Source organism: Moschus berezovskii, chromosome 17, assembly GCF_049115385.1.
Source record: "Moschus berezovskii isolate FMDL1 chromosome 17, NW_MosBer_1.0, whole genome shotgun sequence".
Lineage (NCBI taxonomy): Eukaryota > Metazoa > Chordata > Mammalia > Artiodactyla > Moschidae > Moschus > Moschus berezovskii.
Window position 1 is genome coordinate 47,919,095 of NC_142476.1, and position 142,018 is coordinate 48,061,112.

The window sequence follows — 142,018 nt, forward strand, 5'->3', positions numbered from 1 at the left end:
CCTGTCCCCTGGCACCAGCCCTTCAGGCCTAGGGGTGGAGTCAGGCCTCCACCCGATCCAAAAGTAGTACTGCCTCCCTCATAGACCCAGGTGTCTGTAAAGAGCCCCCTTTGCAGCTCTCCTCAAATTAGTCCTAATTTGTGTGAGCTTGGACTGGGCTGGAGCCTGGACTGATAACTTTCCCTGGAATTTTCTACCTGGAGCTGGTGGAAAAGTGTTTTTCCTGTTACTCAGAGCTGTTTGTGTGTTTGCCTGGGGAGAAGGCAGCCAGGCCTCCTGTCCCAGAGAAAGAAGCCACTTAAACAAGAGGCACAGAGTTCCAACCATCCCTGTCACCCCAGGCTTGCTCCACCCGTGTCTTCCCAGTGTTGTGAACCAATCCATCCCACCTCTTTTTCCAACTTAAGATAATATGGATTGGATTTTTGTCAGCCGCTGCATTGTATAGTGGACAGATTATTCTAACACTACATTGGAAGTCTGATGAGAGGCATGATGGAGGCCATGGCAAAGCCAGGTGGGCTTCCTGGAGGAGGAGGTGCTGAGTTGAGTCTTGAGGGTTAGTACAAGTTCAGGTGAAGCAACCTGAATTGGGTTCGGGAGGCCACACAGAGTCCTGTGCTGCCGAGGGTGACAGTCCAAGTGACCACTGTGGGCAGCAGAGGTGACAAAGGCCAGACCTTTGGACCTTGAAGGCCAGCCAAGGAATGTGGACACTACCCCAGGTCGATCTCAGCTTTTCAGATTTCTTGAAAACATCACTACACAGAGTTGGGAGAACTTGAACCACAGGACATACAAAGCACCACCTCCCAGGACAAAAGCTGTGCTCCAGGAGTTGAAGGAAAATATTTTTATGCTAAAACAAATCTACAGCGGAAAGTAAAATTCCATCCCTCCCCAATATAAAGCACGAGACTCCAAAGATATCTCGTGGTGGTCAGGATGATTTGGGGAGGAAATCTGGAGCATCAGTTCCTGGGATGGTGGGGTTATCAAGGGGGCTGCTAACTGGAGAGGGGTCCAGCTGGGTCTGGCTGTGGTGTGAAGGCTCAGCAAGACAGGTGTCACCCAGACCACCAGGCCCTACACTCATCCATCCATCATCCATCACCCATCCATTTATCCCACACACAACTCATCACTGTGGTGAATGCTGGGGATCCAGACGTGAACAAGGCAGGCAGGGTCCCCTCTTCCACACCAGCATGTGATCTGTCCTGTGATGCCCCCTCCCCAGTGGGCTTCCTGGTAGCTCAGTGGTACCTGCCATTGCAGGAGACATGGGTTCGATCCCTGGATTGGGAAGATCCCCTGGAGGAAGAAATGGCAACCCACTTCAGTATTCTTGCTTGGAGAATCCCATGGACAGAGGAGTCTGGCAGGCTACAGTCCATGGGGTCACAAAGAGTCAAACAAGACTGAGCACGCACACGCATACCCTCCTCACTAGCCCAGGAAGGGTCAATTACTCATCTCTATGGCCTTGTAAACAGTTGGCACCCTGTAAGTGCTTGTTGACTGAGTCAGTACTGCCTCAGGACGTTGCGTGAGGTTGTGTGGCCCTGTGTTTTGGATCAGCAGAGAGGCCTGGCTCCAAGAGGTCCCGGCTCCGACTCTGCCCACACGGCAGCTTCCCCTCGGGAGGTGCTCCTGCCAAGAGTGATTTCCTTCAGGGCCCGAGGCCTGTCCAAACAGCAAGGGTGTGCAATGTAGCCTCTGGTATGGTTTCCACCCCTCGGTAGTATGCTGGGAGCAAGTAGGCAGATCCTACCGTCCTGGGCCTCTCCAGAGTCCCTGGGAGGAGACAGCATGCTATGGGCTTAAGGGTTGGGCCCTGGAGTCAGAAACATCTGGGTTCAGATCCCAGCCCTGATGCTCAGGGGCAGAGTGATAGCCCACCACTATGAACTTCGGTCTCCTCTTCTGCTGACTGGGAGGGTCAACCCAGCTTTGCGGGGAGGAGGCCCAAGCCTGGGTTTCATGTGGTTTCCTGGGCCCTTCAGAAGAGACCCATGGCCAGAGGCATGGGCTCCAGTGAGAGCAGGTAGTGTGTCCCCCACCACACCCGTTCATCACACAGTAGGAGTCTCTCGGGTGCCGGGGCCTTCGTCTTACACAAAGCGGGCTCTCAAGTGCTGACCTGGGTGGGACCAGCAGGAGTTCGTGAGAGGCGGCAGTTCTGGGGTTCTGGGGAGCAGGCCAGGGGGCCAGGAAACACTCCATAAGAGGGGAGCCTCAAATTAGGTGTTCAGGAAACACTGCCAGCTGATGTTGGCACTCACCCACACACACTCACCCACCCGTGTTTGCTGAGCACCTACTGTGTGCCAGGCACTGTGCGACGGGCCTCAGATGAGGCGGAACCTTCCTTAGGGCTTCCCATCTGGTGGTGGAAGAAACGAGACTCAGGCGATGAGAGAGCCTGGCTGGGTGCGGAGGTCAGGAAAAGGCTGCTGTGGGCCTTGGCTCAGCCCCTCCCATGTGCGGGCCTTGGTTTCATGATCCACAAGCCAAGGGCACTGGAGCTGCCAGAACCCCAGAGGATGGTTCTTGTCATGGTCCATGCGCGGGCTGGAAAAGAATTTCCAGACATGAGGCAGAATGAGAGGCGAACAGAGTTTATTAGAGTGGGAGACGCTGTTAGAACAGCAGGCCCGCTCAATGGAGAGTCGAATCTTTTCACAGGATAGTAGCCAAATTTTCAGAGCTTCAAGATAGAGAAATTCCTCCTGGAATGGTGGCATTAGGTAATTGGTTAGGATACTATAGGGTGGGCATTTTACCTAATGTGGGATCAGGGAACTGGCTGGTTTAGATCCAGAGGCTCACGGCAAAAGTTGCTATGGAGCTTGGTCAGTCCCAGAGATTTTTATCCTGTGACCTTGGTACGGCTTCACACCTGTGACCTTGGTATAGGGCACCACAGTTCTCTCTTGGGTCCTGGCAGCCCTGACGGGATGTGACTCCCAGGTCTCCCTCCGCAGGAGCCTACTGATGACCCGGAAGCCCCTTGGAAGTGCAGAATCTTCGCGAGTGTGGCTGGGGAGGCCGATTTACCAGCAAAGCTCCATCCAGCAGTTAGTGCTTCCTTCCGCACTTGCCAACGTGCCCAGGCTTCAGTTCCACCTCTCGGGGATTACCCGGAGCCTAGAAGCCCCTAAGGGGAGACGGATCTTCTCTCTTGGGTCTTAGCTGTAGTCCCTGTGTCCTTGCCAGCTGCCCTGGGGGACAGAGGGGACCTCCACACATGCACAGGTCTTCCCAGATGATTCAGCGGTAAAGAATCCACCTGCCAAAGCAGGAGACGCCAGTTCAGTCCCTGGGTTGGGACGATCCCCTGGAGTGAAAGTGAAAGTACTATAGCCTGTCAGGCTCCTCTGTGCATGGAATTCTCCAGGCAAGAATACTGGAGTGGGTAACCATTCCCTTCTCCCCTGGAGTAGCAAATGCCAACCCACTACAGTATTCTTGCCTGGAACATTCCATGGACAGAGGAGCCTGGCAAGTTACAGTCCATGGGGTCAAAAAGAGTCGGACATGATGGAGCACACACTCACTCCACACAGGCACAAACTACAGAGTCATTGGGGAACATTCTTGCAACTGTCCCTGTCGGGCAGAGAGAAACCAATGCAGGTTGACAATCCCGCATGTGGCTTCAGGCATCCGCAGCAGAGTCTTTCAGATATGGCTTCCAGACAGAGCTCAGCCCGCTCTTGGTACACGCCAGCTGCCTGGGTGGTCTGGTATCAGAATGAAATCCAGAGGCCAGGAGGAGCCTGGGTTCAAGTTGCCACCAATTTCTGGCAAGTTCCTTCTGGAGCTTCAGGCAAACCTACTGGCTGAGTAGGAAAAAAACAAACCCTTCACTTGAAACCAGATGTTAGCATCTGTCCAGGAAGCCTAGACACGACTGAGCGACTGAATTGAACTGCACCAGCCCAGGAAGCAGGCTCCCCCCACTTTCCCCCCTTCCTCCCCACCCCCAATCCTAACTTGCAGGCTGGGTCAGCCACCTCCCTGCCACACGGCAGACGAAGACCCTGTTCAGAGGAAGCAGCTTCTTAGCGGGCACCTAAAAATATTGACTTGGGTTTTTGTCTTGAAATAGAAAGGAAATTCAGCTCACTCCACCCCAGTCCTCCTCCTGCTGGGTAGTGAGTGGGCACCCTGGAGACCTCACCCAGACTCAGCTTCCCCGACACTGAGCACCTACAGCGGTCTGGGAGATGGAGTGAGGACAGGGTGGAGGACAGGGAGGCACTCGCCCACTCCTGAGGGCAGATTCCCGGGGCAGGGAGGGAGGGCCTGACTGACATTTTTAAAAAAAATGTATTTGCCTGTGCCATGACTTAGTTTCTTTCGGCATGCGGTATCTTTCGTTGCAGCATTCGAACCCTGAGTTGCGTCATGTGGGATCTAGTTCCCTGACCAAGAATGGAACCCACACCGCCTGAAATGGGAGCATAAGGTCTTAGCCACTGGACTATCAGGAAAGTCACAGACCCAGTGTCCAAAGCACCATGAGTCCAGAGGCCCTGGGCATCTCTGTGACCTAGAAATCACAGGATGAAGGCATAAACAACCCCTGATGCCCCGGGACACCTGGTTTACTGACCTGGTCTCCTTCAGATCTTCCAGGCACCTGGCGGCCGGGCAGGAGCTCTCCCTGTGGCTCAGACCCCGGGGCTCTGTGCTCTGCCTGGGCCTGACAGCCCTGCTCCCATGTCTCAGTGGCCAGCTCAGGTGGGTTCTCAGCACGTGGGGAAGAGCTGTCCCAAGGCCCACTTCAGGCAGGATACCTGTCTTGATTCTGAGCCACCATGGAATACTCCAGAGAGATGCTTGGGCTCAGACTGAACCGTCTCCAAGAGAGGAGTGAAGGGAGAACCATGTGTGGAGGAGTATGGCCCCCAGGTCAGAGCACAGATAGGTCTGGATGAACACAGGAAGCTGGCCAGCGGGATGCCTTGGGGAGAAGAGACGGGGGATCCCTTTGTACCATTTGAAGCTCCTTTTTTGGACTCGATTTGTATTTTAATCAAAATAGTGCATGCAAATAGTTTTTAACATTTCAAGAGTAAAGGAAAACAAGTAAAGCAAAATTCCCCAGCAATTTCCTGTCCCACCCCTCCCTACGCCCAGTTGCTACTTACAATTCTTTTTTAGCTATTTCTTCTGATATTCACAGCTGTATTTCTCAACAGCTTGTTTTTCACTATGACATCATCCAAATGTAAGAAACCATATCGAATAATGGCTAAGATGCTAACTTTTGAGCCAGATTACTTGGGTTCAAATCTAGACTCTGCCACTTACTAGTAGAACAAGAATGAGTAAGTTATTTATCTCATCATGCCTCAGATTTCTTATTATAATGTGGGATAGTAATACCTGCCCCATGGGGCTCATGTAAGGAGTAAATAATTTACACATGTACTTTGGGCCTGGCATGAAATAATCTCTCATCAACATCATTTATTATTATCATCCTTTCATGAGAGATGAGAATCCACACTCTCTCCTTCCAACTTCATAATGTAGTTACATCACTATGTTTTTATTTTTTTAAGTTTTTGGCAGTGCTGGGTCTTCACGGCAGCACTCAGGCTGTATTTGTGGCGCTTGAGAGCTTCTCTGTAGTTGCAACGGTTGGGCTTCTCTACTTGCAGCCCAAGCACACAGGTTGGGAAGTTGTGGTGCACAGACTTCGTTGCCCTGCGTTACGTGGGATTTCAGTTCCCCGAATCAGAGGTGCAACCCAAGTCCTCTGCATTGCTAGGTAGATTCTTAACCACTAGATCACCAGGGGAGTCCCCACGATTTTTATTAAATAAACATTTATTGTATTTATTGTAAGGATTTATCTGGTGGCTCCAATGGTAAAGAATCTGCCTGCAATGCAGGAGACCAGAGTTCGACCCCTGGGTTGGGAAGATCCCCCGGAGAAGGAAATGGCAACCCACTCCAGGAGAATTCTTGCCTGGAGAATTCCATGGACAGAGGAGCCTGGGGAGCTACAGTCTGTGGAGTCACAAAGAATCTGACGTGACTGAGTGACTAAACACACATACACACACATACATCTAAATATCATTTATAGCTGAGCCACATAGTATACTATGATTAAATTTCTTTTCTAATGTGTGCTTTGCTATGTTTTTCCTATAATTATTGCCTTGTCTTTTAATTTTCTATCACTAATTCTTCCCTCAAACCCCCGAGAAAACTGTGATTCGCCTCTCAACACAGGCATCCACCAGTTACACTTCTGGAGCCTTGTGGCCTTCAGGTCCAGCCCTGCATGGTTACTCCCCGAGCAAGGGTCCAACATGGGCAAGGACTGTGAGAATTAACACCCAGATCCTGGCTTCTAAATCTTCCTCTCCAGCAAAAGGAATCAGGGCTCCTTGGGAAAATGGCTGTAGCAGGGCAAGCATAAAATGAGCCTGGAACATCTCGCTGTGTAGGAAAGGACAAGCACTAAAGGTGTCAGGTAATTGTGAAATGGGTCTTTCTGCTCTGAAGGCCTTTATTGGGATGACTGGAAGATCTCGTAGGGTCTGAGGGTTAGATATGTTCACATCCCAAAGTGAGGCTCCTAATTTGAAGGGGTGTATTGTGCTTAGGTAGGGGAGTAGCCTTGTTTTGGGGGGCGTTGAGGGATCATGTCAGAGCTCTCAAGTGATTCAAGAATTTTTAACTATGATTAATGTTATTATTTTTGTTTGGCTGGGTCTTCATTGCTGCTTTCTCTTTGAGGGCTTTCTCCAGTTGCAACAAGTGGGGGCTACTCTCCAGCTGTGGTGCGTGGGCTTCTTATTGCGGTGGCTTCTCTTGCTGGAGCATAGACTTCAGTGGTCGCAGCACGTGGGCTCAGTCATGGCGCACGGGATTACAGCACATGCTGCTGTTGCCCTGAAACATGTGGAATCTTCCTGGACCAGGGCTTAAACCTGTGTCCCCTTCATTGGCAGGCAGATTCTTATCCACGGTACCACCAGGGAAGTCCAGGAAAAAAAAATTCTTTACATTGTTCTTGCAACTTTCCTGTGAGTTTCAGGTCATTGAAAAACAACAGCAAAATTATTAGTAAACGTAGAGGGTTGTTAGGGAAGCGGTCGTACCTTCTCTTTGCTGTAGCAGCCCACAGATGATGGAGATGCTTCTGGTCTGGGTCCCTTAGTGAGGAGGAGGCAGGGCTTCCCTATAGTGAGATGAACTTGGAGTGTGGATGATAAGACTCTGAGCTCTGGGGAACTGGTACCATCATAATCTCACCTATCTTGACCAGCTTGGAGGCTCTGCTCAGATATCTGCCATCCTTGGCTCCCCTTCACTTTTGAAAGTGAGGCTTAGAAAGCTGATGGAGGGACTTAACCTGACAGTCCAGAGGTTGGGAATCCACCTGCCCATGCAGGGGACATGGGTTCGATCCCAGTCCAGGGAGATTCCACATGCCGTGGGGCAACTAAGCCCTTTCTCCACAACTACTGAGCCCGTGCTCTAGAGCCTGAATGCCACAACACAATAAGAGAAGCCACCACTGCAATGAGAGGCCCAAGTAGGAGGATGGGAGGGTGGGGGTGGTGCTTATCAATGACTGGAGGGCACTTGTTTGTTGAGGGTCCTCAACTATGAGAATCTATAGGTCTTTGCTTTTTGACAGTTTAGTTTTCCCCCCAAAGATCCCTCTGGTTTCTTGTCTGTGGGGGAAAAGCTTGGTCACCAGTACCCTGGGAGCTGGTGAAGGAAGTAGGGTTTCCACTGTTACCAAACCAAGCTTGAGTTTACTCACCCACTCACAGTAAAGCCAGTCTGCTGCCCCCAGGTTGTGGTGAAGGACAGTTCAGTGTTTATTGCAGGCACCAAGCAAGGAGTCTAGGCAGCTGGTGCATAGAAGGCCTGAACTCCCCAAAAGCTTTCAGGGAAAGATGTTTTTTAAAGAGACTTCCTTGGTGGCATGGTGGATGAGAATCTGCCTGCCAATGAAGGGGTCATGAGTTTGGTCCCTGGTCCGGAAACATTCCACATGCCTCTGAGCAACTAAACTGCCCACCCTAGAGCCTATGCTCCATCATGAGAGAAGCCATGGCAATGAGAAGCCTGTGTGCTATGGTGAAGAGTAGCTCTCACTTGCCACACCTAAAGAAAGCTAGAGCAAAGCAATGAAGACCCAGAAAAAGATAGGGGAGGGGAGGGGGTTGTGATCAGTTTGTGGACATTCTTCTGATTGGTTGTGATTGGTGAGTGGTGAGGTAAGTGGGAGTCAGCATCACTAACCTTCTGGTTCCGGCCAGCCTGGGGTCTGCATGCTTATGGGCAGTATATAGTTATCTTCCACCTGCTGTGGGTTTTGCATGTGCTTAGTTACTCAGTCGTGTCCAACTCTATGCCACCCTTAGGACTATAGCCCGCCAGGCTCCTCTGTCCATGGGATTTTTCATGCAAGAATACAGGAATAGGTTGCCATTTCCTCCGCCAGGGGATCTTCCTAGCCCAGGGACTGAAGCTGAGTCTTCTGGGTCTCCTGCATTGCAGGTGGATTCTTTACCTGCTGAGCCGTCGGGGAGGGCTTCCCTGGTGTCTCAGATGGTAAACAATTTGCCTGCAATGCGGGAGACCTGAGTTCGATCCCTGTGTTGGGAAGATCCCCTGGAGATGGGAATAGCTTCCCACTCCAGTATTCTTATCTGGAGAATTCCATGAACAGAGGAGCCTGGCGGGCTACAGTCCTTGGGGTCACAAAGAGTTGGACACGACTGAGCGACTTGCACTTTCATTTTCCATCGGGAAAGGTCATGGTGGGGGTTTTAGTATCTGCACAATAGCTCAAAGGTTCAGCTCAGTTCAGTTCAGTCACTCAGTCATGTCCGACTTTTTGTGACCCCAAGGACTGCAGCACATCAGGCCTCCCTGTCCATCACCAACTCCCAGAGTTTACTCAAACTCATGTCCATTGAGTCAGTGATGCCATTCAACCATCTCATCTTCTGTCGTCCCCTTCTCTTCCTGCCTTCAATCTTTCCCAGAATAAGGGTCTTTTCAAATGAGTCAGCTCTTCGCATCAGGTGGCCAAAGTATTGGAGTTTCAGCTTCAGCATCAGTCCTTCCAATGAATATTCCTTCCAAGGAATTCAGGACTGATTTCCTTTAAGTTGGACTGGTTGGATCTCCTTGCAGTCCAAGGGACTCTCAAGAGTCTTCTCCAACACCACAGTTCAAAAGCATCACTTCTTCCGCGCTCAGCTTTCTTTAGGGTCCAACTCTCCTCCATACATGACTACTGAAAAAAACCATAGCTTTGACTAGATGGACCTTTGTTGGCAAAGTAATGTCTCTACTTTTTAATATGCTGTCTAGGTTGGTCATAACTTTTCTTCCAAGGAGCAAGTGTCTTTTAATTTCATGGCTGCAATTACCATCTGCAGTGATTTTGGAACCCCCCAAAATAAAAGTCTGTCACTGTTTCCACTGTTTCCACTGTTTCTCCATCTATTTGAAGTGATGGGACCAGATGCCATGATCTTAGTTTTCTGAATGTTGAACTTCAAGCCAGCCTTTTCACTCCTCTTTCACTTTCATTCAGTTCAGTTCAGTTCAGTCGCTCAGTCACGTCTGACTCTTTGCGACCCCATGAATCACAGCACTCCAGGCCTCCCTGTCCATCACCAATTCCCGGAGTTCACTCAAACTCATGTCCATTGAGTCGGTGATGCCATCCAGCCATCTCCTTCTCTGTCGTCCCCGTCTCCTCCTATCCCCAATCCCTCCTAGCATCAGACTCTTTTCCAGTGAGTCAACTCTTCGCATGAGGTGGCCAAAGTATTGGAGTTTCAGCTTTAGCATCAGTCCTTCCAATGAATACCCAGGATTGATCTCCTTTAGAATGGACTGGTTGGATCTCCTTGCAGTCCAAGGGACTCTCAAGTCTTCTCCAGCACCACAGTTCATTAAGAGGCTCTTTAGTTCTTCACTTTCTGCCACAAGTGTCGTGTCATCTGCATATCTGAGGTTATTGATATTTCTCCCAGCAATCTTGATTCCAGCTTGTGCTTCATCCAGTCCAGCATTTCTCATGATGTACCTTGCATATAAGTTAAATAAGCAGGGTGACAATATGCAGCCTTGACGTACTCCTTTCCTGATTTGGAACCAGTCTGTTGTTCCATGTCCACTTCTAATGGTTGCTTCTTGGCCTCCATACAATTTCTCAGGAGGCAGGTCAGGTGGTCTGGTATTCCCATCTCTTTCAGAATTTTCCACAGTTTGTTGTGATCCACACAGTCAAAGGCTTTGGCATAGTCAATTAAGCAGAAGTAGATGTTTTTCTAGAACTCTTTTGCTTTTTCGATGTCAAAGGACATGGCTAAGCATATTATCTGTAGTCCTTGAGGAGCAACTAAAGGTCCCTGGCTTTGTTTAATGGCTAAACTATGATTATTTTGCCTTGCTTGATTGTCTTCCTCCAATCTGATTCCCACTCAGCAGTGGGAGTGATATATGCAAAATGTGTATTGGAATAATTAACGTGCTTACAAGGCTCTAGGCAGTCTGCCTTCTGCCCGTCCTTTCAGCCCACATGAATGCCCCCTTCCCCATCTCTCCTGGCTCCTCCAACTCGCTGCTGCAGCTCCTCCAAGTGTCAAGCTCCCACCTGCGTGAAGCGTCGTCCCAGGGCCTCTCTGCCCGGATTTTCCTTCCTTGCCTGCTAGTCATCCCCTGCCTCTCCTCCAGCTCCCAGCTCTCATCCTATATGACCCGATTCTGTCTTCCCATTGCATGCTCTCCCATGTAACCCTTCCCCTGTAGACTTGTCACAGGAGTTATTTACACTTTTACTTTACTCTGAACTCAGCACACTGTAGGCTCTTGTATCAGTCGGCTGTTGCTGTGTAACAAACCACCCTAAAACACAGTGGCTTCTAGCCACAAATCATTTCTTCTCACTCACATTTCTGCAGGATAGCTGGGGGCCAGTTCGTCCCACCAGGCTTGACTGGGTGACTTTGCTTTGGAATCTAGGGCTCCCTGATGTGTATCAGAGCTCTGTTCTATGCGTTCATCCCAAGGAAGAAGGGGTAGTGGAGACTCTTGAGAAGCTCTTCTCCTGATGGTTACAGAGGTGCCAAGAAGTAGAGCCCAGTAGAGCAAGTTCATTTCAGTCTCTGTCTGCATCACACACTGCTCACATCCCATTGGCCTAAACAAGTGTGAGTTCCAGGTCACAGGGGTGGGGAAGGACCATCTCCAGTGGCCGGAGTAGAGGACAATGAATACTTCTCTCCAGCAGTCTTCAATCAGCATTTGCTTGAGCAAGATCAAGCGTATGCGAATAAACAGATGCAGAATTCTAGGAGGGTCCTGCATGCTTTGCAAGTTTGACAGGCCCGGTGCTGGCCTTCAGCAAAGTGTCTGGGAGATTTAATGCAAAGGTCAACATTAAGATCCCATGGAAGAGCACAGAGATGCCCATCCAATTTCAACATGGCTACAGAGGGAAATCCTGGGGGTGGACTCTCTCCTCACTTTCCTAATTGCTCTAGTGATCTGTCCTTTCATTACACCGACCCTGTAGATGCCCCACAGCCCACAGCTGGCCAGTGGTCAGCCCTGGGTGCACTGCCCGAGAGAGCATGCTGCCCTGCCGGCCACACCCTGCAGTGCCCCACTTTCCCCCTTCTCCTCTCAATGACAGACGGCGTGTTCCCACGTCTGGAAGTTACGTCTCAGACCCTGATCCCAGGGTCAGGCAGGAGGCTGACCGAAGCTTCCCTGCTCAGCCTGGAACTTCAGCTGGGCAGCCTTCTCTACTTGCAGAATCCTCCTCCACAATCATACTATAGGTTTGGATACCTTAATTCTTTCTCTCTTTTACAGTTTATTTGTTTATTTTGGTTGTGCTGGGTCTCAGTTGCCACCCAGGCTTTTTCTCCAGTTGCGGCGATCGGGGTCTACTCTCTTGTTGTGGAGCACGGGCTCTCGGGCATGCAGGCTTCGGTAGTTTCAGCTCATGGGCTCTAGGGCACAGGTTCAGTGGTTGTGGTACATATGGTGCCCAGTTTCAGGCGCTCCACGGCACGCAGGCATCCTCCCAGACCAGGGATTGAACCTGTGCCTCCTGCACTGTGAGGGAGATTCTTCACCACTGAGCCACCAGGGAAGTCCCTGGATACCTTAATTCTTTCTTCTTCCAACCTGCTCTCTCCTGGAGAGACATATTCAGGACATTGCCAGTGAGGAAACAGACCCAGCATCACCAATTCCCAGCCAGAAAGTGCCAGGCTTTGTGCAGAAAAGTGAAAGGACTGATGCTGTAAGCTCTTAGAGGCATTTTGCCAGCAGGGAGGCAGAATGGGAGCCGATTCATCTCATTCTCCAAACTGGTCTCTTGTGGGATCAATGCTAAACCTCAGAAGCTCGCAGCACAGAATGGGAGCTCATTCCCACTAAAATGCTTGCTTAATGAGTGTGGTAGTAGAGCCTCCAGCTCGAAGAATAGGTATCCAGAGATGAGCCTGGAATAGAGAGGTCAAACCTGAGTCTGGACTCATTTTCAAGGGGTCGACCAAACATGGCAAACTGCTGTGGGGGAACAGGAAGGAAGTATGAGTCCCTGACTATTGAGGTCTCTGCTCTGTCATTTGGGACGACAGGTGACCTTTCTAGAACCTTTTCATAGAGATTTAAAAATGTATATATTTGTTTGTTTGGTTGTACCAAGTCTTAGTTGGAGCGCGTGAGCTCTTAACTGCGGCATGCGAACTCTTAGTTGCATCATCTGGGATCTAGTCCCTTGACCAGGGGTCAAACCTGAGCCCCCTGAATTGGGAGCACGGAGTCTTAGCCACAGGACCACCAGGGAAGTCCCATATTTAGAGTCTTAACGGTCTAACTGAGTCCACTTGAACACGTGTTTGTTCCTAAAGAAAAACAGTCCACAGAGCAAATTTATATAAAATGACTATTATCACTTGCTACTCTCTGAAATGACCTCATTCACTGTTCATTTCCTGGCTCTCCCCCTCCCACGGAAATTCTCGGAGGTAAGGAGCCTGGTCCATTTTGTTTACTTCTCTCTCTCCAGCCTGCAGAACAGTGCTGTTCACTACTTATTCATTCAGTTCTTCAACACTTAGTAAAAGAATAAATGCTTGGAGAGGCGCTTCACTTGTATTGGCATTTGACTATAATATTGAAGATGTTCCCATGGGGGAAAAATATACTGAAAGGTTATTGAAAATGTCCAGTGGAAAGTCAAGATAGGCATCAAGGTCTCAGCCAGCTCATTTCCAGGCACTAAAAGTGTTTTTGAAGAACTTTACAATAATTATTGTGACAAATACAAGGTCATCTATTCATTTCTTCTCAAGGTCATAAGACCTCTCCTCAAGCCTAGTTGCTACCCAATATCTCATTTAAAGTAGCTGAGGACTTCCCTGGTGATCCAGTGGTTAAGACTCCATGCTTCCAATGCAGGGGGCACAGGTTCAGTTTCTGGTCAGAGAACTAATACCCCACATACCACATGATGCAGCTAAAAAAATTAAAGAAAGAAAAATTAACCTGCGGAAACTTTGCTCAACATCACCCCTTCGTTCTGATGACCAGCAGTGTCTGATAGAGCTACACTGAAATATCACACTCTGCCAGCAGGTGTCACTGTCTGCTAATTATGTGACCCAGAGTGAACCCCAAAAGAGTTAAAGAAGAGAATGTCTACCAAGTCCCAGATGGCACAGTGGTAAAGAATTCATTTGCCAGTGCTGGAGACATGGGAGACTTGGGTTCGATTTCTGATCAGGAAGATCCCCTAGAGCAGGAAATGGCAACAAACTCTTGTATTCTTACCCAGGAATTCTATGAGCAGAGCAGGGCAGGCTGCATTTCATGGGGTCACAGAGAGTTGGACACGACTGACTGAGCACGCACGCACTAACTCATGAATGCTCTGAGATCAAAGTTCTGAAAGGTAAGGTCTACTCTACTTCAGTTTCACTTCATGACATCTCATATTAAGGATGCAGAATGGGTCTAAACTTGAAAAATATGTTTCAGTTCTTTTTGTTCTGGTGGATCTTGTCACACTTTTGTGTTATGGACCCCATGTTTTTGCTAGAAAACTTATTTTTTTTTATTGTCAGTAACAGTATCTCTGACTCACTTTGTTGTACAGCATCAAGTAACACAACATTGAAAAACAATTATACTCCAATAATAAAGTAATAATATCTAAAATGTGTCTATTATCTTGAGATTCCTCCAAACTTTCTGCATTTCAACACAATACCTTGCACATGTTGTACTCAATTAATATTTGTGGCATGACTGCTACCCTTCCCCCACCACCAAATTCTGGGAAACGTGTAGAGCGATTCAACAGAGGAGGAAACTGGGTCCTAGAAAGATTAGGTAACTTGCCCAAGGTTACAGAGCTGGTGAATGACAGTGCCTGCTGGAAGATTCTTGAGACTACAAGGAGATCAAGCCAGTCAATCCTAAAGGAAATCAACCCTGAGTATTCATTGGAAGGACTGATGCTGAAGTTGAAGCTCCAATACTTTGGTCACCTGATGGGAAGAGTCAACTCACTGGAAAAGACCCTGATGCTGGGAAAGATTGAGAGCAGGAGGAGAGGGTATCAGAGGATGAGATGGTTAGATAGCATCACCAACTCAATGGACATGAGTTTGAGCAAGTTCTGGGAGATAGTGAAGGACAGAGAAGCCTGGTGAGTTGCAGTCCATGGGGTTGCAGAGTCAGACATGACTTAGCTACTGAACAACAACAATTAAGACTACACAGCTGGTGAATGGCAGCTGTGGTTTGCATTACTTGTCTAATACCAAATCTCTTGTCCAAATCTCTTTTCAACCAGTAAAAGGGACTCAGAGACAATGGGAGCCCTGAGGAGGCGGGAGCTTGTGAAAGCAGCAGGAGTCTGCTCTAAAGGCTTGCAGTGTGTCTGAGATAGAACTTTTATCATCACAGACAGCAGCGGAGGGACTTCTTTGGCGGTCCAGTGGTTGAGACTCCAAGCTTCCACTGCAAGGAGCATGGGTTCGATCCCTGGTCAGGAAACTAAGATCCGGCATGCTGTGTGGTGTGGTCACAAGAGAAAAAAAATAAAGAAAAAGCAGCTGACAGCTAATTTGTTATCTAACAATTTCTCCCCATAATTTTCCTGAAACAGATTAGAGAAGGGAGCAAACTGTGCTTATGCAAGTGATGAAATGTAAGTGGAGGTGGAGGTGCAGTTGTGGGGGGAGATGACACCACCAGAAGCCCAGAATCATACCCCCTCCCTACTCATCCCCATGGCATGACAGATAAGTGGTTTAAGACTTGAGTCAGTCTTCAAATTTCTGGATGGTTATCTGCTGATGTCACAATATGTAACAACCCTGATACTGGGAAAGACTGAAGGCCAAGACAGAAGGGGGCGGGAGAAGATGAGATGGTTGGATGGTATCACCGACTCAACGGACATGAATTTGAGCAAATTCTGGGAGATAGTGGAGGACAGGGAAGCCTGGCGTGGTGCAGTCCAGGGGGCTCACAAAGAGTTGGACACGATTTAGGGACTGAACAACTACATGTATCTTTTTAACAAAACAATACTGTTCGTACTGACAGGATGAGTATACACCCCTTTCATACAATCTGGACTCCACTATTGCTCAACACTGTTCCAGGTCACTGCGGGATGACCAGCTTCCTAGCATCGGTCGGCCTACCTGCCCACGTCCTGGAGGAGAGGAAGGCTCACTCCCCAGGGATTCCTCTGGGAAATTTAGGTCAGTGCGATCTCATTACCCAACTGGATCAGAGTTGATATGTGGGAATGCAGAGGCTCTTAGCTGGAACAATCTGTTTCAGGGTCCTCACATCAAAGGTGGGGTCGCAGTTCCCAGATGGATGGACTGCCACTTGAATTATACTTTGGTCTGCCTCAGTCTAAATTTCCTAAAGGAAATCAACTGGATATTCATTGGAAGGGCTGATGCTGAAGCTGAAGCTCTAATACTTTGCCCACCTGATGCGAAGAGTCCACTCACTGGAAAAGACTCTGATGCTGGGAAAGACTGAAGGCAGGAGGAGAGGGGGGCAACAGCATGAGATGGTTGGATGGCATCACTGACTCAATGGACATGAGTCTGAGCAAATTCCGGGAGATGGTGAAGGACAGGGAAGCCTGGCGTGCTGCAGTCCATGGGGTCGCAGAGCCGCTGCAGTCCGTGGGGTCGCAGAGCCGCTGCAGTCCGTGGGGTCGCAGAGCCGCTGCAGTCCCTGGGGTCGCAGAGTGGACATGACTTAATGACTGAACAACAACAATAAACCTGGCCTCCAAGCTCTGCTACGACGAGGCCTTTCACCAGTTACTCCTGCTGATGCCAGAATCGTGGCCTCTGGGCAGTGGTGCCGAATTGAATCTCGAAACAGAGTTTTGGGTGACATAGAAAAGAATACCCTTATTGCTTTGCCAGGCAAAGGAGGCCTCTGTGGGCTCCTGTCTTTGAAAACTATGTGTCTCAACACTGGAGGATTTGATGAGGAGTTTTATAATAATAGGACAAAGGTGGGGTTGCTGGTAAGACTCGGCTGTGTGCAGGGCCTGCGGTCCTTTAATCTGGTCTCAGGTGATCTTTATTTTTAAACTTTTTGGCCACACAGTCAGGCATGTGGGATCTTAGTTTCCCGACCAAGGACTGAATCCAAGTTCCCTACAGTGAAACAGAGGAGTCTTAACCACTGGACTGCCAGGGAAGTCCATCAGGTAGTCTTTTTGATGAACTTTGGTTTCTCCAGTCTGGCCTCAGGTGGTCTCCAGAGGCATGGAGAATGCTGACATCTTCCCTTTGTTGGGTTTCAATTCTAGGTACTCAGTGTACTCAGTCGTTTCCGACTCTTTGCAACCCCATGGACTGCAGCCCACCAGGCTCCTCTGTCCATGGAATTTTCAAGGCAAAATATTGGAGTTGCCACTTCCTACTCCAGAGGATCGTCCCCACCCAGGGATGGAACCTGAGTCTGCTGTGTCTCCTGCGTTGGCAGGCAGATTCTTTACCACTCATGCCCCATCAAGGGCTTTAAGATACCGTTAAGTGTGTCCCTTGAGGCCGAATGAGGACCCTACCCCAAGGCTGTTTCTTGGTTGTTCCTCCCTTGACTCTGCATCGCCCCTCTTCCTGAATATGCAACTGCTTGAAACAGCCCTTTAGAACTCAGGGGAGGTGCTGGAGGCTGAAAGGAAAGGCTCCCTGTGCCCAGGAACCCCTATGGGGTTCACTGCCTGATCTCTACAGTCATTGTAACAGTTCCGCCCTTATAGTTACGGTAAAGATGAAATTACTACGGAACCACATTCTTCTTAACAGCTTTTCCGATGTGAATCTTCTGTGCCTTTCAGTGAACACTACACACTACTGTGGGTGGAGGAATGTAAAGAGATTTGGTCTTTAAAAAGTTCTTTCTTTAAAATCTTCCCAGTTCTAGAGTGCAAGTGACTGCTCTGTTGAGGGGAGTGGAGGAAAACTCCTTTGGTGGCTTGGAGCCAAATGACACTTTCACACGGACAAGTCTTGGTGGGGTGGGGGTGGTGGGTACCCACCTGGCACTCTTTCATTCATTTAACATTCATGGGGAACCGCCAGCTATATGCTCAAGGCCATCAAGAAGCTGGTGATGCCCTGGCACTGGCCCCCCAGGGTCTGGGAATCCCAAGACACCCTCCCTGGGCCCACCTAGATGGAAATGCCTCAGTGGGGGGTGGGCTCCAGCAGGACCGGCAGTCCTTGGATTATCTGCTGGCCAATGAACTGCTCTCCTGTGCCCTAGAATTACACAACTTTTAGTTTCTGATAATTTGAGATGAGGGTTTCCTAGGTGGCTCAGCAGAAAAGAATCCACATGCAATGCAATAGAAGTGGGTTCGATCCCTGGGTGGGAAGATCTCCAGGAGAAGGAAATGACGACCCACTCCAGTATTCTTGCCTGGAAAATCCCATGGACACAGGAGCCTGGTGGGCTACAGCCCAGGGGGTTGCAAAGAGCCGGACAGGACAGAGCGACTAAACAACAAGCAAAGCCTTGCTGCCAGGGTTATTGAAATAACCCTGACCCTCCCAAGAGACCAAAAAAATTATTATTAGTAAGCTCCCCCCACTCCCCGCCGCCCCCACGCTGGCCCAGCACCGCTGCAGCCCTCCGAGTGTTGCAACCAAGGCCTCTTACCCAGCGGAGGCTGCCCAGCGTTTCCCAAAGACGCCTCCGGAGGGACCACAGCCTCGGCGCCGCCCGGAGAGCACCGATGGCCTCCGGGGGGGGCGATGGCGCAGGCAGAGGAGGGGAGCGGCGGCAGAGGCGGTGGAACGACCGCCAGGCACGTGACACACCACCCGCTCCGCGCCCCAGCCGCGCACGGCGCCCCCAGCGCGGCGGCCTGAGCCCCAGCCGGGGGCGGAGCGAGGCAAGAAGAGAGGGGCGGGGCGGGGCGGGGCGGGGCGGGGGCGGACCGGCCCCGCCCCTAGCTCGTTCGTTTTTCACTTTAAAGCCTTCGGTTGCATTTTCTTCTTTGCACAGAAGTCGCGCTCGGGCATCCTGCGCGCTCGCAGCAGGCACCAGGCTCCAGCGCTGGCGCCGGGGCCGCGGGGAGGAGGCGACTTCGCTCCCTGCGGCGGGAAGCCTCCTCGGCCCCGGAGAGCGGGCGGCGGCGGCAGCCTCCCCGGAGTGGTAGGCAGGGCCGGGCGCGGGGACTGGGTGGGTGGGGGTCCCGGCCGGGCGCGCGCTGGAATCGCAGCACCTGGGGACCGAGTGGGCACCCGGGCGCGGGGCTGGGGTGGCGTCCCGCCTGGAGACCCGGTAAGGGTGCGTAGGGAGCCCTTCTCTTGGCGCGGGTCCCAGGAGAGGGGCCCGGGGCGCCGCCCAGCGCTGCTGCGGCTGCTGCCCGTGCAGGCGCGGGCAGGTCGCACGGCCCCGGGCCCCACCTGAGGGGACGAGGCGGGGCGGGAGTCCAGGCGGCCCAGGAGACCGTCGGACCCGGGATTGAGCCTTGGCGGCTGCAGACCTAGAAAGGAACCCGGGACGCACGGCGGCCCCCGGCGACTTCTAGGTGCCCGGACACCGGGGGGGCCTCGGGACCATCTCTGCGGCGAAGGCGGGGGCGCCGACCTGCCCCTTCCGCTCAGGGGCAGCGCGACCCCGCTCCACGGAGTTACTTTCGCTTTTCCCGCCGGCGGGGACCGGGATCCGCAGCATGGCCCAACTAGCACCCTCGGGGGTCCCCCAACTCCGCCGGCGGCGCCTCCCTCGGGGAGTCCGCAGGGTGACACCCCGGGCGGCGCCGCCCTCCCCGCCGCCCCGGAGCCGCCGCGGGTGCTTGGGCAACCAGGGGAGAGCCGAGAGTTCTGTCGGGAAATCGATTAAAACAGAAAATCCAGAGCAACCCGGGTCAGTCGGTGGTAGCTGTCCTGTTCAAGTTCAAGGGAGAGGGTCCCGGCAATGCTAACGGCCCCGCGGTTCGATGGCTTGGTATGCCGTGGAGGGACGGAAAATTGTGTGTGTGAGTATGGTGTGTGCTGAGTATATGTCTGTGTGAGAGTGTGTCTTTGTGAGCCCGTCTGCGTGTGTGCGTGAATAAATGTATGAATGTGTATGTGTGATGTGTTTGTGCGTGTGTGTGTCTTTGTGTGAGTTAGTGTTCACCTCTGAGTGTGTGTGTGGTGAGTGTGTCTCTGTGAATGTTTGTGCATGTGTCTGTGTGTCTGCACCTCTGAGTGCGTGTGTGTCTGTGTGGCATGAGTGTGTGTATGTGTGTGTGTGTGCCATCCATGGTAACCTGGCAGTGGGGATAGCTAGCTCCTGGATCCGCTTAACTTGCCTTTCCCTGCTTGGTTCTCCAAACAGGACTGCCCTGAACCAGGGTACAGGGGAGGAGGGCAGGGCGCCTGGTACCAGCTGAGGAGGGTGCAGACTCCTCCCTCCCTCTCTCTTTTTCTCTGAAAATGAACTGAACAGTTCGGGGGTGAGTTGGCAGGGGCCGCTTCCTGAGTGAGTAATATTTAATTAAATGCTCCAGCCAGTAGCATCAGAAACTGGTCATGAGTTGAGTTTTAACAGGTGTTGATGGTAAAAAAGCATCTCTGGTGACTAAAGCCTGGTGTCCTTGAAAGAATTCTCTCCTGGGTAGAACATTTAGGGGGGGCAGACCTGGAATCCTGGTTTGGGTGTGAGGACAGAAAGCAAGCGAGGGGGCGGGGCTGTCCCTCCCTTTTCTGATGAACCCATTCCTGACACCACCCCCTCCCCAGTGATTCCCCCACTGAGGAATCACAGAGCTGGGGAAGCTGTGTCTTAATACTTGTGGGGCATCCATCTGGGCCGACCCTTCCTTTCCTGGCAGAGGCCCAGAGAGGGTGGCTGGCTTACCCAGACTGCACAGCCAGTGCTTGTGGACCAAATCTCCGGAGCCCTGTTACTGGTTGGTTACTGTCATTGGTTACTGTCGCTAGTGCTGAGATCATGGGCCAGGCACTTCGTGTCTCCCCAGGTGTCAAGTGATGGGCTGGATCGGATCATTTCAGTTTTCTTGTTCTCTTACTGCTTTGTCTTCTGCAGAGTGTGCTTTACCCAGTAGATGGAGAGAGAGAGATGGGGTGGCATGGCCTAATGCAATAATAACTCTACAAACTTCCTTTCCTTTCCCAGTCTGGCTCCCACTAGGGAAGCAGAGAGAATAAACACAGAGGCATATTGACCGTAATGGCTCTGACAGTCACGAGCAGGGCAGGCCTGGCGTCAGAGAGGTTGGGGCTTTAGTGAGAATCAGTGGGTTCTGGGGCTTATTAGGGAGGATTGGTTCTGCCCGGGGTCGCCAATGATGTCACTTTGGAGCTGGGAGAGGCCCCTTTCATTGGGCTGCTCCAGCAAGTCTGAAACCACCCTTCAGTGGGATCCCTTGGGTTGCCTTGGGATGACATGCCCTGGGGAGTCATCTTCCTTTGAAGCAGGGAGGATGGTAGGTGTCCAGCTGGTGGAGGCCTACACTGTCTGCTGCTTTGCTGAGAATGATGGATGCATGTTCCCTCAGGGCCGTACCTTCTCCCACCTTCCCTCTCCTCCCGGGTGAGCAGAGACTTGCCTTCCTTGTATTTTCACATTTAGTAAAACCTCTGATTCATACAGTTTGCGAGCTGTGTTCACGAGCTTAGTCTGGGAATTTTGCAACAATTCCTCCCAAGAGTTAGGTTCTGGCTGTTGTTCATGATCGATTTATCTTTGTTCCTGAAAAGTCTGAGAATGAGCGTCGTAATCAGAACAGAAGAAGCACAGGGTGTGCCTCGGTCCACCTAGGGATGCATAATCTCATCCTTCCTCCATAAGGCCTGACCGATGAAATTCAGACTTAAAAGGACCTTTATTTTGGACTTTCAGCCGAGTGCTCTCCTATATCTCGGTTATCTGATAGCCCCCCACCCCCCAATCTAAGAGTAAAAATTCTGCTCCAGTAGGTGCCAGGCACTGTGCTGCTCAGTGCTTTATGGGTGAGATCTTGTCTGATGCTGATGATGGTAAGAATAAGAATAAGAAAGAGAAATAATGTTATAGCCCTGCTACTAGGCTCTGATCTGAGTCCTTGATACATTAACCCTTGTCTTTTCCCTAAGAACCCAGGGCAGCAAGTGGGTTCTTCCGCTGTCCACATGGCTTGGCCAAGGTTAGGGATTTTGGCACCTAAGCCCTTAATCAGTACAGCCTCCCACCTCCATCACCTTAGCCTTTTCTTAAGGAAGCATGTGTTAATTTTTAAGTAAAAAATTGTTATGGTTATGGAAAATTTCAAACATATACCAAAACTGAGAGAAATATAAGGTTCCCTCACCAGCTTCAAGTGTCAGCATGCACACACATGAATGTATATGCACGCATGCATGCCCGCCCCCACCCACACATAAACACACATGTACTGTTCCTGGCTTGTGTATGGCTCAGATGCTTAGTTGTGTCTGACTCTTTGGGACCCCATGGACTGTAACCCACCAGGCTCCTCTGTCCATGGGATTCTTCAGGCAAGAATACTGGAGTGGATTGCCATTTCCTCCTCCAGGGGATCTTCCTGACCAAGGGTTAGAACTGGTATCTCTTCCATCTTCTGCATTGGCAGCAAATTCTTTACCACTGTGCTACCTGGGAAGCCCTTTCCTGGCTTGTTGGGAAGCAGATCTTGGACGTAATGTCAGGTCACCTGTAAGTTCTTCCTAAGAAGCTGTTAGAGGAAGCATTAAGTGTCCAAGGGGCTTCCCAGGTGGCGCTAGTGGTAAAGAATCCACCTGCCGATGCAGAAGACATAAGAGACATGAGTTCAATCTCTAGGTCGGGAAGATCCCCTAGATGGCAATCCACTCCAGTATTCTTGCCTGGACAATCCCATGGACAGAGGAGCATGGCAGGCAATGGTCCACAGAGCCACAGAGTCAGACACGACTGAAGTGACTTCATGCAGTGTGGACTTTGGAGGGCGAGCTGGGGTAAAGGTACTTTTCCAGACTTGGAGCTGAGTGTCCTTCCTGGTTGGGCCAAGGGGAGGGTGGCTCCTAGAGGGGGATCTGTCCTGTTGCCACCCCCTGCAACCCCAAAAACATTTGGGAGGCTTCCTGCTGTTTCATGTTTTAAAAGTTCTGTTCCTTGCCCAACAAAATGAAGACATGTGTCTGTTGGTTGGGAGACACAGCACACAGGCTCCCTGGGCCACCCTTGGAGGAGCTGCCAAGGCACAATCCTGGCTGTGCCCCCCCACCGAGGGTGGGCCTGAGCAAGGCAGGCCTGGGCTTTCAGGCAGGGCTGGACAGCAGGAATGTGGAAGTGGTTGATCCACAAGTGCTGCGCCAGACCTAAGCCTGAGCTTAACCGTCTTGAATTACCCCTGTAGATGATGGTGAGCGTGGGAGCCTTGGCCACCCTCGGGTTACCTCTGGAGGAGTGAAGGAGGCGGTGGGTCATGTGGTCCCAAGGCTGTGGGCGTGTGGGATGTCAATGCCACACTGAGTAGGAATCTAGGATCGACCTGGTGACACAGTCTTGACAGGTGCCCCAGCTGTGAACAGCCCTCTCTGGACAAGCTGCTTGTGGTCACACACAGCTGCTGGCTCTGCCCTCGGGGCCACTGGTTATTCGGAATGTTGCCTTGGGTTCCGTCACATCTGTTTCCTGCTGGGCGGATGGCAGTGACCACATTTTCAGGGTGAAATTGGCAGGTTTGGTGACTTGTTGGCTGTAGGGCTTGAAGAAGTGGGAAGAGTTGCAGGTGTCTGTTGAGAGGTCAGAGTGGATGGTGACCCTTTAGGGAGAGCTGGGGGCTAAGGAGACATGGGTGTGCCTTGAACCTGTCCCAGGTGGAGATGGTCTCTGCAGTTATGTCCAGATGGCAGGTAGGCCTAGGGCTCAAGAGAGAGGTCTGGGCTGGAGACAGAAACTTTGGAACCTTCTTTTAAAGTGGGTTAGTGCCATCCCACAAGACAGCATTTGGCGTGAGGTGAGGTGTGCCTGGGGCATGGAACCCGCATTCCCAGCATATCAGCTAGAACTGGGGAAGAGACCCTGGCACTAGCGCCCTCAGCCTAGTGTTCCCGCCTGGCCTGTGTGTCCTGGGAGAGTCCACCCCAACAAAGAGGGTGTGTGCTGGGGTCTCCACGGTTGGCACCTGGGTGCCCAAAGGCCGTCTGGAAAGACTTCTCTTGGCTTAAGGGTTTGATTTTTCTCTCTCTTTTCTTAATCATGGTAAACTATACATAACATCAAAATTATGTCTTAACCATCTTTACAGAATTATTTCTTTTATTTTTGGCTGTACTGGGTCTTTGTTGCTGCCCGAGGGCCTTCTCGTTGCAGTGAGTGGGGGCTGCTCGCTGGTTGCGGTGCATGGGGCATCTCATTGCCCTGGCTTCTCTTGTTGTAGCGCGCAGGCTCCAGGTGCACAGCCTTCACCAGCTGTAGCACGGGGGCTCAGTAGTTGTGGCACACGGGCATAGTTGCTCTGTGGCATGTGGAGTCCTCCCGGACCAGAGATCAAACTTGTATCCCCTGCATTGGCCGGTGAACTCCCATCCACTGTATCACCAGGGAAGTCCACATCTTAACCATTTATAAGTGTACAGTTCACTGGTATTAAGTACTTCACTTTGTTCTACAGCCATCTCCAGAACTCTTTTCATCTTGTAAAACTAGAACTATCCGCATTAAGCACTAGCTCCCCACCTCCCCTGTCCAGCCCCTGGCAACCACCATTCTACCTCTGTCTCTGTGAATTAGACCACTCCAGGCCCATTAGTTAACTGGAATCAGATAGGATTGTCTTGCTGTGACCGGCTTACTTTTCCTAGCATGATGTCTTCAGGGTTCATCTGTGCTGTAGCGCGTGTCAGAATCTCCTTCCTTTTAGGGCTGAATAGCATTCCATTGTATGCATGGACCACGTCTTGCTTATCCATTCATCCGAGGCTGGACGCTTGGTCTCTGCTTTTTCATTGCTCTCCCTGAGAATTACAGGTTCCCGGGAAGGAGCCCTCATCGTGGGCCCTAGGGATCCCTGTGGGAATGTAGAGGAAGGGGGCTCTGATGGTGGGCTTTGGGGCTCCTGCCCCTCCCCGATGTGACTGGCCCAGCCTTACAGTTTGCTGTGCCCTCCAGCTGATCAGAGGTAGATGAGGCTGCTCATGGGGTCATGCAGGGACCTGGGAGCCAGGGTCACAGCCATGGGGGTAGGGGCCCCAGGACTCAGGCTTCACTTGACCGAGAGCTCCCAGACCTGCTGTTTGGGTGGAAGAAGCAGCCCCTCCAGCCCCATCCAGCCTCTTGTTCCCAGGGCAACACACACCTGGTTTCCACTCCCTCACTCCCCTGGCACTGGCAGGTCTTTCCAGCAGCTCCTGGAGGTCCCCGTGCTAACTGCCCAGGCTCTCCAGGACCTTCTAGCTCATGTCCACTCACCATCCTGCTGCTTTGGCGCCGTGGCCCTCTCTCCACCTACAGAGCTCTCTCCCCTGCCCGCTTCCACCCAGACCACTGCTGCCGCCTCTTGGCCCTTTCTACCTTGTCTCCCCCACAGACCTCTCCCACCCCCACCCACGACCCCTCCTCACATCTCTCTTGGGCCACCCACCTCCTCATGCCAGCCCCCCCGCCCCCTCCTAGCTTCAGTCACCAGCATCTGAATCCTGCTGACTGCCCCCACCCCTTGGACTCTTGTCATAGGACCTGACCGCCAAGTTTTCAGTTCACAGATCGGCATCTCCCCCCACGGCTCCGTGGACCATCAGGAACTCCAAAACAAGCCTCTTCTCGTGTGCCGTTATTGACCCACTTGTGTTCATTCTCTCATCCAAACTTTTATTGAGCCCCTGCCATGTGTGGCCAGTCTGCTGGGGCTGAGCATACAACGGATGGAGTTGAGGGGGGTTCCTGGCTCTACGGGTCCTGTCTGTTGAGTGCGAGATGCAGGCTTGTCTCCCTGATGACCTCACCCCGGGGCATAGAGGGATACTGACAGAGAGAAGGTCATCAGGAGGCAAGTGGGCCTTTCAGGTGGAAGGATGGCAGGTGTGGAAGGTGAGTGTGGGCCAGTGTGTGGCTGGAGTGGGGCTGAATGAGGACAGAGAGAGTGGAGAACACCAGGGGATGAGTCTGTGGGGGAGACCTGCCTGTGGGCCAGGGTATTAGGAAACACTCCCACAGGGAGGGGGGACACTGGGGGATACTCCCGTGGGGAGGGGGGATACTGGAGGGTATTCCCATGGGGAGGGGGGACTTTGGGGGCTGCTCACACTGGGAGGGGCGGAACCCAGTGGATGCACCTGGAGGGTGTGCTCTCGTGTGGACTCTTCAAGGCAGTGACTGAGTGTCAGGGAAATGACTGGCTCTGTTGGCTGTCTCCACCTTCTTGGCCATGAGTCCCCACAGCAGGGTGGCTGAGTCCTGGGCCTCCATCGTGGTGGGGTACATGCTGCTTCCTGCTCCAGCTTGCTCATTACATTTTCACTAGGCAGCTTTGACTGTGGAGAGCCCTCTGGGCACCACAGAACTGGTGTGTGAAGCAGGGGAGAACCCGTTTTCCTGGGGTATGCCTCTTACCCTCCAGCCCAGAGGCAGGAGGGACTGCGGGGGATGTGAGCAGAGGTGGGCAGGCAGGGTGGGCTTGGGGATGCTTGAACACCAAGCTGGACAGTTTGGATGTGATGCAGTCACCACTGTAGGAAGAAGAACCACACACAGGAGATCAGGAGGAGAAGGGCCAGCGTAAATGTAGGCACAGTGCTGGGCTCAGAGCACGGTCACCCACAGCCACCTAACGGAGGTTGGCTTCTCTGCATGCTCTCCCGGGGGCTGTGTGTGGCCAACCGGCTCAGTCTTCATAATGTCAGTGAGGCCTGTAGAATCGGTAGGTGTTGCCCCATTTTACAGATGAGGAAACGGAGACCAGTTCAGGGCTGCTGGGAGCTAGGAGCTAAACTGTGCAGCCTTGGTTCCCGGGTCTACACAGTTAAATACCATGCTCCGCCACAGAGAAAGGGAGCAGCAGCAACAAGTGAGCTGAGAGACAGGCTAGAGGGTCGCATGTCACCTGCGGCCTGGCACATTGACTGGTGGGGGCTGACAAGAATCAGAAGTGGGAGGTTTGAGGGGAAATGATGCCCACCACACACACACACACCCACATGCATGCACACACACGTGAAAATGGGGTTGGTAGTTCTAACTCCGGGATGTCTCCATATACTCTGTGATACTAGCGATTGTAGTTTTGTTTTTTAAATTGAGGTGAGGTCCATAAAACATAAAACTAACCATTAAAAATTTTTTTTTTTTTTTTGCCATACCATACGGCACATGGAATCTTAGTTCCTCGACCAGGGATCAAAACCGCACCCCCTGCAATGGAAATGTGGAGTCCTAACCATTGGACCGGCTGAAACTCCAATACTTTGGCCACCTCATGCGATGAGTTGATTCACTGGAAAAGACTCTGATGCTGGGAGGGATTGGGGGCAGGAGGAGAAGGGGACGACAGAGGATGAGATGGCTGGATGGCATCACCGACTAGATGGACATGAGTTTGAGTGAACTCCGGGAGTTGGTGATGGACAGGGAGGCCTGGCGTGCTGTGATTCATGGGGTCGCAAAGAGTCGGACACGACTGAGCGACTGAACTGAACTGAACTGAACCATTGGACCACCAGGGAAGTCCTCCAGATTACCCATTTTAAAATGAGCAACTCAGTAGCAATTAGTACATTCACAGTATTGTGCAACCAGCTTCGTCTAGTTCCAAAACGTTTTCCCTCCAAAGAGAAAGCTTGTACCCATTAAGCAGTCCCTTCCCGTGTCCCTCCCCCAGCCCCTGGCAAACACAGTCTGCGTCCTGTCTGTATGGATTTGCCCATTCCGGATATTTCCTATACATGGAACCATCCACTCTGGGGCCTTTTGTGTCCGGCTTCTGGCTAATTACATGGGGCACAGCAGATTGAAGTGTTTCCTAGAAGGAAGTTGGGTTTCCCCTCCTGACTCACTTGGGGGTCACTCGAAGGTGGAAACAAGAGCTTGTCTAAAACATCCACCTGGAAAAGGCAGGAAACAGCAGACTCCTGCCTTTGGCTCCTTTCCCATCGCCACCAAAGACCCAGACACTGTCCTCTTGCAGTCAGCGGACTTCATTGTTCTTTAATTGTTTTCCAGTGATCTTTTAAAAGTGAGCACCTGAAATCTCAGCTCCCTTCTTAAAGCCCTTCACCAGCCACCGTCACTCGTAGGGTGAATTTCCAGAGTCATGACACAGCCCTCAGGGCATGACCTGGTCTCGATCTCACTTTGTGAGCCCCTCCTGCCCCCCTCCTTCCATCTCAAGCAGCAGTGTCACCTGTATCTTTTGTCGACCAGCTCCGAGGCTGAGGGTGGTGGTTTCCCGGGGTGGGAGCTTTTTCTAGGATTGGTCTCTGATAGCGTTGCAGTTTGGTGCCACTTTCGAATCCTGTTGACCCGTCTGGGAGCAGAGCTTTAGCTTCAGCCAGGCACTTTCTCTTCCCCTTTCCTCCCAGTTTTCTGAGACCTGACTGTTTTTGTCTCATCTGCGGTGTGACCGAGAGCTTCCTGCCCTGCTCTGAGCTGGTGATGCCCTGACCAGTGTCCACGGGCAGTGGGGTCATCTGCTCTGTGTCCACCCTTGACTCCGCCAGCGGCCATGGTGCCATGACTGTGGGTAGGGAGACGATGTGTTGACAGGCACAGAAGCGGGGACGGTGGCCTGGGGGGGACCTTGAGATGTCACCTTAGGGCACACTGGCCTGATAGTCATAGGAGCCCTCTGACAACATTTCCTTGCCTTTTCCTCCCATTCTTGGGCGAACACCTCCTTGAGGGTGTCTTGTTGCCCATCTGCTCTGTGTACGACTGTGCCGGAAATGGTCTTAGCTCGCATCAAACACCCCCATGTGCCAGGCACCATGCCTGCCACCATAGATGGATTCCACAGCCTGTGAGTCAGGCATGACCTCCCTGTTCACAGAGGAGAAAAGTGAGCATCAGAGATGTCTTCTGAACCACGGAGGTGACATGGCTCTCTGGGTGATAGAGGGTTGGCCTGATCAACAGCTATGTTCTTTCTGCTGTGACTGCTGAGCACACCGCATTGTTTACTGGGCACTGTTTCCCAGACATCATGCTGGAGAGGTGGGAAGCAGCTCTGGGCCCTCGAGAGTCTGGGGTCGAGCAGGTGGAGATGAGAGACGTGTGCTGGAGACACTAGCTAGCTGCCAGGTGTGCTAGTGGGCCTGATGGGGGGCTCCTGTTACTGTCTGGGGGGCTTTCTTTAGCTTTCATGGTGGGCTGCAGTAGAGTGACCCTGAGGAGGGACAGGCTGTCACAAGGAGGATCACGGGCAGGCTGCCCTGTGGCAGGGAGCCCTCAACACCGGACTCAGGAGTTGTCAGTGGGTACAGGCTGACCCTGCACCCTCCCCCCATTTACCCCAAACATTGCTCCTGTGATGCCCGCATAAACTAGACATTTTGTCCCCGTTTGCTCTGTGGTCAGCACTCTAACCAGTACCTCTTGAAAGCATCGCTTCAGCGCCCCAGCCCTTTTGCCTGGATGTGCTAGACATTTGGCGAGCAGATCATTAACTGTCTGCTTGGCGATCTGGCTGCAGGGCTGATGGACACTGGGGTTTCTGGCTGGGGTGGTGCCTCTGCTCTGTAGCCCTGCACCTTCCCTTGGGTGTTGGGGCTCCTGGGGAGACCCCTGGAGCTCCTGCACCTGCCATGGGAGGGCCACAGAGGCAATGGGTCACATTGTTGGACCTGCCTGTTGGGTTGATCCCAGGAAGCCTCACACAACCCTGAGATTAAATGCAGGACTCAGAGGAAGGCAGTTTTTGTGGAGGGTGAGGCGCCCTGCCAAGTGCTGGGGTTGGGGGCACTTCAGTAGATTTCTGGGGGAGGGAGGGTTCTTGCTTGTCTGAGGGTCTCTCAGTTTGGTGCTTTTAAGAAGCTCTAATGAGACCATTGCCCTGCCTTTGTGAAGCTGGGCAGGATCATTTTAAGGGCAACACCAATGTGAATTGTTCTCATTATGTATAAATTATATATAAATGTCAGGGTCCCTTTAAAAAATCATCCTCATCTTTGGAGAACTTTGATGTTCAAAAGATAGGGCTTTCCCCCACTTCCTTCCAGTTCCAGCCTGTGGGGCCAATTTTGAGCTGTTTTGTATGTTTTGTCTTTTTGCCCCCCACCCCCTGCCTCGGGCCCTCCAGGTTGCCAGAGAGCATATCTTCCACGCCATTGTGTGACTCTCAGGGGTGTCTAGACAGCTTGGGATAAAGGGTTTTTGTTCAATCCTTCATCATCCAGCCGTGTTCCCTGAATGCCCGCTGTGTCTCAGCTTCCACGGTGCCCGCACTGAGAGCTGCCCACACAGCTCCAGCCCAAGAGGCGCATCCCAGCCGAGTCCTGAGCCACGACTGGGGTTTCTCTCCATTCCCCTCCACCCCCAGGGTGTCTCACCCTACTGAGGTTTTGCTTTGCAGTCAGTGTTAACATGTATTTTTAAATGGAAAAATGTGAACACAAGCCAGAGCAGAGGCTGGTGTTGGGGGAGCAGTCACCAGCCAACTGCTGGGCTCGACCGCACGCAGCGGACAGCTTCCTTTCTAGGCAGGTCGGACTAAGGGATGCCAGTGAAGTTCCAGGAGGGTCAGGTGGGGCTCTTGTGCTTTGGAGGGTTGACACTGTGTTCTTGTTTCCTAGGCAGCTCTGAGAAGGGGACACTGGGCATCTCATGGGCGTCCCATGACCACCTGCTAAGGAAGGCTGGGCGGGGCTGTGTGGACCCCATCTCCTGGGCCCCTGATTTCCTGCTGAGCCTCAGGGATGCCACGCAGAGCAGCAGGAAGACAGGCCATTTGAACAGAGCACTTCAACCTTTTTCTTGAGCAGGGTGGGGTTTGGTACGAGGCTTAACTGAGGGGGCAAGTTATTGGAGCTGCTGGAAATAATTTGGGGGGCTCCTCCCTTAAAGGCAGATTAGGGGTGGTCTTCTTACCCTCTCCTGCCCCTGCCATCCCCCCCAACATACTTCAGTAAATTCATAGGAATAGGTAAAGGTGAGGACCAGGGTGAGTTGCAGCACCCAAGATGGTTCTGCCTGAGATACTGAGTTCTCTGGTGTTTGGTGCAAGGTGTGGTTTTAGCCACAGGAAGAGGGATTAAAAAAATAGAAGGTACAATCTGTTTGTAGGACATATATTAAGTTAACCTTAAAAATGCATTTCAGATACAGTAGATGCAGACAAATACAGCTTGATTCCACTTACACAAGGTACCTAGAATAGTCAAATTCATAGAGTCAGAAAGTACGTTGGTCGATGCCAGAGGTGAGGGGGTGGGGGCTGGGGAGTTGGTGTTTGCTGGGGACAGAGTTTCAGTTTAGGAAGGTGAAAATTTTGGGAGATGATGATGGTGAGAATTGCGTAACAATGTGAGTATACTTAGTGCCACTGAAAGGTACAGTTAAATATGGTTTAAATAGTATTTTTATATCGTGTGAGTTTTGGTTGGTTGGTTGTTTAGTCCAACTCTTTGCAACCCCATGGACTATAGCCCGCCAGCCTCCTCTGTCCATGGGATTTCCCAGGCAAGATACTGGAGTGGGTTGCTGTTTCCTTCTCAAGGGGATCTTCCTGACCCAGAGATTGAACCCACGTCTCCTGTATTACAGGTGGATTCTCTACCACTGAGCCACCAGGGAAACTTTGATCACAGTAAAAAATGTTTTTTTCAAAACGCACCAGGAAGGTACATTTGGAACATCCATGGGGACTTTTCTCCTCGGGTTGAACCACACTTCAGTCCTAGTCAGATGAAGTCGCTGTGTTTAGACAAGGTAGAAAAGTGGAGCTGGCTTCCCCTTCTTCAGTCATGGGGACCCCTCGAGGACTAAGTTTTGTCTTGGGTTACCTGTTTCCCCTGAATTTTTGTAAGACAGAGCAGGTGGTACCCACCTTTCTGGATACTGTAGCAGTGGGAGGCTCAGAGTGTAAACAGTAGGGGCTAATGGATTCACTTCTCTGAGGGTGGAAACTGGGCAGGGGAACTGCAGTTTTGCCAAGTTCTGTAAGTTTGCCGAGTCTCCTAGGTGCTGGGAGAGATGCAGGTAGGTACAGTCATAGAGGTTTCTTAGGTGAGCAGCTCATGAGCTGAATTTTGAGGCCTGGGTGATCTCGGCCCTTGTCCTCTCATAGAAGCAGGGCAGTTTTGGGAAGCACCTACTGAAGGCTACCCAGGTGGAGTTTGGGGCTGGGGAGGATGCAAACGTGAGGGGATCAGCAACAGCAAGTGCCAGTTGTACAAACTGGGCTGGAGGCTGTGCGTATTCCTGGCAGACCTACATACGTGGATCACCTTTTCCTTTTGGGTTTAGACCACTTTGCTTAATGTTTATTGAGCACCTGCTATATGCCGGGCATCATGCTCAGCCCTTTCCTGTGCATTAACTTATCCTGCTCCCAGGAATCTTGTTGAGTGTGTGTGTGTGTGGGGGGGGTATTGTGCCCATTTCACAGATGGGAAAACTGAAGCACAGAAAAATCAAATCATTTGCCTGGGATCACACACAGCCACGTTGGATACAGACCCAGCCTGTGGTCTGAATCACTGTTGCATGCAGCCTCTGAGCCTGAGGAGGCACATGATCTGGCGGAGGTGGGGAGGGGTTCTGGAAGCAACAGTCACTGGAGGAGACTATAGCCAGGCAAAGGAGGGAGCCAAGCTGGGGAGGGGAGAAGGGGTTCGTGTGATGCTGCAGTGTGGGATCGAGGTGGGTCCAACCAGGCCTTGCTGTGTCACCGTATTTAGCCCTTAGCAGTGGAGGCTGAATGTGCCAGCTGTCATTGGTAAGGCACATGAGTCTTGATTTTTTCCCTTCAGGAGGGTCCCAGACAACTTGAAAACGTCCTCAGACGCCATTGGACAGTTTCAGCATCTCTGCTGAGCTGTTAGTAGGCCCAGCCATGTCTGCTGACTCCTACCTCTCCTGTCCCTTAAGTAAAATAGCTGGTCAGCTTGGATAGCTGGGGCTCCCCATCCTGTGAGCAGCCGTCCTGGCACCCCCCCAAAGGACCCTGCCTGGGTTTCCCTCAGCAAGAGTGGCACAAATGTCTTACATTGTTGTGTTTTCCTCCGAGAAAAATCAGCCTTAAGCCTCAGATTTTAATCACCTTCTCGAAGGACACTTCCTGTGGATATTTCGAGTGACAAGTGCCTAAGGTCATGCTTCTAAGTAAAATTAGACTTTTAAACTAGGTCACAAACTCAGATGCCAGGAAGGAGGCACAAATGAAGCAGCCCGTGGAAGGGTATAGGGCAGGGTGAGGACTGTGGCAAAGCAGCATGCGGGTGTCCCGTACAAGGGGTGGCTCTCTTACCTGGAGATGTGGAGTCCAGGGAACTACAGCGTCCACTTCGTTCTCTCCTAAGGGAGGCCAGGAATCTGGATTTTTTTTTAAGTAGACAAATAACTTAAAAAACTTACTGGGTTTTTTGTTCGTTCTTAAAGAAACAACACAGACTAGAATGTCTGTGCCCTTTCTGTACAGATGAGAAGGGCAGGGCCAGGGAGCCTGGTGGAGTCACACAACTTGGGGCTTAAGGCGCTGGTACGAGACCTGTTCCTGCTGGTACCTGGTCTGGCCCAGTTTCCACCTGGCATGCCACATCCTGGATAAAGCAGCAGGGCTGGGAACCAGCTCAGTAAATTCCCCTGCACCAAGAGGTACAGAGCCTTAAGACAATCGCATCCCTGCTGTCCTTTGCTCCCCTACAAAAGGTGCGTTTACGGCTGCCTTTCTGGCACCAGGCACAGAGAACTTCCTCTAGATTGACCCTGGGGATCTCTGGCACTGGCATCTGTTGTCCTCATTTTATAGATGAGGAAACTGAGACCTGCAAGTTCAGCTGACTTCACAGAGGGGGAATTTGAATGTGAGCCTGACCCTGAGCCTCGGCTTGTAACCGTCCCCCGTGTATAGCAGTGAGAAGGACATTTCACCCTTCACCTGGAGCCAGGGGACTCTCCCACAGATGGCGATGTGTTCTCAAGCTGACCCACTCCCCAGGGCATCCCCTGGACTTTGGGGAACCTGGTGTGGAGGTCGGTGCCACCCTGCTGCCCTCCTGGTTGGGAACCTCGAGAGCACAGTTGGCTCCACCCACGGAGGGACCGCTCCTCGGCTCACAAGGTTGCTGACTAATTCTCCTTGCAAACGGTTCGGTTTCACATGCTTGAGTTTCCAGTAACTACGTGGGTGGATTTGTTTCATTTAAGGGCAAAACAAAACAAAACACGAAGGGGATTTTCTTTCCCAAGAAGAGGACTCGCCAATTATGGGTTTACTGCGTGCGGCTCCGGGCATCATGGTGCCGGTCGGCAGCCAGCGGGGCCCTTTGCCAGGCAAACTCCGAGGTGGGAATCGTTAGTCATTACCCGCGGGGGCCAGGTGCGGGAGGTTGGGGAGGTGCAGCGGCCACTGGGTCCTGCAGAGGGAACAGGGGCCCTGTACTCCTCCCCGGTCAGCCCTGTCCTGCAGGCGGGGGCAGGGGACCCAGGGAAGGTGCCAGGTGAGTGAGACAGCCAGTTTTGCTTGTCATGGGGCTGGCTGCACCTCCCAAGGGACTGGGCCTGGGAAAGAAACACTGCCCAGCTGGCCAGGCCACCTGCTTCAGGTGAGTTGGAGATGGTGGTGTGCCCGGGGAACAGTAGACTTTGTTGGGGAAGGAGTGAGAGACAGCTCCCTTGGGCACGGGAGTATGTGTGTGTGTGTCTGTCTGACCCCACAGGCTCCACCAGGTGATGTCTGCATGCTGGTTTGGCGTGGGCACTGGCCAAGCTGAGCAGACGTTTAACATTGATGTTGGGCCCTGAGGCTCCTGCCATGTCAGGCATGACCACTTTAGTTGCTGGATGATGAGGAGGCGTGGCTTGTGGCCAAGGGGCTGATTGATGGAGAGGGCATCCAGGGGCTCAGGGAAGTCGTTATTTACCAACACGTCTGGGGGTTTGTGGAGATCTCAGAGCCCACATGTTGCCTTGGCGCAAGTGCAGGCGCTCTGCTGGGTGGCATCTCTGGTCCAGGGTTTCATCTCTGGAGGATACTGTGCGTCTAGCCTGGCTTTGGGGGCTGGAGCAGTTATGAACCTGGCTTCGGAGTCAGATGGAGGTGGCCAGAGTCCTGCTCTAGTACTTCTTGCCTCTGTGATGTGGGCCTCAGTTTCCATCCATGAAATGGGGGTGTCAGGAGACCCTGTGGATGGAATAAGTTGACATGGATGAGCTGCCAGGTACTGTCCTTGTTGTAATTGAACTCTAAGGCCTGGGGTGGGGCGGGGCCTTACTGCTCATGCACCTTCCATCTCTGAGGCGGGAACATGCCTTGGAATTTACAATCCTTAATCCTGGCCTTTGAAAGCTTGCTTGGAAGGGAAGTAGGGCAAATATACTGATAACTCTGGAATAATATCATGTTAGCCAGAGAGTAATAAAGGCAGTGAGAGGCAAGTAGAGTTCGGGAAGATTTTGATGAGGTGTAGCAGGTGAATCCAGGAAGGCTTCCTGGAAGAGGTGACACTGAAGCTAGACCTTAGTATGTGTAGGAACTGGAGAGCAAGGAGGAAGAGAAGAAGGAAAGCAATCTTTCACTGGTCAGAGAGAATGTGCATATGCTTAGGAGCTCAGATGGTCCCCAGTGTGTAGTACATGCTTAATAAATACCATCATCAAAATCGGCAGGGCTCCAGGGTTTTCACAGATGTTTTTATAGATGTGGAAATTGATGCTCAAAGAAGCCAAGACATTTGTCCGGGATCCAGGTTGGAAGACAGAATTCAAACTCATTGCCTTGGCTTCCTGGGCCAAGGGGTGAAGTGTGTGTGTGTGTGTGTGTACGTGTGCGCCTGCATGGGCTGGAGAGTGTCAGGCCACAGGTGGGAGAAGACAGTTTTGAAGCCGTGTGCAGCTGATTTGCTGTGGCAAGGGGGCCGATCTTTTTGAGCCCCCGCAGTTCCGCGGGCTTCTTGGGTGGATGCTTTTTATTCTCTGTTGACCTTCCGGCCTCGATCCGTGTGCTGGCTCTGGCCTGCCCTGGCCGTACAGACAGGAAACGGGGACCCAGGTGAAGACCTGAGGGGAGTCCCGACCTTGGTTGGGTTTTTGTGCCTGGATTCTTCTGGAACTTCCCTGAGCCCTGGGCCTTTCCTGGAGCTCCCGGACAGGCGCGAGGGTCTACCAAGCTTCCCCTGGGTGCCAGGGGATGCTGTGGGCAACCGTGCCTCTGACAGCCAGGTGGGGACCAGAGGAAGCCACCACCTTCCTCTCCCTTTCCGGGCAGATTGTTCTGGGCTGATACTGCGTGGGGAGGGCTGGTGCTTCCTGTGGCCTGATGGGGATGCGGGGTGAGGGGTCTGGGCCGGTGTGGTGAGGGGTGAAGATAGATGTGAGCACCAAGAGTCCCATGATGCCCCTGGGTCCTTGGCCTGGGAGATGGCCGCTCATGCCTCCCCCGGTCTGATCCCTCCAGAGCTGTGCCACCTAGGCTGTCCATCCTCCCTGGCCCCTGCCTCCTTTTTACACTTCTTCCCCTGCAGTGTGGGCCCTGTCTAAGGCGCAGCATCTCCAGGCATTGGTGGTACAGGAGGCAGAACACGATGTCCCTCTTTGTCCCCGAGGCCACCCCCACCTCTAGTCTCAGGCTTTCAGCAGCCTGGGAAAACTGGGAGGTTTTGTTTTTAATATTTATTGATTGATTATTTATTTATCTAGCTGCACTGGGTCTTAGTTGCAGCCCACGGGATCTTTATTTGCGGCATGTGGGATCTTAGTTCCCTGACCAGGTATCGAACCCTGGGCCCCCTGTACTGGGGGTGTGGAGTCTTAGGCACTGGACTCAAGTCTCAGAACTGTGAGTTTTGATTCTGACTTTCGAACTGGATCCTGGGTAGATGACTTAGCCTCTTTGAGTCTCAGTTTCCATGTCTGTAAAGTGGGTGTGAGGATCACCGCAAGGACTAAACAAAGGACTGAACTACGTGGTGGCTCGGAGAACTGCTCTTCTGTCATCTAGCAGTTCAGGCGGCTCGCCCAGGTCAGTGCCTCGGCGGGGCTCTGGACACAGTGGGGACCCCCGAGGATTCTCTGTGTGTGGTGGGCCAGTCATGTGAGCCGGAAACAGAACAGTGTGGCTAGTGTGGTACATAGCTCCGAGGAGGGCCCCCTAGCCCAGGAAGCCCACCTTGCTGGCTGTTGCTGTAGTGAGTCCCAGAGAGCAGGTGGGGGCTGGGAGGTGGGAGCCGAGGGGCTGGAGTGGAGAGGGCGATAAGCAGAAGCACACTGTGGGCTGCAGGCTGAGTGTGGACACGGCAGGCCGGTGAGAGAGGCAGACGGAGCCACCCCAGCCACATGCTGTTGACCGTGACTGTGGGACAAGCCCCACCCACCTCAGGGCTCCCCCTAGTGGCTGTTCCTCTTCTGGGGCCTTGAAATGCAGGAGCAGGAGGGGAGGCTGTCTGCAGGGACAGAGACAGTGCTGGAGCCCTGTTGCTCCACGCCCTGCTTGGGACCCCGGGTGGAGGCTGGTCCCCTCTGGAGTTTAGGAAGAGATGGGGGATGCCTGAGGTTAGGCACTAGGGGAAATCCTGGCCTGCGCGGCTGATGGTGAGTGGGGAGAAGACCTAACCATGGAGCAGTCCCAGGTGTCCCCTCGGATCAGAGAGAGGTGGGGTCACAGGCTAGGAGGGGACAGAGTGAAACTGAATTGCAATGGAAACAGGTGATGGATTTTCTGTGGCTTTGATGTTCATGCTCCTCCCACACAGGCGTGTCTGGTGTGGTTTTGGGTGGGGGATGCCACCTCTCCAAGGGCGGGGTTTCAAAGCACCATCCAGCCTGGTGTCTTGTCCTGGAGACAGGATAGGCCCCTTGACATGAGCTCCTGAGTCCACACCCACTGGTCCTGTGGTTTCCCCAGCTTCTCCGTCCGTTCCGTTCCGTTCCGTCGCTCAGTCATGTCCGACTCTATGCGACCCCGTGGACTGTAGCCTACCAGGCTTCTCCGTCCATGGGATTCTCCAGGCAAGAATACTGGAGTGGGTTACCGTTTCCTTCTCCAGGGGATCTTCCCAACCCAGGGATCGAACCCGGGTCTCCCGCATTGGAGGCAGACGCTTTAACCTCTGAGCCATCAGGGAAGCCCTCCCCAGCTTCTGCCTCCCTATTTTTCCTGTCTCCTGGATCTTGTGGGAGGACCCTGGCTGGACCTGGCCTTGAGTTGGCCACCTGCCTGCCCAGTCCTGGAGTCAGAGGTAGGACTCTCCTTCTCAGAAGGGCAGAAGGGGATTCACGCTTCAAATCCATTGGATCAAGTGACTTCTATTGTGCCAGTGGGACCACCTGTGTGGGCAGGGTCAGAGTTCTCTGCCAAGCCCTCCAGATGTCCAGGTTGGTGTCTGTGTCTCACTGTTTCTGGGTACCCTCCTCCCTCCTTTGGTTTGTCTTTGCCTCCCTCTTAAATTTACATAGCAGTTACCTCCTTCTATAAATATTTACTGAGCACCCACTATGTCATGGCCATTGTTCTAGGCAGGGAGGTTATAGCAAGAACAGGATAAATTGGAGGGTGATAATTAACCATTACTGTCTCTCAGGCCAGGACCACCCTCTGTGTTTTGGGTGCGTTTCTATCTTCAGGGTTCACTGGTAACACCTCCTCCGTCCTCCCCACCCCCAGCTAGGTGGATTCATTTCATGTCACCCTGGGAACTGGTGATACAGAACTGGGGCTGGTCTCTGGGCTCAGTGCCTGGCCTGAGGGGCTTGTAAGGAATCCAGGAGGTGCTGTGGAAGTCCTGGGGATGTGGTGGGAGTCGCTGAAACCTCCTCCAGGACAAGCTCTTGGTTCTCTCTGGTCAGTTCCTGGTGTCTGCCTAGCATGCCAGCTAGGACCAGGTCCAGGCTAGTGGGAAGAACTTGTTGGAGGAATGAGTGAATGAATGAGCTAGCCAAGCTCTTCACTGACCATGGGAAAGTTAGCATCTTTGATCCAATCCGCTCATAGTCCATGGTTGTTTGTGGACTCTGATCTCCAGGAAGGTGGGGGCTCCATCTAACTAGTTTGGCAGCCAAGGTACTTAAGACAGTGCCTGGAACACGGTGGGACTTGTTCAGCCAATTCTTTTTTAGCCATCACTTTATCTGGGCTGTAGGGGGTGCTGCAGGCACCCCCGAGTGGCTGCCCCCAACTCCCGCTGATCATTTCCTTCCTTTCAACGTAGCCTGGAGGGTGGGCTCCGTGTCTCTTGTTCCCGTGTGAGGACTTTTCATTACGTCACTGGTGTTTTTGCAGCCCCATCTCCCATGGTGGCTGGTTTTCAGGGAACGAAATTATAGGAAGCTATTGTGAAAAGAGACTGGTGTGACCGGGAGGAGTCACCCCTCAGGCTTTGGTGGAAAACCCTCCCCTCCTTTAAAAATAGGCCTCTTGCTTCTCCTCTGCTCCATCACGTCTCAATTCCTGAGTCTCTGCCCCCTCCCCAGGCCAAGGCAGTGGGATTGGCAGCAGTGTAGTTACAGGTACTGGATATAGTCCTATTTCCCTTTGAACCTTCTTCTACACACACACACACAAACACACACACACATGCACACAGCTGATAAAAAGCTCTTAAACCTTCTCAGTTTAGTCTGCTGAGGCCTTGCAGACGGTAGGCCTTAAACATTTGCATTCCTTGGGCTTAGCTGCCGATTCTCTGGAGTGTCGAGTTTCTGGGTTAGTGGTACGTGGAGGGTAAAGCCAGACATCTTGACAAGGAAAGCATGTGTGTGTGTGTGTGTGTGTGTGTTGGAATTTCAAAGATTCTGGATGGCACAGAGTGGCCTTCAAGTACCAAGTTCCTTTCTCAGGGGAGAGCAGGCCCTGGCCTGTCAGTCATCCCTCTGGTACCCTCAAGAGAGGTGTTTCAACAGTTTGGTTCTCAGACTTTCAGTGAACACTTACTGTCAAGCCAAAAATGGATAAGAGGGCTGTCGCAGAAGCTCATGAACCGGGACAGGAGACAGACACAGGCAGCTTGTCGATGCTGTGTTTCATCACAGGTATGGTGCATGCAGAGGAAAGTTCACCATTCTGTCATGAGCTGCCCGTTGTCACTGTAAGGAACTGTCAACTCCAGAACCAGCCCGATTTCAGTGATGTTAAGATGTGAATCACACTGAATCGTGATGGGGAAACCATGACAGGATGGGGGCACTGGCCTAGCCAAGGGCATCTCTGAGTTCGTGGAGAGGTTCATTCAGCTTCAGCAGGTACCTCTGGGTGGGGGCAGTCTCTGGGCAGAGTAGGGCCAAGAATACAGCAGCAGCAGTGAGAGCAATACCAGTGGGCACCGCTGACCAACGTGTGGCCCTATTCTGGGCCCTCACCGTTCATTTATCCACTGTAGCCTCTTACCTTCAGGGGGAGCAGCTGCAGTAAGTCTGTTGAACCAGTGGCAAAGGTGGACCCAGGTAACTCACACCTGGGAACAGCATCGGGCAGGGGATTTCAGTACCCACTCTCCCTGAGTTCCCATCCCATAAGGGTCTTTTTTCATTCTTAAAAAATATTTATTTATTTATGGGTCTTAGTTGCAGCCTACTAACTTTTAGTTGTGGTGTGTGAGGTCTAGTTCCCTGATCAAGGATCAAACTCGGGCTCCCCTGGACCAGGGAAGTCCCTCTCTCTTTCTTTTTTTTTTTTTAATAGTCTTTGGACTTTTTCCAGATTAAATATCACTGATCATTTTTAAAATTAATTTCTATTCAAGTATAGTTGATTTACAATGTTGTGTTAGTTTCTGCTGTGGAGAAAAGTGAATCAGTTATATATACACATATATCCACTCTTTTTCAGATTTCTTTTCATACATATCATAACAGAGTATTGAGTAGAGTTCCCCGTGCTATACAGTAGGTTCTCGTTAGTTATCTATTTTATATATAGTCGTGTGTATATGTCAATCTCAATCTCCCTGTTTATTCCTCTCCACCCCTTGAGGACAGCACACAGGCCCCCGTCCTTCACTATCTCCCCAAGTCTGCTCAGATTTATGTACATTGAGTCGGTAATAGCATCTAACCATCTCATCTTCTGCCACCCCCTTCTTTTGCCTTCAGTCTTTCCTAGCATCAGGGTCTTTTCCAATGAGTCAGCTCTTCACATCAGGTAGCCAAAATGTATTGGAGCTTCAGCATCATTCCTTCCAGTGAATATTAAGGGTTGGTTTCCTTTAGGATTGACTGGTTTGGTCTCCTTGCAGTCCAAGGGACTCTCGAGAGTCTTCTCCAGCATCACAATTCTCTGGCGGTCAGCCTTCTTTATGGTCTCCGGGAGGTAGTTAAGGACAGAGAAGCCTGCAGAGAAGCTCTTTGGGGTTGCAAAAGAGTCAGACACAACTGAGTGACTGAACAGCAGCAAACAACCCCCTGAGTGGCTCTTTATTAGAGACCCGAACCCCTGGGGCTTAGACCCTGGTGCCGAGGCTCCTGCTTCTTTGTCTTGGACCCATCCCTGTAGCTCGTCTTGCGCGAGCGCTCCGAACGTCCCAGGCACTGGGTTCCGTGTGCATCATCTACCCCTCAAGCCATCCTGGTGAGACAGAGGGTTATTGGCCTCATTTCACAGCCGGGGAAACTGAGCTCCAGAAGGTCTCAGGTCAGAGGTGGGGTGTGAAACCTGGGTTGGCAGCTCCCAAGTCCTTGCCTGTCTCTCACTTTCACAAGTTGTCAGCCTATGCTCATTTGTTATTTTCTCCCATTTTGTATCGTACCTCGACCTTTTGGCAAGTGGGATGTCAAAGTCCTGACTTGATGACCGAGCGAGAAGGGGCATCTGTGAGTAAGACCCAGGGTGGCAAGTGTTTCTCAGAACTTCGTGAGAAGTGGAATAATTCCTGGTGAGAGAGGTACTTATGGGCTCCTGGGCCGAATTCTAGAGAGGCCAGGACCGCCTCTGGTTCCCCTGAGGGTGAACACGGGCAGAGTCATTCAGAGGGTCAGCAGAGCCAGTGTGGCCAGGGTCCGGCCATCTGGCCCAGCCATGCTGGTGGTCAGCGGGAGGCCGAGGTGCGGAGGTGGGAGGCCCCCGAGGGGAGGGGAGGGGAGCACCGCAGTGGGCCTTCAGACACCTCTAGCCCTCCCCCAGCCGCCTGTCCTTTGTTGTCTGGCCACGTCAGACGTCTGGGTTTGCAGGGAGGTTCCTGAATGGGCCTTGGAAATAGGTCACTCCCTTCCCGTGCCGCCGGCGCTGACCCGCGTGTGACCTTCCCCGTGGTAGCAGTGTCTGGCCGTCACTCTTTGATGCTGTCTGTGGAGGGACAGTGAGCGAGTGGGGGCAGGGCGGCGCCCCTCCTCTCTCAGGCGGTCCAGGACTTTGCCGTCCAGCACCAGCGCCCGCCGGATGCGCCTGCCGGATGCGCCGGCCAGCAGCCCTCTTTCCCTTGGCCATATCGGAAAGGGGAAATCCAACACTCCCGACCCTCTGTCTGAGCATCTGACCTTTTCCGCTCCATGAAGAGCCCTGACTGGACCGGCGGCTTAGACTGGATGCCTGCTGAACCGGAGCCGAGTGGACTGGTGGCTCCACTGGGCCTCTCCTCGGCCCCCAGCTCCTCTGCCTGGCTCGCGCACACATGTGCGTTCTGCAGAGTTGCTGGGGTTTTTCCGTCTCTCCCCCTGGCTGGCCTGGGGAACTGTCCCTCAAAGATTGTGCTGGGTCTCAGATGAGCTTGCTGTGTGGCCCTGGGCACAAAGTTGACCCCGGAGGTCCATACTTCGACATTGACCAGTGTCCGGAGTCAGTACTGGACAGCATTTCCCCTCACCTGGGCCTGGAACCCTGTCTGCCACAGAGGCCTTAATTTGGGCTTAATTTTTCGGCTTCATGGAACCCAGATGTGCCCATTGCAGAGACAGGAGAACACCAGGTTCATCACCCTCCAAGGAGGTGGTGTCCTTCTCACACCTGGCTGCCCTGGATCGCTGGCACCAGATTCCTGGAAAGTGACCTCTGCCGATCCTTAAGGCCTCCTGGGCCTCAGCGAGACAGTGGACGCTGTCCACACCATTGACACCCCGATGCTGGGGCCCCCTGGTGACAAGAAGTACCTGTCTGCTGCGATGCTCGCACGCCTCAGGATTGACTGTCGGGTCTCGGAATCACAGGATCTCAAAACCAGGGGGCTAGTTTTGGGCCTTTTCCTTCTCTCCTCTCGGATCCTTCCTCCCTGAGGCCAGTGGGAAATTCAGGAAATTCTTTCCTGCAGGAAGGAAGAATCAGGATACAGACCCAAAGAGGGGATAATGTGCAGGCTTGATGTACCATCTCCCCTTGGCTGCCTGACTCCCTCCTCGGGGTAGCCTGGCTGCTCCATTCTATCACAGTCCCTAGGTTTTTTTTCCTAGGTTTTTTAGGCTGTGTGATTTTTGTGTGGCAAAACAGGGGACTGGATCCCTGCTGTGTAATCACATGTTCATGCTTTTCCGAGCTAGTTGGCGCATCTGATGCAGCTGGAACGGGCTCCAGATGGACCGTGCTGTGCCATGGACCCACTGCAAACACAGCACCAGCCCACTGTGGGGCTCTTTCCAGTTCCTGGCATTGGTGAACTGTGGCCTGATTAGCTTCATCACATTTGCCAGCCTCCTTTGTGGCAGGTTCCACTGCGATTCTGTGGCTCAGGAGGTCCTCCGGGAGGTTTTAGTGGGGAATGGTCCTTGCTGTCTTCTGTGGTGTGTCTAGGTGCCTGGTCTTGGAAGGGTCAGCTTGGAAGGGCTTGGATTCTGGACACTGTGTACCCAGCAAGGAAGCCAGCCCAGCTGGGGATGGGCAAAGTCAAGACAAAGGCCCAGTTGTGCCCTCGGAGAAAACCCAAACCTGGGTTTCCCTGCGGCCGAAACTGCCAGTGCCCGGCCCACCTCATTCCCATAAAGGGAACTTTGTGTGTGGTTCACGGTGGCGGAGGCAGCCCGCATCACCCGGCGCCCAGACACTCCCTGGGAATGGGTGTGACCACCTCGGAGCCACAAGTCGCTGCAATGATAACTCCTGTGACCCTTGACCTCTTAGAGCCGACGTTGGGCCAGACTATGTCCAGACAGTCGTGTTGGGGACAACAAGTCTGTTCTCCATGTCTGCAGGCCAGCCTTGTTGGGACCAGACCAGACACATTCTTTCTTGGAAAACCGAGTGGGTGGGGGGGCTGCCAGGACAGAACTATGATAGCAGGCACCTCGTGAGCCGGTCTGTGCCAGCGGGCTGCAGGGGCCGCGGGAGCCCTGTCTAGAAGCCAGCTCCTCCCCTGCCCCCCACCGGCTGCTGCCCCCTGAATAGAGGGCTTGTGTAGACACTTGACGCTGGGGCCCCAGGGCTCAGGGTGGAGTATGTGGCCTAACTGCTGCTGCTGCTTCTGGGATTTCCAGGAAAGAGCAGCCAGTGCAGGAGAAAAGTGGTCCAGGTCGCCATGTCTCTGGGTACCAGTTGGCCAGGCACGCTGGGGATGGTTTGGGCTGTGTAGGAGTGGGCTATTGGGCCATTTGGGAACTGGGTTCTCAAGAAATGAGGGGTCTGCACATCAGTTGTGGGGAGATTCCAGAGCAGGTCGAGGGCAGACACATGGATGCCTGACCCTCTTTAAGAAAGTGGTGAAGGACAGGGAAGCCTGGTGTGCTGCATGCAGTCCGTGGGGTTGCAAAGAGTCAGGCATGACTGGATGACTGAACAACAATGCACACAAGTTTGAGCCTTTCCTTGAGGGGGCTCTGTGCCCGGTACATAGCGGGCACTTGGTAACCTTGCCGAGGTGACCTGTATGTCTAGTAGGTGCCCCCCAGATGGTTTTAATCTGGGAAGCCACACAATCAAATGAGCGTTTGAAAAGGCAGAACCTGGGCCGGGCTGGAGGCTGGTTGGGAGGGGGAGTGCAGCCAGGGCCTTGGGCAGACTCAGGACAGAGCCTGGCCCCCCGCCCCTTCCCCTCAGGGTTGGGGTGGGGAGCCCCCTCCCCCTCCCGCTTCCTCCTGTCACGCTGGCCCCCACGCCCCTCTCCATACGCAGCCGTCTGGACAAGTATGGGTGGTAGAGCTGGATCCTATCATTAGCTTTGCCCCCAGCATCCTCTCAGCCCTCTTCTTATCCGGAGAGCTGTTTTGTTCACTTCCCTCTTTTAGCTGCCGGCTAATGTTTGTGGCGGATGAGCAGGGTGTGTTTCTAAAAGCAGCCGGCTGCCCGGTGAGGCCGCCTTTTCACTTGGGTGGCCCGGTTTCCTGGGCTGGCATAAAACTCCCTGTGGTTGAATTTTTTTTGCTCCATAAAAAGTCAAGGGAAGATACATTCAGGTCCCCTCATCCGCCCTGACTCATCCCAGGAGCAGAGATGATGCTTCAGGGGGCCTGAGGTCCGTGAGGTCAGAGTAACCCACCCACCCCACCCTGCACCCTGCGTGTTCCCACGAGTGTGGCTGGGCCAGCAGCAGCTTTGAAGCCATCTGGTGGAATGCTCTCCATGGGGCTGAATTTGCTCTGCCCTGACTTTGGTTGGTTGGGTCTTTGGTGCTCATGAAATTTCTTGGCTAACGAAGCATCACCGCTCAGTCACCCAAAGTGCCTGTAAGAAAGTCAGTGGGTGGGGTCCAAATGGCCCCCTGAGCAGTGGCTAAGAAGGTGAGATGCCAGTCGCTCCCCTGCGGTCACTGCCTGCCTCTGGCCCAGTGTTTCCTGCTGGGCGGGCTGGCCTGGGAGGATGGGAATGAGGGCTGGGAGGCCCAGCCCTGGAACTGGGGGTTGAGTATGAGGACCCCAAAGCTGCCGTGCCCACGAGCTCTCCTGCAACTGCGGTGCCCACCTTCCAGAAAAGGGCCACAGGGCAAGGTCACCCTTTGCTCCGCCCGCCCGCAGCTCCCCAGCCCCGCAGCCAGCCGTCTTCCCTCCCACTCGCCTGGCGGTGGTAACCCCCGGCCGGCTGTTCGGAAGGGGCTTTCCTCTTTACTGCAGTTTAGTCTGCGTTGGTTTAATTTGAAAGACTTGTTGCCTCTGACTCAAAACATAAAAATCCCCTTGGATGCACTGTGGTGTTTGCTGCCTAGGGAGCCGCTGGCGCCATCTCTGGGGGGGTCCCTAATCCTTCCCTTCCTGCCGCAGCCAGGTGGGCGAGGCTCCTGGGTCCTTAGATCCCAGGCCTCCACCTCCCCTCCTCCCACTTCCACGCATCTTCTGGGGCAGACGCTCGGGGCTGGGTGTCAGGATGACTCCCCATCCTTATCTGATGTCTCTGGCTGCGGACCAGCTCAGCCCCCTTCTTTGGGAATTTCCTGGCAGACCAGTGGTTTGGGCTCTGCACTCTCACTGCCGAGGGCCTGGGTTCAAGCCCCGGTTGGGGAACTAAGATCTCTGCATGGCCAAAAATGAAAAAGAGAAACAACAAAAACAGAGAAAGCAGCCCCCCTTTGTCCACATGCTAAACGTGTAGAAGGTACCAGGGGACTCCATGAGCTAGCTGCCTCCAGAGTGGCTGTTTCTAAGATGGTCTGCAGGGTTATAGGTAGAAATTAGTAGCTTTGTTTTGACTTTTATCTCCTCTTGTTGAATATCTGGGTTTTTTTGGTGTGTGTTTCATAATGTATGTCATCTATTGATGCAGAAGTATGTGAATATAACATGTGCCAAATATGTCTTTGGGGAGATACCTGCTTAAAAGCTAGCAAACGGGGTGCATAACCAAAAAAAGGCTGATACATTCTGCTGTAAATGAGCTCTGGTTTGTGAAGGGAGAGGGCATCACTGGGGTCCAGGGAGGGCTGTGGTGGGGCATGTGCGGGTGCAGGGGACAGAGGGTGTGGCTGTGGGGTGGGCAGACTGCAGGATCTTGGCTCCTTCCTGTTTTTTGGCCACTGTGTGTCATTCAGGTACACATGGAGGCCTGGGCCTGCTACAACAGGCTCTTGGAGGAGTTTGTGGGAGAAGTTTGGCTCCTGTAGACCCCATGATGGACACCATTTCTTTTATTTTTTAATTATTTGGTAAAGTTACTAATTAACTTGGCTGTACCAGGTATTATTTGCAGCATGTGGGATCTTCAATTTTCATTGCGGTATATGGGACCTTAAGTTGTGGTGTGCAGGATCTAGTTCTCGTCCAGGGATTGAACCCAGACCCCTTGCATTGGGGGAGCAGCGTCTTAGCCACTGAACCACCCAGGAAGTCCTGGTGGACACCTGGATCTAGATCAAGGATCCCAAACTCTTAAGGGCCAGAGTGTAAATATTTAGGCCTGTTGGAACTACTTGACTCTGCTGTTACAGCAGGTGAGCGGGAATGCCAGTGGCAATGTGTAAACCAAAGTGAGTGGCTGCGTGCCAATAAAACTTTATTTACAGAACCAGGCAGTGGGCCAGATTGGCCCATGGAGTCATTGTTTGTTAAACCCTGGTCTAGATTAAGAGGAGAGACCCAATGGAGGCTCAGAACCAGCCAAGATTACCCACCAAAAAGCACGCCTCTGACCTTGCTCCACTGGATCCACCCTCAGGGGACTTGGGGACAGGGTGTGGGCCAGCAGAGAGTCAGTGGAGCAGTAAGCAGCCCCTAACATCCCACTGGAGAGCACTCAGCTGGCAGCACACTTTCACACCTTCTTTAGAGCCAGAGAATTGTGGCCTTGGGAGGAGGCAGAGCCCTGCTCATCCTAGAATCGAGAAGCAACAGAGCCAAGACAGATTTGGAGGCCCTCCAAGCTGGAGTCCCTAGGGATGTGGAAGGGAAAAGTGTGGAAAGAACATCCCCTTCTCTTCCAGGGTGGGAACCACTAGAGTTGAAACCTGCCAAGCTGGACTTCGCCTACAGGACTTCTCAGAGCCTTGAAGATGCTGATGGGTTCTCTGACTCTCTTGGAGGGAATATATTTCCCCAAACTTAGAAACAATTTTTCAGGATCTGTCCAGATCACTTTAGGGAAGAGCTGCTCTCCTTCAACCCTTGTTTTATAGACCTAACAGAAACCTAATGTCCAGAGAGGCTGAATGTCTTGCTCAAGGTGACATAGGAGGCTGGTGACAGTGTTGGAATGGGTGCTGGCTTCCTACTCAGCCACCGTCTTCCTGGCATGGCCTTGCTCTGACCTGAAGTCACAGGTGTGGGTGTCCCAGGTTGTGCTTCTGGCCACAAGAAGACGACTTTGTCCCAAGGATGCACTGTATTCTTCCATCCGAAGCCCTCTCTGTCTCTGGGTTTCTTAACCTTGCACTGTTGACTTTATGGGCAGGTTCATTTTGTAGCAGGCCTCCACCCATGAGATGTCACCCCAGCTGTGACCACAAAAAATGTCCCCAGACCTGGCCAAATGTCCCCTGGGGGTAAAACCACTCTGCTTAAGATGCACTGAGCCAACATGTGTGGAGCCTCCATTTGCTGGAGTTGTCAATAAATGGTAGAAAGATTTGTGGGAGTGCAGGAGAGTTCTCAGGGTTGGGGAGGGGGTGGGGGTATGGATCGGGCAGTGGGGGAAGCGTCCCAGGCAAGTTGCTGGAAGAGTCCTGAGTGTGTAAAGCAAGATGAGGGAACAAGAGGTGGTTCAGTTCTGCATTAGGATCAGGTGAAGACAAAGGTGAGATCCCAAATGGATGGAGGGTGCGTGCCCTATGGTCAGAGGACTTCACTGCAGCGCTAGAGGGGAACGACCCTGCACGCAGCGAGTATTCTGGAAAGGCAATGAGGATGGTGGAGGGGACAGATGAGGGGGTACAGAAGACAGTGGGCTGGAGATTGTTTCAGGAGGTGAGCCTGACAGCCAATCGGAAGTCAGCTGGAGTCCAGGAGACCTCTTGGACCTCGGCCTTGGAGGACAAGGGGCTTGGGTACAAATGTGTGCAATGGGAGGTGTGTGGAGAACATTCTGTGGGTAGTATCACCTACAGACTTTATTCTCGAAACTTTGATGTTCTGAAACTTGTAGAGTTTTTTTTTTTTTTTTTTTGGGCCTGATACCTTAGAGTTCAGGGAGGAAAATTGACCCAGATGATGGACAGCTGGTTCAGAGTAGTCTGGGAACAGGTGTCCAGAGAGAAGGAGAAACCGACAGGCTGAGTGGGTCTTGAACCACCATTTGGGGTACACAAGGTATCCTATCTCAGTATAGGTTTTAATCAGCTCCTGGGTATCTGCATTAGGGCACCAGTCACACAGGGAGGGCTTGTTTCAAAGCCTAACAGGACAGACTTCCTGGTGGTCCAGTAGCTAAGACTCTGCCCTCCCAATGCAGGGGGCCTGCGTTCGATCCCTGGTCACAGAACTAGAGCCCACATGCTACAGCTAAGACCTGGTGCAGCCAGATTTAAAAAAAAAAAAAGGGTCTGATGAGTTTATGGAAAGGAAAGGGACTGTGCCCATGGACGCAGGTGTTGAAGGTGATGGAGAATGATGGAGAATGTGCAGACGGCTCTGGAGGGTCTGCCTGGTTCTGTAGTGACAGCCTTCCAGGTGAGTGGACGGTGTGGAGTAGCATATGGACACGTGTGTGAGCCGAACTGGGGGAAGGGAGCAGCCGGAGGAAGGAGGGGATGTTCCTAGAGAAAGCAGTTCTGTGGCAAAGTGGGCTGAGGTCCGTGTGGGAGCAGCCTTTGGTGCCCGTCTCAGATGTTTGTCCTTGTGATCTTGGGTGGTCTAAGCAGAATGCTAGAGACAAGGTGACTCAAACAGCAGACAGTTCTGGAGGCTGAAAAGTCCCAGGTCAGGGAGCTGGTAGCACTGGTGTCCGGTGAGAGCCGTCTTCCTGGTTTGCAGACAGCTGTCTTGTTGTGCGCTCATGTGGCGTAGAAGATCATCCCTCTCCTGTTTCTTTCATAAAGGCACTAATTATATTCACACGGGCTCCACCCTCATGCTCTAATCACCTCCCAGAGAACCAACTCCTAAAACCGTCACTTTAGGGGTTAGAGTTTCTACATGTGAGTTTTAGGGGGACACATTCAGTCCATAACATCTTTTTTTTCTTCTTTATTCCTTTTTAATTTAAATTGAAGTATAGCTGATTTACAATGTTGTGTTAGTTTTGAGGTGTAGAACAGAGTGACTCAGATATAGCCATATATCTGAAAGAACATATCTATTCTTTCTTAGGGCTTCTTAGGTGTTGCTAGCGGTAAAGAATCTGCCTGGTCAGTACTGGAAATGCAGGTTTGATCCCTGGGTCTGGAAGATCCCCTAGAGTAGAAAATGGCAACCCACTATAGTATTCTTGCCTGGGAAATTCCATGGACAGAGGAACCTGGCAGGCTACAGTCCATGAGATCCCAAAGAGTTGGACACGACTGAGCACACACACACACACACACACACACACACACAATTCTTTCTTTCTTGAATTCTTTTCCATTATAGGTCATTACAAGGTGTTGAGTATTGTTTCCTGTGCTCTAAATAGGTCTTTGTTTATATATTTTGTATAGTAGTGTGTATCTGTTGATCCACACTCCTAATTTTCCCCCAACTCTTGGTAACCGTAAATTTGTTTTCTATGTCTGTGAATATGTTTCTGTGTTGTAAATAAGTTCACTTGTTTCATTTTTTAAGATCCCACATGTAAGTGATATCATATGATATTTGTCTTTGTCTGACTCTCTTCACTTAGTATAATCTCTAGGTTCATCCATGTTGCTACAAATGGCATTATTTCATTCTTTTTACGGCTGAGTAATGTTCCATTGTATTTATGTACCACATTTTCTTCATCCATTCCTCTGTCAATGGACATTTAAGTTGTTTCCTTGTCACAGCTATTGTGAATAGTACTGCTGTGAACATTGGGTTGCATGTATCTTTTCAAGTCATGCTCCAGCATGACAACATCTGAACCATTTTTATGTGTATAGGTCAGTAGTGTTAAGTACATTCACAGTGTTGGGCAATTATCACCAGCATCCAGCTCCCTAACTCTTCTCATCTTGCAAAACTGAAACAGTCTCCGTTAAAGAAACAAACAACTCCCTATGTCCTGCTCCCCTAGCCTTTGTCATCTGCCATCCTACTTCCTGTCTCTGTGAATGTGAGGTATTCTTGTTACCTCATGCAAGTGGAATCACACAGTATATGCCTTTTTGTGACTGACTTATTTCACTCATCATAATGCTCTCAAGGTTCATCCATGTTGTAGCCTGTGATAGGAATTCGTCCCTTTTTAAGGTCAAATGGATCTACACGTTTCGTTTATCCAGTCATCAGTTGATGGACACTTGTGTTGCTTCCACCTTTTGCCTGTTGTGAATTACTGCTGTGAATATCTAGGTGTACGATATCTGTTTGAGACCTTGCTTTCAATTCTTTTGGGTCTATACCCAGAAATGAAATGTCATTCTGTTTTTAGAACATCCATACTGTTTTCCTTAGTGGCTGCACTGCTTTACGTCCCCACCAATAGTACACAAGGGTTCCAATTTCTCCACATCCTTGCCAACGTCTGTGCTTTTCTAATTCTTTTACCCTAAACCTTTTATGGAAGGGTAAGACACCCTGAGTAGCTGCATACCTTCCTTCCTGCCCAGGCATATATGTATGTGTCTTTGGGGACACCATTATTTGTGTTTTTAAAAAATATTTGGCTACACCAGTTCTTAGGGCATGCGGGATCTTTAGTTGTAGCATGCAAATTCTTAGTTGCAGCATGTGGAATCTAGTTCCCTGACCAGGTATCGAACCCATGCTCCCCGCATTGGGAGCACGGAGTCTTAGCCACTGGACCATCAGAAAATCAGGGGACACCACTGATTAAAATGGGCTTTCCTTTCATAGTCCACCCTGTGTTCCCACTGAATGCATGTGGAGATGCCCCCAGGCCTCAGTGTGGTTCTACCTTGTTCTTTTAATTGCTGTGTGATGAATGGTTCATGGTATAGATGTGACTGAGTTGTCCACCTGCCACCTGATCAGTCGAACATGATGGCAACACTTAATTTGGACTGGCAGAAAATGGCAGTGCCTCTGTAATAAGCACCTATGTAGATATCCTCTGTCCAGGTACTTTTATTCTTGTGGGCCATGCTCCAGGAGCAGCATTGCTGGCTAAGCCCTTAGTTCGCTTCCCCGAAGTTGCGAGGTTTAGAGTCCATGAGCCACATTGGTGCACAACTTCCTCCCCTGCCCATCGGTAGTAGGTGCCATCTCTCTACTGACCGTGTAGAAATCTGGGGCAGGGGGTGCAAGGTGATGGATCACTTATTCGTACTTAATTTTTTGTTTCCCTGTTTACCAGACAGGTCAGGTGTTTTTTTCGTATAAGCTTATCACTTGCATTTAATTTTCGTTCTTGAGTTGCTTCATCAGGTCCTCTGGCCATTTGACTGTTTTTCAGTAAAAGGACCAGAAGCAAATGTGACAAGCTGTTGACAGCAGTTCATTTTAGGTGCTGACAATATGTGTCTCTTTTGTACATGTTTGAGTTACATATTTTCAAAATAAAAAAAAAAAAGACTAATATCTAAATGAGAGTATTTTAGGAAGTTCCGATGAGGTCAGAGAGGTGTTGTGGACAGGGAGACCAATTTTGGAGACTCCTACACTAACTTTGCAGGTGATAATGACTTGAACCATGAGAGTGGGGACAGATTTGGGCAACTCTGGGGGGTGGGATTTCTACCATTTGATGATAATGTGGAAAGCCAAGAAGAGGAGGAATCAGGAAGATGAGGGGTTTGAATCTGGGTGACTGACCAGGAGAAGGAGGATAGAACTTGGCAGAGATGCAGAGGCTGGGAGGGGGCCATGTTTGAGTCTGGCAGGGAGCTGCGTGGGATGCAGGGCAGGGTGGCCCTAAGAGTCATGCTGTTCGGTGATGCGGTCGCCATAAGGGTGGTGTGTCAATTTCAAGGGGAGACGCTCCCTGGAGCCGTGAGAGCAGAAGAGCCCACGGACAGAGGAACATCTGTGATTAAGGAGAGGAGGAAAAACTGGTGAAGGAGCTGGGTAGGAGCCTTGCAGAACAGGGAGCACACTGTCACAGAAAGCAGTATTTCAAGGTCAAGGTCACAGTCAGGGTTTTCAAATGCAGTTGCAAGGTAGATGCTTTTTCAGGCCATTCAGTGTATTGTTCAGGAGGTCCTAATGTGGAAGAGCACGTTCCCTGAAGTGTCTGGGGCCTAAAGTCAGCTTGCTGGTTTCTGCAGCCTGAGTGCACAGAGGGTGACCGAGGTCACAGGAAGTGTGGGTGGCTGCAGGAGAAGAGCCCTGGCACTCAGCTCTGTGGCATTCTGGTTTGGTTTCAATGGTGCTTCACCCGTGAGTGTGGACTGAGCCGCCCTTGGGGGCCGTGCTGGGCACCTGCCACCCCAGGTGTCCCAGGGTCCTCGGGGGAGTCCACCAGAAGCTGCCTTCCTCTTGAGAACCTCAAGTATCTCTGTGTGTGCTATTCAGTGTCTGTTCCCGAGCAGCCTCAAGGGACCAAGGGAGACATGAGTCATTTCCTGGATGGCAACCTGTCCCAGCTTCTCAGCCGTTTGAGGCCTGGCCTTTCATAAATGGATCTTCCTTTTTAAGTCCACCTGTTTCTCGCCAGTGCTGCCTCCAGATGAGGTTTGTGAAGCACCTGCAGTGAGAAACAGCATCTGAGCACCCCCACGGGTATTCAGGTCCTTCTTATTCCAAATGAAAAATAAAAGAGATTGGCCGGGGGTTCCAAGGAACCCATTAGGCAAGTAAATGGTGACATTCTGTCTCTGCCGACTTTCTAGCATGACTTCTGGGACAACAGCTCTATATGTGGACAGCTTTGGCCATCGGTTGGCTTAGAGATGCTGATGAGGTGGGTCCAGGGCTGGTGGTCAAACTCCTTAGCTTTGTCCAGCATTTGTTCCCGTAGCGTCAGAACAGAGGGACCCACTCCCCTTTTCATCACTTTTTGTGTCTCACATTTTTTTCTTCCTTATTTTCATATAAAATGAAGCACTTTTTAAACTGTGGTAGAGTGTACATAAAATTTACCATTTTCACCATTTTTTGTTTGTAGATTTTTTAAAATTGAAGGATGATTGCTTTACAATCTTGGTTTGATTTCTGCCATACATCAACATGAATCAGCCATAAGTATATATATGTCCCCTCCCTCTCGAACCTCCTCACCTCTCACCCTTTCCCACCCCTCTAGGTTGTTACAGAGCCCCCGTTTGATTCCCTGAGTCATACGGCAAGTTTCCATTGGCTGTCTCTTTTACACATGGTAGTGTGTATGCCTCTATGCTTCCCTCGTAGCTCCGTGGGTAAAGAATCTGCCTGCAGTGCAGGAGACCCGGCTTCAATCCCTGGGTCGGGAAGATCCCCTGGAGAAGGAAATGGCAACCCACTCCAGTATTTTTCCTAGAGAATCCCATGGGCAGAGGAGACTGGCAGGCTCCTGGGGTCGCAAGAGTCGGACACAACTTAGCGACTAAAGCATCACCATGCTTCCACACTACTCCATTTGAACCATTTTGAAGAGTACACCACTTGATGGTGGCATTCAGTGCATTGTTGTACAACCATCACCATCATCCACCTTTGGAACTTTTTCATTTTCATGTAATGGGCAACTATGTCCCCATTAAATATTAACACCCCATTCCCTTTCCCCACACCTCCCACCTTTCCTCCTTCTATGAATTTGACTACTCTTGATACCTCGTATGAGAGGAATCACACAGTATTTGTCTTTTTTAGTAATTGGCTTTTTTCACTTCGTATCATGTCCTCAAGGTGCATCCGTTTTGCAGTGTGTATCAAAATTTCCTTCCTTCCTTTTCTTGGCCACCCCTCAAGGTTTGTGGGATCTTAGTTCCCTGTCCAGGGATCAGACTTGCATCCCTTGCATTGCAAAGTGGGATTCTTAGCTGCTGGACCACCAGGGAAGGCCCCCTTTTGCGCTTTAAAAGAAGGTTATGGTTCTCTGGTTCTGTGGTCAGTGGCTGGAAGATGATCTTCCAAGTTAAGATCTGCTTACCCAAATGTCATGTAGCAATAAGACCCTGATGCTGAGAAAGACTGAAGGCAGGAGGGGAAGGGGATGACAGAGGATGAGATGGTTGGATGGCATCACTGACTCAATGGACACAAGTTTGAGCAAGCTCCAGGAGATGGTGAAGGACAGGGAAGCCTGGTGTGCTGCAGTCCATGGGGTCGCAAAGAGTCGGACACGACTGAGTGACTGAACGACAACAGTAATGATTATAGCCATCACAGGAACGCTGAATACACGTGAAAGGCAAGGTGCCCAAAAGCGCCCCACACGGTGACGGCCATGGAAACGTCAGGTATTGTCTGAGCGCCTGCTGTGCTCTGGGAACGTTTTGGCTCTTCAGGTATATCCAGTATCCTCTTTGCAGATTAGCTATTTATCATCTCATTTTTTCAGGTGAAAAATTGTAGTTGCTTTCTCATGGTGTTGATTTAAAGCGATATTTCTCAGAATGTAAACACACTTCAAGCTTTCTGTTTATGTAAAAGAAATGCTCTAATTCTTTCTTCCTGATTCTTCACCTGCCTCCCCCGAAGTACTTATGGTTCGTTAAGCTGTGCAAGGGTAGCTGCTCTGTGGAAAGAGGGGATGTTCTGGTCCCAGTATTTTCTGGTTCTATCCGAAATCCACTGGGGTCCTGGCTGAACTTAGGAGCAGGCTTTCTTTTTAAAAAATTAATTGTACTTATTTATCTTTGGCTGAGCTGGGTCTTTGTGCTTTGTGGGCTTTTCTGTAGTTGCAGCAAGCAGGGGCTGCTCTCTAGTTGCAGTGCTCAGTCTTCTCATTGCGATGACTTCTTTTGTTGCAAAGCATGGACTCTCCTGGTGCAAGGACTTCAGTAGTTGTGGCACACGAACTCCCGGGCTCTAAAGCACAGGCTAAATAGCTGTGCCACACAGACTTAGTTGCTCCAAGGCATGTGGGATCTTCCTGGACCAGGGATCAAACCCATGCCCCCGGCGTTGGCAGGCAGATTCTTAACCACTGGTGTGTGCTTAGTTGCTCAGTCATATCTGACTCGTTGCAACCCCATGGACTGTAGACCACCAGGCTCCTCTGTCCATGGGATTTTCCAGGCAAGAATACTGGAGTGGGTTGCCATGCCCTCCTCAAGGGGATCTTCCCAACCCATGGATGGAACCCAGGTCTCCCGCACTGCAGGCAGATTCTTTTCTGTCTGAGCCACCAGGGAAGCCCAAGAATACTGGAATGGGTAGCCTATCCCTTCTCCAGGGGATCTTCCCAACCACTGGACCACCAGGGAGCAGGCTTTCTGATCTGCCGTCTCCCCACCTGGCGCCCGAGTCCAGACTCTTCGTCATGACGTTCAGGGTCTTTGTCATCCAGACTATGTTCCCTGCCCCCCTCTCTCCCTCTCTCGTTACTGCTCAAAATTCCCAAATGCCATTCTAATCTCCTGACCGCCCTTTGGGTCTCAAATACACCTCCTCACTTCTGTTTGTGACAGGGGAAGGGTCCTTTCACAGCAAGGGTGGTGTCTGTCTGCTTCCTCCCTCAGCTCACCATTGCTATTAAGATCCCAGCCTTGGTCAGAACCCTCAAAGGGGATGTCCCCAAGAGTCTCACCCACCTCCACCCCCACCGAGCTCAGCAACTCCCGAGGTCGAGCATCCTGCTTCTACTGCAGCTCTTTGAAGACATCATCTCTGCTGGGAGGCAGTGGGTACCAGGCAGTTTGCTGGCCTGTCTCCTCCCCACTGCTCCCACCAGGCTCTGCCTTGTGGGACCGTCCATCAGATTTACCAAATGGATCGTTAGTGGTAAGAGAAGAGCAGGGCTGTGTTAAGAAGCTCTTTCCTTTTTCCGGATGGCTTAAATTTTCTTTCACCATGTGAGGAGAAAGACTACAGGAGAATGCCAGTTTGTGGATATTTAAACAGAAAGTGGCACTAAGCGATCTCTTCCCTAGCCAACCAGGCTCCTGGTGGGTACAGCAGCCGTGTTTGCCATGCCCAGGTCCTCAAAGGGAGGCAGGAATGTGTTGGGGGGCAGATGCCAAGTTGGGGTCTGGTATCTTAGCTCAGGGATGCTTGGGCCCTTCTCTTCCCTGTCTGGGATCAAAGTCAAACCTGGATGTCTGGAAGAAACTTCTCCATCAACTCAAGTGAGAAGTGGAGGGGCCTTTCTGATAGGTTCTGTCCAGTTGTCCCAGAAATGCTCCATTTCAGTTCTCAGCATCTCAGAGCCACGTCTGAGACTCTAACCCCAGTGTTAACTCCCACCACTCAGCACCCCCTGAAGAACAGCGCTATGCTTCTGGGGCAGGTGAGGGTGGGGACTGGTCCCTGGGTCCCTCTGAGACAAGCAGAGAGAGACTAGGCCAGGCAGCAGGGTGACCAGGTACTCAGGTGAGCCAGGTCTTTACCTCCAAATGTGCTGATTTGATTTTTTAAAAAGCGGGGACTTCTCAAGGTGCTCAGTCTGTCCAGTGAAGCTGCCGCTGCCGCTGTAACCACTGTCGGTCCCCCTTCCACTTCCGAAGCACAGCCCAGGCCAGTCCTTGCACCTGCAGGAGCCTAGGCTCCCTCCCTGGGGCCACTGGCTGAGCTGGTCAGTGAGGTTGCTGACTTGCTTTATCTTCAAGACCTCCCTGGTTTGGGCACAGGAAACTCTCTTTGGGAGGGGGCAGGGTGAGGCTGGAGGTGGGCAGAGGTGCACCCCAACCTCCCACCCTGCCCCGCTCCTCTGGGTGCCTTCCTGGGGAAGGGTCCCCCACTGAGTACCACGGGGGAGGGGGGTGCAGCTCCCACTCAGAGCCTCAGCCCCGCCCTCCTGATGGGGACCCTGCTGAGGCTGTGGGGCCTCCACCCTCCTGCTTCCCATCCCTGTGCTTCCTTTCCAGCTTCTTCCTCTGTCTGTCTCTCTGAGTCTCTGTGTCTCTGTCTCTCTTTTTGCTTCTCTCTTTCTCTTGTCTCTCCAAATCTCTGTCCACTAGGAGGTCCGTGAAGCCAAGGCGGGCTTTTCTCTCCTGAGACCATTCTACAGGATGGGAGAACTGACCAGTGTCCTCTGCAGGGTGGGGTAGGGGAATTCAAGAGGGTGAGACAGGCCCTATTTGTCTGGGGTTTGGACCTGCCACCACGTTCCCCATCTGAGGCCAGCCATCGGGGCCCAGAAAGGTGCCGCACCTTCCCCGTGAGGGAGCAGGGGGAGAGGGAGGCTTGAAACCAGTGCCTGGAGGACAGGGAGGATCTGTGGTGGGGGTGGAGGAAACCTCTTCCTGCACGTGCCCCCACCTGGGGGGACCTGGAGATGGGGCTAGGTGTCACTCAGCCCTCCCCCTCTCCACTGGGGGCTCCCCACGGTTTCTGCTTATGGGTCTGGGGTCACAACCAAAACCCTGGGCTCTGGGATGTCTTCTAAGAGGAGGTACGTGACTGGCTGAGGGTCCCAAGTCTGCTGACAGGCAACAGTTGGGGATCAGTACCCGGGCTGTACCGGAAGCACCCCCCTCCCTGGGGACAGTCCTTGGGGGGTGGCCACGGCCCAGGCACCATCCTGGCAGATGGTCCACCAGCCCCGGCTGGAGCCTGGCAAACAAGCTCTTTACTTTTCACTGGTGAGTTTCTGTTAGTTTCATGACAAGTTGCTTGGGGACAAGAGAGCTGGTTGTTGCTAGAAGGGGATCTAGGAAGGGGGATGAGGTGAGTCTGCCCCTGCAGGCTGGCCAGGGTCCTGGAAAGTGCCTTGGGCACTGAAGTGACACGCTGCTCAACTGGGACTGTGTGCCCTGCTTCCTCTGAGACTCCAGCCTTGCTCTGCCGGGGGTCCCTGCGTGGGGTGGAGAGAGGGTCCGTGGGTCTTGAGGAGGATGCAGCAGCAGCAGGAGGGAGGGAATGGGTTACAAACCAGCCTCCCCTTGGGCCAGCAGCCTCCTTCTGGAGGGCTTTTAAAAACTGGCCGATTACCTTGTAATTGTTCCCAGCAGTGAGGAGCCAGTCCAGTGTTTGTTTTGCCTTCTGTGTTCTCCCAGCCAGCGGTAACCAAGGGCCGCTTCCCCTTGGTGACGGTGGAGCTCACTCCGGCCAGGGCTGATCCAGCCGGGCAAGGGAGGCCTGGGGACCCGCAGGGCCCAGCCACTGGCAGGGAATCACCCTGCTCCTGGGACACCAGCGAGCTGCCTGCACTCCGCTTCCGTCTCCCCCGGCCCGGGGATCAAGGGCTTCCCTCCTGGAGCTCCCCCATCCCCGGGCACTGGCCCGAAACATTCCAGAACTCCACCAATCCTCTGGTAGGTGTCCGGGAGACCGTGAGGCCAGTACTTGCGGGCAGACCCTGTGGGAGTGGGTTGTGGCTAGGGTTGTGGGCCTGAGCCAGGGTGTTGCTAGAGGCCAGGGATGACCTTCATTCTAGATTCCGGCAGGATCCAGGGTCCTGAGCTAGTTCTGGGGGAGATTTTTGCAGGGAGACGGAGACCTGCTGTAGCCCGGGTCATGGAGGCCAGCCAGGGACAGCTCCGTGGTCGAGAGGGCCAGGATTGATCTCGGATGGCCCGAATTCTGGTCGGGTGGGGTTGTTTGAAGTGAAAGCAAGGGCTGCAGGTGTGGCTGCAAGAAAGCATGAGGCTCCTGGAGGCTGCGGGCTGGCTTGGCTAGTCGGTGAATCGGGGCTATCTGGAGGAGCAGAGAGAGCTGGGGCACAGAGGAGGGCCTGGAAGAGGTGTTTCCACCGCCTTGGGCTTCCCAAGACCCCAATCGACCGAGGGCTTCTAGAACGTCTGGGGCCAAGGAATCCATAGCCTGTTCCGTGCGCCCCTCACCCTTGTGGGTCTAGCGAGGATGGGGCCCTGCCAGGCTCTGCCTGTGACTTCTGTTAAACTTGTCAGCTTCTAGATTTGGTTTCTTGGGAGTCTGTTATGTTTCAGGATTGGCTTCCTGGAACGGGCTGGATGGGCCTCCGTTTTCTTTCTTTCTGATTTTTTTTCCTGCCAGCCTCTGCCTTGGGGAAGACCCAGGCCACAGCCCCCACCTACCTGGACACACAGATCACCTGTGATAGGGCTGCTCAGAGTCAGTCGGCTGGGGCCAGGCCCAAGACTCTGCATTTCCAACCGGCTCCCAGGCGATGCTTCAGCGGCAGACCCATGGGCTCCCCGGGTGGGGTCGGAGGGTGGGGGGGCATGACCAGATGCAGGGCACTCGGGGTGACTGGCTCCCTCGCTGCTAAAAGGATCCCTTCCCAAGGAAGGAATCATCTGGCTCCGTGTGCAGGATCTCAGGCATGTCTGATTTTCCATTTGGGAGCCTGGAGAGGAGGTGCTGTCAGTCAAGATCAGGGTACCTGAGGGGTGGGCAGGACACAGGGGGACCCCTGCCTAAGCATGTCTGTCCGACTTTCATAAGGATTTCTTCCACCAACCCAGCTGCCAGTACTATTTAACCTCAGTGATTCACTGAAGTGCCTTTCAAGGGAAGGTGTGTTACAGAAAAATGGGTCCCAGAGGCTTGTTTTGTTGGCAGGTCTTGCTGCCTCAGCAGAAAAGAGGTGCCTTTGATATGGGAACGGAAACTTGGGACAGCCTCAGAAACACGCAGTGTGTTGGGTGGGAGGGGACCATGATGGTCCTCTGGTTACAGGACAGCACTGGCCTGGGGCTGGGTGCCCCAGCTGGGCGCTGGGGAGGGGTCCCCACACCTGGGTCTGTGGTCTTGTGCCCCCATAGCTGCGACGAGGCTGCCTTCCTTGACACTGAGGTGTGGTGGACACGTCGCCCGCTCCCCATGTTGCCTGTGAAGGTGACATGCTGCTGCTATGATTTTATGGAAGGACAGGCTTGCAGAGGAAATACCTTTCTGAGCGTGTTCTGTCTGGAGTTGCAGAGGCGAGTGCAGCCCTGCAGAGGCGAGCTCATGAAACACGCGTGTGCAGCCCTCACTCCTGCTGGGTACCGAGGCCCTGGTCCAGCTCCACTGGCCCATCCTGGGCTCGCTTGATTCTGAAGTATGGTTGACAAGCTTGCTGGGCAAAGCCAGTGCCTCCATCTGGCTTCTTCCTCCCTCTGCCCCGATTGCCACCCTGGATCAGCTCATTAAATGGTTATTGGACCAGTTTCCCTTTTTTCCATTTCCCCTTTCCTCCTTTTGTATCTTCATATGTGACAAGTGGACCAGGTTCACCCCAGATCCAAGTTGCTTTCCCAAGAAACTTTTCCGGACATGTCTGTCCTGGCCCCCCGGCCCCAGAGAGCACAGAGGCATGGCAGACTCACCACCGCTGCCGGAGCCGGAGCCGGCACATTGTGGGGGGAGCGGCATGGGGGATGCGGTGGGGGGATTGGGGGATTTCGGCAGAGGCAGACAAAACCATGGCTGGCTTTGAGCGGCCTCAGCTTCAGCATCACCTGGGAGCTTCCAGTGGAGACCTCTCTGTCGCCATTAGTGAGCTTGACGTGGCGAGAGGCAGCCACAGAGCTGGGTCATGGACACCCCAAGGCAGCTGTTCTCCGGGAGAGTGCTGAGTTTGCAGTGGGGGATGGGTGTCAGGATTTGCATGGCTGAATTCCACCCCTGGGGAGGAGATACCTCCTCAAGAAGCCCTCCCTGCCTCCCTCTCTCTCTCCCTCCCTCCTTTTCCTCAGACCATTAAACTACACATACATGGCCACTGTGGCTCTTTTAAGTGTTGAGCTTTTTTAAGTGTTGGCATCCCCATTTAATCCCTAAAGCAAATCAGTAGGGTTGAACAGTCATCATCCCCATGTCAACAGATGAAGAACTTGAGGCTCAGAGAGGTTGGAGCACTTGCCCAAGGTTGCCCAGCTTGTGGAGCTGAAAGTTAAACCCATGTAGCCCAACTTCAGATTGCAGCCTTCTCCATATTTGTCTGTAGTCTTCTCCCTTTTTCCTTGATCCACACTGTTTTAGTTCCAAGAAGTCTTCAGTAGAAGCCTCAGAGCTACCAAGATGAGGATGCCAAGAGGCTGCTCTGGACTCGGCCTTTGGGGTCATTACGGTCCACCTACATTGGGGTCATTATGGCCTGCCTTCATTGAGGTCGTCACGGCCTGCCTACACTGGGGTCGTCACGGCCTACCTACATTGGGGTCATTATGGCCCACCTACCTTTTGCATGTTCAAGAATGATATTTTCCCCCCAATATATCCAGTATCACCAACTCAATGGACCTGAATTTAGGCTAGCTCCAGGAGATAGTGGAGCTACCTACTTCTGCTGAAGACAGAGGAGCCTAGCATGCTGCAGTCCTTGTTACAAAGGGTCAGACACAACTTAGTGACTGAATTTCAACAATATATCTAATATTGATATTGCTTTTTAATTTATCTTAAAATATCTTTATTTGGCTGCACTGGGTCTTAGTCGCAGCATGCAGGATCTTTAGATGAGGTTGCAGACTCTCAGTTGCAGCATGTGGAATCTAGTTCCCTGACCAGGGATCAAACCCTGACCCCCGGCATTGGAAGCATGGAGTCAACCACTGGACCACTGGGGAAGTCCCTGATACAGTTTAGAGATACCTACCAAACTCACAAGAGACTGATGTATAAACCTGAGGCAGGCCCCTCAGGCAGCATTAGTGTTTGCTTCTGAAAGGAGCAAATGGGAGGCACCGAAACAGAACTCAGGGAAACTGTCTAGTGGCCCTTGTGATTCGCGCCTCAAGTTTTGTAGCCTGATATCCCTGTTAGGCCAGGAGTAGACCGAACAAGAGCTGGAGTCATGGGGGCCTTGGGTTAGACCACCATTAGATCACTGGGCTCTGCATCTGTGTCTTCACTCAAGCTTAAGCAGCCCTTTGCTTAGACAAGGTATGATATGATATCTCCTACGGGGTTATGGGCTTCCCAGGTGGCGCTAGTGATAAAAAGTGAAGTGAAAGTCGCTCAGTTGTGTCCAACTCTTTGCAACCCCCATGGACTATACAGTCCATGGAATTCTCCAGGCCAGAATACTGACGTAGGTAGCCATTCTCTTCTCCAGGGGATCTTCCTAAACCAGAGGTTGAACCCAGGTCTCCCGCATTGCAGGCAGATTCTTCACCAGCTGGGCCACCAGGGAAGCCCTAGTGGTAAAGAATCCGCCTGCTAATGTAGGAGACGTAGGAGATGCAGTTTCAATCCCTGAGTCAGGCAGATCCCCTGGAGGAGGACATGACAACCCACTCCAGTATTCTTTTTTTAAAATTAATTTATTTATTTTAATTGAAGGCTAATTACTTTACAATATAGTGGTGGTTTTTGCCACACATTGACATGAATCAGTCATGGGTGTACATGTGTCCCCCATCCCGAACCCCCCTTTCACCTACCTTCCCATCCCATCCGTCAGCATTGTCCCAGGGCACCGGCTTTGAGTGCCCTGTTTCATGCATCAAATTTGGATTGGTGATCTATTTCACATGTGGTAATATACATGTTTCAATGCTATTCTCTCAAATCATCCCACCCTCGCCTTCTCCCACAGAGTCCAAAAGTCTGTTCTTTATATCTGTGTCTCTTTTGCTGTCTCGCATATAGGGTCATTGACTATCTTTCTAAATTCCATGCTGCTGCTGCTGCTAAATCGCGTCAGTCGTGTCCGACTCTGTGCGACCCCACAGACAGAAGCTCACCAGGCCCCCCCGTCCCTGGGATTCTCCAGGCAAGAACACTGGAGTGGGTTGCCATTTCCTTCTCCAATGTGTGAAAGTGAAAAGTGAAAGTGAAGTCGCTCAGTCGTGTCCGACCCTTAGTGACCCCATGGACTGCAGCCTACCAGGCTCCTCCATCCATGGGATTTTCTAGGCAAGAGTACTGGAGTGGCTTGCCATTGCCTTCTCCGCTAAATTCCATATATATGTGTTAATATACCATATTGGTATTTTTCTTTCTGACTTAACTTCACTCTGTATAATAGGCTCCAGTTTCATCCACCTCATTGGAATTGATTCAAATGCGTTCTTTTTAATAGCTGAGTAATATTCCATTGTGTATATGTACCACAGCTTTCTTATCCATTCATCTGCTGATGGACATCTAGGTTGCTTCCATGTCCTGGCTATTATAAACAGTGTTGTGATGAACATGGGGATACACGTGTCTCTTTCAATTCTGGTTTCCTCAGTGTGTATGCCCAGCAATGGGATTGCTGGGTCATATGGCAGTTCTATTCCCAGTATTTTAAGAAATCTCCACACTGTTCTCCATAGTGGCTGTACTAGTTTGCATTCCCACCAACAGTGTAAGAGGGTTCCCTTTACTCTGCACCCTCTCCAGCATTCATTGTTTGTAGACTTTTGGACAGCAGCCATTCTGACTGGCGTGAGATGGTACCTCATTGTGGTTTTGATTTACATTTCTCTGATAATGAGTGATGTTGAGCATCTTTTCATGTGTTTGTTAGCCATCTGTATGTCTTCTTTGGAGAAACATCGGTTTAGTTCTTTGGCCCATTTTTTGATTGGGTCGTTTATTTTTCTGGTATTAAGCTACATGAGCTGCTTGTATATTTTTGAGATTAATTCTCTGTCAGTTGCTTCGTTTGCTATTATTTTCTCCCATTCTGAAGGCTGTCTTTTCACCTTGCTCATAGTTTCCTTCATTGTGCAAAAGCTTTTAAGTCTAATTAGGTCCCATTTGTTTATTTTTGCTTTTATTTCCATTCCTCTGGGAGTTGGGTCATAGAGGATCTCACTGTGATTTATGTCAGAGCCACTCCAGTATTCTTGCCTGGAGAATCCCATGGACAGGGGATCCTGGTGGGCTACGGTCCATAGGGTCACAAAGAGTCAGACACGACTGAAGTGACTTAGTGTGCATGCACTCACATGGGGTTATATCTAGTTCAGGTTACACTCTGGATCCTACCACTTCCACCACTCCCCCATCCAAGCTGCATCCTTGCATTAAGTTCCTAGCTGGTCTCTGGCTACCAACAGCCTCTTCTCAACACAGCAGCCAAGGGAGAGTCTGTTAGAAGGGAAGTCAGGTTGTGTTCTCTGCATGCCCAAAGCCCTCTGCTTGTTTCTCATGACACTGGAGACAAAATCTGAAGTTCTCCCTTGTGACCCTCAAGGCCTGGTGTGCCTGCCCTCTGCACACCTTGCACCACCTCCCTCCACAGCCTCTGCCTCCTCCTGTTCTGGCCACACCACATCTCTGTTGTTCCCCTGACCTGCCACACATGCTCAGACCTCAGGGCCTTTACACATCCTGCCCCTTCTGCCCAGGTCACCCTTCCCTTTGAATACTCACCTGCTTTTCTCCTTTGCTTCCTCCAGGTCTCTGTCCATGTATCACTGTATCAGAGGAGTCTTTCCTCACCACCTTCTCCCTTCCCTTTCTCTGTCCTTGCGACTCTGCTTCATCTTTCTTTGGCACTTATTACCGGGCCCCATGTTAGACACGAACTTGGGCAAACTCCAGGAGATGGTGAGGGACAGGGAGGTGTGGTGAGCTGCTGTCCATGGGGTTGCAGAGAGTTGGACGCAACTTGGTGACTGAACAACTCCAGCAATGTTAGATATTCATTCAGTCAAGGCTTATTTGTTTAGCACCTGCTTTGTTTCAGACAGCGTTCTAGGCATGGGGCCTCCCATCTTGAACACGACAGATAAAAATCTGTGCCTGAAGCTCACGTTGATTATTCAGAAGATTGTTACAATGGCTATATGTCTCCCGCATCAGACTGTAAGCTCCTTGAGGGCAATGATTTCTACTTCTATAGTATGTATGTTTTTCAGTTGCTAAGTCATATCTAACTCTTTTGCAACCCCCTAGACTATAGCCCGCCATCTGTGGGGTCACACAGAGTCAGACACGACTGAAGTGACTTAGCAGCAGCAGACTATAGCCCGCCAGGCTCCTCTGTCCATGGGATTTCTAAGCAAGAATATTGGAGTGGGTTGCCATTTCCTTCTCCAGGGGCTGTTCCCAATCCAGGGATTGAACCTGCATCTCCTGCATTGGCAGGGGAATTCTTTACCACTGAGCCATCAGGGAAGCCCTGTAGTGTGTATATGTATATATGTATATGTATAATGTATATAGTAGGTGTCTAACAAATATTTTGGGAATGAATTCCAGCCCTAAAGCACCTAATTTGGACTTGGTTTTCCCAAATGCTCATTAGCTGAACATTTGCAGGCCGCCCCTCAGGTTGGATCACTTCTGCCGTTGTCTGTCTTGTAGGTTTCGTCGAGTTTTGCCAGCTTCCACCTGGGGAAGATGCTTTCTGGCAGAGTAGGTGGAACATTCTGTAGCTTTCCCAGGCACCAGTTCGCAGTTTTGAATCATCCACTTTATTGAAGTTCTCGGAGACTAAGGAACAAAGAAAGGGTCTCAGGAAGCCCACGCTTCCCTATGGGGGATTAGCAGGTGCTTGTGGGATGGGTGAGAAAGCAACTCAGGTATTTATGAGCACCTACTGTATACATATATGGCTTCTCTGGTGGCTCATTGATAAAGAATCTGCCTGCCAATGCCAGAGACATGGGTTCGATCCCTGGTCTGGGAAGAGCCCCTAGAGAAGGAAATGGCAACCCACTCTAGTATTCTTGCCTGGAGAACCCCATGGACAGAGGAGCCTGGCTGGCTACAGTCCATGCAGTCGCAAAGCGTCAGACATGACTTAGTGACTGAATCAATCAAGTGTATACATATATAGGCCTAGAGCGTGGCCCTTTGGGGCCCATTTTTCCGTGTTTACCAGGAGTGAGTCTGGCCAAAAGGGGTTTGTGGGAGAAGGCAGCACCTGGCATGAGAAACTGAGGTCTCTCCAAGTCTGTGAGCTATGATCAGGAACACAGACACACAGGGACGTAGAAGCTCCACCCGTGAGAGCGGGTTTGCATGCGGCAGCAGGTCCAGTCACACTGTGCGTTAGCCTGGGGCCTGCCTGGCCTGGAACAGTGCCCTGTGCTGTGGCATCATCAGGGCTGGCAGGTGAGCGGGCGCTGATGGCCTTGTAACACACAGTAGCCTTTGCCGGTTTGGAGTGGCCTCGGGGTGTTGAGCTGCTCCGTAAAGAAGCCAGAACCTGGAACTCCGGGTGGTCTGTCCTCAACCTGCCTCCGTCCCAGAGTGGAGGATGTGTGGATGCGGGGTCTGCGTGACCTCGGTTCTCACACATCCTCCCCCTCCAACCAGTGGCACGTGTGTGTGTGTCCATTTGTCTCCTCCCCGCACCACGTCACAGACGCAGGCACAAGGGTGCAGGCACGCATTCCGGATTCCCCCAGAAAGACTCCATCCGCAGGTGCTGTCTCAAAGCAGCGGGGCTGCCAAACCACAGCTCTGAGCTCTTTCTTTCCTAGGAAAGGAAGGGGGGTAGGGTGGGGAGTGGAGAACTCCGCTCTAGAAGGCGCTTTGCTCCTTACTACGAGGCTCTTTAGCCCTGTCTCCCTGTGTAACCCTGGCTGAGGGGCCTGGTTCTGCCCGCCAGGCCTCCACAAGCTCTGGGTTCCTCTCTGCTCTGTGGCCCTTCTCACACCTACCTCCGCCATGTGGATTTTGGAGACGTGTATAGTTTTCATCCATTTGTGTTTTTTTCATTTGTTGTGACATTCACATAACAGTAACCATTTTCAAGAGGACGGTTCCGTGGCATCCAGTACCTTCACGATGCTGTGCAGCCACCACCTCTGTCCAGTTGTAAAATGTTTCACCAACTCCCCCGCTCCATAAAAGAGACCCTGACCCCTTAACCTTCACTCCCCATTCCCCCTCCCCTGGCCCCTGGCAACCACCAGTTTGCTTTCTGTCTCTATGGATTTACCTATTCCGGCTATTCCATAGATGTGGGAGCACCACTATGTGACCTTTTGGATCAGCCTTCTTTCCCAGCATGAAGGATTTGAGATCCACTCATGCTGTGGCAGGTGTCAGTCCTTTTTTTTCCTGTTTATGGCTGAGTGACAGTCCATTATATATGTTTTCCATTTGTTTATGCCCTCATGCATTGATGGACATTTGGATTCATCCATTTATGGTTTTGCAACAACAATTGGACAGCAGTAAGGAACTCTGAAAGAAAGGGGAGCTCAAAAACTCATCACTCTAAACATAGAAACATCATTTTTGCTGCTTATTTTCATCTCTTTTCACACATGTGCCTGTATACTTTTTTCTAGACTTTACTAGTAGGGCAGATATAGTTGTGTCCTTCCTTCCACTTAAGATGGTTGTTCATTCACTAAGTCGTGTCCAACTCTCTGTGACCCCATGGACTGCAGCACGCCAGGCTTCCCTGTCCTTCTTTCTGAGTTTGCTCAAACTCTTGTCCATTGAGTCAGTGGGTGATGCCATCCAACTATCTCATCCTCTGTCACCTCCTTCTCCTCTTGCCCTCAATCTTCCCAGAATCAGAGTCTTTTCCAGTGAGTCGGATCTTTGCATCAGGTGGCCCAATTATTGGAGCTTCAACTTCAGCATCAGTCCTTCCAATGAATATTCAGGGTTGATTTTCTTTAGGATTGACTGGCTTGATCTCCTCGCTGTCCAAGGGACTCTCAAGAGTCTTCTCCAACACCACAGTTCAAAAACATCAATTCTTCGACGCTCAGCCTTATTTATGGTCCAACTCTTGCATCCGTCCATGACTACTGGGAAAACCATAGCTTTGACTACATGGACCTTTGTTGGCAAAGTGATGCCTCTGCTTTTTAATACACTGTCTAGGTTGGTCATGGCTTTTGTCCCAAGGAGCAAGTATCAGTTGGTTTCGTGGCTGCAGTCACTTAAGATAGCAGACCTTTTCCCTTGCCCCTCATACAGTGATCCTTTCAGCTAGCATCTTGGACAGCTGTGTCCATCTCCATAGCTGCACCAACTGGGGAGACCCTCTCCTGCCTCTTCACCTCATCCCTCATGTGACCAGCTGGCACCATGGGAATCTGGTGCCCGGACCCTTGTGCTTGCCTGGAAGTTCAGGATGAATGTATTTGCCACCTGTGGGCCTGCTGTGGTCTCCCTTGTGAGTTACGAGCGCAGGTGTTCAGGACTTTTCAGGCTGACAAGATTGGAGCAGGAAGGCCAATAGCCTACAAGAGGAAGTTTCTGCAGGCCAGTGTATCTTTAAAGGATATTTAAGTCCCTTTTTTTTCACCAACTGGCCTGTGAGGCCCAGGGATTTGCCTCTTCCTTGATTCATGGGGTCGCAAAGAGTCGGACACGACTGAGCAACTGAACTGAACTGAGTTCCGTGAAATCTCACTCAGGGAACCGTGATTAGGTCGCACTAGGAGACGCACTGCCCCATTCCTTTTAGATTCTTGCCCAAGTTCATTGGCTGTGGTCCATTCAAGGTCCAGTGGACAAACCTTCAGCCCAGTGAGTGCAGAAACTTGTGAGCACCTTCAGACCCCACAGTTCCAACAGCAGGAAGCCTGATGGTAGGTTACTTTCACATTGGATTTTCTTCTTCTAAAAATAGACAGTGGGGTGGGAGGTTCTGAGGTCCAAGATTTTGAGGGCAATGAGAGGAAAGGTGGCACTGAACTAAGTGGGAAGACACACAGGAATTCCCTGGCAGTACAGTAATTAGGACTCCTTCCAATGCTTCCTTTGCAGGGGACATGAGTTTGACCCTTGGTTAGGGAACTAAGATCCCACAGTCATGTGACACAGCTGAAAAAAAAGAAAAGTTACCAAAATTGTGATAATGGAATGTTACATAGCTGCTAAAGCATAAAGTTGATGTAGGCTGGAGCTAATATATTATGACTTAGAAAAAGCAACTTGGGGGTAGTGTGTGTGGTGTGATCCTTTGCTATGAGCGGACAGTCCCTGTATTTGTGCTAGAGTTGGAGGGTGATATTTTATTTCTCTGTGATTTCTTATGAGCATGGACTTCCCCGGTAGCTCAACTGGTAAAGACTCTGCCTGCGATGCAGGACACCCTGGTTCAATTCCTGGGACAGGAAGATGCCCTGGAGAAGGGATAGGCTACCCACTCCAGAATTCTTGGGCTTCCCTGGTGGCTCAGATGGTAAAGAATCTGCCTCCAATGTGGGAAACCTGGGTTCGATCCTTGGGTTGGAAAGATCCCCTGGAGAAGGAATGACTACCCACTCCACTATTCTGGCCTGGAGAATTCCATGGACAGAGGAGCCTGGCAGGCTACAGTCCATGGGATTACAAAGAGTCCGATATGACTGAGTGACTTTCAAAAAAAAAAGAGCATGTATAACATTTGAAATATTTCAAATCAGGACAGAACAAGAAATTTTTAAAAATGGTAGTCATCAGTCCAAGCTTGTCAGTTCTCAATGTGGATTTGAGATTCCAAAATCTTGAGCTGTAATTCCTTTAAACTAGCAGTATCCTAATCCCTGGAGGGCTTATTAGAATGCCGACCCCATCCCCAGCATTCCTGATTCGGGAGATTAGGGTCGGGCCCAAGCCCTTGCTGTCTCTAAGGATGACACTGATCTATTGATCCAGGGACCCTGCTTTGAGAACCACTCCTGCAAACCTGTGGCTTCCCTGGTGGCTCAGAGTCTGCCTGCAATGAAGGAAACATTAGTTCATTCCCTGGGTCAGGAAGATCCCCAGAGAAGGGAATGGCAACACAATCCAGTATTATTGCCTGGAGAATTCCATGGACAGAAGAGCCTGGTGGGGTACAGTCCATGGGGTTACAAAAGAGTCGGACACAACTTAGCGACTAAAGAATAGTCCTGTTAAAGGGAGGTGGGAGAAGGCAGGGAGTGGCATCTATTAAATACCTCCTGTGTACCCCCAATGCTATATGAAGTGCTTTAGCTACACAGAATGCCACTCTTCCCCCTCCATTTACACCCTAGGTGGTTTGAGAGTATCACCTGAGCCTACAGGTGGGATCAGCAAACACAGGCCCCTCCAGCTCTCTCAGCAGCCAATCCCTCGAATCTCTCTGGGAACTGATTCCTCTCGCAACCTCACATCTCTCCTTGGCCTCCCTCCTGCTCATTCCTCCTGGAGGGAATGGGCTGACCTGTGGGAGTGACCACGGGGTCACCTCTCAGAGGTGACCTTTCCCAGTTGGCACGTCCCCTTGGAAGAGGCCAGAGTGTCCCCTGCTAGCACTCAGGTCTCCAGGCCCTAAAGCCTGGATGTGGTCAGGCTTCGCTCTAGGGGTCCCGATGTAGGCGAGTGGAGTTGTCCCAGGCCTCCTCACAGGCCACACGGAGCTGGAGTGAACAGGTGAGCGTGTGTCCTGCAGGCAGCCAGTGCAGAGAGGACCCTTGTTTCCCCAGGGAGCCTTGTCCCGGCGCTCACCTGGGGAAAGGCGAACTCCACTTCTCTCGAGGCTGGAGCGCACTCACTGGGACCAGCAGCCCACCAGGGTTTGTGGGCTTCTGCCACCAGCCAGGGTGGGGTGAGGAGGGACCTGCGTCCCTGAGCCTTCCCCTTTGGGCACACATGGGCTCTCCCCTGGGAAGTGGCTGTGACACTGTCCTCCACGCTCCCTTCCTGCCCCCTTCCCACGGACACCCCTCCCCCGTCCAGTTCCTGCATGGCCCGGGCAGACCCAGTGTGACGGACCGCCCAGCCTGAGTGACGTGGGGAGTCCACCATCTAGACTTCCTCCCCACTGGGCATCTGCTGCTGTCTCGGAAGGCTTTCTGGAAGGTCACCGTGTGTCACTGTCACTCAGCTCCCTCCCAGGAACAGAGCTGCTCATGTGAACAGAGCCGTTGTCATCATAACCTCGACTCGGCTACAGCCATGACTTTTTTTTTTTCATGATTTTTAGTCTCTGAATGAATGTGAATGCTGTTTCCCAGAGGCCAGGCTCGACTGATTCGAGCCCTTTCTGAAAGTGCCATGAGTAATCTGGGTCCTTCCGTAGGTGTCTATGGCAGGTGCATCCTTTGGTCTTTTGAGGTCAGAGGCTAGAGCTCTAGCCCATGTGGGATTTTTCTCTCCAGAACCACTCATCAGAACTTTCCAGAAAGGTCCAATCCTTTTTGTTTATTCTCGGGGGCAGACACTGACTTTTCTAGCCCTGCTTGAGCAAGAAGACAGCTTTCCTGGATTTTCCTGGGTGTCTCTCCTCAAGGCCATAGGTACATGGAGTAGAGGTGGTAATGACCGCATAACATGGCTTTTGTCCTGCGGTTGGTGGCACCTTGGCCCAGGCTCTGTGGTCAGGCTTGCATGGAGCACACTCTCCCTGGGTGCTCCCACCACCAAAGCGTGTTCTTGAGCCCCTGCTCACGAAGCACAAAACCCCAGTTAGCAGAGCATGGCAGCCACTCAGCCCGGCTGCAGAATTGGTGTCCTGATCTAATAGCCCATTGCTCAGGCCTGCTTCTCTTGCAAAATCCTCGGCTGCAACCAGTGCTGTGTGAGGCAGGGAGGCGGAGGGAGGGAGCTTATTTGATCTGCAGGTGAAAGGAGGCTTTATAAATAGGTCACCTTGTTCCACATCCTGAATTTTATTCTTTCCCCATCACGTGTTGAAACAATGGTTTTACTGTTCTGGGGTCAGTCGGATGCACTGAGGGGGAACTGAGCTGAAAGCTGGGCTGGGTGTTCGCCTGCCATGCCACGGTGACCACCTCTGTGTGTCTCCTGCCTCCCCACCCCGTCCCATCCATTTGTCACCTATCACCTTGGACACGTCTCCAACAGAGGGTATTGCTCGCTCAACAAACATTTTTTGGCTTTAACAACAAAACAAAAGGGTAACTTTTAGCAGTTCCAATTGATCCGAAAGTGCTTTTTTGGAAGGCGGAACTGCGGAGCTGCTGATTTAATTGAAGGGAGCGTGTCGCATTCCCAGCAGGTGCTGAGGGCGCCGTCCCAGCTGAGTCAAGGTTGGTGGCCTTGCCCCTCTCCAGCCTCTGCCCCCTGAAGTCCTCCTTCCTTGGCAGAGCACAGAACCACGTATAGCCACCGTGGCTGGGTTTCCCGTCTGAGGGTGGCACGGGTCTTTTCTTGTTTGGAGCCCATGGAGACAGATCATTGTTGCTTTTCAGTCGCTCAGTCGTGTCTGACTCTTTGCAGCCCCGTGGACTGCAGCACGCCAGGCTTCCCTGTCCTTCAGTATCGCCTGGAGTTTGTTCAAACTCATGTCCGTTGAGTCAGCGATGCCTTCCAGCTGTCTCATTCTCTGTTGCCCCTTCTCCTCCTGCCTTCAATCTTTCCCAGCTTCAAGGTCTTTTCCAGTGAGTCAGCTCTTCACATCAGGTGGTCAAAGTATTGAAGCTTCAGCTTCAGCGTCAGTCCTTCCAATGAATATTCAGAGTTGATTTCCTTTAGGATTAACAAATAGCTACCCCATTTTTGCTGGGAAAAAATAAAATTCGAGATGAAAAAGCAGTGCAATTAGAAGTCTTGGGAAACTTATTGTAGAAATACTGTCCTCTTTTTGGAGGATGATTCCAGAGCTGTAACTGGGAATTTTTGTCCTGTATTTTAAATGCCCTGCTGTCTCCTTCATATATATCATCCTGAGTAGATTAAGCATTTATCCTGTGCTTGCTTTATAAGAAGTGACACACGTGGAAAGACTTTAGGAGTTGCTTTGGGAACAACTTGCTCTTGTGAATGTGGTATGTTAAATCAGTATTCGTCCACCTTTCTTTTTTGTGTGCTTAAACATCCTTTTCATTGCAAAACAGAATACATGCATTAAATTTTTTTTCAATTCAACGAGTCCTTAAAGTTAATGCATCCCACCCCCCACTCTCCAGGATTAACTGTTGTGACAGTTTTGGTGTTTATTCTTCTAGACCTTTCTCTGTGCCTACAGACAAACGTGCACAGATAGCATTAAAAATTCTATTCTTACCAACACCAGTTCGTGCTCTGCATGTTGTTCTCCAATTTATTTTTTAAAATTTAACAGTGTCATGTTACGTTAAGCCAGCACATCTGAGGGGCCACCTCCTTCTCTCCACGGCTGCTGGGGTTCATGGTGCAGTGGGCATCTTTGCCCACATGTCCCTGTGCAGGGCTGTAGGGTTTTACAGACGAGACCCCTGGAAGAGCGGTCAGTGGGTGATTGCGGTGTGTTTTACACCTGACTGGAGACTGTCACGTGGCACCTATATGCCGAGAAGCATGTCCCAGGTGGAGTCTGTCTGTCTGGGATACACGCCCACACCTGTACGCAAACGGCCTTTTCCTACATCTTCTCCTGTTCCTTGTGCATCCCACAAGGCTCGCTGGTCCCTTTGTCACCCATAGAAGCCTGTCAGCATTACTTTCCTCTTGCATAGTGAAAACCGTGGGTGTATCCAACAGGTGTTTTCAACCACATGTGCCCAGGAGACAGATATCAGTGTGCCCTTCCCTCCTACTTCAGAGAGGATTGCTGCCTTAGATCAGTAAAGGCTGGGTGCCTTCCCCCGGCCCAGGTCTTGGATTCCCAGACAGTGGACTTCAGAGATGCTTCTGACTCCTCCCCACTCACTGAGGGTCATTGTTCAGCTCTGGGCTTCCATCTCGGCATGTCCTCCAATTCTGGATCTGGTTGCCCTGCCCTCTGAGAGCAGAAGCTCACCTGGAGGAGCCCAAGAAGCTGGAAGGAAGGTGCTGTGTGAGGCTTTGGTCTTCCTCTCGGTGGAGAGCTGTGGCTCCCAGCAAATCCTCTCCGAAGCCAGGCTTTGGGATAGGAGTGCTGTTCCCCAGACCCTGAGCCAAGAGCATGTAATTGGCTGCTGGTGGTGACAGTGGGAGGGAGGGGTTCATCCACTTAGTGCTGGGGGTCTATCTGGAATTCCATTGTGGATGGGCAGCTCTGGTGGGTTCTTAGAGTCCTGGGCCACCCGTCCCAGGGAAGACACTATGGGAAGGCTTTTGCCCATTAGAGGGTCCAAGACGCATCCCCTTTCACAGTGAAGCATGACTGACTTTTATCCCAGCAAGGATGATGGGTGTGGCATCAAGTGGGAGGGGCGTGTTCACAGTAGGTGGAAAATGTCCAACCAAGTCAACCACCGGGCTTTGAAGACATCCCTCCCCTCTGTTCCAGAGCTTGTTTTTTTAATGTTTATTTTTAATTTTTAAAATATTTATTTGGCTGTGTCTGGTCTTTGTTGCAGCACTTGGGATCTTTAGTTGTATCTTAGTTCCCTGACCAGGGATTGAACCCCAGCTCCTTGCACAGGGAGTGTGGCATCCTAGCCACTGGACCACCAGGGAAGTCCCTATCTCAGAACTTTGATCTCATTCACTCTGCTGAAAGTAAATGCAGACTCCATGAGGCCTTGCCAGGCTTCTAGTGTGACGTGTGTGTGTGTGTGCGTGTGTGTGTGCACACGTGTGTGTGAGAGCTGTATCCCTCTGTGTCCCTCCTCAGGGTAAAGCGAGTCCATCTGCAGTACCAATGTGTGAATTGCAGTGTCCCTGCCCTGTGACTGTGATTGCTCACCACTCCTGCTTCCCTTCTCCTCCCACCGCCCCACTCCCACCCCCATACCCCCCAGGGTATGAGAGGAGACGGGACCCTCACAACCATGTGCTCTGCTCTGATCCTGGGGACGGGCTCTCCTCTTTGACACCCATCTTACAGAAGAGCAAACTGAGGCTCAGAAAAGCGTCGGATGAGTCTCAGGCAGAGGCCTGAAGATTAGAAGCAGCAGGAGCAGGGCTGGCAGAGGAATGATGCAGAGTCTGGAGGCAAGGATGGGGAGGAGCCTGGGGGGAGCACCCTGGCAGGCCATAGTCCCCAAAAAAAGAGGGGTAGTGGGTCCCTGTGGCCACATTTGAAAGTAGACAGGAGATGGAAAGCAGGCAGTTGACTGATTCGGACAGACAGCTGACCAGCCGCTGAGAGGTTACACTGTCTTTTCTGACCCCTCGTTCTGGGGTTGGACTGACCTTGCTGCCACACGATTCCTCCCAGCAAACATCTCGTGCTTTCCTGCTGCCGTGATCCGTGTGTGGGGTTGGCCGACTACCTCCTGGTCTGCTCTTGTAAATAAAGTTTTATTGGAACTCAGCCAGGCTTCTTTATTTATGTGTTGTCTGTGGCTGCTCTCAGGCGACAAGGCAGAGCTGAGGAGTTGCACAGAGACTCTTGGGCCCACAAAGCCTAAAGCATTTGCCATCTCTCCCTTGACAGAGAGTTTGCTGATCCTGGTCCAGCTATGTTGTTGTTCAGTCACTCAGTCGTGTCCGACTCTTTGTGGCCCCATGGACTGCAGCACTCCAGGCTTCCCTGACCATCACCAGAGCTTGCTCAAACTCATGTCCATCGAGTCAGTGATGCCATCCAACCACCTCATCCTCTGTCATCCCCTTCTCCTCCTGCCTTCAATCTTTGCCAGTATCAAGGTCTTTTCTAATCATTCAGCTCTTCGCATCAGGTGGCCAGAGTATTGGAGCTTCAGCTTTGACATCAGTCCTTCCAGTGAATATTCAGGGTTGATTTCCTTTAGTACTGACTGGTTTGATCCAGCTACAGTAGGGGTTACCTGTGTGCACAGGCCCAGATGTACTAGCCCACGAGCTCCTTCTGTCCCTCTCTCCCCCTCTCCCACCACCGCCCTAACAACCCTTCCCTCCTTCCACCTCTGACTTGACCTCAACCTCCTTGCTGTGGCACTTCTCCATTCCCACTCATTTTTCCGCAAGTATTTTAAATTAATGTTTTGGAAGGACTTTCCCCCCACCACCCTTCCTTCCCACATGGCCCACCTGCCCAGGTCTCCTCTCCCCTCATCCCATCCCTAGCCTCCCCCTCACTCTCTCCACCTGCTCTCATGGGGGTGTGTGTGGGATCTTTGACCCCATGAGATTCAGAGAGAGAGGTCCTTCCTGGTACGAGACTTGAGCCAGCTAACAAGAGGGTGATAGGCTGGAGGGTGAGAAGAGTGACCTGCTTGCTGAGATAAGGGGGTCCAAGCACTCCCACACGAGCATTTGCCAAGAGCCTGCCTCCCAAGGACCCCTGGCCGCCTTGAGGATGGGGCATCTCTGGGGATCTTGTCCCAGCTGATGAGAGGAAGACAGCTCCAGGGCAGCCAGAGACCAGATTGGAAGCCAGTCTCACTGCAGATCCCTCCCGTCCTCCTGGTCCTGCTGGTCCCTGGGTGCCCGGTGCAGAGGCCAGTGGGCCCAGGTTGCCAGATCTTCTGCAGCCAGTCCCTGCCCTCGTCCCCTGGCAGACGCTTCATCTTGCACCTCGGAGGGAAAATGCATGCCAACTGCAGCCCCACACTGGGCTCTCTTGTGTTGTCCTTGTCCCAGGCACCATCGTGCTCCTGGAAACAAGTGACCCTGTGATGCTTCGCCAGCAGCCAGGCACCCATGGCCTCTTGCCCAGCTCCTCTGTGTCCTCGTTTAGTCCTGTTTATGTAGCCCGGAGTCTGCCTGCTCCCTTGTCTGGTCAGTCCTGGGAGAGCGTGAGAGCGTGCGTGCTCAGTCACGTCCGACTCTTTGTGACCGCCTTGACTGTAGCCCACCAGGCTCCTCCATTCATGGGATTCTCCAGGCAAGGATACTGGAGTGAGTTTCCATGTTCTCCTCCAGTGGATCTTCCCGACCCACGGATCAAACCCATGTCTCTTGCATCTCCTGCACTGGCAGGTGATTCTTTACCACTGATCACCTGGGAAGTCAGTCCTTGGAGCCTGTCCCCCCAACTAGGCAGCCAAGAGTCCCTCCCATGGGCTAGGGGAGTGGGAGGTAAGGGCTGTGACGGCAGGAAGCACCTTCTCTCTTGAGTGAGGCTCAGGAAACCAAAATAGCTTGTGATTTCCCCTTCTTCAAGGCAGACATGGGGACAGGAGTGGTGGGGGTGACCAGAGTCCTATCTGTCCCACATTTCAGCCCCTCCTCCCAGTGCTGCCGAGGGAGAGGACAGGCAGTGGGCTCTCCCCTCCAGCCTGTGGCTCTGATCTCCCTGAAAGAACACAGGGATGTGTAGCCTGGGTGGAAATGAGTTGTCTTGGAGTCGGACTTCTTTCCCAGATGGACTGTGGGGACTGGAGGAGCCAAACAGTAGACACCAGTTGAAGAATGTGGGTGGGAGAGGATGGCTGTCTAAAGGTGGGTCCAGAACCACCCAGGGGTGGCAGTGAGAGCCCTGTGCCCACCTGATTCTGGGCCAGCTGGGTAGGGGTGTTGCTGTGCCCCCTGGAGCCACTTTGCCAGGAGTTTTATGCCTACCCTGGGGTTCCCTTCCCTAGTGTGAACTGGTGGTACATCCTCAGAGGTGGCTGTGCTGGAAGAGAGAGGAGGGACTGGGAATCAGCATCTCAAACGGTTTCTGCTGCCACACAGGAATTCACCTGCCCTCCAAACAGCAGGTGCTGGGAGTAAGCCTCCCACTGCTTTGACCAGAGGAGACGCCCACTGCCCTGAGCCGACCTTGGGATCAGGCCAACTTGGCCTTCTGCCCTGAGAAACAGTGATGAGTTGGCAAACCTCAGGCTGGACACCTGACAATTGGGCGTAACACCTGCCCCCAAACCCAGCTCTCCACGCAGACTTCCAGCTGCACGGCCTCCTCCTTTATGCTAACCTAGCTGCAGGGACAGAGGGAATGTCACTCAGTGCAGAGGCTCTGGTCTGCCCGGAATCAGATGTGATGGGAGGGACATGCCTGTATGATATATGAACCTAGTGGATTTCTCCCCTTCTCTCTGCATCCCCAGCTCACCTCCTGTTTCTCCTTCCATCCACTAGGCAGTACTGGATGCTCCACATCACCTAGCAGCCTCCCTTAGGAGTGCCATCCCAGCCTGATTGAAAACTGGAGAAGTGGCCCCGCCATTGATGAGTTTGTGTTGGGCGTCGGTGACTAGGTGAAACGGGAGGCCGACATGGGGCAGAAGGTCACCGGAGGGATCAAGACGGTGGACATGAGGGACCCCACGTATCGGCCCTTGAAGCAGGAGCTCCAGGGTCTGGACTATTGCAAGCCCACCCGCCTGGACCTGCTGCTGGACATGCCCCCCGTGTCCTACGACGTCCAGCTGCTCCACTCCTGGAACAACAATGACCGCTCGCTCAACGTCTTCGTGAAGGAAGATGACAAGCTCATTTTCCACCGGCATCCGGTGGCCCAGAGCACGGATGCCATCAGGGGCAAAGTCGGGTACACGCGCGGGCTGCACGTATGGCAGATCACGTGGGCCATGAGGCAGCGGGGCACCCACGCTGTGGTGGGGGTGGCAACGGCAGACGCCCCCCTGCACTCTGTGGGGTACACGACACTCGTGGGGAATAACCACGAGTCCTGGGGCTGGGACTTGGGGCGCAACCGGCTCTACCATGATGGCAAAAACCAGCCGAGCAAGACGTACCCGGCCTTTCTGGAGCCGGACGAGACGTTCATTGTCCCCGACTCCTTCCTAGTGGCCCTGGATATGGACGACGGGACCCTGAGCTTCATTGTGGACGGACAGTACATGGGAGTAGCTTTTCGGGGACTCAAGGGCAAAAAACTGTATCCTGTAGTGAGTGCCGTCTGGGGCCACTGTGAGATCCGCATGCGCTACTTGAACGGACTCGACCGTAAGTGTCCTCGGCTCTGTTTTTGGTGGTGGTGCGCCTGGCCTCCCCGTGCCCTGCTGGTCCTGGCTGGGCCCAGCTAAAAGCTTATAATTGATGCAGTTTAAACGTCTTTAAGTAGACACCCCAACTTTCAGATCCTCAGACTCTTGCCTTGCCTCTGATTAGATGGGATTTCTAGCTAGAGTCTGCAGATTACGTGGCAGCACCTCATGGCTGGATGGATGAATGGGTGGATGGATGGATGACTAAAGGAGTGGATGGATGGGTGAATGGATAGATAGATGGGTAGATGGATACATCCATGCATGAATGGATGGATGGGTGGGTGGGTATATGACTAAAGGAATGGATAGATGGATGGATGGGTGGATAGATAGATGGTTGAGTGGGTGAGTGACTAAAGGAGCGAATGGATAGATGGGTGGATGGATGGATGGACAGATGGGTGAATAAGTAAAGGAGTGGATGGATGGGTGGGTGGGTGGTTGAGTAGATGGGTGGGTGGGTGGATGGTTGAATGAATGAAAGGATCAGTGGACGGATGGTCTTTGACAGATGTGATTTGTTTCTGGTTGACCTGCCTCCAGGTTTGATCTGCAGTTGATCACCTTCTAGCACAGTAACCATCATATTATTGAGCTGGGCTTTGCATCCTGGGGGTACTAGGGCTGCCCACATAGTGAAAGCCAGCGATCTCTTATTCATTCGACAGCAGATGCCCCCTGTACTTCATGGGGTACACATGCTTCTCTTTGGAGCCCTCCCTGCCCATCTTTCCCTTGCTGCTCCTGGCAGGCTCTGACAGGGTGAGGGCAGTGAGCCCACAGTCAGGTGGGGTGTCCACCTTACCTGTGTAGCCCAGCACTGTAGGCCCTCCTGGTACTCCTGGCAGGTGTGCATCCAGCAGGTAACCTCCCTGAGGAAGTCACTCAGACCTGGTCTAGGGAACCAGCAGGGCAAGTTCTGTGAGTCCGTCTCTCCACGAGTCAGGCTAGAAGGTTCACAGCCACATCTACCCTGTGCAGGGATAGGCAGGGATTGGGAACCTGGGACGCAGGGTCTCAGGGGACCCTGGCCTGTAGTCCTGCTTATCTCTTCCTAGTAGAGAGCGACCAGGGAGTTCAATGCCGTCCCCCTTTTTTTGGTAATATTTATTTATTTGGCTGTACTGGGTCTTAGCTGTGGCATGTGGTGTCTTCGATCTTCGTTTCAGCATGTGAAATCTCTGGTTGCAGCATGCGAACTCTTAGCTGCAGCATGTGGGATCTAGTTCCCTGACCAGAGATTGAACCCGGCCTCCATGTATTAGGAGCTCAGGGTCTTAGCCACTGGACCACAGGGAAGTCCTTTAATACCTGCTCTGTGCAGACAGATGAGTGAACTGTTGGGTCCAGGGTTCTGAGACTTGGTCTCTCCAAGAACAGGGCAGCCCTGGCCCTTCTGGAAACAGGTCCATCGGTGCCGATGCCAGGAGTGCATGGCTTCACTGCTCACGTGCCCAGCTCTGGGACAGAACCCAGACCTCAGAGCGGCTGGGAGATGCCTGTTCCCCCATGGCGAATCAGGGCATGCACGAACAGAACTGTTCCCCTGCCGAGTCAGGACAAGGCTCTGCGGTGGTTCTGCCAAAGCAGTCCCGGAGGCCCAGATGGGCGTGATCGGTCAATGCCCTGTCAGCTTTGCATTAGATGGAAGGTCAGATGCCTTGGCAGTTTTTCTTGTTTGGGAAACTTAAAGGGGTAGAGGGGGAGGGGAATAGCATGGGCATGTGTTATAAGAAGCCCACGCCTGAGCTGGACCCCGGGGTGGAGCGGGGAGACTGGAAGTGCCCAGAGGCTTGAGCCCCCTCCACACTCTTGGTGTCTGATGAGGACACTCCTCTATCCCCACTGTAACGCCAGGCAGTGCCAGGGCCCCGTTGGCTTCTCACCTTCCACTCTCCTAATCAGACATGAAGGGGCCCCACTCTGCACTGCTGGCTGGCTTAGGAGGATCCGGGTGGGAAACCTGTGAGGGTAAGGCAGCAACCCCACCTCTGCAGGGTGTTTGATCTTATGTCCTAGAAGGGTCACTTTGGCTGCTGTGTAGAAATGGACGGTGGGGGCAGGAGGGGCCACCAGAAGGCCAGGGAGGAGCCCTGATGGTTGTCCAGAGGAAAGGTGGGGGTGGGGGCGAGGGCCAGGGTGGGCACCGTGGATGTGGGGAAGTGACATTTGTGATGTTCACTCAACATGTCACAGTGACTCTGCAGGTCTGGAGACAGGACAATGGTCAGTGGAGATGGAGCTGAAAGCTCTGACCCTGGATGAGGTCACCAAGGAAAGGAAGAAGGAGAGGGCTGAGGCCCAGCCCTGGGGCGAGTCACTGTTTAGGGTGGATAATGAGGAAGAAGTGGAGTAGCTGAGGGACTGGGGGGAGGAGTAGTATTCTGGACACCAAATGAAAAAGACTTCAAGAAGGACAAAGTCATGCCAAGTCAAGTACACTCATGCCAAGTCAAGTACACTCAAGACTTGTCCATCAGCTTTGGCAGCGAGACAATCACTGGTGACCCTGACAAGGGCCATCTGGAAAGGGTGGGTTCAAAAGCCTGAGGAAGGGGCTGGTGTAGAGAGGAGAGTGGTGTGGTTATTTCCTGGGGTCACAGGAACAAGTAACCACCAACTGGGAGCCTTAAAGTAGCAGAAATGGTGTTCCATCTCAGTTCAGGAGGCCAGGTATCTGAAATCAAGGAGTGGGCAGGGTCAGTTCCTTCTTAGGGCTCTGAGAGTCTGTCCTGTCCCAGCACGCCTTGACTTGTGGGCGCATCACTCAGTCTCTGCCTCCGTGGTCATGTGGCCTCCTCTGGGTGTGACCTCTTCTTATAAGGACAGGACTCATCCAACTCCAGTATGTGTGAGTGCTCAGTCATTCAGTCATGTCCAACTATTTGTGACGTTATGGACCATAGTAGCCCATCAGGCTCCTCTGTCCATAGCATTTTCCAGGCAAGAATACTGGGGTGGGGGGTTGCCATGCCCTCCTCCAGGGGATCTTTCCAACCTAGGGAAAGAACCCGAGTCTCCTGTGGTTCCTGCATTGCAAGCGGACTCTTTACCACTGAGCCACCAGGGAAGCCTTACTCCAGTGTGACTTCATGTTAACGAGTTACATCTCCAAAGACCCTGTTTCCAGTAGGGTCACATTCTGAGGTTTCCAGATGGACCTGAATTTGGTGGGAGGGGTGCTGTCCCACCTACAGTTCCTTCCCCTCCCTGGGCTGCTGCCTTCAGGGGATGACGAGGCAGTAAGAGACAGAGCCCAGAGTTCAGATGGTGGATATCTATCAGGTGAGGTCAAAGGGCACCCAAGTCCTCTGCCCAGGAGCATTTGCTTTACTCCCCAAGGCAGCTGAGGAAGGAGGGATGTCAGAGTCCACCCAGAGGACAGGGTGTGACAGGCAGAAGCCCTGGCCAAGTCTGACCAGATAAATCTTGGTGTCTCAGGCCTGGACTGGGCTCTGCAGTCTTCGAGCAGTCTTCTTCCTGCTCCCTGGGTCATCTGGAAAGTCCACTCCCTCCTTCTCCACCCAGTCCCACTTCACCCGGCTGCGGGGTGCTGACCTCAGCAGGGAGCAGCTGTTTGCAGAACGGGTCAGCCAGAGTCGTCAGAGTCCTGTGTACCCCCTCCCCCGCCTCACCCCACGCTGGGTGCTGCAGTGGGCATTTTGTCCTCCCAGTCTGCCTTCCCCCGAACACCAGGTAGACCCTCCCCGGAAGAGTCCCTACCCCAGTGCCGGGACCCTGGGCTGAGCTGGCCTGGACAGGGCCAGAGCAAAGGCTGTGTGTCCTTGCGTGACCTCCACCACTGTCCAGCCATCTCTGATCACAGACCGCTTATTCTGACTCTTCCTTGGGGCTCAAGGTCTCCGGGGCCGAGGCTGCAACCAGAGGGGCTGCTGTGTCATCTTGCTCTTTTCTGGGAAGAAGGGGCAGCAATGGCCATTGAAGGGGGGAAACAGGGCCCAGTTTGGCTCCTAGGCCTGCCCACCCCACTGCCTGGAGATGCAGAAGGAAAGGCCTATTTTTTTTTTTTATTTTCAGCTGTGCTGGGTCTTCGTTGCTGTGAGGGCTTTCTCTAGTTGCAGTGAGCAGGGGCTACTCTCTAGTTGCAGTGCTGCTTGGGCTTTTCGTTGCGATGGTTTCTCTTGGTGCAGAACACAGGTTCGAGGGCATTGTGGGCTTCAGTAGCTGCGACTCTAGAGCACAGGCTCAACAGTTGTGTTGCACAGGCTTAGTTTCTCTGCAGGATGTGGGAGCTTCCTGGATTAGGGATCAAACCTGTGTCTCCTGCACTGGCAGGTGGATTCTTTACCACTGAGCCCGGGCCTTTTTTTTTTTTTTAATACTTATTTGTTTGGCTGCACCAGGTCTTAGTTGTGGCCTGTGGGATCTAGCTCCTTGTCTAGGAATTGGACCTGGGCCCCCTGCATTGGGAGCATGGAGTCTTAGCCAGTGGACCACAGACAAGTCCCAGGAAAGGCCTGCTTTCAAGCAGCAGACCAGTTGTCACTCAAAGGAGAGTCCTCCTGCACCTCTCCCTCCCCCAATTTTTAATGGCACCTCCCATTAAGGAAGCATTACCTTGCAGTTCAGCATTTTCAAATTCTCCCCTTTTTGGTTCCCAGGACCCAGGAACCATGCAGGTGGTGGGTGAAAACATTTCTGAACTGGGCACTTCCTGACTTGAGATGTACATCCTTGACCTCACAGACCCAAAGTCCATTCACCACCCGTGAACTGGACACAGAACCAGGCTCTGGGGCTCCGGGTGGGCATCTCTTGGAGAACTAGGAGCTGACCCTGGCTGTGCATGTTCAAATCGGCCACCAGGTGGTTGCTCGTCTTGGAAATGTGGATGTGGGCACGTGGCCTTGTCCAGTTCCTTGTCCTTCTGCTCCCATAAATAGTGCCAGCTTCACTTCCTGATTCCTGAGCCATACTCCGTGCAGATGGAGCCGGATACAGACCCTACAGCCCCGCACTCCCCTGCCTGGGCAAAAGGACTGAGGTTGGGAAGGCCTTCTGGGTCCTGGGAGTGACCAACCAGAATCTGTGGGACAGATGTTTTTCCTGGCATGATGTCCACATCCGTCTCTGGAGCCTTGCGCTCGGTCTCTACAATCAGACCAGGACCCCGGGCATCATAGTCTTGCCTCCTGCAAAATCTGCAGTGGTTGGGGTGGGGGTGAGGATGACCTGCTGTTCAGAAACATTTCTTCCTGAGGGTGTTGATGAGCTGACTTGATACCCATTTAGCCAAGAGGTGGGGATGGGAGCTCCCTCTCAGCCCTTCCCACGGCCCTGCAGGCTCTCCATCATAGTCAGTGGCTTTTGAAGCTTTCTCAAGTGCCTTCAGACATGAGGGGAAGCCCCTCTGGGGCTGAGCCACATCCTTGAAGGAGGCAGTGCTGGAGGAGGGTGGAGGAGAGTTTCTGAGTGCAGGCATGCGTGCTCAGTTGCTTAGTCATGTCTGATTCTTTGCAACCCCATGAACTGTAGCCCACCGGGCTCCTCTGTCCTTGGGATTCTCCAGGCAAGAATACTGGAGAGGGTTGTCATTTCCTTCTCCACGTGACCTTCCTGACCCTGGGATTGAAGCTGTGTCTTCAACATCTCCTGCATGGGCAGGTGGATTCTTTACCACTGCGCCTCCTGGGAAGCCCTCTGAGTGGAGGAGAGGAGCCCCATTCTCCACTCAAAGGCGCGGAGGACCACTCGCTCCTCATCCTGGCATTGCTGGCCTTCAGGAGCTCAGCCAATGGGACTGGGGAGCGTCTGGTCCAAACCCCTTGTCTTTCATCTGGGGAAGCTGAGGCCTGGGGGAAGGGAGCCATTTGCTTGAGGTCAGGCTGCTATGCAGGTGAAGGTGAGGGCCCAGGTCTGGGGTCACCGAGGCAGGTCCAGTGAAGGAGACCAGGTCTCTGCAGGCCAGCAGGTGGGATGATTCCATCCCGACCCACCAGGAGTCTGTGGGATCCTTGACCCAAACAGATGGAACATCATTTAGTTAATACTTCTTCTTCCAGGAAAGGCCCCGTTTCAAAGCTTTCCATGAAAAACATCTACCACTTCCATCCTGTCTCCTGGGCTTCCCTGGTGCCTCAGACAGTAAAGAATCTGCCTACAATGTGGGAGACCTGGTTCACTTCCTGAGTTGGGAAGATCCGCTGGAGGAGGGCATGGCTACCCACTACAGTATTCTTGCCTGGAGAATCCCATGGACGGAGGAGCCATCCAGGGTGGCTGCATGGGGTCTCAAGGAGTCAGACATGACCGAGCAACTGACACTACTGCGACTGTCCTGTCTCCTGGGGCTGCCCAGGGCAGACAAAGAGCCGCTGTTTGTCTTCTTTCAAAGCCTGGAATTTCATAAATGCCCTGTCAAGCCTGAGATGTATTCTTTTTTTAAATAACAGCTTTACTGTGATGTAATTCACATGCCATGCAATTCATCCATTAAATTGCACCGTGCGGTGACCTCTAGCTTACTAACAGCTGTGTAGCCACTGGTGTGGTTCATCTTAGAACACTTTCATCATCACCAAAGGGCACCCCTACTCAGGCATTCCCTGTTTCCCCAAAAACCACCAGCCTTAGGATTTGGTCTTCAATCGCTGAATTTTTATTTATTTATTTATATTTTTGGCCACACAGTGCACGGTTTGCCGGATCTTAGTTTCCTGACCAGGGATTGATCCAAAGCCCTCGGCAGCATAAGCACCAAGTCTTAACCACTAGTATCTGATGTATGTGAAAGTAACTCACATCAACTCTTTGCAACCCCATGGATTATACAGTCCATGACATTCTCCAGGCCAGCATATTGCAGTGGGTAGCCTTTCCCTTCTCCAGGGGATCTTCCCAACCTGGGGATCAAACCCAGGTCTCCCGCATTGCAGGTGGATTCTTTACCAGCAGAGCCACAAGGGAAGCCCGAGAATACTGGAGTGGGTAGCCTATCCCTTCTCCAGTGGATCTTCCCAACCCAGGAATCGAACTGGACCACCAGGGAATTCCCAATGATTGAATTTTTAAATATTCTTTTTTTAATATTCTGAGACACACTGGTGAATATTAAAGAACTTTCATCCACTTTTTAATTGGTGGAATGGGATCTCAAGGGAAATGCTGGGGGTTTTCTCAGTTTTTGGGGTTGACCTTTTATTTTGTTCACAAGGAAGTTTGGGGAGACTATGGACGAGGTCACAGATCCACTCACTTCAGCTCTTTGTGTGTTCAGGATCCCGTGGTGGGGGGGACCCTGAGCCATTCCTGTGTGCTCACCTGTACCTGGCTTCACGGATGAGAGCAAGGAGTCAGCCAGGCATGGGGGGAGGGGAGATGAGCAGAGCAGCCTCTGGGGCCTTGGAGGGCATGACTTTCTGGTTCCTTCTGGAGCAGATCTGAAATGCAGGCTGTGTGGAGCCTCTCTTGCAGGAAGCTAGGTCTTGGGCCCTCCCAGGGACATGAGGGCAGAGGTGCCCTTGCAGGTGCTGCCAGAAGCCCCCTGGGATCCAGGTTCTTGATGCAGCTCTACCATGAACTGGGCCCCGACTGCAGGGGTTTGGATCCCAGCCGGTAATCCTGGCGCTTTGGTCCCCTCTGCACCTGAGTGCCCTCAGCTGTACAATGGAGAGGAGAACCATTGAGCAGCCGGGTTAACACAGAGTGATTCTCCTCCGGAAAGGCCGAGTCGGCTCTGAGCCTGGATGCAGGCAGGGGAGAGGCCATGAAGAGGGCCTCTAGTTCAGGACCTAACCCTGATCCTAACCCTTGCTCCTTGTCCTGCCAGTGGTGTTGCCCTGGGCAAGTTATTTGGACTCTATCCCTCAGTTTCCTCATCAGTAAAATGGGGGTGATGATCATGGTATGTATCTCCCTGTGATTATTAAATCATTCATAACAGACCATCATGGGGATTAAATGAGGGCTTACATAGGGCTTCCCTGGTGGCTCAGAGGTTAACGCGACTGCCTCCAATGCGGGAGACCCGGGTTCGATCCCTGGGTCGGGAAGATCCCCTGGAGAAGGAAATGGTAACCCACTCCAGTATTCTTGCCTGGAGAATCCCATGGATGGAGAAGCCTGGTAGGCTACAGTCCACAGGGCCGCAAAGAGTCGGACACGACTGAGCGACTGAACAGAACAGAACAGTACAAGGGGCCCTGGCCCAGTGAGTTTTCTGTGTTAGCAATTAATAACTCACTTAAAAGGTAAAATGAGACAGAAATCAAACCAATATTGTAAAGCAATAATCAATCAATTAAAAATAAATATTTTTTTTTTAAAAAAAGGTAAAATGAGGGGAACCTTTGGTGGTCCAGAGGTTAGGACCCCACGCTTTCACTACCGAGGGTCCAGGTTCCATCCCCAGTTGGAGAACTAAGATCCCATAGGCCACTATGCATGGCCAGAAAAAAATAGTAACAGGAGTTAATTTGTAGTCATCTGGGTATTAAAACTAGTATCAAGACTTCCATGGTGGTCCAGTGGCAAAGAGTCTGAGTTCTCAATGCACAGGGCCTGAGTTTGATCAACCAAGACCCTGTGCAGCCAAATAAATAGATCAATAAACATTTTTTTAAAAAAGTCTAGTATGTTTAAAAAACAGTGATGCTGTTGCTGTTGTTGGTGGTGTTTGCTCTCAAACCACCCGGAGCCGGACTAACAGGCTTCCTCTCTCTCCTTCTATCTGCAGCGGAGCCCTTACCGCTCATGGATCTCTGCCGTCGCTCGGTGCGCCTGGCCCTGGGGAAGGGGCGCCTGGGTGAGATCCACGCGCTGCCACTGCCCGCCTCCCTCAAGGCCTACCTCCTCTACCAGTGATGCTCCGCCTAGGACCGCCAGCACAACCATCCCCCCGGTGCCAACTCACTGAGCCACCACAGCGCCACGAGCCTTGGACCGGCGTCCGAGGTGTGGGAGGAAGTCCCGACTTCCTTTTCATCCTCCCTGGCTGCCCAGCCGGACACAGACGGCTTTGGATACGGGCCCTTCTGCTCCCCTTCTGGACCTTGGCAGAAGTCCCCCGCATGCCGGATCACAGCCCCTCCTTGGAAAAAACACAGCGGATAAACTGCTGCCCTGAGCTCTGATCTGCTCTTGGGGTGGCCTGGGTGCTCCCCCCACCTGCCGGGACCCCCCGGGGCAAGAACAGATCCCAAGGGTGCTAAGAGGTGCTTAGATGAGGGCCAGCGGGCACCCAGCAGGGCAGCCACAGCTGACGAAGCTCAGGATGTCAGAAGCTCACCATGGCCACCGAGGCAGAAACCAAAATGGGACCTTCCCTAGGCGCATGAGCACCCAGCATCAGTCCTGGCTGCCGGTGCCTCCATACCCTGTATTTATTCTTTTAACAGTAACAAAAGCCATTTATTTATTCCATTTAGAAAGGACACTTTGTTCAGGTCACTTCTCTCTGGAGTGTTCTGTTGTTTTTCTTCCACCTGCCCCTTCCTGGGATATGTGTGCCTCACCTGGTCCTTTCGCTGGGTAATGTTTGTGATGTGTCCCCATGTGTGCACAGGGGGACCTCTGTGCGGGCCCCTTGATCTACAGTTTCCAGGGGGCTCTGCTCCTGAGTGCCCGAGCGGGCCCCTGAAAGGGCACCACACGTGCAATAATGAGTGTCTTAGGGACCTGTCTGCAAGGGCGGTGGCAGCTCCCTGCATCACCCCAGACAGCCACTTGTCACTCAGGCTCATCCATTTTTGCACGTGGTTTTATTTTTTTAGTCTTCTGTGGGGTTTTTTGGTGTGGGTTTGGTTTCGTTTTCGCTTTCCTACCTGAGATTTGCCATGTGAATACTCGGAAGCTCTGGATTTCCCTGTCGAGGACCTGCCGAAACAAGACAGGAGGATGAATGGGTCTGAGAGGCCAGGGGCAGGGCAGGGTGGGGGAGACCAGAGCAGAATTGTGTGTCCTCGAAGCCAGTGCCTGTCTCCGCTTGGTGCCCCTGTCTGGGCTCTGGGCTGAAGTGGAACAGCCTCAGTTCATCACGGTGCCCCAGAGCCGTGGGGTGAGGCAGGATGGGGTGGGGCGGGCAGCCTGCAGCGGGGGGAAGCACCCTCCCTTGCACAACTCCCCCACGTAGCAGACCCCAGCACCTGCCACCAAGTCACCTTTTCTTATGTCTTGAAGTCCACCCTCTTAGAATCTGCCTTCTGTTCATTTCTGTACAGGTACAATAGATGACTTTATTTGTTTAAAATGTTTAATATATATGCATATATATTTGTCTGTAAAAATTATGTTTTAAACAGCTGCTGTAGGGTACCTCTTAAAAAAAAAAAGTCTCCCAGTGGAGTATATTTTTTAAAGCACAAAATTGGTGCCAAGACTGGGTGAGGAATGTAAATTTCCCCTTGCTATTCGGAGGTTTGTTTTTCCCCCAGTGGGTGGGAGGAACCGAACCTGAGACGTTTAAAGACTGTCCTCAGTCCTGTTTCAGGGTGGGCCATGTTCTGATGAATGTTACTCATGAGAGGGTCTCATTAGACAGATCCCAGCCTTATCGCCTTGACCCAGTCGTCTCCCACAGACGCTGGACAACCCCCCGGGCTCCTTGTAATCTCTCTGCACCCCCAACACCCCAGCTCCCCGAACCTCAGCCCCATCTGTCTTTCCTGTCAGCCCAGAGCCTTGTGGCCTGTACAGTTTTGAAACTCCTGTTCTATTTTATGATGGTTGATAATAGTCAGTAACCTAATAAAGGAAAGTTTATTAAAATACAAAGGCAATTTGGAGCCCCTCTGTGAGCTCTGTGCTGTGCTGTGCTTAGTCGCTTCAGCCGTATCCGAACCTTTGCGACCCCATGGACTGTAGCCTGCCAGGCTCCTCTGTCCATGGGATTCTCCAGGTGAGAATACTGGAGTGGGTTTCCATGCCCTCTTCCAGGGGATCTTCCCAAACTTTGATCTTTAGGGGAAGGGAAAGGGCATGTCGAACCCCTCCCGGGTCCATGGTTTTCAACAACAGATAATGGGGTGACCCCCCCAGAGCCCTTGGTGGAGGGTGGAGTGCCAACAGGGGTCCCAGATGGAGGAGGAGAATCCCAGAGGGATGATCCTAGAACATCCCCATCCTTTTCAGAAATTCTTGAGCCTGTAGCTCAGAGTTAGGGACTCGCTGAGCTAGTAGAAAGGATTCTGCACATCAGCAAGGACCCTTGGCTCATTGTTGAGTTGACTGTTGGCTTTTCAGAGTCCAAGCACTGGGCATTCAGCTAAAGGAGCTGGTCCTTCACCCGTCTTTGCATCCCCAGTGCCAAGCGCACAGGAAGGCTGAATGAGCCCATTCTGCTAGCTGCTCTCTGCTCCGCACCCCAGCGGAGAAGACAGGAAGTTCTGGCTTAGAGGACTGGTGACTGATAAAGTGAAGAGTTGAGAAGTTTTCTAGATAGGACCACACATCAAGACTAGTTTCCAAAGAATTAACAAGAGTGCATTCCGCTCCCTGTGTGTGTGCATGTGAGCTCAGTCACTCAATCGTGTCCGACTCTTGGCGACCCCATGGACTGTAGCCTGCCAGGCTCCTCTGTCCATGGGAATTCCCAGACAAGAATACTGGAGTGGGTTGCCATTTCTCCTCCAGGGGATCTTCTCAACCCAGGGATCGAACTCGTGTCTCCTCTGTCTCCTGCATCGGCAGGCGGATTCTTTACCACTGAGCCACCAGGGAAGCCCTCAGCTCCCTGTGGGCACTTTTCATTATAAAGGCATGTTGGGATCTGCTAGTGCTGGGCAAACTGCCCTAGTCTGAGGCCCAAGATCCCTGGGACCAAGGGCCCCTGCTGCTTTCTCTGAGAACCTCCTGGCCAGCTTTCCTGAGACCACTTGCATCAGAACCAGCTGAGGGGCGTCAATTAAGATGCTTGTCTCTGGACCCTGCCTGAGATGGATAGAATGGACCTTTCTGGGACCAAGTCCAGGGATGAGTGACTCCCTCCACCTCCCCAGGTGACCTTCTGTGAGAGTTTGGAGACCACTGGTGGTGACTAGGTCAACTCTATTCCTGGAAAAGTTTCAAGGTAAAGGGAAATCCTTTCAGTGTGTGACTGTGTTGGACCAGCAAGAAGCTTGTGGCCTCCTGAGTCAGACCTTGGTTCCAGTGTTTCTCTGACCCTCATGAGCTGTGTGATTCTGGTGAGCCTCTGCAGTTGCGTCACCATGGTCCCCATCTCTGAGGAGGGTAGCAAGAGTGACAGAAGTCTTTAATTTTTTAAAAAATATATTTAAAAGATTATTTATTTTTGTTTTCACTAGGTCTTTCTCTGGCAGCAGTGATCAGGGGCTTCTCTAGTTGTGATGCATGGGCTTCTCATTGCAGTGGCATCTCTTGTTGTGGAGCATGGGCTCTAGGCACAGGGGCTTCAGTAGTTGTTTCACATGGGCTCAGTGGTTGTGGAGCACGGGCTTTGCTGCCCTACAGCATGTGGAGATCTTCCCAGACCAGGAATTGAATCTGTGTCCCTTGCATCCGCAGGCAGATTCCTAACCACTGTACCACCAGGGAAGTCCTATGACATAAGGCTCTAGAACAGAGCCAGACACATCAGCAAGTGTGTAAACACATGCTTTCATAGCTCTTGCACCTCTGGAAAATGACAATTCCCAGACTGGAATTGGTCTCTGAGAATGGACCAAACATTTCTCATCCAACTTCCTGAGAGATATGCTTTCTTCCCAGGTAAAGTCTTCAAAGATCAAGGTGGGTGTTGGGAGAAGGGACCCCTAGATGCCTTCCCCAGATGCAGCTGGAGGAAAGGGGTGGGCTGAACTTATTTTTAGGTTGGAGTTCATGTCTGGGTTGCCACTCCAACTTGCTTAGAAGGAGATGGCAGCAGGAGGAGAAGGGTCAGGGGGTGTAGAGGGGATGGGGGTGGGTGGCAGACACAGAGGGAAAATAAGGGCCTTTGTGTTACCCGGAGACTTCTGGGGAGCAGGGTTTCATGTTGAAGGGAGCGGTCTTAATAAAACCATGGTGCAGACTGGCCCATGTGGTTGTAATTAATACCCTGCCTTCAAGCAGGTAGCAGGCTCTCGGGCTTGGCCATAGATGGGAAGAGCCCCCTCCTCCCTCCACCGTCCATCTCCTGCACATGACTCCCCACCCGCCCTCCATCCTGCTCCTCCTCGGTGGCGAGATGAGGAATGTGGATTTACTGAACCATAAAGTATGCCGGGGGAGCTGGGGAGGGGGCCGAAGACAGAGCAATTAGTTCATGCTCCAGTCCAGACACCCAAACATGGTTGGAGGCCAGCTGCAAGGAATATTTGAAATAAATGAGCTGCCTGGGGCCAGGAGTTTGCTGTGTTTTCTGTGCGGGGCCATGGCAACCAGGGAGGAAATCATGAGCTAGGGATTGGACTCTAGAATCAACAAATGATGTCCTGGCTGAGCAAGACCGGAGGAAGCCGCTCAGGGCTCTCCGAGGGCTTCTCGGGGTTCAGCTGCCGACGGGCAAGACTGCTCGAGTGTACTCCTAGTGGACTTGGTGGATTCCTGTCCCAGCTTCAACCCTGCCATCCATGGGGTTCTGCTCTGACTTTTTCTTTCTTTCAAGAAAAGAGAAAGCTCACACCTCCCTGGAACCTTTCTTCCTAGTCTGGAGAACAGCTGCTGGTCTGATAATGCTATTCCTGGGCTGAAGGGATGTTCCCACTAAGAAAGCCTAGGTCAAGGGTGGCTGGCTGCATGGAAGGTGGCAGTGACCTTGCTCTGGGGTCTGTCTTCTCACCCAGCTCAGCAGCAGCCTCCTCTGTGACTACTTTATAGGTACAAAAGGCAAAGGCCCCATGAATCCCTTCCCTGACTCTTCTGAGGGTGGACCTCACAGCCATCCCTAAGAATGTGTCTTATAGAAGTACAGGAATAACAGGACCTAGTCTAGGGCCCTTAACTTGAAGTTCAAATACCTCCTGCTTTTGAATCATCTGGTGACCTCAAGGAAAAAGCAAAATCTCAGAAATGTTGATGCCACAGGTGGGATCTGGGAATCTGCCTCTCGAATCACCTGTAGCTGATTGAGAGACACTGTCCTCTGAGACCCATGCAAACCCCCCTGGTCCTCTTTTCCTTCAGAGACCTGCAAGGAGCTGTGATCCAGAGGAGCTTGGTGAGCACTGAGTGGAAGGTTCCATGGGAATCAGCTCCACCTACTCTGAAGTGCAAGCAACAGCCCCAGAGAGCTGGGGCTGCGAAGCCAGCATCCTGCCCAGGCACAGAGGTGCTTGTCTTGGAGGAGTGAACAGGATGGGTCCAAGGGGAAACCTCAGGCCTGAACTTTGGCTTCGCCTGGGAAACCAGCCCTGTGAAAGCTGAACCAGGAGCTGACAGGCGCCATGACTCAAGCACCCACTATCAGGGCCGGTCACTCCACAGATGCTCTCGGCTACTTCCCACGACCTCGGTGCCCACCCAGGACCACGTGCCCCCATCTCCTCATGGCATAAGGAGCATGGGTTCCACTCCCCCTCACACCTGCACCCCGAGGCCCCACCTGTTGAAAGATTTTCATCCCAAGCCCATTTAGGAAATAGCTTCCAGACGATTTCTGTTAAGCAAAGTGGCCATCAGGCTGCTGATAGCTTCAGGTAGAGAAACTTCAGGCTCCAAGTAGATAACATCACCTTCCTGCTGGTCCATGTGTTGACAGGGGAAGGGCCCAGACTCCAGAGCCAGGACAGCCCAGGATTGATGCCCAGCTCCCCTCCTCACCACCTGTAGGGGAACAAGAGCCCCAGGAGCTTTGCTATCTCCATCTGTGAAGTAAGAGCCATGCCTTCCTGCTGAGGAAGTCCACTGAGACACTGTGCGCTTAGGGCAGGGTACATGAGGGTAGCTGGTACCAGGCATTCCTGCCTCACCACTTTCCAACTGGTTCTTTTTAAAAATTAAGCTGAGGACTTCTCTGGAAGTCCAGTGGTTAGGAATCCACCTGTCAATGCAGGGGACACAGGTTCAATGCCTGGTCTGGGAAGACCCACATGCCTCAGAGCAACTAAGCCTATTGTTGTTGTTCAATTGCTCAGTCGTGTCCGACTCTTTTTGACCCTGTGGACTGCAGCATGCTAGGCTTTCCTATCTTTCACCATCTCCCAGAGCTTGTTCAAACTCATGTCCATCGAGTTGGTGATGCCATCCAACCACTTCGTCCTCTGTCGTCCCCTTCTCCTCCTGCCTTTAATCTTTCCCAGCATCAGGATCTTTTCTAATGAGTTGGCTCTTTGCATCAGGTGGCCCAAGTATAGGAGATTCAGCTTCAGCATCAGTCCTTCCAATGAATATTCAAGCCCATGCCCCACAGCTACTGAACCTGTGCTCTAGAGCCCGGGTCACAACTGCTGAAGCCCATATGCCTAGAACCTGTTCTGCAGTAAGAGAAGCCACTGCAATGAGAAGTTTGTGCGCCGCAACTAGAAAGCAGCCCCTGCTCGCTGCAACTAGAGAAAAACCTATGCAGCAACGAGGACCCATCACTGCCAAAATAAATAAATAAATGATTTTTTAAAAGTAGGTTTGTAAAAACTTAAAGCACTGCCCAGCGCACAGTAAGTGATCAATAAAAGTCACTGATGTGATTATTCGCACACCACCAGGGGTGCCCAGATACCCTTGTCTGGGCTCCAGTGGCACAGACAAGACGAACGAGACTTTCCCGGGAGGGCATCATTCAAGGCAGTTGGCTGGGCCTGGGAGCTTCTTTCCTTCTGGATGGAAATAAGGTCACTTTTCTAAAAATCAGTCTCCTTGTCAGGGCGGCAGAGTACCCAGCAGTTAAGAGCTGCATGGCCCGGCTCAGTCTGTCTGACCCCCAGTATCCACACTGTTTTCGTTTCTGATTTCTGCCGCAGTGAGCTACCAGACCGTGGGTGGTTTCAAACAGCACACGTTTATTGTCTTACAGTTCTGGAAGTCAGAAGTCCAAACTCCAGGTGTGGACAGAGCCCTACTCCTTCTGGAGGCTCTCATGGAGGGAAATCCTTTCTGCCTCTTCCAGCTTCTGGTGGCTCCAGTCTTTCCCGGCTGATGGCCACATCCCTCCCACCTCTGCCCCCGTCATCAAGTGACCTTCTCCCCCTGTGTCTCCATGTCTGTATTGTAAGGACAATTGTCACTGGGTTTAGAGCCCACCTGAATTATTCAGGATCCTTAACGCAATGGCACCTAAGACCCTTTTTCCAAGTAGGGTCACACTGACAGCTTCCAGGGTTGGAACAAAGACCTGTCTTTCTAAGGGCCATCATTCAACCCTCTACACACATCCCTAGAATGGAGTTCATAAGATACACACTCATAGGATGCCCATAAAGATTTATGAAACAAACAATAAAGGTGGAAAATATAGCCCAGTGCCAGACTGGGGTGGGTGTGGTGGGTACTGCCACAAGGTGAGAATTCCCAGAGTTAGCAGCTACAGCCCCACAGCCCTCCTGCCCCAGCTCTGATGGCCTATCCCACAAGAGCAGGTTGACTGTGGAACTGATGGATGGTGGGCACCTAGGCTGAGCGTGGAAGCCCCGAGGCCAGGCTCAGGCCAGGATGTGGAGAGAACTCGGAATTTGACTATGGACAGAGGACGTGGCCCCCTTTCCCTCTGATCAGCTCCAGTGAGCCGGTGGTGTGGTCTGGAAAGGAATGGGCTTTGCTCAGGTGTCATCAGAAACTGAGGCTGGGCCAGGGACAGGAAGCCCCAGTGCCCCATGCCCTGTGGACTCTCACTGCCCACCTCCCCATCTTTCTCTGGGACAGAGGGAGGCACTCCCACCCTGTAGCCTCTGCAGCCACACAAGGAAATGGAATGCGAACCCTGGGCTATTTAAAGAGCACGAGAGCCGGGGGCACGGCTGGGACCCAGCCAGGCAGGGAGCCTCAGGTCAGCCTGGGGCTCCTCTTTGCACATGGCTTGATTTACGGGAGGGCTGCGAGCAGCTCCAACTTCAGACACAGAACTATTTGAAGCAGCTGCCAGATGTTGTGTCTGAGCTGGGTTTTTACAAGTTGCTTACTGGTTAGCAGCCTGCCTCCCGCTGGAGTTCATCTTGCCCCAGCGGGTTCAGGGCCCTGGCACTGGCCCACGACAGGCCTTTGTGCAGCAGCCTTGCTGCTCCCTCCCGCCCAACCCAGGCCTGCTCTGCCATGAGTGAGCCAGGCTGGGAGGCTGATTCCCAGAGCATCCAACCTGGCTGGGGTGGCAGCATGGCCCTGACTTCAAGGTGTCTCGAAGGCACCGGAAGCTTGTGGAATGTTCCCCTGGAATGCTGTTCAGTCGCTAAGTTGTGTCCAACTCTGCAAGACCCCATGGACTACACACGCCAGGCATTTACATTCTCCCCTGTATCCCGGAGTTTGCTCAAATTCATGTCCATTGAGTCAGTGATTCTATCTAATCATCTCATCCTCTGTCACCCCTTTTGCCTTCAGTCTTTCCCAGCATCAGAGTCTTTTTCAACAAGTTGGCTCTTCACATCAGGTGGCCAGAGTATTGGGGCTTCAGCTTCAGCATCAGTCTTTTCAGTGATAGGCAGGGTCTAAAACCAACCTTGAGACCCTATGGACAACTCTGCAATGAATGCCCCTTGGAACAGGCCTTACCTGCCAGGGCTGTCCCCAGGAGGTGTGGACCCAGACCTCACCCTTTCTTCCCAGCTCTTCCATCCTGGTCCCACTTTGGCCACCTGATACCAGCCTCTTCAAATGGAGCATGGAAAACCACAGGGGCCCAGAGCTGAGACCACAGTTCATTTGGGGGTTGGGGGTGGTTCTGGAAGGTTCCTAAACCTCTGGAAATTCCAGTGAACCAGGGAAGTTGCAGGGAGGCACCAGTAAGACCAATCTTTGGATTGAGGCCACCGTGTCAGGTCAGAGGCCAACCTTGTCAAGTGGGCTAAGATGTCCCAGTGCGAGACTATTGGGGTCCACAGAACTCGGGCTTGGGGGGTTGCTTCTCAGCCCCTCTCCACTCCAAGGAGGCCTGTGGGGAGAGTCACATGACTCAAGTGTTCTCTTCCTGAGGCCACTTGGAATGACTGCTCAGAAGCTTGCTCTGGGGCAGAGCAGGCAACCAGGGGAAAGGGTGGGGACAAGGGGTGGGGTGCTGAGGAGCCGGGAGGGAGGGAGGTTGTGCAATTAATCTTGTTGCATGTGAAAGCACACTTGTGTCCATCCAGGAATCCCGAAGGCCACCAAAGTGGACACAGTGTTCAGTCCACTCCTGAAAGTGCCAGCAATGTTTTGTCCACTGAGCAAGAGAACATCCACGGCTAGCGCCTGCGTCTGGCTCTCCCTTAAATGAAATGCCTCTGGGGGCCGCACTGGGAGGAGCTGGGTGGGGCAGGGGTGGGGGCAGCTCACCAGGCCCTGGGGGGGGCCTGCCTCCCCTCCCCACCCCCCACCCCCGTACAAGGAGAGGCTCCCCAGACTGCCGGTTCTAGCAGCCCTCAGGGACCCACCTCCGAAACACCCTTTCCCAGCCCTGCTTGCTTTTAATTTCTGAATCTTCCAGAGAACTTGAAAGAGAGATGGCAACCAGGGCACCTTCTCCCCAAGAGCCCAGGTTCCCTGTGGCAGAATTTAGGAAGTCCCCAGGCCCACCCCCTGCAGGATGAGGCCCGCAACAGTCAAAAGAAGCTCAAAGAAACCCAGGAAAGGTGGCGCAAAGGCTCAAATTTGGGGCTTAGATTTAGAATATCAATTACCAAGAAAATAAAGTCTGTCACTGCTTCCATTTGCCATGAACTGATGCGACTGGATGCCATGATCTTAGTTTTTTGAATGCTGAGTTTTAAGCCAGCTTTTTCACTCTCATCTTTCACTTTCATCAAAAGGCTCTTTAGTTCCTCTTCGTTTTCTGCCATAAGGGTGGTGTCATCTGCATATCTGAGGTTACTGATATTTCTCCCAGCAATATTGATTGATTCCAGATTTTCTTGGGCTCCAAAATCACTGTGGACAGTGACTGCAGCCATGAAATTAAAAGATGCTTGCTCTTTGGAAGAAAAGCTATGACCAACCTAGACAGCATATTAAAAAGCAGAGACATTACTTTGTCGATAAAAGTCCATATTGTTAAAGCTATTGTTTTTCCAGCAGTCATGTATGGATGTGAGAGTTGGACCAAAAAGACAGCTGAGCACCGAAGAATTGATGCTTTTGAACTGTGGTGTTGGAGGAGACTCTTGAGAGTGCCTTGGACTGCAAGGAGATTAAACCAGTCAATCCTAAAGGAAATCAACCTTGAATATTCATTGGAAGGGCTGATGCTGAAGCTGAAGCTCCAATACTTTTGGCCACAAAGATTGAAGGCAGGAGGAAAAGGGGGCGACAGAGGATGAGATGGTTAGATGGCATCATGGACTCAATGGACATGAGTTTGAGCAAATTCCATGACAGGGAAGCCTGGCATGCTGCAGTCCACAGGGTTGCAAAGAGTCAGACATGATTTAACAACTGAACAACAACTGACCAAGTTCATGGTGTTGCAAAGATCAAATAAGGCCTCAGCATGGGCAAAGCCTTGAGAAGTTACAAAGCCCGAGCTTGCCCAAGATCTTTTTATCATATCTGTTTGTGAGAAAGTGAGAAAGATAAGCATCTGACAGAAGCCTGCTGCTCCCAGAAAGCACCTGTCCTTCAGGTACTATGGCTCCTTCTTATGCAGCCAGGAGCCATCCCTGGAAGTTGAGGATCCCCTCTGAGTATCCCCCACCCCCAGTTTCCTAGAAGGGTGAGTGGGGGATGAGCTGAAGTAGCAGTCCGCACAGACTCACCTCTGGAGGACAGGCCCTAGAGGTCATCCTGGCCACCTAGGAGGGAGACAAGCAACCTCTCCCTGCAGGAGACCCCATGGGAATTTGGAGAAGAGGCACACAGCTCCTGTTGTCCCATTAGGCAAGCACATCTTGATCCCTTGTCTGTGTCAGACAGGTGGGGACCCCAGGGACTCAGACTCAGAAAACCAGACTTCTGAACAGGAAGTTCAGTGGGAAGACACAAACTAGCACAAGTGGGAGGACACAAACTAGCACAAGTGGGAGATGGGGCGCTGCACCCAAGTGATACAGATTGAGGAGCGACAGACTTTACCAGGGGATCAGGCCATGGATGCCCTAGCAGGGTTTTGAAGGATGAATAGGAGTTTTCCAGAGGGAAGAAAAGTGAGTCTATTTGTTTAGGTTCCTCTGTAAAATAAGGATGGTGATAGGACCTGCCTTGTTGAGGGGCTATTTTTAAGGTACAGGGAACAAGCTCTTTTTAAAGTATAGTGTCTGGGCACAAACAGAGTGCCATTTAAGGGCTGAGTGTGTGCTGTCGCTTCAACCATGTACGACCCTGCAACTCTATGGACTGTGGCCTACTGGGCTCCTCTGTCCCTGGGATTCTCCAGCAAGAATACTGGCGTGGGTTACCATTTCCTTCTCTAGGGGATCTTCCTGACCCAGGAATCAAACCTACGTCTCCTGAGTCTCCTGCATTGGCGCTACCACTAGCGCCACCTGGGAAGCCTGATCACAATGTCTGCAAGTGACCAGAACACAATCCCAAGAGCTCGCTGTGCTCCAGTAGGTGCTCTCTGCACACATTAAAGCACGCGGTCCTACCGACAGCCCTCTGTGGCAGTGGATGCTCAGAGGAGCTCATTCAGTTAGCCAAGGTCACACAGCTGAAGCGGTGAGGGCAGAATTCAAAACCAGGCCTCCCTGGCACCAAACCCTGGTCTCTTGACCTCAGGCTCTGCCACCTTCCTCCAGCAGCCGAGAGCGTTCTGCTACCCTGCAGCTACACTCCATTCATTCAGCATGTGTCCAGCAAAGACACTGTGCTGGATGCTGTGTTGGGCCCTAAGTGTGGTTCCTGGGCACAGAGTGGACTCTTCCTGCCACAGGGATGAGAGAGTGGGCATCGTGTCTGTCTGGCTTGCTGCTTGATCTAGGCACATGGTACATTTCAGCAAACGCACATGGGGTTAACAAGAGAAGAGGTTAGGATGGCAGGCTCAGCTCATGATTTGAAGGGTCAGCAGGAGAAACCCTCAGGCTCTTTCTGAAGGTGAAAGAGAGGCAGTCAAGTCTTTTCTGACCACATAGGCCCCCAGTCTGGGGACTAGGCAGGGGGCCATATTAAGATGAGGACTTGACATCCAGAGGTCAAGACAGCATTTAAGGCAATGAAGGGAACTTGGGACTTTCCTGGTGGTCCAGTGGCTAAGAATCCATGCTCCCAAATGCAAGGGGCCCCGGGTTCTATCCCTGATCAGGGAATTAAGTCCTACAGGCTGCAACTGAGAGTTCACACGCTGCAAATGAAGATCCCGCGTGCCACAAGGAAGATGGAAGACTGTGAATGCTGCAACAAAGACCTAAAGCAACCAAATAAATTTTAAAAAGAAGAAGGGGAAGAGGGAACTTGTCCCTTCAGCTGACACTGGGTGGGGGTCCGGGTGGGAGGGCCGGACATGCTTGGGACAACAGGAAACATCAGGAGAGGTCGAATTCCTTTCTCCCAGCCAAGCGGGCCCCTGGGCCCCATCTGTTCAAGGGTTTATCTGTTGCGTGCTGTCACACCCTGGCCTTCTGTTCATAGAAGAGGCCGGGACCTAGGTGGTTCACACAGCGTCCTGTGCTCCATAAGCCCCGGACTCTCTGTCCGCGGCAGGCTTGCAAGGGAATCACTCGCATCCACATCCCTCTGAAGCCAAGGCAGAGCAGGGTCTTGCCTCGCTCCACTCCATGGGAGCTCCCTCCTGCCCAGTTGGGGCCCCCAGCTCTGCACCGTGTGTCCAATGAGCAGGTTCACTGTAACAGGCTCAGGGTAGGCCAGGGACATAGAAAAAGCATTAAGGGCAAAGCACAGAGCAAAGGACGCGTGAACCTCAGGAAGCCTTTGTGTCATGCCTGCACTCTCTTACCATGAAGTCCTCTCCCTGAGGTGCAGGGTCTGAGCTTGCCCCCATTTTACAGATGAAGACACTGAGGCCCAGAGCAGCTGGCCACACTGCCCACACAGGGCTGGTAGGTTCAGTCGGGCTCCCATGCATGTGTGCTCAGCTCCCACCCACGTGTGCTCAGCTCCCACCCTCTACTCCCAGGACCTCAGGGGTTAAAGGGGACAGGGAAGACCCTTGCCTGGGGTGGGGGCTACTGGGGTCTGAGGTGGGCATGGCTGAGATGGGTGCCGCAGGTGGGGCCTGGGGAAACAGTATCCAGAACAGAGTGAGCAGCCTGCGAGTGGCTCCAAAAAGGGAGAAGGGGGACCTGGGGAGGGTGGGACGCCAGCTAGGGCTGAAGGGTGTGGACAGGCAGAGGGCAGGGAACTGGGGAGAGATGAGGCTGGTGGTGAGGAAGATTGGGCGGGGTGCCCACCTCTCCCTCATGGGTGCCAGGTAGCTTTGCAACTAAGGAAGTGGTAAGGTCGGATCACTGGGTTTGTTGTTGTTCAGTCCCTAAGTCGTGTCTAGCTCTCTGCAACTCCATGGACTGCAGCACGCCAAGCTTCCCTGTCCTTCACCATCTCCCAGAGTTTGCTCAAATTCCTGTCCATTGAGTCGGTGATGCCATCCAACCATCTCATCATCTGTCGCCCCCTTCTCCTCTTGCCCTCAATCTTTCCCAGCATCAGGGTCTTTTCCAACGAGTCAGCTCTTCACATCATGTGGCCAAAGTATTGGAGCTTCGGCTTCAGTATCAGCCCTTCCAATGAATATCCTGAGGGCCTCCACCGGTTTGCTCCAGGACACTCACCTGTGTTTTCACATCTGTTTTGGGTCATGTCCCTCAGAAGCATCTTGAAGACAAGACCAGAGTTACTGCCTTGTCATAATTTAGTCGATCAGTCATCTCCAGCTCATTTGCAACCCCATGGATTGTAGCCCACCAGGCCCCTCTGTCCATGGGATTTCCCAGGCAAGAACACTGGAGTGGGTTGCCAGTTCCTTTTCCAGGGGTTGTACCAACCTGGGGATCAAACCCATATCTCCTGCACTGGCAGGGGAGTTCTTCACCCCAGAGCTGCCAGGAAAGCCCAGGATTGCTGCCTGGCGTGTTGGAAATGCTCAGAATGTATTTGTGAATTGATTCAGTGAATGAACAAATGGACATGTGAGGTGAGCTCCGGACACGTGTCTCCTTGATCAATCACTCTTCAAGTCCAGATAGCTGGGGTGATCAGCAGTGGCCTCTGTGCTGGGGGCGGGAGCCCCAGGAGATGGCAGCTGGGTGCTTGGCAGCCCTGGGGAGGCCGAGGTTTCCGCAGCTGCTTCAGAGGCCAGTCCTGAGCCAGGTGGTGGTCGTCTGTCCCCTCTTGCCCCCGAGGGAGAGACTCTGTAGCCCTCCACCTCCACCCCCTGGTGATCTCTGCCGAGGGGCACCAGCAGAACTGTGGGCTTCACCTTGTTTTCTCTGAAAGCACCCCCAGGTCCAACACAAACAAGGACCATTGACCTCGCCAGGCTACCTTGGTCTCCCCGGCCCAGAGCTGTTCCCAGCTTATTTTTATGAGCTGTTTAATCTGCACACTGTCTTCTGTTCTCAATAAATGGGGCTGCGCATTCCAGGATGGCCTCGAATGATAACACCAGCTGTCTAGACAGAGGCCAGCCCGCTGACACTGTCATAAATAAAAATAGCTTTGTCTTCCAGCCTCTCTCTGGAGCCTGGGGAGGGCTGAGCAGACTCCCTGCGGGTTGGCTGGGATGCAGTTCCCGTCACCCTGCCAGCCTCTGCCCCTGCCTCCAGACCCCAGGCCCACACCTGGCGGGCTGAGACAACTCCACTGCCTGTGGGAGGGAGGAAGGCAGCCAGGCACCCTTGGAGGGGCCCACTGGGACCTGGGTACTCTCCCCTCTCTGTGGGCTGTGCTGGCTACTGGCGTAGCAGACACCCAGGTGGCCACTGGGGGTTTTAACCTTGGACTCCAGGGTCAGTGGACCTGGGTCTGGGCTGGTGGAGGCTACAGGCCCAAACCCAGAACCACTTGGGGTTAAACTGAGAGAAAGGGCGCATCCTCCACCCAGCATGGACCCCGAAATCAGCTAGGGTCCTGAGCTCTGCTCAGCATGAAAGTCACGGCACAAGGTCAGAATTTTCAGCCGCTCACCCGCTCCTTTGTCATCACTTGTCCCACATGTCACTTGTCCCTTCCGGCATTCGTTCACGTATTTGGTCTCTGCTTGTTCCTCAAACTCTGACTTAGGTCTGCCCTAAGGGACCCTTGAGAGCAGCAGGTAGGTGGAGGGGCCTTGGGGACACCCCCAAGCTCAGTGGGGATGGCCCAGCTGCATATGTGTGTGTGTTGTGTGTGCCGAGAATGTGCAGGGTGAATGTCCAGTCCAGTGTTTTTGTTGTTTTTCAGTAACCCAGTCATGTCCAACTCTTTGCGACCTCATGGACTGTGGCACGCCAGGCCTCCCTGTCTCACACCATTTCCCAAAGTTTGCCCAAGTTCATGTCCATTGCATCAGTGATGCTATCCAACCATCTCATCCTCTAACACCCCCTTCTCCTTCTGCCCTCAATCTTTCCCAGCATCAGGGACTTTTCTAATGAGTCAGCTGTTCGCACCAGGTGGCCAAAATACTGGAGTTTCAGCTTCAGCATCAGTCCTTCCAATGAGTATTCAGGGTTGATTTTCCTTAAGACTGACCGGTTTAATCTCCTTGCTGTCCAAGGGACTCTCAGGAGTCTTCTCCAGCACCATAGTTTGAAGGCATCAACTCTTTGGCACTCCGCCTTCTTTACGGTCCAGCTCACAACTTGTATGTAACCAGTGGGAAAGTCATAGCCTTGACTATATGGACCTTTGTCAGCAAAGTAATGTCTCTGCTTTTCAACACACTGTCTAGGTTTGTCACAGCTTTCCTGCCAAGAAGCAAACGTCTTGGGGTTACCAAGACATTTCATGGTTGTGGTTCTGATTTCATGGCTGCGGTTACCATCCTCAGTGACTTTAGAGCCCAAGAAGAGAAAATCTGTCACTTCTTCCACCTTTTCCCCTTTTTTTTTTGCCATCAAGTAATGGGCCAGATGCCATGGTCTTAGTTTTTTTTAGTATTTAGTTCTAAGCCAGCTCTTTCATTCTCCTCCTTCAACCTCATCAAGAAGCTTTTTAGTTCCTCTTCTCTTTCTCCCATTAGAGTGGTATCACCCACATATCTGAGGTTGTTGATATTTCTCCCACCTATCTTGATTCCAGCTTGAAACTCATCCAACCTGGCATTTCTCACGATGTGCTCAGCATATCGATTAAACAAACAGGGTGACATTTAGACAGCCCTGGCATACTCCTTTCTCAATCTTGAACCAATCAGTTGTTCCATACAGGGTTCTAACTGTTGCTTCTTGACCCACATGCAGGTTTCTGAGGAGACAGGTAAGATGGTCTGGTATTCCCATCTCTTTAAGAGCTTTCCACAGTTTGTTATGATCCACACAGTCAAAGGCACGAGTGTAGTCAATGAAACAGAGGGAGATGTTTTTCTGGAATTCCCTGGCTTTCTCTGTGATCCAGCGAATGTTGGCAATTTGATCTCTGGTTCCTCTTCCTTTTCTAAATCCAACTTGGACATCTGGAAGTTCTTGGTTTACATAATGCTGAAGCCTAGCATGCAAGATCTTAAGCATGACCTCACTAGCATGGTAGATGAGTGCAATTGTCCAATGGTTACCACATTCTTTGGTACTACCTTTCTTGGGAACTGGGATGGCGATTGACTTTTCCAATCCTGTGGCCACTGCTGGGTCTTCCAGATTTGCTGACATATTGAATGCAACACCTTGATGGCGTCATCCTTTAACGTTTTGAATAGTTCTGGAATTCCATCACATCCACTAGCTTTATTAACAGCAGTGCTTCCTAAGGCCCATTTAACTTCGCTGTCCAGAATGTCTGGCTCTGGGTGACTGGCCACAACATTGTCGCTATCCGGTTCATTTGGATCTTTTTTATGTAGTTTTTCGGTGTATTCTTTCCATCTTTTCTTGATCTCTTCAGTGTCTATAGGTCTCTACTGTTTATGTCCTTTATTGTGCCCATCTTTGGGCAAAATATTCCCTGGTGGCCAGCGTAGGGGCCTCATAAAGGAGGGCTCATCTGGCCCCCCAGAGTCACAGGTCTGGATGCTCACACTTGTCCACATGGTCTCATACAGGTCAGTTTATGTCTGCACTGCCAACTGCCCTCACAAGCCAGGCACCCTTGTGCAGTACACAACCTCATCATCTAGACAAGGCAGGCCTGTGCCTCCTCCCCTCTCTTCCTAGCCAGACTGAGTCTCTGTAACAGAAAATCTAGCTCCTCCATGGTCAGTGGAGTCTTTATTTGGGCCTCTGGTGTGTACTGGAGGAGCCCTGGGGGTCAGTGGGTGAGCAGAAGAAAGATTTACACAGAACTAAGAGGCAGGGAGGGATTGGGGGCCGGAGGAGAAGGGGACGACAGAGAATGAGATGGCTGGATGGCATCTCCGACTCTGTGGACATGAGTTTGAGTGAACTCCGGGAGTTGGTGATGGACAAGGAGGCCTGGCGTGCTGTGATTCATGGGGTTGCAGAGAGTCGGACACGACTGAGCGACTGAACTGAACTGAACTGAAGAGGCAGGAACTTCTCTGGTGGTCCAGTGGTTGGGAGTCTGCCTGCCAATGCAGGGGAACACGGGCTCGCTCTCTAGCCCAGGAAGATCCCACACACTGCACAGGAACTGAGTCCATGAGCTGCAAATACTGAAGCCCGCGTGCTCCAGGGCCCACGCTCGGCAGCAAGAGAAGCCAGAGCAGTGAAGGCTTGTGCACCACAGCTAGAGAGGAGCCCCTTCTTGCCACAATTAGAGAAAGCCCGAACGCCACAACCAAGATCCAGTGCAGCCAAAAGTAATAAATAAATAAATGTGGCTTCCCTAGTGGCTCAGACAGTAAAGCATCCGCCTGCAACGCAAGACATCCGGGTTTGACCCCTGGCTGGAAGATCCCTTGGAGAAGGGAATGGCTACCCGCTCCAGGATTCTTGCCTGGAGAAACACATGGACAGACGAGCCTGGAGGGCTACAGTCCCTGGGGTCACACAGAGTCAGACATGGAAAAGACCCTGACCCTGGGAAAGATCGAAGGCAAAAGGAGAAGGGGGCGGCATAGAATGAGATGGTTAGATAGCATCACTGACTCAATGAACATGAACACTCTCTGGGAGATGGTGAAGCACAGGGAAGTCCGGTGTGCTGCAGTCCATGGGGTCGCAGAGAGTCAGACACAACTTAGCGACTAAACAGCAACAAATAAAAAAACACGAGGCAGAAGCTTTGGGATGGACCCTGGCCTCAGAGAGCTGTGGGCTAGATTCACCAAGGACATGTGTCCAAGTCCTGGCACACCCAGAGGACTCTTCCTGTGAATGGAGTAGAGCTCCTGCTTCCATTACAGGGGACCTAGGAACTAGACGTTGCCCTTTAGACTCCTATCCTGTGCTTCAGCCCGTCCCGGAAGCCAGGGTTTCCCCAGACAGGATTCTGCACAACCACGTTCACTGGCTTCTCCAACACCCCCTCTGCATCCATACCAGGTAGGGAAACTGAGGGCCAGAGGTAGAGTGGGAGAGGCTCCTGCCATGAGCTTCATGCACCTGAGCCACCTCCAACCCCCCAGAGCCGCAGCCAGGGGAGTGTGGGGGTCTTTCCTACATCTATTGGACCCGACCGATCAATCTAAATGGCATCTCTAGACCAGAATGTTCGGTGGGTGATTTCCCAGAGCATGCCGAGCAGCTCCACAATGAGGAGGGACCACCTTCCTCGTCCCTCTGGCTGCAGACAGGCCTCTCTGCCTGGACCCCCTCAGACCAAGGTGGCCCCGAAGACCTTCAGCAAAGAGACTGCACACTCCTGAGAGCTTTCTCCCTCCTCCCCTTCTCTCTCCCCTCACACCAACAGCAGGCACAGAACAAGGGGATTTCTGGCCCGAGCATTTGGTAGTAACACTACATTATAAGGGAGAGAGAGATGCTTCCTGTGGCCCCAAATCACACTGGCCTCCGGTCACGCAGACAGACTCCAACCACTGGGGCCGGAGCCCCTCACCTAACTGGGAGACCACCCCACCCCCAGGCATCTTCCTTCCCCGGCTGCATGGATGGACGGGGTCCAGGGAACTTGCAGGGAGGGACAAAGAAGGGGAGACTGGCTGCTCGGCCACCCCATCGGATGATTCTCACGCTTCCAGCTCGTTAAGGCCGGGTAAGCAGGAGGGGAAGAGCAAATGGAGAGATCACAGAGTCTGAGTGCACAGGTTTCCGCTTTGTAAAACTGAAAGTGATTGAAAATCTGAGTCAAGGGCCAGGAAGGAGCGGTTTGACAGTGCACAGCTGGGAGGCAAGCAACTAGAGCAAAGTCAAACCACAGCAGGCTGTTCAATGAGCCAGCCTGGAAGCCTACGGCTAGGGTATCAGACCCCTGCAAGGCCCTCAAACATTCTACTTCAGCATCGGAAGCATTTCCAAGAGCTCAGCTGTCTGTCATCATTTTACAGAGAGGGAAACTGAGGCCCAGAAGGGAGTGGGGCAGGGGGGAAGGTTGGCCCAAAGCGAGATGCGCAGCTTGGAGGAGGCGGGGTCTGGGTTTGGATAAAGGCTGGAGCTCCAATACTTTGTCTGCCTGATGCAAAGAACCAACTCATTGGAAAACACCCTGATGCTGGGAAAGATTGAAGCCAGGAGGAGAAGGGGGCAACAGAGGATGAGATGGTTGGATGGCAGCACCGATTCAATGGACCTTAGTTTGAGCAAGCTCCAGGAGATGGTGAAAGACAGGGAAGCCTGGAGTGCTGCAGTCCATGGGGTCACAAAGAGTCAGAGAGGAATGGGCGACTGAACACCAACAACAATGGCAGCTCTGATTCCAGGCCGCCTGGCCCCTCCGCCTCCCCCTGGCCCCTGCTTCCCCGTGTCACTCACTGCCTGGCACTGGGTCGGCAGAGATATGTTTATTCCATGCCCCACTTGGAAAAAGCAGAGCTGTGTCTGCCCAGCCCCTCACACTTCAACCTCCCCACAATGAAGGCACCAGGGGTGGCAGGGACCACAGAGGACCAGCAGCCCAGCCTCTACGGGCCTCCCACCTGGCTGGGCACACAGTGAACAGAAGGAACACAGAGGGGACAAGAAACGCAGGCCCCGTGAGCAGCACAACAGCCCATTACAGGCCTGGAGATGGGGCTCCGGCTCCCATGGGGGCAGGGTGCTCGCTGAAAGTCAGCTGAGGCCCTGCACAAACTTCTCTGGCCCAAAGTCCCACTTGGTTCTCTCAACAAAGGGAGCGGGCCACCTTTTTACAGCAAAGGAAACTGAGACCCAGAGGGCAAAGGGCCAGCCGGAGATCACACAGCAAGGATGAGGCAGATGGAGTGCCGGCCTTCTCTTCCCACATCAGAGCCTTTGTGGGGCGCAGCTAGGGGCTCTGGAGCCATAGGGATGGACTTTGAAGAAGCAGCTCCATCCCTCGGGAGGGTTTATGGTGTTGAAGTCTTGTCCATCTGCACCTTCTGCCCCTGACAGACTGCCCGCCTCCTGTTCCCTAGATCTCTGGACTGGAAGGACCCTTCAGCTAAGGATGAAGGAGCCCCAGCCCCTCACCTGCCTGCCCTGCCCTCACTTCTGTGGATGACAGATAAAACCTTGGCCCATCAAGCTCTCCAAGCTGGAGGACACTGCACCTGCCCTTTCCAGAAGTCTCCGCGGTATCCTGACTTCCCTTTGGGAGGAAGTGCCTACCCGGTACGAGACCCAAGCCACTAATATCTCCTCTGGGGCTCCTGTGGGCTCTGTTGGGAAGAAAGCTCTCTCCCTCCTGAGGACCTGAAGCTGGGAGGATGAGAACCAGCTTGGCCCTCCTCCAGCAGAGTCGCTGAGGACAGAGCTAGCAGGTGGGGATGCAGAGCCACGAGACGGAAATGTGTAGATTCCACACCATCATTTGCACATTAGAGGCGTCTCAGGCCAGGCCACCCCCAAGGGCATGTCAGGCACATGAGTCCATAAACACTCTTTTTGCTGAAGCCAGCAAGAGCTGGGTTTCTATCATGGCAGCGATAAGCATTAGAGCAGTTCAGGTGCTCAGACCCTAACCACTCCGCGTCTCCACGCCCTGAAGGACCCTTCTTGGAGGCAGAATTGGCTTTTCCTGGGACTGCAAGAAGATCCAGCCAGTCAATCCTAAAGGAAATCAGTCCTGAATATTTATTGGAAGGACTGATGCTGAAGCTGAAACTCCAATACTTTGGCCACTTGATGGGAAGAACTGACTCATTGGAAAAGACCCAGATGCTGGGAATGACTGAAGGCAGAAGGAGAAGGGGATGACAGAGGATGAGGTGGTTGGATAGCATCACCAATTCGATGGACATGAGTTTAAGCAAGCTCCGGGAGTTGGTGATGGACAGGGAAGCCTGGCGTGCTGCAGTCCATGGGGTTGCAAAGAGTCGGATACAACTGAGCGACTGAACCGAACTGGGATCCTGAGAGAAGGAGGATATTGCTTGTGGCAGTGAAGCCCAGAGAAGCCCTACAGCCCCACCTCTCAGTCTCAAGGTTTTGCATGAGTAACAGCCTCGTGGAGCTTGTTTCTTCATTCAAGTGGAAAATGAAAAGTCATAGTGTTAGTCGCTCAATCAGGTCCAACTCTTGCAACCCCATGGACTGTAACCTGCCAGGCTCTTCTGTCCATGGAATTCTCCCGGCAAGAATACTGAAGTGGATTGCCATTCCCTTCTCCAGGGGATCTTCCCTGTCCCAGGGATCAGGCAGATTCTTTATCATCTGAGCCACCAGGGAGTTATTATTAATATTACAGGACATCCCACCTGATCCCAAAAGGAGAGTTGTGGCTCAGGGACATGGAGACAGAAGCCCCGGGGACCTCAATGGACTTCAGCTTGCCTGGGGGTGCAGAGAGTCCTGCTACCCATGTCTGTGCTGCTGATGATAACATTGGCATCTGGGCACATTATTCCTTGTCTGTTATCACCTGGGCAACCGTGAGACTTTCCAGAGAGCCACCACATGCTTTCTTCCCCATGCCCCATGCCCCATGCCCAAGTCTGTGGCTGCAGATCATCATGGAATAAAGCATCAGCAAAGAGGGTCTTCCTCTGCAGCAGGGTGTCCAGGAGGGCTGAGATGGGGCCACCTGCACAGGGGTGTTCTCTGTTTCCTCCCAGGCAATGATGGGTGGAGACATCTGAGCGGGGAGCACTCTGGTCTTCACAGAAGCTCCAGAGTCAACTGACCAAGCAATGTAGCACAATCCGTCATGATCACCCCCAACAAGTACTAACGTGGCTGCAGTAAGGATGAGGCAGCACATGGGCAGGGGGTGCTTCTCTCCGTGTAGCTGTGACTCCAGCCCTTTCTCTCCCACCTGAGGAAACCGACCTCAGAACAAAGAGCAGGAGATGACATCATTATAAGACTCTGAGTTGCAAGTGACAGAATCTCACCTGGAACCAGGTTAAGCCAAACAGGGGCCCTAGTAGTTCTGAAACAGAAGGGAAGGGGGCAGGGCACAACCTTTAAAAGAATGGCATAGGATTCCCCTGGTGGCCCAGTGGTTGAGAATCTACCTGCCAATGCAGGGGACTTGGGTTCGATCCTTGCTCTGGGAAGATTCCATGTGCAGTGGAACAACGAAACCCATGTACCACAAGTACTGAGTCCACACTCTAAAGCCCATGCCCTGCACCAAGAGAAGCCACTGCAATGAGAGACCCACTCACTGCCACTAGAGACCAGCCCCTACTCACCTCAAGTAGTAAAAGCCTGCAACAATGAAGACCCAGCACAGCCAAAGATAAGATATTAATAAATAAATTTTAAAAAAGAATGACATAGCCTAAGGACAAAACATAAACTGATTAGAGCCAAATAGGCCCAAGGTGGTGGACAAGTTGACTTTCATTAGACCTTGAACCTCTGTTCAGTTCAGTTCAGTTCATTTCAGTCGCTCAGTCATGTCCGACTCTGCGACCCCATGAATCGCAGCACGCCAGGCCTCCCTGTCCATCACCAATTCACGGAGTTTACCCAAACTCATGTCCATCGAGTCAATGATGCCATCCATCCATCTCATCCTCTGTCCTCCCCTTCTCCTCCTGCCCTCAATCCCTCCAAGCATCAGGGTCTTTTCCAGTGAGTCAACTCTTCCCAAGAGGTGGCCAAAGTATTGGAGTTTCAGCTTTAGCATCAGTCCTTCCAATGAACACCCAGGATTGATCTCCTTTAGGATGGACTGGTTGGATCTCCTTGCAGTCCAAGGAACTCTAAAGAGTCTTCTCCAACACCACAGTTTAAAAGCATCAATTCTTCAGCGTTCAGCTTTCTTCACAGTCCAACTCTCACATCCATACATGACCACTGGAAAAACCATAGCCTTGACTAGACGGACCTTGGTTGGCAAAGTAATGTCTCTGCTGTTTAATAGGCTATTTATATTGGTCATAACTTTCCTTCCAAGGAGTTCAGTTCAGTTCAGTCGCTCAGTCGTGTCTGACTCTCCACGACCCCATGAATCACAGCACGCCAGGCCTCCCTGTCCATCACCAACTCCCGGAGTTCACTCAAACTCATGTCCACAGAGTCGGTGATGCCATCCAGCCATCTCATTCTCAGTCGTCCCCTTCTCCTCCCACCCCCAACCTTTCCCAGCATCAGAGTCTTTCCCAGTGAGTCAATTTGTCGCATGAGATGGCCAAAGTATTGCAGTTTCAGCTTTAGCATCAGCCTTCCAATGAACACCCAGGATCGATCTCCCTTAGAATGGACTGGTTGGATCTCCATGAAGTACAAGGGACTCCCAAGAGTCTTCTCCAACACTAACTGTCTTTTAATTTCATGGCTGCAATCAGCATCCGCAGTGATTTTGGAGCCCCCAAAAATAAAATCTGACACTGTTTCCACTGTTTCCCCATCTATTTCCCATGAAGTGATGGGACCAGATGCCATGATCTTAGTTTTCTGAATGTTGAGGTTTAAGTCAACTTTTTTCACTCTCCTCTTTCACTTTCATCAAGAGGCTTTTTAGTTCCTCTTCACTTTCTGCCATAAGGGTGGTGTCATCTGCATAACTGAAGTTATTGATATTTCTCCCGGCAATCTTGATTCCAGCTTGTGCTTCTTCCAACCCAGCGTTTCTCATGATGTACTCTGCATATAAGTTAAATAAGCAGGGTGACAATATACAACCTTGACGTACTCCTTTTCCTATTTGGAACCAGTCTGTTGTTCCATGTCCAGTTCTAACTGTTGCTTCCTGACCTGCATATAGGTTTCTCAAGAGGCAGGTCAGGTGGTCTGGTATTCCCATCTCTTTCAGAATTTTCCACAGTTTATTTTGATCCACACAGTCAAAGGCTTTGGCATAGTCAATGAAGCAGAAATAGATGTTTTTCTGGAACTCTCTTGCTTTCTCCATGATCCAGCAGATGTTGGCAATTTGATCTCTGGTGCCTCTGCCTTTTCTAAATCCAGCTTGAACATCTGGAAGTTCACAGTTCACGTACTGCTGAAGCCTGTCTTGGAGAATTTTGAGCATGACTTTACTAGTGACTGAACTCAACTGAACTGACTTACTAGTGTGTGAGATGAGTGCAACTGTGCGGTAGTTTGAGCATTCTTTGGCAGTGCCTTTCTTTGGGATTGGAATGAAAACTGACCTTTTCCAGTCCTGTGGCCACTGCTCAGTTTTCCAAATTTGCTGGCATATTGAGTGCAGCACTTCAACAGCATCATCTTTCAGGATTTGAACCTCAGAATCCCAGGGACGGGGGAGCCTGGCCGGCTGCAGTCTATGGGGTCGCACAGAGTCGGACACGACTGACGTGACTTAGCAGCAGCAGTAGCATATACTCATTGTAACCCATCAGCAAACTAAATGGCATACCCACAGGTGGCATGACCGTTCCAAAGCCCACCATAGAGGTCCAAAGGTTGGCAGTGGCCCAGTTCCTGGAAATCCCCACCCCTTCCCCAAAATAGCTGGAATATGTCTCCCCCTCATTAGCCTATGAAGTGACCCACCCCTATAAAAACTGACAACCCCAGGGTATGCCCTGGTGCCTCTCACCTTCTGAGACAGCCCACACTCTGTGGAGAGTGTTTCTCTCTGAATAAATCCACTTCTAACCTATTACTTTGTCTCTCACTGAATTCTTTCTGCAATGAAACATTAACAACCTGACTTCCGTTAAGTCCTGAGACCAGAGATGTGATCTCAGTTAAAAGACCACAGGTTCAAGTCCCAATCTGAGTTACACAGTTTCAGTTCATGTGTCAGCAAGTTCAGGATGGGGCTACTCGGGGCTTGACCGAGAGGCCAGGAGGCACCTGGGCCCCATCTCAGTTCTGGGTCCTGGATCATTTGCATGGGCTCCATCCCAAGGTGGCCCTCCCCCCGCAGTGGCCGATGACTGCCAGCCCTCCCAGCTCCTGTTCATCCTCAGTGATTTTCTCCTCCCCAGGGTTTCTTCAAAAGTTCCAGGATGGAGCCTTGTTGACTCAGGCCACCTGTCCCGGGGCTAGGGAGATGCGTTGCTGTGATGTTTTCATTTTCTGGTCACCTGCTCCACTCAGGAGCTGGGGTCAGTTCCACCCAACAGGGGGAGGGAGGGGAGGTTCCCAGAGGAAGGTCCAGGAGCTGCCACCAGGGGATGGGGAAGGAGGGCCAGACAGGGCAGACCTCAGATGGCCTCTGTTAGTTTCCTGTGCTGCTCTAACAAATGTCACAAAATGACCCGTGTGTGTGTGTTCAGTCGCTCAGTCATGGCCGACTCTGTGCGACCCCATCGACTAGAGCCCTCCAGGCTCCTGTGTCCATGGACTTCCCCAGGCGTGAATACTGGAGTGGGTTGCCATTTCCCACTCCAGGGGATCTTCCTGACCCAGGGATCGAACCCATGTACCCTGCATTACAGGTAGATTCTTTACCACTCAGTTCAGTTCAGTCCAGTCACTCAGTCGTGTCCGACTCTTTGTGACCCCACGGACTGCAGCACACCAGGCTTCCCTGTCCTTACCAACTTCCAGAGCTTGCTCAAGCTCATGTCAATCGAGTCGGTGAGGCCATTCAACCATCTCATCCTCTGTTGTCCCCTTCTCCTGCTGCTGCTAAGTCGCGTCAGTCGTGTCCGACTCTGTGCGACCCCATATACGGCAGCCCAAAAGGCTCTTCTGTCCCTCAGATTCTCCAGGCAAGAACACTGGAGTGGGTTGCCATTTCCTTCTCCAATGCATGAAAGTGAAGTCACTCAGTCGTGTCTGACTCTTAGAGACCCCATGGACTGTAGCCTACCAGCACCACCTAAAACAACACAAATGTATTATCTTACAGTCTGGAGGCCAGAGTCCTAAAATCTAGGTATCAGCAGAGCTGACTTATGGAGGCTCGAGGGAAAAATTTGTTTCCTTGCCTTTTCCAATGCCTAGAGGCTGCCTGCATTCCTTGACTCATGGCTCCTTCCTCCAACTTCTCTTTCTCGCTGCTCTGGCTGCCATATGAAATAGCACTGACGGGAAGACTTGAACAATAGAAATCTATGTGTTATACTTCTGAAGGCCAGGAAGTCCTGGATCAAGGTACTGGCTTAATTCCTAGTGAGAATTCTCTTCCTGGCTTGTAAGTGGTCACCTTCTCACTGTGGCCTCACATAGTCTTTATTTAGCACATAAACAGAAGTTGAGGGTGGAGGTGGAGAGAAGAGTAAGAAGGAGGAAGAGGAGAAGAAGAAGCAAGAGGGGCTCTTCCCTGGTGGTCCAGTGGCTATGACTCTGTGCTCCCAATGCAGGGGGCCTGGATTTGACCCCTGGCCAGGGAACTAGTTCCCACGTGCTGCAACTAAGATCCAGCACAGCCAAATAAAGTGAAGTCGTTCAGTCATGTCCGGCTCTTTGCGACCCCATGGACTGTAGCCTACCAGGCTCCTCCTTCCACGGGATTTTCCAGGCGAGAATACTGGAGTGGGTTGCCATTTCCTTCTCCAGATCTTCCCGACTCAGGGATAGAACCCGGGTCTCCCACATTATAGGCAGATGCTTTGCCATCTGAGCCACCAGGGAAGTCCAACATACAAATAAATAAATAAATATTAAAAAAGAAAGAAGAAGAAGGGAAGGAGGGCAGATGGAGGAAGGGGAGGGGGAGAGAGGGAATGGGCAAGGGGAATGGGGAGAAGGAGAGAGTGTAACCTCTCCAGTGTCTCTTCTTATAAAGACACTAATCCTATCTAGTCAGGGCCCCATCCTTATGACCTCGTTTAATCTCAATAAGTTTCTTAGATGCCCCATCTCCAACTATAGCCACACTGGGGTTGGGGGAGTTGTTAGGGATTAAATATGTGGATTCTGGGGGATACATCACTTAGCCCATGACTGTCTCTCTCTTTCTGACCCTCCTGCCTCTCCTTTATAAGGACCTTGTGACCATGTGGGGCTCACCTGGATAATACAGGCTAATCTTGCATCTCAAGGTCTTTTATCACGTCTGTAAAGCGCCTTTTGCCAGCAAACTCATATCGTCACAGGTTCAGGGGATTCAGAAGCAGACATCTCTGGGCAGCCCTTATTCTACCACCTCCCCTGCAAGGATTAGCCCTGTGTCCATCTTAATGCCAGTCCTAACTCTTACTGGTGACAAATTATTCGGTCCTGCCTCGGAGAGCCATACAGCCTTTTAGATCCTGCAGTTGGAACCCTGTCCCTGACCTTTGATCTATGCAAATGGAACCTAGCACTCAGTCCAGTGGCAGAGAGAAAACCTTTTCCTGACTGGGAGGGGGCAGGGCGGAGCCGAGGCCCAATGCTGCTGAGAGCCCAGAGGACGCTGGGACCTGGAGCGTCACTGTCACCCATTGCCCCAAGAAGCCGACAGGAGGTACAGTGAGAGGGCAGGACCTGCTGGAAGGAGGGAGGGGCTCAACGGCCCCCAGACTTTCTGACCCACCCATGTGGACTCAGGAGAGGGTTTCAGATCAGTAAAGGAGCATTACGATCCCCCGAAAAGAAAAAGAAATGATACAAATGAACTTACAAAACAGAAAGAAACTCACAGACTTAGAGAACGAACTTATGGTTGCCAGGGGGAAGGATGGGGGGAAGGGATAGTTAGGGAGTTTGGGATGGGCCATGGAGAGCAAGGAGATCAGACCAGTCCATCCTAAAGGAAATCAACCCTGAATACTCATTGGAAGGACTGATGCTGAAGCTGAAACTCCAATAATTTGGCCTCCTGATGCAAAGAGCTGACTCATTGGAAAAGACCCTGATGCTGGGAAAGATTGAAGGCAGGAGGAGAAGGGGACGACAGAGGATGAGATGGGTGGATGGCATCATCTACTCCATGCACATGAGTCTGAGCAAACTCCAGAAGATGGTGAAGGACAGGGAAGCCTGGAGTGCTGCAGTCCATGGGATCAAAAGGGTTGGACACAACTGAGTGACTCAACAGCAACAACAAATATTTTAAATGGATAACCAACAAGAACCCACCATATAGCAAAGGGAACTCTGCTCAATATCATGTGGCAGCCTGGATAGGAGAGGACTTTGGAAAATAGATACATGTTTATGTATGGCTGAATCCCTTCACTGTCCACCTGAAACTATCACAACATTGCTTGTTAATTGGCTATACCCCAATACAAAGTAAAAAGTTTAAAAAACAAACAAACAAAAAGATTCCCCCAAAGTGAGTGATTTATGAGAGGAGAGGGAGGTGGATACCAAAATGGTCACGCTTCCCTGAGCTGGCACCTCCAGGACTGACTCCACACTCAGCAGTGTCCTGGCAGCCTCCTTTAGGCTGTTAGGACCCCAGCAGTGGTGTTTGTGGACGAGGTCCTGGGCCTGTAGAAGCTTTCTGGTCTCAGCAAACCCCAGGAAGGGGAAGGACTCCCCTGTAGAGAACCCTGGCCATGGCTGATGCCCTGCTGCTCTCTGCTATCCTCAGGGCCACTCTGTAAAAGTGCAGCCCTGCCCCCCCACATCCTGTCCAGCCGGACTCCAGGGGACTAAGGCCTCCACCACTTAAGTCACCCTGCTTGGGCTGGGCCCTGACACTCCTGTCCTGGGGAGGAACAGGTCCCTCCAGGCTGGGGGCTAGATGCGCTCCTGGACCTGGCAGGCTTCTCCCCTGGAACGGATTCCAGAGTCCAGAATCCTCCGCTCAGCCATCAGTGACCAGCAGCTGGAGAGACTGAAAAGGACTCTTTAGTGAAGTCAGAGGCTGAGCAGCACCCTTGTTTGGAACGGACAAGCCTGGGCACGGCTCAGCTGGCACAGGGCCCCTGGCCAAGGCCGGCCAGCCACACCCTTGGACAAGCCAGGGTTTTCCTGAGTGGAGGCAGGGTTCAAATCCCATGTGCTCTGCAGGACCCAAGAGTCAGGCAGGCCATCCGGGTCCAGTAGGAAAGGTGGGGAATGCTGGCCGGCAGCCGGGGAGGGGATGGGAGAGGATGCGGAGACGCTTCCAGGCTGCTTCTCCACCCTCCTGAGTCACACGGGAACGTTTGAGACCAGAGTCAGGTGGCCGGGGCTGGGGGAGGGGGTCAGGGGGAGCTTCGGGGACAGGAACCTTCTCACATTCCCTGCTAGGATCACCGTGGGGATAGGAGGAGGGGGGTCTGGAGGGGGCAAGGGAAGCTGGGAAGAGGCGGAGAGGAGGGTCAGTTGCAGCTTCAGCCTGTTTGCTGCTTCCTCTCCTCCCCACCTCCCTCCTGGCCAGGGATGTGGCTCACCAAGACCTCATTCTCTGGACACACTGGTGGGCCCCACCCACAAGGACAGAGGACTGGCCTCCCCACTCCCCTCGGATCCCAGGGCAGCCTGGACTCACTTTCACCCCACCCCCTCTCTCTCCCACCCCTGTGGACTTCTCCTTCACTCTACCCCAAACATCAAGCCAGGCAGGCCCTTGCAGGGCAGTAAATACCACTCTCATCTCTGTCGTGGCATCACGGCACAGATTCTTTCTAGTCCCCACTATGCCCCAATGGGGTCCCTCACAAATTAGTAACTAAGCAACCATCAAGAGCTGCCTTGCATGACCCCAGAAGGGGTGACTAGGGATCAACCTGGGTTCCCCCCACCAACAGGAGCCGCCCTCAAGCCCCCTCCCTGGGAGGATCCCGCTGTCACTGGGATCCACAGGCTGTTTCTGGGCACCGTCCTTGTTTGCCATTTGGTGCTTCGAGAAAGCAGAGTCCTGTTTTGCCAGCTGCCGGCTGGCAGCTCGGCCCATCCTGCAGCTGGAGGCCCAAGCGGGGAGCCCTGAGAAGCCCTTTGAAGTCCCATCTGGGCTGACAGCCCTTCCCCGTGGCCTCCTACCAAGGGATCCCACTGCCTCTGGTGTGGACAAACACCCCCAGAGCTCCGAAAAGTGCAGCCATCTTTCCAGAAAACACGCAACCAGGCTGGACCTGCTGAAAGCCGCTGCACACAGTTCTTGGGGCTAGACCCATTGGGGCCGATGGCTCTCTGCAAACTGACATGGGCTTTGGGGTGCAAAGAGGAGCCAGAAGACCTCAGAGTGCCGAGCTCAGCCCCACACTGACCACCTCTTACATAGGTAGGACTGAGGAGAACCTGGCAGGGGTTTGGGGGCAGTGTTTAGTGCCAGCTGCTGCCTTGTACCCGGGCTAGAGGACGGGCAGCAGGGATTAGTCAGAGATTCCAAGTTGGGTCCTTGGCCAGCCCAATCATGGGGCTCTTCTCCAAGTGAAAACCTCGGCCCGGGCTTGGATGGAAGTTGGCCTATGAGCTGGAAAGAGCCCGGTCCACCTGGCTGGAGATGTTGATGGCCCAGGCCATGCCAGCCTCCAGGGGTCTGGAGCAGGGAGGAGTTTGGCTTTGCTATCCCTGCCCCTGGAGGAGAGGGGTGGGTTCCTTCCTGCCAGGACACACAAGGGGTTTGGGGATCAGCAACTGAGCTCAGTTCAGCTGCCCACAGACATCCCTGAACACTGCTCTCTGCCAAGCCCCGTGGATGGTGGTGAGATGTGGAAATAGACAAAACCAGTCCCCGTCTTAGAGGAATTCCCAGGAGACAGGTAAATGGCATCACAGATGTACAGAAGCCCAGAGAAGCCACTGAGAACCACCAGAGATGTGCCCCTGCGCTGAGCCTTGCACGATGGGCAGACTGGGTCAGCAGGAAGGGGTGAAGATGCTGGGAGAGGCCTCTGCAGGGGTGAGGGGAGCCGGGGCTCATTTGTTCAGCCATCCCCTCCCAGTGCCCCTCCACGTGCCAGGCCCTGGGAGGCGTGAGCCAGCACACAGCCCCCTACCCTGAAGCCTCTGTCACCCAGGAGGCCGGAGGCCACAGCTGCACCTGCCCGGCCGGCGGCCAGGGGAAGTGACTCGCCTCCCAGGCTCCTGCAGGCTGCATCTCGAGGGAGCCCACAGGAAAGAGTTTGCAAGTTTTATGGCCACTGAAGTCGGCTTGGGCCTGGGCCGGGCGCAGGCCAAGCCGGCTGGTTCTAATTAGAGGACTGGGCTCCTTGCAGTGGCCCTCGGGGCTGGGGGCGACGCCAGGTTTGCAGAACAGCCAGCACTGTTTTGTACTGGTATCTCCCGGCAACGGGGGCCACTCTGACGGTGGGAAGGCACCCCGGGAGCTGGTAAGAGCCGAGGCCAGCCTGCTGCCTGGCCTATGAGCAGCCAGGCCTGGCTGCCCTGGGCTGGAGCTGGGCCTCCCACCCTTGCTAAACCCTCAAGGGACTGAGTTTGGGGTCACGGGTCCCTGTGGGGCTGAGAAACCACTGCCCTCTCCCCAGTGCCTGCCCACGGCACCAGGGCCAGGACCCAAAAGGATGAGGGCAGAGCCTGGTACTGGCAATTACTTTATTGCCTTAGGTTGCCCTGAGCTAGCATTCTAATACCATGCCTGGCACATGCATAGTAGGAGCTCAAAATAATGAAGGACAATGGGAAGTGGGAGGGAGGTTCAAGAGGGAGGGGACATATGTATACCTATGTCTGACTCATGTTGATGTACGGCAGAAACCAACATCATATTGGAAAGCAGTTATCCTCCAATTAGTGTGTTAGTGATAGTCGCTCAGTTCAGTTGCTCAGTCATGTCTGACTCTTTGCAACCCCATGGACTGCAGCACACCAGGCTTTCCTGTCCATTACCAACTCCACCAGGCTCCTCTGTCCATAGGATTTCCCAACAAGAATACTGGAGTGGGTTGCCATTTCCTTCTCCAGGGGATCTTCCCAACCCAGGGATCAAATCCGAGTCTTCTGTATCGGCAGGTGTTCGTTACTAATTAAGGGAAGCCCAATCCTCTAATTAAAAATAAATTTTAAAAAATTTTAAAAGAAGCCAAAAAATAATAATAATGAAGGACAAATAACTGGAACCCAGTATCCAGACAATGCCTAGCACACAGTGGGTGCTCAAAAAATATAGCCTGAAGAGCCAAATCCAGTGGTTAGAACTTCACCTGGCCTATGGCAGGAGCTCACTATGAATGTGTTGAAGGAAGCAATGAGATTTATCTTCAGCACAACGCCATTGGCTAGAAGCAGGTACCCTGCTGTTCTTCTCCCTCCCCCCGCAACCCTGCATTCCCAGTGCCCAAGCCAGAGGTTCCTGCCCCACTGCTGGGGGTGGGGGTGGGGGAGAGACGCCCGCAGGCAGCTGGTCAGACAGTGTGAGTCTGGCCTTTGAGTGCTATTCCCGGCAGTTCCTCTGATTCACAGCTGTCCCAGGAACAGTCATGGCTGTGTCAATAAATATTGGTGACTCTCAATGACCTCTCCGTCTCGCAGGGCTGTTTGAGCCTTCCTGCTCCAAAAACCCAGTCCAGGCCATTGTTATTCCAGCCAGCATGTAACTCCTCTGGCCAGTGAGAGGGCCTCAGAGAATGAATGACCCTGCTGAGCTGATAATCCAGGAAGCATGTGCTATGTCCCAGCTTTGCCTTTTCACATACCCACAGCTCCCCAGACCGCCTGGGAATTTGTGAACCTGGATGCAGACAGTTGGGCAATGTTGGGACCCAACGCAGAAAGAGGCAGAAAGATATTCAACTTTGATCCTGCCCTTCCCCCTGCACCCCTGCCTTGGGTGTCCCTTGTCTCCCTTCGTGATCTGAATGGACAATATCATGTCGCAGATGGACACCACATGCTGGGCAAAGACAAGCTGCCCTTGTAGCTTTCAAGGTCCTCACTCTCCATGGTTTAGATTCAAGAGTTTGAATTTGCAGTATTTCCTCTATTGCACCCTCTTTACGGGGGACAGATTTTATCACAAAAGGACAGCACAGTTATGAGCACAGGGGATTTCCTGTCATCTCCTAGATTCAACTTCAAAAAATATTTATTGCCTGCTATCTATATGCCTGGAACTCTGGGGAACACAATCAAACCAAAGACAGACTCAGCCCAGCCCTCAGAGAGCTGGCAAAGCAGATGGTTAAAGAAGCTACTGCTTAGAGAAGGATTAGGGCTTTGGTGGGCAACCTCAGACTCTACCAAAGAATCATGAAGACAAAGAGGGCCTGCGACCAGCCACCACGTGTAATTCTTGTTTGGATCCTGGATTAAAGCAAAATGAGGCTGGTCACTAATTTTAGGGACTACTGGAGAATGAAATTATGGATTGCATATTGGATCATATTCCTCCATCAAAGTTACATGCTTGGGCATAAAAATGGAATTTGGGTCATGCAGGAGACTGATCTTGATCTTAGAAGGCCCTTGTTTAAATATTCAGGAGACAGGACTTTCCTGGTGATCCAATGGTTAAGACTCTGAGCGCCCAATGTAGGGGGCCCAGGTTCCATTCCTAGTTAGGGAACTAGATTCCACAGGCTTCAAAGGAGATCACGTATGCTACAACTAAGAACTCGTACTGCCAAATACATTTTATAAATAAATATTCAGGAGTGAGGGTCATTGTGTCTGTGATTGGCTTGAATATGTGGATGTCATCGAGGAGTCATCACCTGCAGGCTGAGCAGGAATTAGCTGAGAAAAGCAGGGAGAAAGTCCACAGGACTGGGCCTAGCCTGGCAGAGGCCAGCACTCAGGAGTGGCTGCAGGGAGAACATGTGGGAGGCAGGACATCCTAGGATGGGGCAGGCAGGAGGCAGCTGGAAGGCAGGACGGGGATGGTGGTGGTGGGTGTGAAGAGAAGCAGGGGTAACTGGAGGTAGGATTGACAACGCAAGGTGCTGGATTGTATGTGGGGAGAGGAGGTATGGAAAGGTCGAGAGACCTCCTGGTTTCTGGCATGAGATCCAGGACAATGGAGGTAACAGTCAGAGGCAGAGACCTGACTTGGAGAGAAGCAGATTTGGAGTGGGAGAAGGTCCGGGCTCGGATCAGACTTGTCAAGTTTGGGGCTTGTCAGTTCAGTTCAGTTGCTCAGTCGTGTCCAACTCTTTGTGACCCCGTGGACTGCAGCACGCCAGGCTTCCCTGTCCATCACCAACTCTCAGAGCTTGCTCAAACCCATGTCAATTGAGTTGATGATGCCATCTAACCATTTCATCCTCTGTTGTCCCCTTCTCCTCCTGCCTTCAATCATCCCCAGCATTAAGGTCTTTTCCAATGAGTCAGTTCTTTGCATCAGGTGACCGAAGTATTGGAGTTTCAGGTTCAGTATCAGTCCTTCCAATGGATACTGAGGACTGATTTCCTTTAGGATTCCTTTGAGGCTTATAGGGCATCTCAATTAGAGTTCCAGGTGTCTTAGGGGTAAAGAATCCTCCTGCCAATGGAGGAGACGCAGGAGATGGGTTCAATCCCTGGGTAGGGAAGATCCCCTGGAGGTGGAAATGGCAACCCACTCCAGTAATCTTACCTGGGAAATCCCACGGACAGAGGAGCCTGGCGGGCCACAGTCCACGGGGTCGCAAAGAATTGGACATGAGTGAACACGCATGCACGGCATGCACTGCCCCCCAAAAACTGTGAAACCAGAAGTCTGACCTCAGAAATGGTCCATGGTATGCTGTGTCCTTCAGCAATGCCATCCAGCCTGACGAGGACAGACAGAGGACGTCTGGAACAGAAATGTGTGACTGCCCATCCCATGTCTGTTTCCCCAGTTTCCTCCCCATCTGCCTGGAGGGATGGGTGGGGCTGGGACCCTGGGACCGTGACATCCTCCATCCCCACAGGGCTCTCGACAGAAGCCAGGATCCCGACATGCACCCAGAGGCCACCCGCCTCCTGTCACGGGTCTGATTTCCCAGAACTCAGTGGAAACAAAGCCACACACTTCAGACTGGACTTTCTGTGTTCCCACTTGTCTTGTTTATTTATCACTAGGGCAATGCTGTGGCAAGGTTTGATCAAATGGGAGCAGGCTGGGCCAATGTCAGGAATCAGTCTGTGTGCCTGGGCTCTTCCCGGCTACCTGCAGGTGAAGACCTCCCCCCACTATTTAGTAGTCACTCAGCACATAATTACTGAGCACCTACTGTGTTTCAAGCATCATCCCTTTTTTTTAATCTAAGAAGATTTTTTTTTCTCTCTTTCTTATGTTTTTAATTATGAAAGTGTAATAATACATTTACAGGAGACTTGGAAAATGCAGAACAGAGTTACATATAGTTCCACTATATATTCAAATTCTTTTTTTGTATTACAATTCTTTTTAAGTAGATAAATTAAGATTTTTAGTTGGAGTTTCAATATCAAGCCCTCAAAAATTAATAGAATGAATAGACAGAAAAGTAGAAGGATATAGTAGACCTAAAAAGCACCATGAACCAATTCAATACAATTAAGATTTATGCAATTTTCACACAGCAGTAGGATACAAATTCTATTCAAGTTCCCATAGACTATAAACTAGAAGGCACTGAAACATATCCAGGGACATAAGAGCAGGTGCAAAAGTTTGATGGTCTAAAGGTATTGAAATCCTATGGAGTCTGTTCTCTTAATACTGTGGAATTAGGTTAGAAAACAACATCCAAAGAAATTTGAAAATTACCCACATATTTTCAAGTGTAAAGTGACATTTACCAAGAGAGATCTTAGACTTAGCCATTGAAAGCCTCAATAAGGTTGGAAGACTGAAAATGGAAACATTCTTTTTTAAAACAAGAAAATACTTATTTATTTATTGGCTGCACTGAGTCCTAGTTCCAGCACACAGGATCTTTGATCCTCATTGTGGCATGCAGGATTTTTTAGTTGCAACACGTGGGATCTTAGTTCCCCGACCAGGGATTAAACCCAGGCCCTCTGCATTGAAAGTGCAGAGTCTTAGCCATTAGACCACCAGGCAAGTCCCTCCAGGCATCATTCCAGATGCTGGCAATAGACTAGCAGGCAAAACAAGAGGCTGAGCTATACTAATAATTATTTCTTATTGTGATAAATAATTAACAAAATACAGATAATAATGGGTCATGCCTCCTATTTATGAGCGCTCAGTATATGCCAGGCTCTGTGCCCAGTGCCCTCCTCCAACCTTCACAACCACCTATGTGTACTAGTAATATCCCAGTTGACAGAGGGGACAACACAGGCTCAGAGAAGTTAGGTGCCAGCCGCCCTTCGGTAGGTGGGAGTTAAGAAGTTTGAGACTTGATCCTGGTCTAGGTCTGCCCTCAGAGGTTCAGCCTGAGGCCTCTGCGTCCGTCAGCTCCTGGGCTCTTCCTCAAGGCTGCAACTGACCACCTTGTTCCAAGCTACCCCACCCAGGGGGATGGCTAGAGAAGAGGACCCAGGAGTCAGTTCAGGCAGATGTGGGTGGCACAGAGTTGCCAGATGTTGCAAGGGACACACTTAGACCAAAAAGTTATTGGTCATTTATTTGAAATTCTAATGTAACTGGAAGTCTTATTTCCACTAGTGAAATACGGCTGTCTTAGGGGTTGGGGTGCAGGGCAAGGTGGGCGTTCCCAGAAGGAAGAAACATGGGAAGGGGGTTTGGGGGAAACATCCCAGGAAGATTCACCTTTGGGCCACTTATGTGTTTATAATCGAAGTCTCGTTAATTTATAATATCGTGTCAGTTTCAGTTATCCAGCAAAGTGATTCAGTTATAATAAATAACCTGTGTATGTATGTGTGTGAGTGCTCAGTTGCTCAGTGGTATCTGACTCTTTGCAGCCCCATGGATGTAGCCCACCAGGCTCCTCTGTCCATAGGATTTCCCAGTCAAGAATACTGGAGTGGGTTCCATTTCCTCTTCCAGGGGATCTTCCTGACTCCAGGATCGAACCTGTGTCCCCTGTGTCTCCTGCGCTGGCATATGGATTCTTTACCACTGAGCTTCCTGGGAAGCCTGTGCACATATCTATATTCTTTTTACCCTTTCTTTTCTATTATAGCTTATTATAAGACATTGAATATAGTTCCCTGTGCTGCACAGTAAATCCTTGTCATTTATCTCTTTTATATATGGAAATATGCATCTGTTAATCTCACACTCCCACTTTATCCCTCCCCCCACCTGCAGGCCTTTAATATAAAGTCTGAAAAGCTGACTTGGCTACTGGCTGACCTCACCAGTCCCACTGGGGCCAGTCCAAGTCTGCCAAACAGGAGGTGCGTGACCTGACTCAAAGACTCATGGCACCCCATCAATTGTTGGGGTGCTCAGTTTGGTGCTCTGTAGTGACCTAAAGGGGTGGGATGGGGGTGGGGGAATGGGAGGGATGAGGTGGGGGAATGGGAGGTCCAGGAGAGTGAGAGGATATGTGTATACATACACTGATTCACTTGGTTGTGCAGCAGAAACTAGCACAACATTATAAAGCAATTATACTCGTAAAAAAAAAAAGCACCTACTAGAGCGATCATCGCCCCCTGCAGACTGGTCCTGCCACCGGGGACGTGCTTTTAGCTTCTGCCTGGTCAGGTTGGGGGGTTCCTTGCAGGCTTTGAACCTCCCTCCTGGCTCACTCTCCCGGAATGAGAGTCACGCAGCTTCTCAGACATTCGAGAACCTTTCCTTCCTGCCACCTAGAAGTTCAGGCGTGAGCTTCCTGTCTCCTGATGGCTTTCATTCAACCAACATTTGCTTATGAGCTTTACTAGTACAAGAGTGACATGTGAGCCTAGCTTACTGCTTCCCATTTACCACAGTAACTAGGACACTTCCTCATCTAGTCCCCCACACGCTGCCAGCCCCACCCCCACCGATTCCAGCCACGCTCTAGAGCTGCCGGGGCCTGTCCCTTCTGCCTAGAACACTGCCTCCGCAAGAGAAAGAAAGATAAATGAGCTAGATGACTAGCACCTAGCCCAGAGCTGGCACAGACAGGCTGTTTTGTGAATAAATGGATGACTCAGTGTGAAGGGCTCAGTGTCTAATATTTTGCTTGCTAGGCTGGACTCACCCAGAGTGTGCCCCTCGAGGTCACCCCCCACAAACACACACACACACCATCCCCAAAAGGCAATCTAGGCCCACAATCCAGCCCTTCCAACCAGCTCAGTCCAGGTTCACCTGGGTTGTCTGGATCATCTCCAGGATGGACCAGCCCAAAAATGGAGGCTCCCACCCTGGGTTCTCAAATGCCTCACCTGGCACACATACCTGTGTGCCATACAACCCCAAGGATCCCCAGAAAAAGTGACTTGATGGGCAGGGAGATGGACCCTCCAGGCCATGGTTACAGAAACCAGTTCCCACCTCGGCTCAGACACACACGTTACCTTCCCGTAGTGCTCTGGCTGTGGGGCTGTCAGCTGAACTGACACAGAAGATGGAACACCATCTCTATGTTAAGAATTTTGACGTTCACACTTACATTCTGTGCTGGGCTGGTAAGTGTTTAACAACCGGCTCTCTGTGTGGGAGGTGTGTCCATAAACATATGTGCATAAGTATAAACTTTACTACAAATAAACACTTGATTACTAAATCCACCTCATCAAAAGAAATCACTCATGTCATTGAAGAGTGAGTGCCATTCTGACATGAAGGTTGATTAATATTTCCATTTAGTGAGGAAGAGAGAAACAGTGAAGATGTGTATTGGAATTTCACTTTTTTGCTGAATTGCATCAGTGTTTAGGGCCTCCCGATGTCTCAGCAGTAAAGAATCCCCTTATGATACAGGAGACATGGGTTCAACCCCGGGGTCAGGAAGATCCTCTGGAGGAGGGCATGGGTATCCACTCGAGTATTCTTGCAGGACAGAAGAGCCTGGTGGGCTGCAGTCCATGGGGTCACAAGGAGTCGGACAAGACTGAAACAACTTGGCATGCATGCACACATCACAGAGTTTGAACACAGGAAGAACACGTTCTTAATTTTTTTGTGCTATTCACAATGCAGTGACCAGAGACATGACTCACTTTCAGGTTTAACCTGCATTATTATCATATTCTCCATCACTCTCTTAAACCTATAAAATCAACAGGACAACAAAGCAAGCCCTGATTAATAGTGTTTACCAACTTCCTTGGTGTAAATCTTCCACCATAACTGATTCCAAGCCACTGAGGCGGTGTCACCAGCCGTGGAATTGGGAAGAGACACACAGCGGCTACCACTGCACAGTCTCTCCAGATGTAAATAAACTCAAGGGCAAAGACAATAGTAACACACAGTAAAATAATAAGAAAGTGATGACTTTTGAGTAGTTGCTTTCTTTTTAATGTAATTTATTGAATCGTAAGTTGTAAAACTAAATTGTTAGTAATGACCATATTTAACCACTGGCTCACAAAATTCCTGAAAAGTGACCATTCCACTCTCAGGAGGCAGTACAAGTCAGCTCCCACAATCCAATGAGTACAGATCTCATTCCCCTACAGCTCTGTAGAACAGGTTTTACTCTCCCTGTTTCACAAATCAGGATGTTGAGGCTCAGAGGCCACTAGTCAAGTGCTTGTGCCCAGGATGGTCTGATGCCAAGGTGATTTTAGACACCCACCTGTCACTCAGCTTACGTGAATAGGGACTGAACCACAGGTGTGTTTGGGGGTTTGCTGTTGTGTCAGAAATCTGTGAACACACTATCTCAGTCACAGCCTCAGACGTCACAGCCCCAGCAGGTAGAATCCACTAAAACAAAATTAACAACAGTCTTCAAGAGAAGATAACATGGCAGCAGACTTTTCCCTTCTATAACATAATACAGGGGAGCTTTGCCCATTGAGTTCTAAGAAGAGAGGTCAGGGATTTCCCTGGTGGTCCAGAGGTTAAGACTCTGTGCTTGCAATGCAGGGGGCCTGGGTCTGATCCCTGGTCAAGGAGCTAGAACCCACATGCAGCAATTAAGACCTGGCACAGACAAATAGATAATTTTTTTTTCAATTTTTAATTAAAAAATAAAAAAAAGAGGGGTCAAGGGCTTTCCCTGGTACTCCAGTGATTAAGACTCAGCACTTCCAATGCAGGGGGCACAGGTTCAATCTCTGGTCGAGGAACTAAAGCCCCCACATGCTGAGCAGTGCGGTGAAAGAACAAACAAGAGCATAAGCATTAAAAAAGAGGGGCAGGGGTCAAACCTCATAGCCCATATGCTGAAACTCTCCAGCTAGAAGTAGTTCAAAAGCATGGGGTTGGGCCTCAAGGTTCCTCAAGCTCAAGACTACTGACCTTTGAGACTGGACTTTCTTGGTTGTACTGGAAGGGAACTGTCCTGGGCATCAGAGGATATTGAGAGGCACCCCCAGCCTCTGCCCACTATATGCCCTGAGTGGGCATAACACCCCAACCCAGAGTTATGACAACGACCAAAAGTGTCTCCAGACATTGCCAAATGTCCCTGGGCAAGGGGTGGAGGACAGGAGGGAAGAATCACCCCACATTAAGAACTGTAAGGCTCAGGAAAAGAGGGGCAGTGGAACCCAGCTCAGAGTGGACATATGGAGGGACAGACTGATGAATGATCTATGTGTGCCCTGGGACCCAGAGTTGGCCTAGGACACTGGCTGAGCAACAAGAAGGTTTGGCCAGAGTGGAAGAGCCCAGGGAACTCTCAGAGCCAGCAAAACCCACTCCAACAGACTGCCAGCCTTGAGTCTTGAAGTCTGGGCTTTTTCTAGAATGGTAGTCATGCGGATTTGTGTGAAGGTGAGGCTCAGAACTGTGGACTTCTTTCAGACTCACCAGCTGTGTCTCTGATTAATTTCTTAGCTATGGAGGGACTTCCCTGGTGGTCCAGTGGATAAGAATCTGTCTACCAATGCAGGAGACATGGGTTGGACTGCTAGTCGGGTAAGATTCTGCATACACACAACTACTGAGCCCATGTGCTGCAACTACTGAAGCCCAGGCACCTCGAATCCACGGTCCACAACAAAAGAAGCCACCACAATGAGAATCCCAAGCACTGCAGCTGGAGAGTGGCCCCTACTCACGGCAACTAGAGAAACCCTGCTTGCAGCAACAAAGACCCAGTGCAACCAAAATAAAATTAACTAACTTTTTTAACATTGTTAGAAAAAGAAATAGCTATGGAGTCCACCGTGTGCCTGATGCTGCAGGTGAGAGGGGAGCAGACCCTGCCCTCTGTCCCCTCTGGAATGAAAGCTCCGAAGGGGCAAGAATGTTGGGTTTTGCAGAACCCATAGCAGGTGTTCCATGTGTACCTGCTCAATGGAGGAATGGGAGATGGGAATTTTCAGCGTGGCTGGGGGACAGATACATAAACCTACAGTCATACAGGGTCAGGGAAAACTTCGTGAACCCCGGAGTTAAGAGGAAGCACTGGCAGGAGCCAGCCAGCTAAGAGTGCCAGGCAGGAGGCACAGCACATGGGAAGACACAAAGGTGAGAGAGCAAGAGAGCATTGCTGGTCGAGTGTATTATTTTCTGGACTGCTGCTGCAACAAATGACCACAGATTTAGTCACTTACAATAACACAGGTTCATTCTCTTACAGAGCTGGAGATCAGAAATATAAAAGCAGTCTCACTGAGTGTCACAGACTAACTTGTGTTCCTCCCCTCAAATTCCTATGTAGTGTGTGTGTGTGTGTTCAGTCACTCAGTCCTGTCCAACTCTTTGCGACCCTTTGGACTGTATCCCATCAGGCTCCTCTGTCCATGGGATTTCCCAGGCAACGATACTGGAGTGGGTTGCTATTTCCTATATGCACAGGGAAAAGGTCAGGTGAGGGCACAGCAAGAAGGCAGTGACTACAAGCTGGGAAGAAAGCCCTCCCCCAAAATCGAATTCTCCGGTACTTTGAACTTGGACTCCCAGCCACCAGAAGAATGAGAAAATAGATCCCTGTTGCTTAAACCACCTAGACTACGACATTTTGCCACGGCTCACCCAGTAGACGATACACAAGGCAAAAAACACAGTGTCATGAGGGCTGCTCCTTTCAGAGGCTCTAGAGGAGAATCCTCCTTGCCTTTCCCAGCTTCTAGAGGCACCTGCATCCCTTGGCTCATGGCCTCTTCCTCAATTCGTTCCAGCCTGTGTTCCTGTTGTCACATCACCTTCTCTGACTCTGATCCTTATGCTTCCCTTTGATAATGATCCTTGAGATAACAGGAGGCTCACCTGAATAATCCAGGATCGCCTCCCTGTCTTGAGGTCCTTAACGCTAGTCAAGTATGCAAAATCCCTTCTGCCCATGAGGGCACATAGTTACAGGTTCTGGGGACTGGGACCTGAACATCTTTGTGGGCTCAGTCACTAAGTTGTATCCAACTCTTTGAGACACCATGGATTGTAGCCTGCCAGGCTCCTCTGTCCATGGGATTTTTCAGGCAAGAATACTGGGGGAGGTTGCCATTTCCTTCTCCAGGAGATCTTCCCAACTCAGGGATTGAACCTGTATCTCCTGCTTAGCAGGTGCATTCTTTACCATTGACCCAACAGGGAAGCCCATTTTTGGAGGGCCCCTATTCTGTCTAGTGGGCTTCCTCAGTGGCTTAGACATAAAGAATCTGCCTGCAATGCAGGAGACCCCGGTTTGATCCCTGAGTTGGGAAGATCCCCTGGAGGAGGGCATGGCAACCCACTTCAGTATTCTTGCCGGAGAATCCCATGGACAGGGGAGCCAGTCCATAGGGTGGCAAAGAATCTGACACGACTGAAGCAACTGAGCATGCATGCATGCATTAGGCCTAGCACACTAAGGTTGGGCAAAGAGAAGCTCTGTGTGTGTGTGTGTGTGTGTGTGTGCGTGTTGGGGGCTGTACCAGGTCTAGTTGTTAAAAAATCTACTTGAATTGATTCCTCCTGAGGACCCAAGCCATATCCTTATGCGTGGAGCAAGCAACAATAACCCCTGTGGGCTTCTCTCTTACTTAATAGTACCAGAAGCCAAATTCAACCCCACTTAAGGGGAAAAACTATGAGCCTTGATCTGAAAACTGGGCCAGCTTCAGGTTCAGGTACAACAAGATCAACAAGGTCAAGTGATATCATCAGGCCTCCATCTTTCCCGAAGATAAAGTCTCTGCAAGGATCAGATTAGCTGGGGGGTGGGGGGTGGGGCGGGTCACCTGAAACCTAAAACTTGCATCCTTTCCACTCAGCTGCCCCCCAAGGTCATCTACAGGAAAGAGAATACCTGCCCAGCAGAAAATGCCTAGGAGGACTGGTGGCAGAGGTGTGAGTGGGTACACTGATTGGCGGGTTCTGAGTCATGGGCCCACCCCCAAGAAGAGGGCAGGGTCTTAGAAATGCTGAGAACAGCCTCTTGTGAGATAGTGGGTGCTGCTGTGGGGCAGGGGGTGGGGTGGGGGGGTTGCTGGTCCTGCAGAAGTAGCAGTGCCCCCTGGTAGTGGGGGCCTAGTTGAGGTCCCTCCCAGCTTTAGCTCTGCAGTGATCCTTCCAGAGGACCCCTAGTCTCTGAGGACCTTTCTGTCCCTTAAACCAGAAGAGTCCAATCACAGCACAGACGGTGGTTCAGGCCTCCTTCCTCTGCCTCCAGGTCACCACTTGTCCCGAGCAATCAGTGACTTTATGGGTTCTATCATTGATTCTGGGGCACCCTGGTGTCTGAGGCCCCCTGGTACCATCCACAAGGCTGTTAGAAGCACAGTCTCAACCTAAAATGAATGTCTAATGTATCAAAGGAAATGTGGTGAGAAGTTTCACTTGAATTCCAATGCACCACGTCTAGACAGGAGGCCAAGAGGTGAGAGACAGCATCGCTCCAAGTCTGGGCTGGAGGTAAGCAGTGGGGTGATGGAGGTTTCCTCTGAAAACAAACCATATACTCTGCACCCAGTGGGTGATAGCAGATGTTTTTTGACGGATGTAAGCTGTTAGAGAATCAAACCAAAATAATTCCTCTTGTTGAAAAATAAAAACATGGCCATATCCTATGCCACGTCCCCTTGGGCCTTGAGAAAGAGTACCTATGCTACAAAGCCAGTGCCTCTGCGTGCTGGGTTCTGGAGGGCAGTGCAGACGGCAGGTCCTGGCCATCGTGTCCCCTACTCCCAAGCCTGCCCTGGTCCCTGGTCCCAAGCCCAGCCTCCCCACCCTGTCCTCGTCCTGACCCAGCAAGCAGGGCTTGGCTAGCCTGACCTGTTTTGCCTTTCTAAGTGGAAACAGGCTGTTGAAAAAGAAAGTCAGCTCAGGGCAGAACCTGGTAACTCTTGATTCATGTTCACCTCTGACCAAGACAGAAACCCGGCTGTGGTTATCAGAAAGCAACTGAGAGGCTGGGAGTGGCAGGGCGGGAGGGGAGCAGGAGGAGGAGGAATGGGGCAGGATGGGATGTTGGGGGAATAGAGAAGTTCTGAATCACAGGATCTTATTCATGGAGCCCATGTGGCCACAGGGTGGGATGGGGTGAGGGTGGGGAGTAGGAGTCCTCTGTGGGGGCAGGTTGCACAGAACAAGGCTTCCATATCCCCCACCTCCCTCATGCCCCCTACCTCCCCAGAGTGCACAGCATTTCCATGGAAGAGTGAGGGCAGCAAATCTCCTTAGATCAAGGGCGTGGAGATGGTCCCAGGCCTGGGAGGGGTGAGCTGGCCCAGTCTGTTGGGGGTGAATGAGTCAACAGTCACCTGAATCTTGCTAGCAGATTCTAGGGGACCAGGGTGGTGGCCTTGACAGAGCCCTGGAGCGAATGTCCCCACCTAAGCAGGGTGAGGCAGGGCAAGGCCCAGCAAGCCCAGGCCCCACCGAACCTCCAGGGCCAAACCCGCCATGATTGGCCAACCCATGGAATGGAGGTGGAAACCCCCCCGCCTGTGGCCAACAACTGCCAGAACCACTTGAAAAGGGAAAGTCTCTCACTGGTTAGGAACTTCAGACTTTGGAAAGGTCAGGATTAATTAGCAAATTGGTTGCTTCGAGGTGCTTAGAAAGGCAGTGGAGGGGATGGGACCAGGATTAAGAGGCCAGAATAGAGAAGGTGGGTCTGGGGGCAGCCCATCAGCAAGCTGGTTCCCTGGGGTACAGGGGCAGCTCTCAGGTTGACGGTGGTGGGCTTGCTCTGACCTGAGACTTCAATCAGGGAGCAGCTCTCACCCCAGGAGCCTGGGCCAATGCTCTACCTCTTTCCACAACCACAGGGAAACTTCCAGGGAACTGGGACCTCCAAGCCCAGAGAGAACGCCTCCAAAATTCCTTGGGATTTTTTTCTTTTCCAGTCATGTGTCTATTTATAGATGTGGAAATATGCATGGAGAAAGGACTGGAAGGAAACACACAAAATGTTAACATGTTTATTTTCTTCTTCTTGGTGTCATTTTATTTTTTTTGAAAAAAAGACTCTCAAGATAAGGAAAAAGATATTTTTAAGTATAATTAATCTTGATAGAATTGTTCATGCTTGTTACAGGAAAATGGAAAAGAGAAATCAGAAATCACCAAAGCACTTCAACCATTAACATCTCATTGTGTTTTCTTTCACTGTTCCTCCCATGCGGACATTTTTGATGTAAGGCTGTTTGTTTAACATATCCGGGATCATCTTAGATTACTACAAAGCTTTTCCATGTGACCACAGAATCACCATAACCCTCTTTCAAAATGTCTATCTAATATTTATGCAGTAGACAATATTAATACCATTATTCATCTTGCCATTCTCCCATGTTAGCATAACTAGGTAGTTTCCAATTCACGATTATAAATAACACTGCTGTGAACATCTTTGTATGGAAAAGTCTTTCATTTTTTTGGTGATTATTGTCTTCAAATTCTCACATTTCCATATATCAGATTATGGTGTGAAAGGCAGCCACACGTGAAGCAACAGAGTGAACCTGAACCAAGTTAGTCTCACTCCCAATTCCCCAATCTTTAATCCTAACAAAGAAAAATGGGAATGGGGCTCCTCTGGGGACATGGCAGGAATGCGACGTCTCCTGCCTCCACCACAATCCCCCTACCTACCTCATCCACCCAACATGCATGGTTTTTACTTTTTTTTTGGGGGGGGGGCATACCACATAGCATGAGGTATCTTAGTTCCCTGACCAGGGGTTGAACCCACACCCTCTGCAGTGGAAGCATGGAGCCTCAACCACTGGACCTCCAAGGAAGTCCAACATGCATGGCTTTTATTGTTAGCAGTAAATAAAACCCTGTGAGTCCAGCCTTGCCGCTTTTGACAAGTTGTCACAGAGGGTGAGGAGAATTGAGAGACTCCCCAGCAGAGTTGGGGAACTAAGGTCTTAGGAATGAGCTGCCTGGGCCACGAGGGAGAAAACCCTTGTGCCACAAGTGGGAAGGCTTCTCAGGCATGAAGCACCAGCTACGTCTTCCAAGATGGGCAAGGTTCCTGCTGACAGAGCAGAGAGTGGCACACTCCCAAAGCTGGGGCCCCAGGGTGTGGGTTGGCAGTTAGGGTGCATGGAGAGGAACCGAGGAGGTAAGAAAGCTGTGAGAGACCAGGCTGACAGAGGGGCAAGTCAGTTTCAGGGAGGCAGGGACTTAATTTGTCCCCCAGTGAATCTCCAGGGACATAAGACAAAGCCCTCCCCTCTTTCTTCAGTGTTTTGGAGCATTTCCAAAGTTTCTTGACCTTTCAAGCATCCCATCCCCTGGACTCCCCCATCCCCTCCAGGCCTCTGTCCCATCCCACCCTCTCAGCCATTGCCTGCTCTACTCCCTCCCTGGTTCCCATTTTTCTGCAGAGACCACAGCATCCTGTCCCCGCCCAGGAGGGCTGCTGCATACACGGAGGGTGAGCAACTTCCTGTCCCTGCCAGACTCCAAGGGACTCCTGTCTCCTGGCTGGTCCAGACCCAGAACAGAGGCCCATCGCACACTCACACACCTCACAGCGGCATGCTCACACTTTCCCACACATGCTCACTCCCACCTTTACTCACACTCCCTGTCCACCCTCCTGCTGACTCAGAATACCTTACCATGCTGCCCCACAAGAGGAGCAGGGTCCTGGCCAATGGGACCAGCTGGCTGGCATCCACTGTCCCCAGCAGCTGCAGCCCCCACCTCAGCTCCTGCCCCCTCCATGGATACAGGGTGACATGCCCAGAGGAATGACCCAGTTCCATGGACACCAGGTGACATGTCCAGAGGAAACACCCAGGTCTGTGGACACAAGGTGACACACCCAGAGAAAAGATCCAGGTCCCTGGACACAAAGTAACACAACCAGAGAAAAGACTCAGGTCCCTGGACACCAGGTGACACATTCAGAGGAAAGACCCAGGTCCATGGACACCAGGTGACAGGGCCAGAGAAAAGACCCAGGTTCCTGGACACAAGGTGATATGCCCAGAGGAAAGACCCAGGTCCCAACCCTGGTCCCCCCACTCGTTACCTGGGAGGAGACGAGGGTCGTGGCCTCTTTCCCTGTCTGCAGGAGGCTTGGGTGATTAAATGACATAATGTGTGCTAAGGACTGAGCAGGTTGAGTGCTATGCAAGTCACATGGACTGTAAGTGGACAGTTAAACATCCTCACCACCAGAACACCTCAGACAACTAGTGGCCAGGCCAGCCCTGGGGCCCCGGGGCTGAGCGCCCTGCAGCTGCTGTCTGCGCCCACAGACACTAGAGCCAAAACCCAGCACGCTGGCCCTACCTTGCTTCCTGCCAGCCAGACACACCCAGACAGAACTTATCCCCAAACTGGGGCATCTCTGCCCTCAAACTGGGGACCCCTCGGTGCCCCCCCGCTCCCCGCCCAGTGGCTTTGATCAATAAACGTTCTATAACTATTTTATAACTCCCCTCAAGCTCCCCTTGTGGCTCAGAGTCTGCCTGCAATGCAGGAGACCTGGATTCAATTCCTGGGTCGGGAAGATTTCCTGGAGGAGGGCATGGCAATCCACTCCAGTATTCTTGCCTGGAGAATCCCATGGACAGAGGAGCCTGGAGGGCTGCAGTCCATGGGGTCACATAGAGTTGGACACGACTGAGTGACTAACACACGACCCACTCGGCTCTGCTTCTCTGCTCTAAACATTCTGATGCTTTTCTTCCCTCTAGTCCCAGGATGCATGCTGCCCGCCTCCCTTTTCTGGCCTCAGAGCCCCTTTCTGCTCCATCTTTCCCTATCCTGTCTGTCCACACCCCACCATGACCACTTGGCCACCATGCACCCCCACCTCCTACCTGCAGCCTCTTCCCCTTACCTCCTCCCCCTCCCCCATCCTCGCTACCCAATCAGACCAAGCCAGCTCACTGGAACCCAGCCAGAATTTCAGCCCAGGCGAGTCCTTCCTTGAGCAGTCCTTCTGTGGACAGGGTGGCAGTGGGGAAGGAGGTGATTCCAGTGGGAGCCTCAGGGGACCGGAACCGAGTGTGACCGGTGTGAACCGGGCACAGGGGCCACACCGGTGTCCATCCTGCCGGGAGCCCCAGGTGGCTGTGGAGTTCTTGTTGGCTCAGCCCTTGCACTCTCTGGGGCCAGGCAGTCACCTGAGGGGCACATGTTGGGGCAGACTTAACTGAGCCCCCTGCCTGTTCTGAAACAGCTCTACTGCCACTCCTGCAGAGTCGCCCACAGCGGAGTGCCCAGCTACTCCTGCAAAGTCCTGAGCCCATCCCAGGCCAATCTGCAGCTGGGAGGCCCACCTCTTCCCCCAGCAATCTCCCGAGGACCTTCCCATGGGCTGCAGGTGGGGATCCATGCCAGGGACTGGGAAATCTCCACCCTGGCCATTGCCCAGGGAGCACTCACACGGGCTGCAGGTATTTGATATCCATCTGCCCAGGATGGCTCACCTTGTGCAGGCCTGCTGATTATGAATTCAGTGTCATCGGGTGCGAAAGACAAATGTCATTTATGCTGCTGTGCACTCTGTACAGCTTGGAAGCCTGTACAGTTTGGGACCAGACAGACCTGAGTTTGAAGCCCAGCCATGCCTCTCCTTAGCTGTGTGACCCCTGCAAGTGACTTAACCTCTCTGAGCATCAGCTTCCTCAGCTGTATGATGGTGATTGCTAACAGAACTTACCTTCAGGGTTTGAGGATAAAGTCATCTCGTGCTTATGGAGTCAGTCATGGGGTGGGCACTCAGATGGTCTCCTGGGAAAGAAGTAGAAGTAGCTGCTATCATTGATATTATTTCTTTTTTAAAATATCTATTTATATGGTTGCTTCAGGTCTTAGATGTGGCACACAGGACCTTTGTTGCATCTTGTGGGACCTTCCGCTGCAGCCTGTGGACTCTCTAGCTGTGGCTCACGGGTTTCAGTAGTTTCAACGTGCGGGTTTAGTTGCTCCCCCGCATGTGGGATCCTATTTCCCAGACTAGGGATTCAACTGGTGTCCCCTGCATTGCAAGGTGGATTCTTAACCACGGGACCACCAGGGAAGTCCTGATATTATTTCTTAACTCCCCTTGAGACTAAGTGGGCAGTGTGGGAAACAGGGTGCTGTCCCGGGTGCTCAGGAGGGAACAGCAGCCTTAGGGCCCTGAGCCAGGACCCAGGGGGTGGGATTCAAGCATGAGGCCTGATCCAGGCTTTTCCTTATTTGCAAACTGGAGCTCACCCTCTCCCATACCCCAGAGACAGAAAAGGAGAATGAGTCCACACCGAGTTTGCTTCAATTCCCCATCACAGGACCAGCAGGTGAAGCTCTGCTGGGCTGCCCGTTTGCTTTCGTCACACTGCTGCTCTGTAAGGCTCTTATCACTGGATGAAGCGTCACGGTAACATGGCTGGTTTCCAGGACTGGCGGGAGAGAGAAGACACAACTTCAGTTCTGCTTCTCCCCCTTTCAAGAGGGCTATTTCCTTCCATCCTTCCTTCTTCTTCTCTAAGAGGTCACAGGTGGTAAATGGTGGTGGTGGTTCATGGTTTAGTTGCTCAGTCATGTCTGATTCTTGCAACTGTAGCTCGTCAGGCTCCTCTGTCCATGGGATTTTCCAGGCAAGAATACTGGAGTGGGTTGCCATTTCCTTCTCCAGGGGATCTTCCCAACCCAGGGACCAAACCTGGGTCTCCTGATTTGCAGGGAGATTCTTCACCAACTGAGCCACCAGGGAAGCTCCAACATATACACTGCTACTGCTGCTGCTTCTAAGTCGCTTCAGTCATGTCCGACTCTGTGCAACCCCATAGACGACAGCCCACCAGGCTCCCCCATCCCTGGGATTCTCCAGGCAAGAACACTGGAGTGGGTTGCCATTTCCTTCTTCAATGCATGAAAGTGAAAAGTGAAAGTGAAGTCACTCAGTCCTGTCCAACCCTTAGCGACCCCATGGACTGCAGCCCACCAGGCTCCTCCGTCCATGGGAATTTCCAGGCAAGAGTACTGCAGTGGGTTGCCATTGCCTTCTCCGAACATATACACTACTGTATGTAAAATAGATCAGTCAGTTCAGTTCAGTTGCTCAGTCATGTCCAACTCTTTGCCACCCCATGGACTGCAGCATGCCAGGCTTCCCTATCTATCACCAACTCCCAAAGCTTGCTCAAACTCATGTCCATTGAGTCGGTGATGCCATCCAACTATCTCATCCTCTGTCATCCCCTTCTCCTTCTGCCTTCAATCTTTCCCAGCATCTGGGTCTTTTCCAATGAGTCAGTTCTTTGCATCAGGTGGCCAAGGTATTGGAGCTTCAGCTTCAGCATCAATCCTTCCAATAGATAGCCAATGGGAAAATAGATAGCTAATGGGAATTTGCTGTATGACTCAGGACACTCAACTGGGGCTCTGTAACAACCTAGAGGGGTGGGATGGGGAGGGAGGTTCAAGAGGGAGGGGACAGATAGTATACCTATGATTAATTCACGTTAAGGTATGGCAGAAAATAACACAATATTGTAAAGCAATTATCTTTCAATTAAAAATAAATAAATTTAATTTAAAAAAAGAAGCCTTTCTTTGGGGGGGGGGGTTGGGAAACACCTTCTGTTATGAAAGAGGGGAAGGAAGTAGAGACTGGCCAGACAGAAAGAACAGAAGAACTCCACTTTACACAAAGCTGCCTGAACAGATTTCAGAAAGGAATCTTCCAGGGTTTCCTCCCACCTGAAACTCTGGTCAAGGGAACCCAGGGTCAAGAGAACACTGACCCTGACAAGGCTGGATCCCTCATAGAAACAGTCTAGTCAATATGCAGGACAAGGGTCCAGGCTGTGTTCCCCCCACCCACCCACACCCCACCACTGCCAGGCACATTCTACAGAAAATTCAGGAACTTTCTGAGCCCACCACTTTCTGTAATGCCATTCCAACAACCAGACCCGTGATTTTCAGCTTGTTCAGCTCTTTTAAAACAACCCTTTCAAAGCAGCCCAGAAAATGGGGACTGTGGCTTGATTTGAGGTTAAACAAATAAGTGCCATTTATCCACCAACACTCGAGGAATGAGATTTCTCAAGGCAAATTCCCCAGCTACGTGCTCCAGAAAAACTGCTGCCCCAAATTGCTGGGTTCCAGTCCAGCGTTCTCCATTTCCGAAGATATTTGGGTTGCTTTCAGCTCTGCTCTGAGCAGAGCACTCTGAGGAGGGTGGGGCTGGCGGCCAGGCACACCGCCTCTAGGCTGTGTCAGCCTCCCACCCAGCGCTCACAGGACCCTGGGAGCTCTGGGGTATTTCTCAGCCTGCTGGGAGATGGCTCCCCTCCAGCCCAGGGAGCCGGGCCAGACTGCTGGCTGCTTAAGGCAGACTACTCTTCCCATGTTTTGAGGGCAGGCAAGAATGAGAAAAAGGAAGAAGAGAGAGAGGAAAAAAAACAAAACAACTACTACATTCTCAAACAGATAAAACTCGGCTCTACTAGACAGGAAAGCTAAGCTTCTCAGCATATAGGGTGCAGAAGCAATTCGACAGAGAAATCTTCCTTCCTTTTCTCTCTGAGAAACATGGGTCTTTGTGCCCTTGCTGGAAATCTGGGCCAAGGGTTTTCAGATCTCCCTACTCTACGCAGGAAGTACCCTGCAGCAAAAACAATGCTGCTGTCACTGCTGTTTAGTCACTAAGTTGTGTCCAACTCTTTGTGACCCCATTGACCATAGCCTGCCAGGCTTCTCTGTCCATGGGATTCTCCACGTAAGAATACTGGAGTGGTTGCCATTTCCTTCTCCAGAGGATCTTAACCGACCCAGGGTTTGAACCCACATCTCCTGCTTGGCAGGTGAATTCTTTACCGCTGGACCACCTGGGAAGCCCATAACTTAGCCTAGCCTACCTGAAATGTGCTCAGAACACTTACATTAGCCTACAATTGGGTAAACAGTGCTCCCCAAACATGTCATTTGCTCCCCTGCCTTTCCGAGCTATATGTCTGACTAATTTCAGCTGATGAAATTGAGCAGAAGGGATGCATGCCATGGCCAGGCTGAGGCAGTAAATTGCCCAGGCCCCCATCTCTAGTCCTCTCTGACAATGGAAGAGTGTTCCAGATGGCACACTTCTGCCCAACAGCTTCTGCCTGGGTCCCTGCATGAGTTTGTGAAGCAGAACTATATGCTGATCTGCTGGAATATACAGCGTGATCAAAAAATAAATCCTCGGGACTTCCCTGGTGTCCAGTGGCTAAAACTCCGAGCTCCCAATGCCAGGGTCCCAGGTGCACTCCCTGGTCAGGGAACTAGATCCCATATATGTTGCAACTAAGAGTTCGAATGCTGCAACTAAAGACTGTATGCCACAAGGAGGACTGAATATCCCACATGCTGCAACTAAGACCTAGCACAGCCAAATAAATTAATTAAAAGAAATATTTTAAAGAGAGAGAAAAAGAAACCCTCACTGTGTTTAGCCACTGAGACCCAGTGTTGGTTCGTCACTGCCCCATTACCTGGTATGCCCTGACTGATTCAGGCTCTGGTGCACTTTGCCATGTTGTTCACTGGGAGAGACCAGTGTAGGAGAGGTGGGAAAGCATACTTCCTCCCCTCCTGGCCAACAGCCTTCACCAAAGAAGTGATTACATTCAGGGGCCCACAGTTCCCCGTCTCACCAAAGATTTAAGGAACTTCTCTGAGGTTTGGGCCTGGGTCTGTGCCTTCCTTTGAATTTCCCCACGGCACTTGGTTGAGCATGAACACAGAAATGGTCACATTCTCCCACTGCACAGGGAATGAAGCACTTTCACTGGTGGTCCCCCATGAGGTGGGTGGGATTGGCTTAATTCCTATTTTAAAGATGAGAATATTGAAGCTCAGAAGGAGTCAATATCCTCCTAAGGTTGAACAGCTATTTAAGGAACTTGAACCTAGGTCTGCGCCTCTTGCCACAACACCAGTATTTCTCAAAATATAGCTCACAGACTCTAAGGTGGGGCCTGAGAATCTGCATTTTCAGAGCTCCTCCAGCAATAATGATGCTCACTAAATCTGAGCACAAGACTTCACATCATATTCCACTGCCTCTTCTGTCAGACGTAGCCACCATCAGAGGAATGGGATTTGAGGGGTACAGAAAAGGACCACCTCCCCAGCCAAAACCACCACAACAAAATATCTTCCTGGTGAGGCTGCTATTTGTGAAATTCTCCCCAATGAGCCATTTCTTTGATTATTCCCAGCTAGGCACAACCATCTGCAAGACATCACTCTTCAAGGTACATTTCTGCAGGGAAGGAAGACCTTTCTCTGAAAGCAGGGATGCAGCTGGAGGCTGCAGGCAGGGAGGTCTGCAGGAGGAGGCTGGGCCTTGT

General features: G+C 51.9%; 1 protein-coding gene and 1 long non-coding RNA gene across 4 annotated transcripts; one reads left to right on the forward strand and one right to left on the reverse strand.

The window, feature by feature from the left end:
- Positions 1-2,101: 2,101 nt before the first annotated feature.
- On the reverse strand, positions 2,102-18,452 carry LOC129551502 (uncharacterized). Of its 2 annotated transcripts, none has more exons than XR_008685093.2 (4): positions 18,238-18,452; positions 16,040-16,293; positions 4,622-12,521; positions 2,102-3,845 (listed from the first exon to the last, which is right to left on the reverse strand). It is a non-coding gene; the product is annotated as an uncharacterized LOC129551502 (long non-coding RNA). The 2 variants fall into 2 exon arrangements; XR_008685092.2 differs by having other exon boundaries at positions 15,741-16,293.
- A 121-nt stretch (positions 18,453-18,573) lies between these two features.
- SPSB1 (splA/ryanodine receptor domain and SOCS box containing 1) lies at positions 18,574-92,346 on the forward strand. Of its 2 annotated transcripts, XR_016039623.1 has the most exons (4): positions 18,574-18,735; positions 78,178-79,008; positions 87,748-91,736; positions 92,079-92,346. XR_016039623.1 is itself a non-coding variant. In XM_055419508.2 (3 exons), exons 2-3 carry the CDS (start codon positions 78,315-78,317, stop codon positions 87,873-87,875), a joined length of 822 nt encoding a protein of 273 aa, XP_055275483.1. In that variant the 5' UTR covers positions 58,444-58,850; positions 78,178-78,314; the 3' UTR covers positions 87,876-89,783. The 2 variants fall into 2 exon arrangements, 1 of the variants encoding a protein (XP_055275483.1); XM_055419508.2 differs by lacking the exons at positions 18,574-18,735; positions 92,079-92,346 and adding an exon at positions 58,444-58,850 and having other exon boundaries at positions 87,748-89,783.
- Positions 92,347-142,018: the final 49,672 nt, after the last annotated feature.

Excerpts from the sequence above, each read along its gene's own strand:
- SPSB1 (XM_055419508.2), top strand. The coding sequence starts at position 78,315 with ATGGGGCAGAAGGTCACCGGAGGGATCAAGACGGTGGACATGAGGGAC. Across the intron at positions 79,009-87,747 it reads CTACTTGAACGGACTCGACC|CGGAGCCCTTACCGCTCATG; the intron begins GTAAGTGTCCTC and ends TTCTATCTGCAG.